Genomic DNA, 115,109 nt, shown 5'->3' with positions numbered 1-115,109 from the left:
TCACTAACTTCAAACTATACCACTGGGAGGTATAAGGTACAACTAATAATTTATCCAGTAAGTGCAGTATATTTCATGCGTATCTTAAACAGGTCTTCCAGAGTTAAAGGTTCTTTAACCTTAAGTTTAAAATAGAAACAAAATACAAATTGCAACATGATCCTCCATAGACTGGAGGAACAAAAACATAAGTTGAGAGAAGAGAGAAGTCGCACGTGTAGGTACTGATCCTGCAACTGCATCCATGCAGGTGGACCTATGTGAACCCCCCAGTGAAGTCAGTGTAGCTCCACAAGGTGCCATGAAGACACAATTGTGGGAGTAAGTCTGTACTGGCAACAACTATATCAAGCAGCTAACAGTGGATTGTGTTTACAGCACGAATACGAGTTAAGTTAAAACACATCTTTGAGATTGTATTTTCATAAGCAGAGACCACAATTAGTTGAAAACGTCCCTCTAATTGTCTATCACTTACTGTATGTGAAGATTTAACAAATTCAACTGGCATTTCAGACATGAGATGTGGGAGGGATTGGGGCCAGAGCCTATCATCACAAAAATGCCCCCTTTTCCCCCCAAAGCAAATATCAGTACACACTATATTTGCTTGTGATCCTCATTAAATTCAAATCAGTCATGTAACTACTTTGTTTGTTCATTGTATGAATGTTTGTCTGAAAACTAGTAACCAATTAGAAGGCATAGTCTTGGGAAATACTGTTTTGACAAGATTTTCCTAAAACACTCAAAAATTCTGGCTTAAAAAAAAAATGCAGTTAAGTCAGTCAGTGCATGAACACAACTTTAGACAGAAGCTCCTGTAGTAAAATTGGTACAAAAAATGCATTTAGCTTGATCCATTAATGGCAATTTCTTATCGACTTAAGTCCCAGTTCTGCAGACGCTTGCATTGTGCATATGCTTCACCTTTTATGCATGTCAGCAGTCCCATTTGACTATGTAGAATACCTTTTGATATATCTAGTACTATCAACTCCAAGCATTCAGATAAATGAGGCAGGTCCAGAAAAATCAGTCAAGAGTGTTTTAGGCATCTTGGCCCAGAGCTTCAAAGGTCTTGACATCAATGGAAGTTGGGAGGCTAAATACCTTTGGGGATCTGGGCCCTTTTTCTACAAGTATGAGGGCTGGAACTTTTCATTTTTAAAAAAAAAAAAGGCAGATTCTTATGTAATCACCTGACACAAGGGGAATGGGGCTTTAAGAAATAAAATGTTGCAAGCTCATGCCATAATGTGTTTAATACAGAGCCTGCTTAAGAGTGGGATTACAGACTGAAGTATGTGTGCAAATGTTTGCAGGCTTAGGGCCTTAATTTATATTCTATTTTGTATGTTGCCTTCTGTTACAAAAATTCTACCTTTACAACTCTACCATTATGGAGCTAAAAATGTGATCATGCAGCATAAGGCACTGATAGTGATATAATCTACACATGTACAAAATCACTTGTAATTGCAAATTATTTTCTTGTTTAGGATTACCTCTGGCTTCTTAAATCATCAGACTAAGATAGTTGATGTGTATAATTGCTGAGGACTTGAAGCAAGTATAGATGGATTAGCTAATGACAAGTTAGCTTCTGAGCTGACTGACTTTTAACATCTTGGATTGGCTATTTATTGGTGGGGGTGGTTGTTTCATGGACCATTTTAAAGAACCTGTTGTGTTTTTTTCCCCCCTAACCTCTGATGTAGTGGGTCATCTAACCCAATACCTTGTATTCCTAAACAGCTGACGGAAGATGAACATGCAGTTACTTGCAGCTTTTAGCATATCAGACTGTTCATTCCAATCAAATTTAATATGCAAAAATCTGTACAGTCTGGGAGACTGCAATAGAGGAAACCACTGAAGATATATTTTTGGGAGAGGGAACAAAACTTTTTGACTAGATCATACCTCAAGTATGAGAGGATCCAGGAATCAGTATTTGTCTAGTCCAAAGGTCCCCAAACTGTGGGGCATGACCCTGAAAAGTTTGGGAGACCATTGGTCTAGTTAGTCTACTACTTGTAACCAATAGTAACTGCATCAACAAGCAACTTTTGAAATGAGTATCTTTTCCAAAATTCAAAATAAAGTTAAAGGTCTAATTTAGCTTCACAATAGCTTGGACACTGCATTAGCAGTGTCCTAACACATGAAGCTTGATTGGATCTTTCTGTATGTCCCAGTGTGATTATAGACTAAAATTATGTACCTCTTAAACTCAAGTCACTTACTCTGAATAAATCATGTCTTTGTCACTTATTGAAAAAATTCTGTTTCTGACCAACATCACAGCAGAAGAAAAAATTTTGAAAGCTTAATTGCTTTCTGAAAAAATATTTAGAGTATAACCAAATGGCATTCAAACTAATTTGTGTAAATTCAGGGGTGGTTATTAATTCACTAAAGAATTTACATTAGTACTTAAAGTGTTGTCATTGATTTAATTGTAGGTATTGTCTAGTATTCTTCTTCACTTCTGAGGTAATTCAATAGCTGGTATATACACCTAGTACAGAGATCAGCAACCTTTCAGATGTGGTGTGCCGAGTCTTCATTTATTCACTCTGATTTAAGGTTTCACGTGCCAGTAATACATTTTAATGTTTTTAGAAGGTCTTTTTCTAAAAGTCTATAATATATAACTAAACTATTGTATGTAAAGTAAATAAGGTTTTTAAAATGTTTAAGAAGCTTCATTTAAAATTAAATTAAAATGCAGATTTCCCCGGACCGGTGGCCAGGACCCAGGTAGTGTGAGTGCCACTGAAAACCAGCTTGCGTGCCATAGGTTGTCTGTCCCTGACCTAGTAGATACTGCCATCAGGAAACAAAGCAGCAGAGAAATTATGACTACAGACTCCTCAGTATTCTACCTCCTTGTCTGAGAGCATGGCTCTGTGCTTCCAGGCCCTACTTCCTCCTCTGATGCAGCTGAGATTTGGTAGAGGGAGGGATGATGATGATGAAGACAGTAGGTACATGCATAGGATTGCCAGAGGTGTGTCAATCTTTATCCTTGCATCAAAAGTCTGAGTGATTGAAAAACACCTGTTCAAAGCACACAGCTTTTCAGATAGCTAATGTCTACAAGTCAGAGGCTTTCCCCTTCTAACTGCAGTTCTAAGCCCAGGAGGATATTTAGTGGCAAATACTAAAATGTTGGTACTATTATTTATGCTAAGACATCACTATGCAGCTTGACCCTCTCCTTCCCTTCTCCCAGCTGCACTGCTTCATCCAGGTTCTCTCCATTCGTTCACATGTGAATCTGTGAAGTTTGAAGTACACATCTTCCCTCTTTATGGGGTTTTCCCACCAGCAAGTAAGCTTCAGTAAGCTGGATATATGGCAGAACATGTCCTGTGCAGTTTCTGACAATCCACCTTTTGGACTCCAGCTTAATATATGCTCTGAGGGGCAATTTGTATGCATGACTCTGCCCTATTGTTTCCCCACTGTCAAACACCTCAGTTGAATTTTCTTCTAGAGTTAGTGATTCCAGCATCAAAACTGCAGAAGGAGTGCAACCATCAGAAAAAAATAAAACTTTATCACCCACAAAAAAACCCAAAATTGGAAAGTTGATTGACTTTATTCTGGTAATGTTCAATGGAACAAACAGTTTGTATACTATTGGGCTTTAATACTTGTAAAATTTTCAGGAACTTGCTTAAATTCTTTGTCCTTCCTCTCCCAGGTTCAAGTTTGATACTTGGTTTGTGGGAAGCTAAAGGTCTTAAATTACTTGCAAGCTTCTTGATTTACTTGCCTCGATTTTGCAAGAGTTCATATGCAATATTTACTAAGACCCCAATCAAACAAGCAGGACTGCATTAATGCAACCATCATTTTCTGGATTGTTGGTTACCTGTGCATATTTCCCTAAAGAAAAAAGAGAAAAAAATTGAATAAAGTATTTTCCAACAGCTTCTGGTACTACAGAAAATTAAAAAAACTTAATTGTCTTTCAGGATTAAGTGTACATAAGAATGGCCATACTGGGTCAGAGCAAAGGTCCATCTAGCCCAGTATCCTGTCTGACAGTGGCCAATACCTGAAACGTCAGAGGTAATGAACAGAACAGGTAATCATCAAGTGAAACATCCCGTTGCCTATTCCCAGCTTCTGGCAAACAGAGGCTAGGGACACCATTGCTGCCCATCCTGGCTCATAGCCATTGATGGACCTATCCTCCATGAATTTATCTAGTTCTTTCTTGAACCCAGTTATAGTGTCTTGGCCTTCACAACATGCTCTGGCAAAGAATTCCACGGGTTGCCCGTGCGCTGTGTGAAGAAATACTTCCTTGTGTTTAACAGGCAGCAGGTATAAAACAATTTCATTGGGTGCCCCCTAGTTTTTATGTTTTAAGAATAAATGTTAGCTTATTCACCTTTAAAAGTCCCCTCCACTAATCCGACCCTGTCTAGTCTAATGGACTCCCATTCCAAAACACTAACTACATTTTGATATTAATATAATTATTCTTAAAGAAAAATGAGATTTCAGCTTAGCAGCAACATTTTTCAGCTTATTTATGAAAGCTCCCTCCAGAGCTTAGCGTGTATAATGAAGGATTTTAGACCCCAAACAGTTATTTAATCACACTGGAAAAAAAAGTTGCCTCTAACCTGCCAAGTCTTGAGTTCAGGAATTTGTCCACTGTAACTTCACAACTGCTAGAAACAGTAGTCCTGATACTGCAAATACTTATGCAAATGTTTGAAACAAAAGGAACTACTCACAATGCATAAAGTTACGCATTTGCTTAAATCTCTGCCGGATTAGGGCTACTGGTTAATGTCAAACACAGAAGAGCAAACAAGATTCTTGAACTTAAACCCAGGTAAGAAAGTGATTTTCAAATATTTTGGGTATTGTATTGCTGATTTTGGACCCTTACATAATTTGAAATACAAGGTGAACTGAAAGTCTAAAACTACCATGCTTATAATATAACAAATCAGATTCAAATCTCTCTTTATTCTTTGTTAATTCTAGACTAGTTATGGAATACAGCTGATAACTTTATGTTGGATACTCACCCCAGATAACTTTGCCCCCTTGTGTCACAAGGCCGAGCTCACTCACATTCACCTCAATAACGGTACCTTTGGTAATTACACCCAATGTTGTGTACAGAGGGGAAGAGGGATTCTTCTTTACACCAAGTATCGGTAGACAAAAAGTAGCTTTAAGTTCAGGATGTGTTACATGAGCCTTCTTGAAACGTAAGCCCTGTTACATGAACATAAATGGTTACAGCCATTACTAAAAAAAGTTGACCTCCAACTAACTACACTGCTATTTCCATAATTTCCTGTATTTTTAGGAATTATGGTGAGAAATAATTGATGTGATTTTGGTATTTTTTAAAAAGTCACCTGCCTGTTGTAATGTCAGATTTGTTCAACTCTCATAAATGATCAGTTAAGATTTTCTAGAGACTATTCAGATTTGTACATTTTCAGTGTGCATCACTTTAAAATTAGTATGGGAAGAAGAATACTTCCTATTGCAGATGGTTTCTGCATGTTGATGAAATCAGGAGCTAATAGTAACGTATTTTACCTTATTTTTAAACTCAAGCTCTTAATTTCTAAGCGTCCCTTGTAAAACCTAAAACTGCAGCCATTCCTCCCCATCCCACCTATTATGAAATTATAAATATCAGGGTCATACAGAGCTCTTTCCCATCCAGATCACAAAACACTTCCCAGAGGATGTAAATACGTTAATGTTATTTACCGATAGGGAAACTGAGGGATGAAATGACTTGCCCGAGGTCACCCAGCAGGCCAGTGATAGAGCTGGCAATAGAATTCAAGTGGTCTGTGTGTCAAACCAGTGCCCTAGTCACTGAGCCACTGCCTCCCTGAAAGAACTCAGGGGTCACCTCATACATCAGATTTCAGTTGGTTAGTCAAACATCTGTCAAGGGTGATCTAGGTTTACTTGGTCCTGCCTCAACACAGGAGTCTCAAGGTCCCTTCCAGCCCTATTTCTATGATTTAGGCTTCTACAAGGAAACTATTAGAAATGTGGCTGATTTGCAACAGCTTCAACCTTAGCTCTGGATTATCATTAAGGTTATGAGACCATCAGGAATCCATGCCCTCCAGGGCTTCAGCTCAGATGATGGGGCTTGGGCTGTCAGCCCTGGCAGTGGGGAATCGGTCTTCAGCACTGGGGGCTTAGGCTTTCATGAATTCTTGTTTAGTGCCAGCAATCTGTCCATGACTTTTACTGAAAATAATAAAGTCTTAACCTTAATTATCACCAAGGTATATTTCCTCACTGGGGAGAGTCACTGTTGGAAAATACTATGTATTGACTCAATGTTATAAATATACTCTAAACCAGGGGTTCTCAGACTTTTGTATTAGTGACCCCTTTCACACAGCAAGACTCTGAGTGCGACCCCTCATAAATTAAAAATACTTTTTTATATATTTAACACAATTATAAATGCTGGAGGCAAAGCAGGGTTTGGGATGGAGGCTGAAAGCTCCTGACCTCCCACTGCAGTAACCTTGTGACCCCGTTTGAGAACCCCTGCTCTAAACTACATTTGAATACAAGTAACTTACCATTGGTCGAATAAATCGTTCATATTTAGGAGGTTTTCGAGTAAAGCCATCCCCAACAAAGCAGACTTTGGTAACCATCCTCTTCCAGGCCTTCTTCTTTCTCTTTCCCGTACGGATCACCTTTAAAACTTCTGTTTCTCCTTGTGCACGGACTTTTGGCACAGGAACTTCCCATTTCCCCTACAAAGTAGGGCCGGTAGCGTTATTGGTGTTGGTGAATGGAAGGGAAGAGATATCAAAGAATAAAACACAGTTTTACTAAAGAGAAGGAACTATATGACTTACGTGTAGCAACTCAAAAAAAAATATTATAAAGACATTTATAAAAAGAGCCACTTACATCATTCTGACAAACTGGGACAATTAACATAGGGAACACACTATTGTCTCACATCTGAATTCTTTAGCTATTAGACAATATATTTTTAGTTGCTGTTCTTTTTCTGGCAATATTTTTTAAATGCAAGAGACAATACTGATTATGAGGAGGAGGAACATTCTATTGAAGTCAATGGCGATTTAACACTATTGCTAAATGTCATGAAAATTAGTTACTGTATATGCTTGTTAGCTATTTTTCTGACTCAATAGTTCTGCCATTAAGAGTTTTTGCAGGTACCAATTACTGAGTTTATAATAACTAAAAAAAAAAAAGTGCTTAACATGATGTCAATCAAACCTGCAGAACTATTCAGACTCTGCCTCAGACTGCAAGTGAAGTCAGCATGAATACTGTGACTGGTCATTAAACAAACCCTAGTAATAGCAATTATCTGAATGTTTCTATTGTTACTTACAGCTTTTTCTTTTCGTTTCTGTTTGATCATGTTGGAGAGAACTTTAGCCCGGGACTGGCCCTCTCTATCCAGCAGGTATGCTGGCACAGCTCCTTCTGGGGTTTTCTCATCATTCTTTTGCTTGGTGTTTCTCTTTTCGTGCATCTTAATGCTAAAAGGAAAAATACCAAGTATTCAGAAAAACATCCTCAGGGCGTGCGAAAAAAATCTAATGTAGAAGCTTGACAACATGAGCTACTATCACATTGGCCTATCATCTTAAGTATGCTCAGAGGCTCTCTTTAAAAATACAAATTATTTCTAACTGCAGCATTTATGACAAATTATATATGCTGTCCAGTGGACAAGCTAAATAAATCAAAATATTTTTCTTCTAATAAATTCAGTTATAATAAATTGTGGGTATTATCTGCAACAATATAGGGTAAAAGTTTCAAACAGAAGTGAGATTTTAACTTGACAGTGTTTAAGATTAGTGTGGTAATTTATCTTAAGATCCAAATAACATAGTATAAACCACTGTGCTTTTTCTGTTAACAGTTTACAAGAAGGGCAACAGAGAAATATCTGAATGAATATGAAAGTCATGGAAGGCCATTAAATGCATTTCCTTGTATTGTTGCTTTAAACCCCACCCCATGATTGGTACATCCGTGTAAGATCTAGAAGCAGTTCTAGTGTTTAACATTCATCACTGGTAGTGCTTCTAGTGCTAGATCCACTGCTAGCATCTAATGGTAGGAACAGTTTTGATAGGGGAGAGCAAGAAGGAGAAATATTTTAATTAGGTCTCAAAACAATTTGTTCCTGCAAGTCATATGCATTTTTTAAGTTTTAGTGTGCAATTCAAACAGGCCTCTATGGACAGTAGTTTAATAATAATTCATAACTATATCAATGTCTATTCACAACCTTAAACTACCATGAGAGCTCAACCATGTCAAGGAAAAAATGGATACGCACGTCTTTTTCATTTGTATCTTCTCAGCATGACGCTGCTTATGGTAGAGTTTGGCCTTCAATCCAATCAATTTCTTGGCCTTCTTTGACCGTTCATGTGCCTCACGGCCCTCCTTCTTCCTCTTCTTCTCATGGTAATCCAAGCGATAGCCATATCGCTTGCGGTGTAACTCTATGTAATCGTTCTGTGGCTGTACATGAAAGGAGATATTTTGTTTAGAAGTTAGCAAAGTGTGGCAAGAAGCTTTTTACACAATATACTCAATTTCCTCTTATCTGCATAGTATGTACCAGAGATCTGATATTCACCATGATGGAATACTTCTTGGAGATAGCTGGTTCCAAAACTGCAGGATGCATCACACATGACATGGTCAATTAATAACTGACTGATAACAGTATGATGCTGTTAGAACAGTCACTGTACAAGCAAAAATTACTTTAGGATCACAAATCTGAAAGAGAGACTAAACAGGTGGGGTTCCTACACTGTTCAGGACAGAATGCACACACAGGGTCTAGACTCCACACATACCTCATTCCTGAGGTCAGCTTAGTGTTAACTCAAACAAAAACAGAGCTAATCCTCAGTCTGAAGCTTGGTTGTTCCCAGAGTTTCCCTGCAGGACTGCCTCTCCCAGAGAGATACAGCAGATATTCCCAAGTTTACTTGACCACACACTTGCTGGGTGATTGGTCTCTCTCTTCCATTATGAAAAGTAGGTATAATAATCTTTCCCAACCTCATATGGGCATTGTGAGGATAAACACATTTAAGGTTGGGAGGCACTCATATTATGGTAATGGAGACCATAGGTACAATTGATATCCTGTTTGCAGTTAATGATAAGTATCTGCTTCCATGATTCATGCGCCCAACTTCAGGATAACTCAAAAGAGAAGTCCTGTATCCCTATACAGGGTCCTGGGAGCATGCCCATATTAATGAAGACCTACTATATTGTATTCCTCCTCCACTTGACAGCCCTTTCCTAGTGCTCTTGTTTAACCACACAGGAATGCAAGGGTGGCTTGTGTGAAAATGATAAGCACTTGAAGTTAAAGTTTAGATTTACAAGATAGTCCTCTTAAGTGTCCAATGTTTAAATATCTACAGAGTTAGCTGAGTCGCCACCATCAGACCATATCCTGCTTGTTACAAAACAGATACAAAAGATTCTCTTCTTCCATCCTAGCTTAGAGGAGCAATATCTGGATTAGTTGACTGGGGTTCGTTTGTAGGAAGGTGATGCGTGTCTGACTGAGCTCCCCTTCACAGGTCCTTCACAGAGACTGAGCTGGGGGGCGGGGAGCTGGGGGCATAGCACAGTACTGAGCTATCAGGCTGATGCTCTGTCTATATGCACAGGGAAGCACCATGAAATGCCGCAGTGGGGGCTGAAGACAGGCCACTTACCCCAGGGCACTAGTTTTTGAATGTGGGGTGTATCCCTCCCGGGGGGGTGGGGGGGAGTGCGCATCCAGAGGGGTGTCCGCTCCGGCAGGGCAGAAATGAGGAGTCTCCGGGTGGGGGAAAAGGAGGCACCGGAAAGCCCAGGCCCAGCAGCAGCCTGCTGCTCTCCCGGGCGCTATCCCGCGGCTTTAGCCGTCTCATTCACCGTGGCCCGAAGGGGCTGGTCTGGTCAGAGACGCGCATTTTAAACCCTCCAAAGCCCGGGACTAGGCCGCACTGACACGGGCTCCTCCGCCGCGCCAGCCGTGAGCCACCCGCTCCCCTCGGTGAGCCGCTCCCCGCCGCGGAGCGCATGGGACGGGGGCTGTTCCGTGACTCGCCGCAGCCAGGCCGGCCTGTCTCCGAGGAAGAGGCCCCCAGGACGTGACGCTGCGAAGGAGGCGCAAGGCCCCGCTCTCTCGGGACAGGCCGGCTCGGGGCCGCTGAGGACAAGGGGGCTCCGGCTACGCCTGGTCCAAGGCCCGCTCCAGGCACAGTCACCCCACCCCCCCTTCCCTCGGCGGAGCGCTCTTCACCCCTCCCAGCGCCACCTGCTCCTCTCACCATGGCGGCCTAGCTCGTGGTGGGGCCGGGGGCGGCGCTCAGCAGCTCGCGCTCGGGTCTCTGCCGCCAGCGATCCCGTCCGGCCGCCGCACGACGAGAAAGAAAAGACTGGTGCGTCCGGCGAAGGCCTCCGGGTAGAACCACTTCCGGTACCGACACTCGTTCCGCCGATAGCAAGCGGTACACGCCGCCTTTGACCGAGGCCCTTCCCTTCCACCCGCCTCGGGGCGTCGAAAAAAGCCCGAATCATAACCCAGTAGCTGAATCGCCATCAAGGCCTGCTGGGACAAACCTGCGGGGCCCGGAACCCAGGGAGAGTCGGTGGGGCTGGCCGGGAGGGAGAGAAAGGACACCGCGCCGCGGTGCGATCTGGGAAGACGCGTCTTTGTCATAGGCTTTGGCTGCGGCCGGGCAGGGAGGAAGTGGGAGGAAGCTGCTGGTGCTGGTCGGGGGTGACCTGGAGGCTGCCAGCCTTCTCCGCAAGGGGACACCGGACGGCGGGGCCCCTTTCTCTGCACCCATCGTGGGCCGGGCCGGAGTGAGCGAGGCGGCTCTGGGAGCTGGTGTCCTGGCTGCGGCCGGTGAGTGTTGCCGGGCAGCGGAGCCCTGGGGCTGAGTGCGACCTGCCGCTCCGGAGAGGCTGGGGGTGCTGGGCACTGCCCCCGTCCCGACTCCTTTCTACTGTGGGTCACTGACGGCGTTTTTGGCGCTGATAGCGGCATCTCCCAGGCTCTGTGCCAGCTCCCCGAAAGGCCGGGCGGGATCCCTGCCAAATGCGGCCTGAGGGGCAGGGAGGCAAAGTGACTTGCTCAAGAGGGTTGGAATCCAACCCTGAGGCCCAGTCTAGTGCCTTAACCACACAGCCAGCCTGACTTTCTGCTGGCGTTGAGGTTGGTGATGCTTGGGAAGTTTTGTTTCTCGTCGCACTTTTTCATTAGAAGTCATTATTGATAACAGGTCATTAATATTTGTAACTGTACCTCGTGTTGTCATTACTGCGACAATACATTGTTAAAAATAGAGAAACTTAATGTAAAAAGAAAATGTATATGGAAGGCTTTAGGCTAATGATTTGTGGTAAAGTGCAAGGGTTCCTGTCTAGATTATGGCCCTGTTGTGATGTTTGCACTACACACCTTTCTGTGGAAATCTCATAGTCTGCCTAATGCAGGATTGTTATCTTCATGGATGGTTTGCTACATCTGCACAGATTGCAATGCATGAACCTAAACAAACATGACTTACCAGACGGACATGGAGAGGAGGGGAAGTAACACTAATGGAGAAAATAAGATTATGTAGATTTGTTGTGTGTTTAATTTCACATTTGAATTCAAACTTTTTAATATTAATCAATGTTGGAATTATTAATAATGGAGAGCATTAGACACTAATTTAACCAAAAATTCCTTTATTAAGTCCAAAGGCCAAATGGTATTTAGTGTAATAGCCTAAAAATAAGTAGTCAGTACACCCAATACAGTAACAAAGTTTCTGTAGCCATGTGATCAGTGCACAGTAATTCCTCACTTAACGTTGTAGGTATCTTTGTGAAAAATGTGACTTTAAGCAAAATGATGTTAAGTGAATCCAATTTCCCCATAAGAATAAATGTAAATGAGGGGGTTAGGTTCCAGGGAATTTTTTTCGCCAGACAAAAGACACATATACATACACACACACACAGAGTATAAGTTTTAAATAATTTAATACTTGTACACAGTGATGATGATTGTGAAGCTTAGTTGAGGTGGAGGAGTCAGAGGGTGGGATATTTTCCAGGGAGTGCCTTACTGCTAAATGATGAACTAGCAATTGGCTGAGCCCTCAAGGGTTAACTCTCTGTCTACAAGGCAGCAGGAATGGAGGGTGGGGGGAGAGAGCATCACAGACAGAGACACACACTGTGTATGTGACAGAGAGATGCACATTTCCCCTTTAAGTACACTGCTTTGTTAATTAGATCAGCTTGCTGAGACCTCAGCTGCCAGCAAGCTCCCTCTGTCCTGAGCCCTGTTGTGTCCCCCCTTGCTCTATGGAAGATGAGGTAAGCAGGGTGCAGGACCAGGAGGGAAGGGTACACCCTGACATTAGCCCCCCTCTTTTTCCCCTCCCCCCGCACAGCAAGCAGGAGTCTCGGAGAGCAGCTCCAAGGCAGAGGGCAGGAGCAGCACATGGCTAGGGGGAGGGACAGGTGCAATTGCTAGCCTGCTGGGCAGCTGCTGCACAGGAAACTTAGGGAACTGGGGAGCTGATAGGGGGACTGTCAGTCCACCCTGGTTCCAGGCTAGCTGCAATGGGCTGCTCTTCCTGAAAGCAGTGGACAAAGCAGGCGGCTGCTGTCATAACCTAGTCCCAGATTTGGACCTTAGCGTCCAAAATATGGGTGTTAGCATGAAAAACCTCCAAGCGTAGTTACCAGCTTGGACCTGGTACTGCTGCCACCACCCAAAAAATTAGAGTGTTTTGGGGCACTCTGGTCCCCCCAAAACCCTTCCCTGGGGACCCCAAGACCCAAACCCTTGAGTCTCACAACAAAGGGAAATAAAACTTTTCCCTTCCCCCCTCCAGGTGCTCCTGGAGAGATATACAGAAGCAACCTTCGTGAATCTAAGCAGAGGGAGTCCACTCTCTGTAATTCCAGTCCTGGAAACAAAAGCACTTTCCTCTTCACCCAGAGGGAATGCAAAATCAGGCTCGTAAATCTAATACACACAGACCTCCCCCTGACTTCTTCCTCCCACCAATTCCCTGGTGAGCTGCAGACGCAATTCTCTGAAGTTCCCCACTAAAGAAAAACTCCAACAGGTCTTAAAAGAAAACTTTATAGAAAAAGAAAGAAAAATACATAAAAATGGTCTCTCTGTATTAAGGTGAAAAATACAGGGTCAATTGCTTAAAAGAAATATGAATAAACAGCCTTATTTAAAAAGAATACAATTTAAAGCACTTCAGCAATTATAGACATGTAAATACAAAAGAACATATAAATTCTTATCTGATCTTTGGTACTCACAACTGGGAAACAGAAGATTAGAAAGCAGGAAATAGAAAAACTTCTCATCCGAGAGAGCATACAGGCAGAAGACAAAGAACTCAGACACAAAATTCCCTCCACCCAGAGTTGAAAAAAATCCTGTTTCCTGATTGGTCCTCTGGTCAGGTGGTTCAGATTACTTCTTTCCAGGTCAAAGAGACGTTAACCCTTAGCTATCTGTTTATGACACGCCCCCCAAATTGCAGACAGTGGGGAAGCTCACTGGCGGCGATTTCCTTTTAGAACTTGAAAATAAACAGATTAATACAACACATGCACCTTTACATATACCACTAAGTATATAACTAACAGACTTGTACATTTTAAGAACGCTTTTTAACTACTGAATTCTGGGAAACTGTCACGGGAGAGTGCATCAGCTACTTTGTTAGAAGCTCCTGAGATGTGCTGAATTTGAAAATCTTCCTGATTGGTCCTCTGGTCAGGTGGTTCAAATTACTTCTTTCCAGGTGAAAGAGACGTTAACCCTTAGCTATCTGTTTATAACAGCTGCCAAATGACCTTAGAAGGGAGCATTGCACAACTTTAAATTAGCATGTTCTCTAATTGATCAGCAACATAACAATGAAACAATGTTAACCAGGTTGATTTTAAGTGAGGAGTTAACATACAAATGGGATAGACCTTGGGAAAGTTATCTTGTCCTAGGTGTGCTCCAGTATGACAAAAGTTCATGGCTTTGGTTTGTACCCTTCAGCTAACTTGCTAGTTTTAGCAAAAACCCAATCTGAAGCAGTTTGTCCTTGCTGCCTTCCTTTCTTATCTCCTCCCGCCTCCTTGCTTACCGGCAGAACAGGAGGAAAGTTTGTGCTTATTTCTTTTAAAACCGTTTGTCTTTGTCTTGTTACTGCAGTGCTTTATTTTATTAGTTACTTTTTGAACCATGCATCCTTCCCATGCTACAGATAAGTAATACTACTTATTTTTCTTACAGCCTTATTTTATTTGCAACTTGAGGGCCTTTTCCTTACTAGCCACAAACATAAAGCAAATATATTATTTTTTTTAACCACAGTTAAGCTAACTTTAATTTTTTTAATGTATAATTAGCCCTGCAGACCAGAAACAAAAATATAGTGTGATGATCAAAAAGCCTATCTAGAGTGTGTGTAGCCATAGCACATCTTAAGCATTTGGACAAGATACAAAAAACGGACACTTTGTACAGTGCATAATCCCAGGAATACTATAGGTGTTAGTCCTGGGAGGTTTTATAGCCCTAGTAGCTATAGTAATGACACTGTGGATCGCAGCAGAGAGAGCTAAAGTCTGCATACCAGTTTGTCCAACCTAGAGAAAGAGAGAACTTAAGTTTTTTCATTCTTTCTGCCTCTACCTCTCTGCAGCAAACTTCAGGATTCAGTATGGGCAGTTGGTGTTTTGCTGCGGAGAATTCTTCCTTCCTTGGCTCTAACCAATTTCCAGTTGCCATGTGAAGGAGATAATGTGGGTTACGAGACGACTTCTTTTCATTTCTCTGGTTGAGCTCCCAAATACAGCTTCAGATCAGCAAAAGTCTGTGTTTTGGGGCCCAGCTCTTTTTTAGAATTGTTTCCTTGCTGACTGACATTCAAGAACTTGTCTTCTGTGCTGGGATCTCGAGTCACTGAGTATTCCCTTGAGTCTGATTGCGATGTAATGGATTTGATGCTGTTGAAAACTTGTACTGGTATTATGCTGTTGCTACCAAACCATATTTCCTCAGCGGAATTAGAGGCATACTGTACAGCTTCATCTGACGAAGTGGGTATTCACCCACAAAAGCTTATGCTCCATTTTGTCTGTTAGTCTGTAAGGTGCCACAGGACTCTTTGTCGCTTTGTACAGCTTCTGGGATTTAGCCCTGAGTTCCAGGAGTTTCAGTGACCATTTGGGCCTGAATATGTCCCATGCTTTTAAACTGAGTAGTTTATGGTTACAAAGTGAGTAATGGCATATTTTTTGTCTAAGAAATATACTTTATATTGTTTGTACATATGCATGTACAGTTTTAACATCTGTTGGCATTACTCTATTTCTGATCAAATATGGCCTAATCCAGTTCCCATTTAGGCCAGTGAGAGTTTTCCCATTGACTTGAATGGAAACAGTTCAGTTACTTAGTTTGGATCATGATCTTTTTACAATATTTGCTTATATTGGCAGGGTGCAGCTGTAGACAATAGAGTAATAATGTTGAGAGTTCCAAGGAAATTTTCAGTGACTGTCCTGAAAGTATCAAGTTTGTGCAGTGAGGTAAGCTTTTCTCAGATTTTTATTTGCCAGTGAGCATTTGCTCAATATTTTCTCTTAAGCAAAATGGGATACCTAGGCCAATCTGAATAAATATAAATATTTTAATGTCTGGAATGAAACTTAATATTCATTTTGTTTTAAATGTCAAAATAGAATTTTTTTTTATAGTTTGTGGGGAAGCTCAGAAATATGTAGATGGGTTTTCATGTGTATATCTTTACCTCAATAAAGTGCTAGTTTCTGTAAATGTTTTTGGTTTATACTTGTAATTTCAGTGAGGTCTGGTATACGATTTTGCCTCACTCCTTGTATGTGTTTAAATACTGTTAATACTGACAGTTTATACTGATTTCAGTATAGTCTTTGACTTTGACGTGTATTTTCATTAGGCCTTACAAATTCCGTTGGGTATGGATTTGGTTTTGGTCTTTGACTCTAGCAAGTAATGCTGAGATGCCTGCAAATGTCCAAAATGTTATTCAGAATAGCTAACATGAAAGTATAATCAAATTATTCACACATCTGTTGCTGCAGATATCATTAATATTCCTTTAGGAAAAGGACAGTAAAAGAAGTTACTGTAGTTTCCAAAAAGTATTTCTACAAAGGAACTCCTTTTAATTTTTTTTCCTTTAAAGTGTATTTACTGCAGATGGGCAAGAACAATGGTTGTAAAAAGACTAAAATCACAAGAATGTCATCAAAGAAATTACAGCTTTCCACCAGGTAACACTTTATTTTTTAATTTTTCTAAACTTGCCTTTCACTTATCTGTAGTAGAAAGAAAATAGAAAAAAAAATCCTAAATTATACTTTCTTATCTTATTGTTTTATAACCGTTGTTGTGTAACATTTAGCATATCAAGCAGGAAAAGAGCAGCGTAGAGCAGAGGCTTAAGGACAAAGGAGTGAGGCATAGTAGAGGGCATAAGAGGAAAATGTAAATCCCTTAGCAAAAATGAAAAAAATCAGACCATGAGCTAAGTGTTCTTGAGACCTGGCCTTTTGGTTTGAGGTACTCAATAAAGCTAGAATGGCTAGTAATATCAAAACCTTCCTTGAGCATGTAGCGTGTGAAGAGAGATGGGGATTTCTGCTCAGAGAGAGAAGTTCTGAACTCCCTGAAGGACAGTTTCATTATTGAATCTTTTTGTTAAAAGGAGGCTTGTCAGAAAATATCTGTGAAAACAAAAAATTAATTTAAATTTGCTATTGAATGCGGAGGTGAAATCTCTAGTGGGGTCCAGTATTATTCAATATTTTCATTGAGAACTTGGGTAATGGAGTAGAGAGTTATGCTTATAAAATTTGCAGATGACACCAAGCTGGGAGGGGTTAGAAGCATTTTGGAGTAAAGGATTAGAATTCAAAATGACCATGACAAATTGGGGTATTGGTCTGAAAGCAACAGGATGAAATTTAACAAAGACAAGTGCAAGGTACTACTCTTAAGTAGGAAAAATCAAATTTACGGCTACAAAATGGGGGAATAACTGGCTAGGCAGTAGTATTGCTGAAAAGGATCTGGGAATTATAGTGGATCTCGGAGTGAATATAAGACAACAGCGTGATGTAGTTGCGAAAAAAGCAATACATTGTGGGATGTATTAATGGATGTCATATGTAAGACAAAGTAGGTAATTTCCTTGCTCTACTCAGCAGTGGTGAGATCTCACGTATCATTCATAGGCTGGGAATTTAAGTTTTGACCATTGCTCTTTTTTTCTGCAACAGGAGATGTCAAATCTTTGCGTTCTATCATTACTCCTCCTATATCTAAGTAAGTACTGCCTTTTTTCAGTATGTAAGCAATAAATGTGGTTCTGGTGTGTTGCAAAAGAACCATAGAATACTGTAGTGATCATTGCTTCATTCTGCTCATATTCTAAACTGCACTCAATAGCAGTTCTTTCTTTTTATGGAGGATCAGGGATATATTCTGGGAATAAATGTAAGGAGGCAGGAACCAATTGTGGAGGGGGTTTCAGGTTGATAGAATTGGGAGTCTTTCCAATGATTTCAATGGGCCCTGAACTGAACCTTCAGTGGAAAGGTTAATGTATATACTGATTGATTTCCAATCTCTTCTGATCTTGGGAGTAGTGGTTGCTAGTGAGAAACTCGTGGCATACAGTCTAGCTGTCTGTCCTCTCTGATTCCAGTGCTTGATATCTGAATATAAACTGTAGTACAAACATGCGTTCGCTGGTTTTTAATCTTCTTAATATTGTTTTTAAAATGGGTGATTAGTGGTGATGTGGAAGAAAGCCTAGAGCTGTATTTCTACCATATTTTAACATTGAAATGTTATAAGTATATACGCTACAGTTATGCACTAACTACATCATTTGTGCAGTGAATGGGGGAAAAAGCTACCTCTGGCTGTTGATCATGAAGTCATAAAATTAATCACAATCACAATATTTCTGAATAAAAAAACGTTTACATTAAATGCCTTTGCATGTTTTATGCAGGATCCGTAACATTGGCATCATGGCTCATATCGATGCAGGCAAAACCACAACCACAGAGAGAATGTTATACTATTCCGGATACACAAGAGCACTAGGAGGTTAGAACTGCTGTTTTTATTTTAGTAGCTTTGAGAAATTTAGCAAAAAATTAATATAAAATTAGAGGTTGTCCTGTAGAATATGTTGTATAAAATATAACCTGTCATTTTGATATTATACTGAAATACAATGAAAACATGATGCATATTTCATTATACAGAACAATGTATAACACTAGGGCAGTAAGAATCTTGACAGGTTCTCAGTTTTTAATTCTTAACCCAATTAAAAGCTGTTTTATTTCAAATTTCAGGACCCTCCTGGTTTATGTATTTTGTATTGTTCACAGAATGTTCTAGCCAAACTCAGATGGAAGTGCTAGCAAGATCCTCAATTTTGCTCCAGCATGCCAAGTAACAAGGACAAAGTGGTATAAGAAGTCCCTAAAACCCTAATATCTGTCCAGGGAATGATTTTCCTGGCACAGGAACTGAAACAGAAAGCTTTGAGGCTGTGTTCTTTGTAAGCATAGGGGAGCATGATGGAGGGTAGACTATAGCAAAGTTTCTGGGCAGCACCTGTTGCCCCTCAGGCAGCCCAAAGAAGCTGGGACTGTCTAAGCAGCTTATCTCCAGCCCTTGGAATAGCTCCATTTCGGAAAAGTGGCACAAACCTGGCTTACTTTAGCCTCCCACCCTCCTGTGTTGTGAGTTCTGTGCTGCACCTGTTAACTGGAACACCACAAAATCCCGTCCATTGATTCTACAAAAATAAAGCATCCATGAGTGTTCAGCAACTGGGATCTCTGGCGTAGCTGAACGTTCTGACACACTTATTTGTGTTGCCGGCAGATAACTGCCTGAGGCCAAGCAACAGCGGGGGGTCCGTCGCCTGGTGTGCTGCGCCAATAAACACACCAGGGTGGAGAGGCAAACCAAGTTTATTTGAGCTCAAATAAGGTGCAAGGGAGAAACAATCTCAAATCCTGCCCCCCTAAAACAAGCAGTTTCTTCCTTTTATATCCCAATTGTTTACTAAAAAACTTTTCATGCTGACTAGCTAATCTGTTACTCCTTTCCCAGCCAGCTGCAGTATCTTTTCTCATTCAATCTTTTGTCTTCCCCCTTTATCCCCCCTCTCCGCTGCTGAGACATGTATACAGTATCTTAAAACGGCCTTGAGCGGGCTTTAACCTAGCTTCAGTGTATTACAACAGAGAACTGGCTGTTACAACCGAAAACTAACTGCTAACACTACATTTTTGCAGCTATTAGTACATTAGGTTACACTAGGTTACACAAAGTGTTTAACATGGAGGAACATTGGTTCATTGAGGCCTACAACAGGAGGGCTTCATTGACACTTGTGGTCTACCACCTTTCCGAGTTACCTAGGGTTATGCCAGAGTGACACCAACATTTGGGTAAGAAGTACTGCCACTTTGACAGTAACAGTATTTACCCAAAAGCAGCTTTAATATATATTTTAAAACATTAAAATAAATAGTAATCAGGGTGCATATAGTAAATGCTCCCAATGATATTCCTTTTTGTAATAGCGCCTTCTGTTCACAGTTTGGATTTTGTCTTGCTATTTACATTTTGCACAGTGACTCTTCAGTAGCAAAACCAGTAGGATGTTGTTGTAGCACTTCACTGTAGTTTTCCTCCGTGAGTTGGTTGAGAATTTATCAAGTATTCCAATTGTATTTTTGGTGGAATTTTAAAATTAGGATGCTGAATTCTCTTTCCTGTGTTCATTTAGGCTGGTGTCTGAGAACAGCATTATGAGGGGGGTCAACAGTCTAATTATAAACTGGCAGGCATTCAGGATGAGAGACTAAGTATAAAGGAAATTAATATTTAGGAGAAGGAATAGGTACATCTGTGTTAAAGTGTTTTGGCTTCTTACTGCTGGGAAGATTTTGTATTAGTATATCAAAGAAGCAAATGCGAATGAAAGCAAGAAAGATTGAATAAATACAATTGGGGAATAGTCCCTGGGCCTGGATTCCCCATGCAGCAAGAAGCTGAAATAGCTGGCTGTACACAGTCTCCTTGCCTGGCCTTGGCATAGGCAGTATTTTGTAGGAAAGATGTGTGGCAGGAGCACTGCTGTGCTCCGGTGATTATCCAGCTTCTGGAAACTGGGGGGGCTATCTGCCAACACAACTTAAAGTAGCTCTGAGACTGTTTTAAAGTTACATGGGAGTTGGGGGAGCATAAACCAGCCCATATCAATCCACAGGACTGAGGGGAGTGAACAAAAAGGTGGCATAAGTGTGCCACTCCTAGGCTGCATTCAGCAGTGTTCCACCACAGTTGAGGATTCTGTCACGAGTGGGGAGGTGGGCTTTATTAATTGTTTGAGCTTTTTTTTAAAGAGCATTTGTTTTCTAAAGAGGAAGAGTTTGGTTATGAGCTGGCATTACCAATAGCCTTATCATTCTATTCTATTAGTCTGGAAAAGAGAAGACTGCGGGGGGACAACAGTTTTCAAGTACGTAAAAGATTGTTACAAGGAGGAGGGAGGAAAATTGTTTTTCTTAACCTCCGAGGATAGGACAAGAAGCAAGGGGCTTAAATTGCAGCAAGGGAGGTTTAGGTTGGACGTTAGGAAAAACTTATTAACTGTCACGGTGGTTAAGCACTGGAATAAATTGCCTAAGGAGGTTGTGGAATCTCCATCACCTGGAGATTTTTAAGAGCAGGTTAGACAAACACCTGTCAGGGATGGTCTAGATAATACTTAGTCCTGCTGTGAGTGCAGGGACTGGATTAGATAACCTCTCGAGGTCCCTTCCAGTCCTATGATTCTATGATTCCCTGAATCAGAAGCAATTTTCGTGGCTTGGAAGTATACAGACTAGATACGGTCTAGGAGAAATATTCATTATCTTTATTTTGGTACAAGGCAGGTAATTCAAAATGTAAAGTTATGTGACCAAACTGAAATGGTGCATATGTTCATACTGATTAGATGTCGATGATGGGGACACAGTGACGGATTTCATGGCACAAGAGCGAGAACGTGGCATTACCATTCAGTCTGCTGCTGTTACTTTTGATTGGAAGGGCTATAGAATCAACTTGATTGACACACCAGGTACAGTATTTTTAATATGTTCTAACAGGCTTCTCCTGTTGGTGGTAGGGAGGAGTAGATGGGCTCGGGTACATAAAAACATAAGAACGGTCATACCGGGTCAGACCAAAGGTCCATCTAGCCCAGTATCCTGTCTACTGACTTTGGCCAATGCCAGGTGCCCCAGAGGGAGTGAACCTAACAGGCAATGATCAAGTGATCTCTCTCCTGCCATCCATCTCCATCCTCTGACAAACAGAGGCTAGGGACACCATTCCTTACCCATCCTGGCTAATAGCCATTTATGGACTTAACCACCATGAATTTATCCAGCTCCCTTTTAAATGCTGTTGTAGTCCCAGCCTTCACAACCTCCTCAGGTAAGGAATTCCACAAGTTGACTGTGCGCTGCGTGAAGAAGAACTTCCTGGGTAGCTTAGAAAGTGAACTTTGATTTTAAAGTTTTGTGCAAAATCAGAGGGTTCAGTTGATTGGATGCAGGACCAAACTGTTGCTGTGGTTTTATAAAGAACAGGCTAAAGAATATTTAGATAAGTTAGATGTATTCAAGTCACCAGAGCCTGATGAAATTCACTCTAGGATACTTAAGGAATTGGCTGAAGCAATTTTGGAACCATTAGCGATTATCTTCTAGAACTCAGGGATGATGGGTGAGTTGTCACATGACTGGAGAAGGGTCAACACAATACCTATATTTAAAATGGGGAACAAAGAAGACCTGGGAAATTACAGATCAGTCAGCCTAACTCTGATACCTAGAAAGATACTGGAGCACTTTGTAAGCACTTATAACTTATTAGCCCATTATCCTCTAACCAGTGCGGGTTTACCAAGAACAAATCTTGCCAAACCAACCTGATTTCTTTATTTAACAAGGTTACTGGCCTAGTGGATTGGGGGAGCAAGGGGGCAGAAGTAGATGTGATATATTTTGATTTATAGTAAGCTTTTGGCACAGTCCGATATGACAGTCTCATACGCAGACTAGGAAAATGTGATCTAGATGAAATTATTATAGAGGGGGGTGCATAACTGGTTAAAAAAATCATACTCAAAGTAGTTAGTGGTTTGCTGTCAAACTGTGAAGACATATCTAGTGAGTCTTGCATGGGTTAGTCCTGCATCTGGTACTGTTCAATATTTTCATTAATGATTTGGATAATGGAATCAAGAGTATTCTTACAAAATTTGTGGATGATATCAAGCTGGGAGGTATTGCAAGCGCATTAGAGGACATGATCAGCTTGTCAAGGTTGTTTTGAATTCTAAAGCTGAATTGATCAAGATGAAATTCAAGTAAGAGAAGTACAAAGTGCTACACTTATGAAGGAAAAACTCAAATGTACAACACAAAATGGGAAATAACTTGCAAGGCAGTAGTACTGCTGAAAAGGATCTGGGTGGATCACAAATTGAATATAAGCCAACAATACGGCACAGTTGCTGAAAAGGTTAATATTCTGGGGTGAATTAACAGGAATGTCATATGTTAGATTGGAGGTAATTGTCTTGCTCTATTTGGCACTGGTGAGGCCTTAGCTGGAATACTGTGTCCAGTTCTGGTTGCCACAATTTTAAAAAGTTGTAGACAAATTGGAGAGAGCCCAAGGGAGAGCTGCAAAAAGAATACAAGGTTCAGAAAACCTGATTTATGAGGAAAGGTTATAAATATTGGGTGTGACTGGTATTGAGAAAAGACTGAGGGGGGGGGACCTGATAACATTCTTCAAGTATGTAAAGGGGTATTGTAATGAGAATGGCAAGCAATTGTTTTCCGTGATGGTTGGCCAAAAAATTATATGCTTAATCGGCAGCAAAGGAGATTTAGATTAGATATTAGGAAAAATTTTCTAACTAGGTTATGGAATCCTCATCACTGGAGGTTTTTAAGAACAATTTAGAAAAACACCTGTCTGGGGTAGCCTAGGTATAATTGGTCCTACCTGAGCACAGGGGCTGGACTTGATGATCTCGCAAGGTCCTTTGAAGCCCTATAGTTCTATGATTCTGTAATGAGTATGTGTGAGCCCATAACACTGGATGTGAGCATTTTTATAAACTTAAAGAAGTGTTGCCATTCTAACTTGGTGAAAAATGTTATATCTAACTTACTACTTTTACCCGTTTACCTTTATGAATTATGACAATGCATAATGTAAATCATTTAGGTCATGTCGACTTTACAGTGGAAGTTGAACGTTCCCTGAGAGTGCTGGATGGTGCAGTGGCTGTATTTGATGCTTCAGCTGGTGTGGAGGTAAAAATTACTCATAGTGAAGATTTTGCAACATGTAATGACTTAAAATAAGCTCAGGTAGCATCCTCTGAGACCCTGTTCTGTGTTAGTACGGTTTATGGCCTGATGGCTTCAGACAGTTAAAATTTGGTTTCAAACAGCCAACCTAATTTTGAGATCTGATTTCATGTGGAAATTATAATTTTCTGTGGTATTGAGAGCTTTCTTGTTCCTGATGACAGGGCAAAAGTAAGTGTTTTCACCATTGGTCTTTCGTAACAGATACAGAGTTTGAGATCATTAAGACGTTTTGGCTAGCTTCATCTATGGGAAGAAATAAGTAGCTGTTCATTTCTCACATTGAATTTAATTGTAGAGAATTACAGCATTCTGGCTGAGAATTAAAGTTTCTCCTTGGAGCATCTAGTATGATGATCAAATCAGAGTACAGAAGTCTTGACCGGCCAGAATTTGTGTTTCCTTTGTGGCACCCTACGTGCTGTCATGTTGGAGAGAAGCTTTTGATTAACAACAACAAAAATAGATCTTAAGGGTTCTATTCATCTACTAATACATGGAACACTTGTATGAACTTCCCCCATATGTTAAAATATTAGACTTCAATATTTGAACTATTTCTAATATACCTGATTTAATTTGCTTTAATAAAAAAAAATTAGAAATGCCCAGCAATGTGCACGTTATATTGATTGCTGCTGTTATGCCAACCCAGTTGCAGTAAAAATTGATGGCCTATCCATAGGTATACAAGTGTTTACTTTGTGTGCACTTTGACATGTTAGCAATAATATTTATAATGTGTATACGTATTAGGTTTTTATTCCTTATGGAATCCCCCACATCACTTAGATTGCTTCCATTTTCCCTTCGTTTTATCCCTGACATCCTCGAGGCCCTAACCTGGGGGGTCACAGTCATTCCTTTCAGCTTTGAGAAGACTGGATAGGACAAGGCTCATTTTGGAGCCTATCAATGCTGCAGTTTAACAGGTCAAGGAGTAGCGGCTGAGCAGTTCAATGCAGTTCCTTCCCCTGCATATGCTGATCTTGCTGCCTTTGCAGCAAGGGAGCCAGAGTTCAAGATGAGAAAATGAATCTGGGTCTCGTACATCAGCGAGTTGCCATTTGGCCACCAGGGCAAGCATTTTGAAATTTTATCTCATTTTTCTTTAGGCACAGACTCTAACTGTATGGAGACAAGCAGACAAGCATCATATACCACGAATTTGTTTTTTAAACAAGATGGACAAAAATGGGGCAAGGTATAACTGATAAGCACGCTACAGGGGGCTGGCTTGGGAGAATATTTCTAATTAAGGCTAAGTTTTTTGTCACAGATATTTTTAGTGAAAGTCACAGATAGGTCACAGGCTTCCATGAATTTTTGTTTATTGCCTGTGACCTGTCCTGACTTTCACTAAAAATAGCCCTGACAAAACGGGTAGGTGGGTTCTGCACCCACTGCTGCTGGGGCTCCCAGGTCCCACACTGCTGCGGCCTGCAGAGTTGGGCTGCTGCGGGGTCCCCTTTCCCCAGGGCAGCTGGGAGCTATAGGGTCCCCCAGCCACCGGCCACGTCTGGACAGCTGCAGGGTCCCCCATGGAGTCCCCACTGCCTACTGGCTGGGCAGCTATGGGGTCCCACCATGGATGAGCAGCTGCAGGGGGTCCCCGGCCACCTGCCAGGCAGCTGCGGGGAGTCCGCCTGCCCCCTGCCACAGCTGGGCAGCTGTGGGTTCCCCCACTAGGATGGGGGCTGGCAGCTGCAAGGGTGGCGCTGGCTGGAAGCTCCAGCCCTGGGGCAGAACATGTCAATGAGGTCAGTGGAAGTAACGGATTCTGTGACATAATTGTAGCCTTAATTATAATAAAGCGGAACATTTTATGAAATAGAGTTGAAAATATCACAGTGGGGGTGGCCAGCAAAAAAATTATAATGCTAAATCTTATTCAAAAGATTGATTTTTTTAATTGTGGAACTAGTTTTGCAGTAAATAAGAAATATTAAACCAATGGATAAACTTATATTATATCATTAAAGTGGGCTAACTCTTCTTTTTAACATCTGTTATTTTTTTAAATATAGTTTTACTTATGCTGTTGACAGCATCAAGCAAAAGCTGAAGACAAAACCTTTGCTTTTACAGGTAAACTAAGAAATTTAATGTTTAATTATTTTTTAACTTTATTTTCATTGTTATAAAATATAAACAACAAACAGTTATAAATACATTCACACAATGGAAATAGGATATAAATAAAAAAATTCAGTGCTCATTATTTGTCGTGTTAATAATTTTACTGTTGAACAAATCTGCATGTGGTAGGCAGATTTTATATTCATACTAGTGTTTCCTAATTGCGTAATTTTCCTTTTTCTTTACAGTTGCCAATTGGTGAGGCCAAGACCTTCAAGGGACTGGTTGATGTAGTGACCAAGGAACAAATTATTTGGAACTCTGCTTCTAGCTTGGATGATGGAAAAGTTTTTGAGCAAAAACCCCTGACAGAAACTGATGATCCTGAATTGTTAAAGGATGTCAGAGATGCAAGAAATGCCTTAATAGAACAAGTAAAGTTTCTAAAGTAAATATGTAAAGTACTTACAGAGTATTTTAAAAATTAATATTTTTTTCTTAGGGCTGTCGATTAATCACAATGAACTCACATGAGCAACTCAAAAAAATTAAGCTCAATTAATCAGCGTTTTAATTGCACTGTTAATAGAATACCATTTGAAATTTATTAAATTTTGGATGTTTTTCTACATTTTCATATATATTGTATTCTGTGTTGTAATTGAAATAAAGTACATATTCTTTTTCTTTATAAATACTTGCACTATAAAATAATAAACAAAAGAAATAGTATTTTTCAGTTCACCTCAGACAAGTATCTTTAGTGCAATCTCCTTGTCATGAAATGTAGGTTTTATTTATTTATTTATTTTTTTGTTACATAACTGCACTCAAACAAAACAATGTAAAATTTCATAGCCTACAGGGCCACTCAGTCCTACTTCTCGTTCTGACAATCGCTAAGACAAACAAGTTTGTTTACATTTATAGGAGATAATGCTGCCCTCTTCTTATTTACAATATCATCAGAAGATGAGGACAGGCATTTAACTGGCACTTTTGTAGCCGATATTGGAAAGTATTTACATGTCAGATATGCTGAACATTCGTATGCCGCTTCATGCTTCAGCCACCATTCCAAAGGACATTCTTCCATGCTGATGACACTCATTAAAATAATGTGTTGATTAAATTTGTGACTTCTTGGGGGAGAATTGTATGTCCCCTGCTCTATTTTACCCACATTCTGCCATATAATTCATGTTATAGCAGTCTCGGATGATGACCCAGCACATGTTCATTTTAAGAACACCTTCACTGCAGTTTTGACAAAACGCAAAGAAAATACCAGTTGAGATGTCTAAAGATAGTTGCAGCACTCGACCCAAGATTTAAGAATCTGAAGTGCCGTCCAAAATCTGATCGGGACAGGGTGTGGAGCATGCTTTCAGAAGTCTTAAAAGAGCAGCACTCTGGTACAGAAACTATAGAACCCGAACAACCAAAATCAACCTTGTGCTGGTAGCATCTGACTTATATAGTGAAAATGAACATGTGTCGATCCACACTGCTTTGGATTGTTACTGAGTAGAACCCATCGTCAGCACGCATGCATGTCCCCTGGAATGGTGGCTGAAGCGTGAAGGGACATACGAATCTTTAGTGCATCTGGCACGTAAATATCTTGCGACACCGCCTACAACAGTGCCATGAGAATGCCTGTTCTCACTTTTAGGTGATATTGTAAATAAGAAGCAGGCAGCATTATCTCCTGCAAATGTAAACAAACTTGTTTGTCTGAGCGATTGGCTGAACAGGAAGAAAGACCGAGTAGACTTGCAGACTCTCTCTCAAATTTTAGAGTTTTTTATTTTTTAATGCTGTTTTTTGTACATAATTCTACATTTGTAAGTTCAGCTTTCATGATAAAGGGATTTCACTACAGTACTTGTATTAGGTGAATTGAGAAATACTGTTTCTTTGGGGGGGGGTTACAGTGCAAATACTTGTAATAAAAAATAAATATAAAATGAGTGCTGTACGCTTTGTATTCTGTGTTTGTAATTGAAATCAATATATTTGAAAATGTGAAAAACATCCAAAAATCTTTAAATAAATGGTTTTCTGTTGTTCTTTAACAGTGTGATTTAATCACGATTAATTTTTTTTAATCACTTGACAGCCTTATTCTCTATATCTACACTGCTTTACTTCCATCAAAAGATCTCAAGGCACTTCACGAACATTAGTAAATTAGGGCCCAAACCTACTCTGACCAAAGTTGGTGACAAAGCTGCCACTGACTTGAGTGTAAGCAGAATCGGGCCCTTTAGTCTGCAACACCTATGTGCTAACATAGGGATGACAAAACTGAAGTACAGAGGTACCGTCACTCAAGTAAATACATTACTTTTCGTGTTTTAGTTGATTGTCTATTTTCCTATATATATAAAGTGTGTGCGTGTGTCGGAATTTCAGTTTTAGATGATCAGTGGCTCTGTTAACTATTAGAGCGAGCATAATCCTTTACAGATGTGAAGAATTTATTCTAATTGAGCCCTTCACAGCTGTCACTGTTGGCTGAAATCTTTCAGTTTGAGAGATGATGAATGTGCATTATCTGTCAGTCTAATACGTTGTCCAGCAACGTTAAGTCAGCCTGCAGTTCTCACTGCTTAAAGAACCATTTCCCCAGAAGCGCTGTTTTGCCTCGTTGTAGATTCACTCCCCAGACAATCCCCCAAAATCCCAGATAGCTCTCTAAAGTACCTAAAAGGGTCTGAAAAAGCTTGTCCTAAGTAGTAAAAGCAGTTGTGGCTAGGTAGAGAGTGCATATTATCAAGTTGGACATTTTAGCGTTTAATGTTCATTTATTATTTCAAAGTTTTCTTTCCTCATAACACAGCAGATTGCTTTCGTCTACTTTTTGTATTTGGTAGTATACTAAAGTATCTATTGTTATAAACTAACAGATTCTGTAACATAAGAGGGAAACATGCATTTTAACAATGTGTTCAAAATTCCAATTTTCTAAAATAAAACCGCTTTTATTCAAAATTCAACTTCTTGATAACTCAGATTCCATCAGTGTTGTTAGTTAATCTTATAAATTTTTCAATTTTATTGTAATAAATGTAAATTATATTTGCAAGACTCTGAATCCATGATCTCCAATGTTTGCAAAAGCTTCATTCTGTATTAGTTTTCTGGCTCAGATAGCTAGTATTGCTGGGCCAACTGTGGAATAGTATAGTTACAGATAATGCAAAAATATTCTCTCTTGCAGGTTGCAGATCTGGATGATGAATTTGCTGAGCTGGTTTTAGGAAATTTTAGTGAAAATTTTGACTTTCTGCCAGGTGATAAGGTACAGTTTTACCATCCAATTATTATGACTGTATGTTTTTACCAGCTGTCATTCAGATTATATTTTTTTCTGTTGTGCATATGAATTAAGTGCGATGTAGCAAGCATGCATTCTGTGGTGACCGATGCTAAAATAAATAAATACATGTTTAAATTTCAGACTTAAGGTACCGTAGCCAGCTGTGGATCATGTGAAGAAGTGTTTCTTTTTGTTTTGGTACCAAAGCATTAAGCCAATTTAGATGGTGATTAAAGTGCTGTGAATTTAACAAGCAGTATTCTACTCAAACTATATAATGAAAGGAATCATCTGATATTGCTATTGAATCTGATTCTCAAACATGTTGGACACAATTAATAAAAATAAGTTAATTTTATTATGGGTGATTTTTGTTGAAAGTTACCTGGATGTTGGAGAAAGAGGCGAAGGAAGGGAAAATACAACATCCTATGCAGCAGGCCAGTTTCTGCTTTGAGTGGGTCTGGATTTGCACCATTGTAATTGAGAGCAGAATCTGGTTGGTGTGAATTGAGGGGATGTTCAAACATTCCAAGACGGATGTCTGACACAGGGCTCCTTGATTGACTTTCCTCTTATAGGGGATGGGGAAAATAGGGACATCCTTATTACCATTTATTATTACCACCACCACCACTGTAGCGCCTGTGGGGCCATTGTCAGAGCCAAGGACCACGTTGTGCTAGGTGCTTTACAAACACACAACAAAAAGATGGTCCTTGCCTTGTGTGACTTCAGCATTTAAGACTACAAAATGGAAATATAGTAAAGAACTAGCAATCTATAAATAAAATAAATCTGATTTAAAATGTAAACAATTTCTTAATTTAAAACAGGATTTTTAAAAATCATGATTTTTGTCCACCCAGAAGAAACCATCTGATTTGTAATCTACAGTTACTACAAATTATAGGTGTGGTTCTGTGAGGAAAAATTCCCATTGAAATCAGTGAAAAGGCCGTGTGTGGAGGGTTTCTGGAATTGTGCCTTAATTTTCCTCACTGCTTCCCTGTATTCAATTTTTTTTAAAGGCTAAGTCATAAATACATGAATTGAAAATACTCTTCTCTCCTGCAGTTACAATCTGCTGTACGTAGAGTAACGCTGGCACAGAAAGCAGTACCTGTATTCTGTGGAAGCGCATTGAAGAATAAAGGAGTACAGCCTTTACTGGATGCCATTACTATGTACTTACCTGCACCTAATGAGTGTTCCTATGACTTTCTGTAAGTGTAAAGAGAAGATAAAATAATTTATCTGTTTGGGGAAATGAATTGATAAAATTACATTATTCGATGTTTTCTCCTTGTGGAATTGTTTGTGATTTCCAAAATCGGAGTATATATTTTTTTTAATATTTACTGAGGGTTTTTTTATCCCGTAGGAATGCTATTGTACACAGGGAATAACACTAACATGTGCAGTCATAAAAATATACTTGAGTACTGAAGCTACTTGGTCAGTACTATCCAAAGCATCTGTGTTTATTTTTGACTGCAAAACTTGTTGTTTAATCATAATTTATAGTTGTAAACCACTGTGTTCATCTGTGGATCTGGGTGTTTTACAAAAGTGTGTAAATATTCTCCATTTTGTAGGTGTGGAAACTAAGACACTAAGAGGTTAGGTGACTTGCCAAGATTATGCAGTGTGTTAGCAATGAAGCTAAAAATAAAATCTTCCCTTTGTAGTTCTCTAATTGCTGTTCATCGTTTGAAAAATAAAAGGGGGGAAAAGAGAAGTAGGTACACCCATCCCTTAACTGAATTGTCTGAGTCAACTGCTACTATTTCAAAGCTAGGTGCGTTTAAAAGCCATACATATGAATTATTTCATGGTCTTCCAGGTTTGATGCTTTTGAACTGGTGCATTCTGGTCGTTAATAGGAGCAATCATTGACTAGGCACTGTTATGAAGTAACTTGAGGTACTCCAAGAAGACGACCTTCCTGCAGAGTACAAATGGCACAGAGGGCCTTGCATGAGCCACCTTCTGTTCTTAATTTCACCTCAAAAAAAATATCTAATGTTCACCATACTCCTGAAAAGCCCGATAGGGGACATCTCTAATATCCACTGATTTACATCATATTTCAGCACATCTATTTGTAGTATTAGTGGAACTACCTAGAGTAATCACAATTGTGTAAATTTATATGCTGTAAAAAAAAATAAAAATAAAAAAATCCTGCCTCTGAATTAATAGTTACAAATACCAAACACACAGTATCTTAAATGAGTGAAAATGTAGCTAAAACTGGAACTAAGATGTCTTTTTTGTGGTGTTTTTGTTTTTGTTTTTTGTTAATGAGTTGTATAAGGTTGCTCTTCTGATTCATTGCTTATGTTTTGCAGGCCATGGTACAAAGATGACTTGTGTGCCCTGGCATTTAAAGTTCTTCATGATAAACAACGTGGGCCATTAGTTTTTATACGCATTTACTCAGGCACAATGAAACCTCAGTCGGCTGTATATAACATCAACAAAAATTGCACGTGAGTAGGAGTGAAATGTTCATTCAAGGATTGGCATTTGTATTTGAGTAGTAGATAACATGAATAATTCATTTGCAGAGAGAGAATGAGTCGCCTTCTGCTGCCTTTTGCTGACCAGCAAATAGAAATACCTTCAGTAATGGCTGGCAATATTGCCCTTGCTGTTGGGCTAAAACAGGTAAAAGAAGACATTTGATTCTCAAAAGAGTTTATTTGAAAAGCTACTTACCACATAAATACGAGATACAAGATCATGTTTTAGTTTCAGATATTTTTAGCTTTTAATGTTATAAAATACTTAAATTCACTTTATTTCAGTTATTTAATTTTTTATACATGTAGTTGATCTATTTCCTCTGGTTTCTGTATGTTTTTTAAAAATACACTCACTTTGGCATAGAAAAACTATTAAAAACTCAGCTGGTGCTGAACAAACAGCTATGCAATTAGAGCTTCTGATGTCCTTCTGAATCTAGTTTTAATTTAATTATGCAAAGAGAACCTATAGTAATTACTTAGTTTTTATCAAAGGAGCATTAAAAAAACAATTATTTGCAGACAACCTGATGTCACGTGATGTTTGACTTACTTTAGAGTGCTACTGGAGACACCATTGTTTCATCAAAGGCCTCTGCTGTGGCTGCAGCCCGTCAAGCTGGAAGAGAGGTTGGGAGAAAGCCTGGCTGTAACAGTGAAGTAGAGAGCCTTTTATTAGCTGGCGTAGAGATCCCTGAGCCGGTCTTCTTTTGTACAATAGAACCACCTTCAATGTCCAAACAGCCAGGTACAACACTGCTACTAAAGCAGTTTTAGAGCGATACCATACCATACCCTTGATCTGTGCGTGCGCATACAGTTGATGTAATTGAATTGCATGCGTAGATCAGTAACAGAGTAAGGCCCTTAATGATTTTGCATAAGTGCTAAATTTAATAATTTGAGTGTGCTTTGCTACTATTTTTTTCACAATTTTTTTGGTCAGCTGTAAAGATTAGATGATGGGTTCTTACCTCATTTTGGAAGGTGGGATAGCTGTATGTTTGTCTTCCTACGTCCATTCCCACTTGCATGGTTAGCTTTGTGAAATCCAGCCTCTTGCTGAGAGAGCAGGATATTGTAGTGTGTGCAATATGTTTGAAGGAAAGTACATTTCCAAATCTAGGTACTCTCTCCAGTCAGCACTATCCACCACATCTATGGCCTTTATCTCCACTGATCAGGAGTCTGGAAGTCACCTACCATAATTCACCCAGAGAACACTGCCTCTTTCATAGACATCTTTCAGAGAACCTGATGGGCAGCTTTCGGTCTTTGATTCTGGAAACCCTCTCTTCTCTCTCATTAGCCCAACAAAGCCTGGATTTGTTGACTAGCAGGACTGGTAGCATGTCCATGTGGTCTCCTGGATTCTAGTGGAATTGGAGGGAAGAATGATTGGATTGTCTGTCTGAGTTTTGATCTTTTGATTACAATCTTTGGAAAAAATCTACAAAGTTCATAAACAAGTCCAGACTATTAGTTTATTACTTTATTTCGGAGTTGTGGTCTTCTAGTAGTTAGAGGACGGGAGTCAGGAGATCTAGTTTGTATTTTGAACTCCACAACAGACTCACATTGAAATCAGAGGCAAATCATTTAATTTTTGTGCTTCAGTGTCCCCATCTGTAAAATGGGGATATTTATCCATCTTGATAAAGTGCTTTCAGATTCTCTGAGGAGCTATAAAAGTGCCAAATATTACTTTGACAACAGGCATTTTTTTAAAACTTGTACACCAGTTACTTTACACCTTGTTTAATTCAAGAACCCATTACTTTGAAATGAGGCAAACTATAGTTCTAACTTTTCTTGTAAAGGCTGCCTTGACAAGGGTTATACTTTGTTCATGGGGTAAAGAAACCAACTTCTTCAGTTACCAAAGCACTTTGTCTGGTGTCAGATGCCTCAGATAACTGGAGAGTATCCAAGGTGAGAATTATCTCTGACGAGTTGATTTCTAGTGTCTGAATATTATCACCAAAATCTTTTCTTGTATCACCCTACAATACCACTGAAGATAGAATCTGATCCTATGGGTGAACGCTTCAGATCGCTACTCATAGCTAGTTACAAGTTACTAATATCTTTTTATATATAGCAATATTTGTTATTTATACAGACTTGGATAATGCATTGAACTGTCTTCAGCGTGAAGATCCAAGTTTGAAAGTGAAGCTAGATCCCGACACTGGACAAGTAAGATTGTTGATACATTGCTGACTTAAACTTAGTTCCCTAATTCCTATAGTTATAAACAGTTACTTTAGAGTTCTGAGATCCTTTGGTGAAAAGCACTGTAAATGGCTTTGCATAAGTGCTAAATTTAATAATTTGAGTTTGCTTTAAATGGTGTTCACATTATAAATGCAATAAGTATTGTGTGTCTGATCAGATTAAAATGAAATCCTGTAAACATGACCCATGGAGGGAGAGAGATTGTAAGCTCACCGTCTTTGTTTGTGCTCTGTAAATAGCATATTTCTGATCAATCCTCTTTTTTTTTCTAAACTCTAAAAGGAAGTTCAAACGGTCTTTAAATTTCAAAACTAATATAGGATGGCCTTTTTTTATAGTGGCATCAGCAACAATTGCCATCTCCAGTTAAGTGTTTTTTATGCCAGATCACCCAAAACAATGCTTCCTAAAGTTTTCTTGGTCCTACTTGTAATATCTGGGGGTATTATGGAATTTTTAAAATTTCCTTAAAATGTGAACAGTACAGTATGTATAAGCCAGTTCCAAGTGTAAATAGTGCATCCCAAAAACTCCCATCTGTATCTTCATATAAGCGTGAGTGTGAATGTTTACTTTTTCTCTCACTTTATTTTTTATTTGATTCACTTCAACTAGACTATTCTCTGTGGCATGGGAGAACTGCACATTGAGATTATTCATGATAGAATCAAACGGGAATATGGCATTGAGACCTATCTAGGACCTCTTCAGATAGCATATAGAGAAACCATCCTAGACTCGGTCCAAGCCACAGGTAAAATGAAAGAGAATATTAGTTTTCTGCCCTTGCAACTTGTTTACTTACTCATTTTTAAATGGTGTTCTAATAACGTGACTAGTTAGTATTAACTTTTAGATGAAGTGTGGAGCATATAAACTGTTTCTCAGACATGTGCTTCATTTTACCATAGATACATTGGACAGAACAATAGGAGATAAACAGCATTTGGTGACCACCCAGCTGGGAGTAAGACCATGGGTAGGAGAGAGAGCATCAGTAACACCAGTCATTGAATATGCTGACAGTTTCATGGAACCACTTCAGAAAGACATTCAAGAAGCTATAGAAAATGGAATTAATAGTTCATATCTTCAAGGTAAAGAAACCATTATGACAGTAAAATTTTTGTAGGTATTTGAATAAAATTTCACATTAGAAATTACATGGTCCGAGTGCTATTAGTAAGGCTAAGATTTTGTCATGAATATTTTTTAGTAAGTCATGGACAGGTCAAGGACAATAAGCAAAAATTCACGGAAGCCTGTGATCTGTCCATGACATTGACTGACTAAAACTATCCTTGACAAAATGGGAAGGGAAGAGGGTCCAGTGCCCACAGCTGCTGGGACTCCAGCTTCTTCCCATCCCCGTCTAGTGGTGGCTGGGATCTCTGGGCCTCCATGTCACCCACAGTGGCTGGGAGCTGCAGAGGGGCTGCCAGCTGACAACTCCAGCTCTGGGGCAACAGGGCTAAAGTGGAAAATGTTACGGGGGTCTCTGGAAGTCACGGATTGGGAGACTTCTGTGACACAATTGTAGCCTTAGCTATTAGAATGAAGGGCTCCTTTATAGCCATGCATCATGGTAGCACTATTAAAATGGGGGGGGCAAAAGCAAATTTTCAGAATTCCTTCAACTTCCACAGAATGTGCTGAATGCCTTTGACTCAGACTGGGGGGGGAAATTTGGCATATTCTTAAAACTCCACTTTTTGTCTTCCTCTTGGGTACCTCGATATTGAACCCCACTTTGATTTGACTCCATATCCAACATGATGCCCCAGAGTGTATTATTCTTGCGATATTCCATAAACAATGGTGGTGTGATGGAACTGGCCTGTGGGGTGGGATTCAGTCACGAAAATGACACATTTTTGCCATATTATCTGACCTATTTTGTAGGGGGTCAAATATATTCTCTGAGGTGTAAAATAAAATTTTGCCTAACTGCACAATGTAGGCTTTAAAAAAAATAGGCATTAAACTGATGCTCTATAACAGAGGTCCTCAACGTGGTGCTTGTGGGAGCCATGGCGCCCTCAGGGGCATCTAAATGCACCGCATCCTGGTTGGCAGTCAAGCATCCGCCAAAATGCTGCCGAAATTAGGTGGCATTTCAGCAGTGATGCCTCTCGATGATGTTGCTTGTTGGCAGCAAGCGGTGTCATCGAGAGGCGTCGCCACCGAAATTTGGCAGCATTTTGGCGGATGCTCAACTGCTGTCATGGTCCTTGGGGACCACTGCTCTATAACTTCATTCTTTGTTGCTGGGCTGGTTGGTGTTTCTCACCATCTCTCTGACATGCACTGAGGGATAATAAACCACAAGGCTACATTATGATTTGCTTATCTGCCCCTTTTGGCAAAGTTGGACAGTGATAAAATGATTGTTGGAGCAAGAAATAAGACAAATAGCCTGTTACTGAGTAGGCCAGCGGGGATGTCAGACCCTTCAGGTTAACCCCAAAACACTTTTTCCATAACTTAATAATATGAAAAACTGTATGAAACATTGTAATGCTAATGTATTGTTCTTTGCCTAGGACCACTCCTGGGATTCCCAGTCCAGGATATAGCAGTGACTGTGTATTCCATGACCATGCACTCTGAAACTTCCCTTACTATGATCTCTGCTTGTGTTTCTCGTTGTATGCAAAAGGTATAATGCAACTAGAAGACTATTCTGCAGTGCAGTTTCATGGAAAATATGGTGAATGAGACAAAAAATGCAGCCTTTAGGAAGCTGGCAGGGATGTGTGCATCTCACTACTTGTTCAGAAACATATGTAACACTCAAAACATAAGGAATGTCTTGAACCTTCCTTTTTCCCTTGTTTGATGTCGTTCAGAATTTTGATTGTCACCTCTAGCCAGGTAGCTTCCAGCAAAATGTTTAAACTCCTCAAGGTGTACGTGATAGGTCTTTAGTCTTTTAGGTTAGAAAATCAACATCATTTTATTTACATCTGGAGTGCTGTTTATCTCAAATATCTGGATTTTATCAATGTGTTCTCTTGCAAGTTTTTGTGATATGCATTATATTTTCCACAGATTTAAAATATACACTCAAGTTACTTCTTGTGTAGTGTCACATTATCTATCTTCATTTTCTGTCAGGTTTCTTGGAGTGTTCCCTGTAGCTTCTACTTTCTCTGTACATTACTAATTCACACTTCCTATTAGAATCTTGCTTATTAATCCTAAAAAAAAAGTTGACTTTGTATTGATATTGTGCACTTCTTTGCTGTCTTTAGTGGCATGTACCACTTCCCAGCTTTATATGTAGCTATATATACAGTTACTGTCAGCTGAAAAATGAGAGTTTTTGTTATGGGCTTTGTAATGTATTCTTGGTAAAATTGGCTCTAGTACTTAAAACTTCGTGAGCTATTGAAGTGCATAACATGTTTGCCTATGGTTACAGCACTAGTGTTATTTTGCAAACTAGTTTAGATACCTAGAGTATGATAGGTACTGTATAAAATCGATTGGAATGAAATAAGCTCTTTAACACCCCTTCGGGAGCCCCCAGATTATAGCAGACTGCACTGTGGGAATAGTCACTCAGCTTTTTGGCATTGATTCTTACCATTTTTTTGTGGTGTTATCTCTGGATTGAATTAGGTAAGAATTAGAGGTTCAATGTAATATGTCTTGTTGCATGGAGCAGCAGGCATTTTCTTGGGTTTACTGAGTTCCTCTAGATCCTCTATCTTTTCCTGTCAAAATGTTTTTGTCCCTTTTTAACCTTGGTCTCGTGTGTCAATCTTACTCTATTCCGAAGTGAGGTACTGTACCATTAATTCACAACATCTTGCCTTTTTTTAAGCTTTAAAGCCTTCAATTTTAGCTACATCATTTCTTTTAACATAGTCACTTGCAATAGCCATTGTTTCATGTCACCATGTTTTGTTCTCTCTGAATCAAGGGATTCTTGACGTTTGTATACTTTTCCTTAATACTTGGTGCTGGCATAATATACTTTTCTACTGCTGCTGGGGCGTGACACATGGCTGGAGGCCTCTTAGTAAGAAATTGGTTGTCATCTCTGGTTCATGTATAGGGGAAGGGGAGGCGTGCATGTATACACACACTTATTGGTATGGCAGAGGTTCCCTTTTTCTCTGATCTAATACCCTCCGTAAGAACATACAATATGGGATGAAGGGTGTATGAGACAGAAGTTAGTTTCATTATATAGTCCACACCATAGAAGAATTGCATTTTAAAAGGGAGCAGGGGTAACTTATTTCTTTTCAATTTTAGGCTTTGAAGAAAGCCAATAAACAACTGCTGGAACCCTTAATGAATCTGGAAATTACAGTGAGCGAAGATCTTCTTAGCGCAGTGCTTGGTGACCTTGCGCAGAGGAGAGGCAGCATTCAGGAAATCCAAAGTCGTCAAGATAACAAAGTAGTGGTTGCAGCTGTTCCCTTAGCAGAAATGATGGTGTGTGGTCCTGTTAATGGTGAAAGCAAAGCAAAAAAGTGTGCATGTCCTTTTCTGATTGTTTTTGATACATGCAGCTGTTTTCACGATGAAGTCAGGAATGGATATTTCTAATTTTGCTGAAGGTGTGGATTAAGATCTCTGGGGGATACAGTGTTGTTCATACAGCTATGAACGAAAATGTCTCATCATTCATGTTGTACTGAACCAACACTTGTTTCTGTAATATTGGGAATATGGGTAAAAAATAGTGTATTTATTAAACAGGTAATGTTTACCGTATACTTTGTATTATGCTTGTGATAGTCTTTTCCCCAGCTGAATCTGAAGTAAATGAAACTAGGACAGAAAGCTTTATCTCCACCTAACCCTAAATTAATTGGATTTTATAGTAATGACATTTAAATATGGTTTGTTTTTGTCTAGGGTTACTCAACAGTTCTGCGCTCTTTAACATCAGGCTCAGCAACTTTTACGTTGGAACTGGCCAGTTACCAAGCCATGAACATTCAGGAGCAAAACGCACTGCTTCAGAAGAGGAGTGGGTTGGTGTGACCACTTTACCCCACGGAGAGCAACAAAGACCTGCTTTATTCTCACTAGAAAATATTAGGGGAACTGTTTGCCAAGTATCCTCTTTCTGAAAAATGGGTGGGGTAAAGTGTGTGGGGTTAGAGCTGTCTTAAAATAACATGCTACGACTGGTAAGTGACAAAGATAAAAGTGTGGTGAAATCCTGGAATTTCCTTGTTTGCATGAAGGGAGTTAAACCAGAGAACTAGAATTGACTGTTTTGGTATCCACCATATTGTGTGTTCTACAGTTCACCTGCCTAACAGTTGGAGCTGATACATCAGTGGAACACAACATTCCAAATCCCCCACAAGAAATGATGGTGCAGCTCTTTCTGTGAAAGTGAGCACTACATGCAACTTACTGAATCATGTCAGAACTGTTTCACCTAAAGTATGTAGTAAAACTTGTTTTTAAATCGTTTAATATTTCACATATAGAAGTAAACTGAACTATTGGCCACTCCGCTAGTCAGTGTCTTCTGTTGGTCTAGCTTCAACTGAACATTGAAAGCTGCTATTGTCATTAAAGGGTTTTAAGCTGTGCAAACAAGAATTACTTACCTTAATGTTAGGATGTTGTATGTTACAGAATAGGTATCGTATAAGGTGAGTGAGCCCTGTGTAAGCTTGAAAGCTTGTGTCTTTCACCAACAGAAGTTGGTCCAATAAACAGTATTGCCTCACCCACCTTGTATCTCTAACATCCTGGGACCAACATGGCTATAGCAAATAGTAGTTTGGGCATCATGGTTTAACTACTGAAACAAATTTAGATAAAGGTAGAGTGAAGAATGTTGTATAAGACAAAAACCTTTGTTGGAAAGGGGGAAATGTGGGTTAAGTGCAGGATCTTTCTACAAAAGATCTGTGCCCAATAATGCTAAGCTTATTTAAAGGAAGAATTGTTCCCGCTGCTAGCATTATGTACAAGTCCAAAGTCCAGTTTATATGAATCTGACTCTCAAGAGTAAATGAATAATTTAAGGTAATGTATATCATATAGCCTATCAGCTCTGCGTCACGATGAATCAGTACTTGTCTACCTGAAATCGTCTAGTCTCATTCTAGTTCTTTGCAACCTCTGGGTTATTTGAGGTAGTAGACTAAGGATTGACTAGACACAGTGAACTGCTTTTCTCTTTCCCTCATACTCTGTCCAGAGTACATTTGAGGAAGCTTGTATTGCTAACATAATTCTTATGCAGCTGTGCTTTATCAAAAGTGTACTGTTCATACCCCTTATGGTCACACATTTATATAAATAACTTGCCTTTACCACTTAATGATAGTTTACTGTAAGCTCTGAGCCTCTAGGCACTGTGTTCTGTTTCCTCTACTGCCTAACATTGAGTGGTCTGTCAGTTATGTCGTTGTGATTGTCATGCTCAAGGATTGTAGAGTGAAGAATTCCAATAGACAGCTATATGGATGGCCATATCTAGGTCAGGTACGGGTAGCTGCCATTTGGAATTATGCATGTTCAGTAGGAATAAAACCTGCTTCATACACACAGTGTAACTACACAGAGGTTTCAGTAAATGAGTCCTTGATTCTCTGTACATTTATTGTAATTTATTATTGTATTAGTATCAATTGCTATAGTTTTAAAATATCTATGATTTCTGCCAGAAATGTACATAACTAACTTCCAGCATCTCAGGATTTATTTTTTCAGTGCAAATTTCAGGTGCTGAGTGTGTAGATTCACTTCCCGCAGAGACATTTCAGGTAATTCAGTAAAATATTGCTACAACAGTTACCGGCCTCTGTATTCAGGATCACAATACCCGACAAACAGCGGTTCAGCTGCTATTCCACGTCTGTTAAAAGAAAATTTGTTTTATACTGTGCACACTTATATAAAAGGAACTAGCAGTACAAATAGTAAGATGAGACAGTGCTAGCTTTGCTTACAGAGCAAATTAGGCCTAAGTAGTATGAGAACTTGTCAGTGAAGGCAATAAAATAATGGATGACTTACTGAGGGGATGAAAAGATGGCCCCATTCTGAGCTTTAAAAGTCACACTTAGCATATGAAGTATGCTACTATGTGTGGTCTAATTAGAGATACTGGCATATTAGAAAATGGTCTCAAATGCCTAACTTAGAGTGAATACAAAATCTTAGGACGGGGTTCTTTCAGCATAGCCTTGCTGCCATTTGAAAACAAGCAGCATGCAGGAGAATTATGAAAATAGACCATATTTTGCCTTTATATGTAGCTTTAATTATTTTACTTTTGGCCAGTTTGTAGTACAGCTGATAGTCTGGTGAACAAGACCCCTGTTGCAGTATAGCATTAATGTCTGTCAGGTTCATTCCACTCCCACTCAGTTCCTCTTCAGTCTTTTAAGGCTATTCTAGTTTTGGGGGCAGCAGCCTGTGAAGGAAATACTAAGGTCTTTAAAATCAGACTTGATGTTGTTGTAGATCCTTGACTTCCACACAGTTCTTTATGTAGAAACTCTGTGGTAGTTAATCTTGTGCAGTATGGGTTAAAAAAAGTTTGGGGATGGGAAGTGGTAGCATCTCTGCTAAAATGATCAATGGTTCAGTATTTAATTTTGGCATTTAAATTAAGCTTCAAAGCTACAATGAAAGGAATGGGGTAGTCAATACATCAATTAAATATTGAACCCCTCTGTGGCGGGTTTAATTGATTCTGCACTGACATCTTCTAGATAAAAGGCATGGCTCTTATCTCCCCACTCTGTGTGGAATGTGGGTTTAGCTATTCTGCTGCCAATCCTACAGCCCCATTGACTACAGCAGTAGCAGCTGGGCTTGTGTTTTCCTACAGAGAGAGTTACAGCTGTGGCTCTGAACAGTCACCATTATACTCTATCACCACTGCACTAGCAGTAATAAGGGCCTTGGTGTGGAGTTTTCCTTTTGTTTGTTGAGGCGGGCAGGGCACTGAGTGCCTTCAAAATACTGGCTTGCTCCAGCCTCAGTGCTACACCAGGTCACATTCTGAATAAGGGCTACAGCTTTTTCTTTTTAACTGAAGAGTCAGATGCTAATGCAGCCACCCAGAAAGTGCAGTAACAGTAAATACCTAGAAACTGCCTCAATTAAATCCCTGGTTAAGAGCATTTACAATGGTATCTTTACTATTAGGAATTGTCAAGTCCTCCTCCCTCCAGCACTGTGCCATCTCAGCATGACCGTTAGTGGTAGAGTTTAAATTTGTTTAGATCATTTACATGGGGAAATAGTTCTGAGTAACCTCTGCATAATCCCTACTGCGGGATGCACCACCTGCCCTGAGCTTCAGGCATGCTCTATAAAAGCAGTCTGTGAGGAGAAGATTCAGCACAAGGTTATAAGAAGCTAGGAGGCTAGCTGCAAGTATGGGACTTTCCCTCAAGGCCTGGAAAGCTTTTCAGTTTTCCCCCCACCCACCACTACACAGACAGCTAAAGCAGCCCAGAAGTGGTACATTAGCAAAGACATCTCAAGAACATAGAAGGGCAACTTCAGTCCACAACTCCTCATTGCAGCAAGGCTCACAGACACTGCCTTTTGGGAGTTCTTCTTTGAACCTCTTAGATGCAAAGACACTGCTGGAAGGATAGGTTAGTCTACTTAAGTGCTTAGGTCCTAAAAAACTAGACTATCCTCACCTTGTTTGGGTCCCTACATCTAATCTATCTCAAGAAAGGAAAGTTTAGGCAGGTCCCGCCTCGCATAGGCAGTGTGTAATTTAAGGCTACACACAAGAACTTTGATCTTCCACACACTTTGTTTTCAAGATGATGAGTTTTTTGATACGGGGAAAGGATAGTGGTAGTTTTTCCTTTGTGTTCACAGTTGGTTTGTCCCCAGCAGGCAGGGGCTGGGGTTTAGATTCTGGTACAAGAAATGCTGGGATCAAAATATAACCCAAAAGGAGGCATCTCACTCTTCACTAGTCCTGCTGTTGACAGGTGGCTTTGTCTAAAATAAGCTCTCTCAAGGTGAGGATTTGTATGCCAGCAAAATCCACATAGGTCTGGAAAAGGAGGTAGAATCTAATGCACAAATGCTGCTGTTGACACAATCCAGCAAGAGAATGAAGTTCACATCCGTTACTTCCGCAGAAGTTTCATCTATGCCAACAACGGGTGATACCTGAACTTACATTTTCTAATGTAAGTTTCTGTCCTTATCCACCCAGCCTTAAAAAATTACAAGTTTCTCCAAACTCCAGTTTCTTGTTGCACTTGTTATCTCCTAGAACGGGTGGGCAAACTACGGCCCATGGGCTGGATCCAGCCCCTCACGGCTTTGGATCCAGCCCATGAGATTGCCACCCCTGTGGTGCCATGGGCCCTATGCCACTCCCAGAAGCAGTTGGCACCACATCCCTGTGACCCCTGGGGGAGGGGGAACAGAGGGCTCCACATGCTGCACTTGCCTATGGGTACCTCCCCCAAAGTTTCCATTGGCCAGGAATGGGAAACCATGGCCAATGGGAGCTGCAGGGGGAGGTACATGGAGCCCTCTGCCCCTGCTCCCTTAGGGCCATGATGCCGGCTGCTTCCTGTAGTTTGCCCACCCCTGCTCTAGATAACACATGCAACATGAAACTGGAGTTTGCCCTGGTCCAGATGTGTGCTCCTGCCACCCCGCACTCACTCCAGGTAAGTGGTGTCAGGGTAGAGCCTGCATCCCAGCCTCCTTGTACACCCTGCACCCCTCCTCTGCCCTGAGCCTGCTCCCACACCCCAACCTCCTGCCCCAGCCCTACATTCATGGCCATGCATGCAATTTCCCCACCCAGATGTGGCCCTCAGGCCAAAACGTTTGCCCACCCCTGGCCTAGAGCGTGTTTGTTGTAAGGAAAAATGGTCAATCTATGGCCATGCTATGCTGAAGATAATCTAGTTCGAATATACAGTTCATTTCTCCCTCATCCCTTGTCTTCAGTCTCTTACAAGACCCTGCTCAGAGCAAAGGTGGGATTCATTATTAATGAGAGGCACCTTAGATCTTTGGACGAAAGGCATAAAGGCCCTCATTTAACTAAAAGCTGTTTAAAAATATTTAATTAACCTGGTGGAAACCCTTCTCTGACCCCTCAACTTGATTTGTTTAAATGAGTGTTCAAATAACCTCATGCAAACCCTTGTGTAGACACTTGAGTGTTTTTAAATTGATTTAAGGTTAAGCTAGTGCAACAGTGCATTTAGACTGGGCCTAATGTATGGCACTACTTGTCCAGAAGAGACTCTTTCTAGTATCAAGTTCCAACTCCGGACCGTAGTTTGTTATCCCTGTCCTCACAGAGAGATTAGTTGGGGCTCTTCACCTTTTTTTAAAAATGGCATTCTTTCAGTAGGCAGGCTAGCTTACTGAAAGGACCTGTACTTTTGCAGTGGAGACAGTCATTTCCAAATCTTGCCATTTGGATAATCTACTCTAGTTTTATGCTAGGTATTGGCTGTGGTGGCTGCATATCATAAGCAGCAGGTACTAGTTGTTTCTGTCCCTGGATAGGTAAGTAAGAGTCTGAGTCAGCCATAAAAAGGTTTAGAAATACCTGGAAATGTGGTGTATTTCAATCCCTAGATTTGTAGATAAATAAGGCAGCTACTGATCATCTTTCAGCAGGTCTATTTTGGACTTAGCATTCTTTTCAGAGGAAAAGTTTCTGGACATTTTGTCAAGACACACTTGTCCTCCATTAGAACCCTCAGAGCGGGGAGCTCTCTCTTTAGCCCCATGACCTGTACGTATGTGACCTTGGCTGAGTGTTTGGTAGCACGAAGGAGTGTTTGTACAGACCCAATGGATATGACTTTTCTAGAAAGCTCATGAAACGCAGTGCATTTGACAAGTGTGACTATGCAGAAGTACCACTAACTAGAGAAAGCTACAGTTACTGGTTAAGTAGTTGTTCCATGCAAACCTTAGAATTGAAGACTGCAAGATAAATGCATTAAAACAGTGCATGGATTGAAATTCATTAGTTCTAATGAATCCTGGAGCTGAGGGTTACTCTAACTCCTGCTATCTTACCTGAGCATGCGACAACGATGCTTCACTAGTCTGTTATAAGCATCCTGTATGTTAGTTACATTTTCACTGCTCCAGAGCCTCTCCCCAACAGCACTTGCTCGAGGCCTGTAGAAAGACATTCAATTCAGTCGAAGAACTTATTCTATTTCCCAGAATAGAATGAATTTAATACTGGGGCTTGACCCCAGAGGAAACAGTTTTTTACCACTGACCAGTATTAGCAACAAGCAATGTTATAAAGTGCTGCAGTGCCCTCAACATCCTCATAATACTTGCAGCTCTGCACTGACAACGGTTAATCAAATCTTATGCTGAAGCACCTGCAGAGATCAAGATGCATTTTTTTTCCCTGATGCACAATTGGCTAGATGGAGGCTGGGCTTTTAGCCTTCCTCTCAAGTATTGGGGACTGGCCACAGTTGGAGACAGGACATCTGATAGAGTGAGTCAGTGCTCTGAGGTGGTACAGAGAATCCTCTTTTTCTTTAATGCTTAGCTGGTGAGTCCTTTCCACATGCTTTTGGTCAAACTGATTGACCTATCTGAAGCAAGAAGGAATTTTCTCCCAGGTCAGATTGGCAGGGACTTGGGGGATTTTAACTACCTCTGCAGCATGGATCACCTGCTAGGATCATCCGGGCATCTCACCTAATCCATCCATGGGATTAATGGCACCTCAGTCTCTTTTACTCTGCCTGTGGCACACAACAATTTAGTCTGAGGGCAAATACTGTGTTGAGTAAAAATTATTTGGCTCAACCTGGACAACAGTGAAATTTAATGGCCTGTGATATGTAAATCAGACTTGAAGAACTAATGGTCCCTTCTGGTTTTAAAATCTAAATAGATTATGGGATTAATTCAATCCCCATAACGGTTAACGTTTTCCAAAAAATCTGAAAGTGATCAAGAAGTTCTATACCATAATCTTGGTGTGAGGTTAGTTGCATCCACAAATTCTCCCCAAAGGCAGGCTTCTCCACCTATCACCAACTTTTTCTGCTTTTCACACCCTGTATTCAAACCACAAAAACGGAATGAACAGTTAATTTCCATGCTAAATGCAGTTGACAGGCAGCTGCCATAACCTTCACCTTTGATAGCTGAATGTAGATTTTCAAAAAACCTAGTGTGCACATTTTAAGCATATCACAGACATTAGAAGTTTAATACAGTCTAGGGAGGATCACAAGCTTCACATGAACTAAATGAAGTCTGACATGTTAGTTAATGATTCAATTTGGCTTCAGTAACTTATATTTCTTGAAGTGCACTCAAGTACCAGTAAATATTTATGATCACGTAAAAAGGGTAGGAAGTTAAGTGTATGGATGTGAAGACTGCAACAACTATGAAAAGCAGTTACCTTAAAAAAAAAACAAAAAAAAAAACTAAACTAATTTGGGCATTGTGGTTCTCTTATGAAGAATTTTGTATTGGTCAGGGGATGTTGTAAGCACATAATGCAAATAACTGCATATATTTATATTGTATTAGTGACCCAGAAAAAGAGCCACCTAGACACCTCCTCCCCCCAGCCTTCAGAGCCTATGCCACAAATCAAAGTGCACATAAAAAAGCCACATACAAGTAGTTATCCAAATAGAAATGAGTAATTTAAATGCAGTTTAACAAACCAGGGAAGTTGAGTGGCTCAACGCTGTAGTATTTCTTCCAGTCCTGTCCGTAACTAATATAGTCTAGGTACCAGGGGGCTGCCAGGATAGTGGTGAACCCAGCTCCTGTTACACGGCTTAGTTCTGCGGTATACAAACTCCCTATCCACACTTCAACTATTGTGTCAGGTTTTATCTAGAAAAATAAAAAAACCAAACTAACATAAGTAAATGGCTACATGTGATTTTGCAATTAGTTTCATCATTGAACACCTGAGTCTAGTTCCAAACAAAGGGTTTCTTTTAGTAAGACCAGTATTTCAAAGATGGCAGATTTCCATTCTGTATTTTTTTCTAAAGAAATGGGAGTATTCTCTGATATACTAAGTCCAAGAACTTAATTTTAATGTGATTTTTTTTTAAAATATATGTTCCAGACTTCATTTTGTTATAATCTCTTTTAAAAGCAAATGCCTTAGGGTTGCTCTGGATGAAATAGAAAGCAACTTATCCGTAAACTTTAACTCCCAGTTCAGATATCAGAACTATTCCAGTGTAGTTTCAGAGTACAAAATTATAGATCACCGAGCCCAGGACAAACAGATTACTCTATGGACTTTCCCACCCATGTCAAGAAGTTCTGAAGTCATTAGGACTATCAGTTTCAAATCAAGTGCAGTGGAAAGAAGCTTGGTAAAGTTCCTGTTCTAGCATTTTAACTCAGGATTTTTGACCCCACTGCTTCCCAAACTGGCTTCAAGCAAGGCATGATAGGTTTATGGAGGGGATGGTCTGATGAAAGTGCCTACAACGGCATGTAGCTGATCTGCGACTGCACGTAGCAAGTATCTCCAGTGGCTTGTGATAGGACACTAGATGGGAAGGGCTCTGAGTTACCAGAGAGAATTCTCTCTCAAGTGTCTGGCTGAGAGGTCAAGGTCTAACTGATCTCTATATTTGGAGTCAGGAAGGAATTTTCACTGGATCACATTGGCAGAGAACCTGGGAGTTTTTCACCTTCCTCAGTAGCATGGGGCATGAGTCACCTGCAGGTTATACTAGCATAAATGGTAGATTCTGTGTAACTTAGTCTTTAAGTTGTAATGAGGAGTTCAGTAACTCAGCCAGCGGTTAGGGGTCTATTACAGGAGTGGGTGGGTGAGGTTTTGTGACCTGCCATGTGCAGGAGGTCAGACGACATGATTATGATGGTCCTTTCTGATCTTAAAGTCTATGAATCACGTTAGGCTCCAATTCTGTAAAGTTTCAGCACCTTTCCAATCCCACTGGTGTCAGTGAACTACTCACATGCCTTAATCTTTGCAGGATCAGATACTTGTTTAACCAAGGCATTTTGCAAGCCTACTGCAGTCCTGTGCTGTTAAGTGACTTGTCCATTTGTCAGATCTTACCTTTACTCCTTTATCAAACACCTCCTGCCAGACTATGTATCCTTTGTTAGCTGAGGAAACAATATCCAAGATTCTAGAATTTTAAAATAAAATAGGATTACAGTTAAGAATGACAGTAGCAGGTCTTGGATCACCTCATTTTACTGCAGAAACACTGAGCCTGTGTGGTGATTATGCTGTAACAGGTTTTCAGCCCACTGTGCAGTGTTATGGAAGGCCTAAGAGAGAGCCTGATCTTTGCATTTCTTGTGTAAGGTGGATGGGTGAAGGACAAGACACCAGCTCTAAGAATCCTGTGAAAGGGAAGTGGCCATATGGTCAGGAAATTCATGAGCATTAAAGCAAACTGGTGACTCTAGCCAGAGATTCACTGCTACAAAGGGGTGTGGTTTTAGTTAAAAGAAAAAAAAAAAGGAACAAGTTAGCTCAAAAATGATGAGGGAGACAAAAGGTTACACCTGGGTCCTTCTACCAAAATTTTAAACAGTCAACTCTGGTTTAAGACATTTAAATGACAAGACACATCTGATGTATGTATTTACAGCATGCTTATCACTAGCATGCAAGCACTGAATGTTAATGCTGCACCACACACAAAGTTGTAAGTTTCATACTCCACCTCTGAAAAGGAAAAATATGGGTGTTCTCGTAATTCAGCTTCCCTCCACTCCATCATACATGCACTCTAACAAACTAGGTGTTTTTAGGGCTGATAGACTTTGAGGATGAGGTAAAGGACTGGGAAGAAAGTTTTATTAAATATGCTGACGAAAGTGAAAAACAACTTACTTCTGAATATAGTAAGATTCCAGTTTAGCATAGTCAATGCCAAATCCTTGCTGCTTCATAAACTCTGTCACATCAGGGTTAGATTTCCTTAAAAGCGGAAAATATTAGCAGTGTTATTCTGATTCCTTACAAAGATTCCCAAACCCAGTTTCCAATAATGTAAGTTTTACTTAGCACAAGACAGCTTGCTATGTGTTATAAAGGGATATCGGTAGCAGTAGGTGCATAAGATGAGGCAAAACTTAAATGTCACAACCCAAAGAAAAGCAATTCCCTTTCACAGAGAACTTTAGAAATTCAAAACTTGAACTTTGAGTTTTGTTCCAAATCAGAACAAAACCAAAATTCCCCAAAAAGGATGGATTCCCAGCTCTGGGGCAATTCATCTGGCAGGCTGTCCAGAAGCCCTAGGGTCCCCTTCTCCAAGGCAGTCTGCCTGGTGGGCTGCCAAGGAACAGGGTGGAGCAGCAGGCAGGTAGATAAATCTAAATCCTTTCTAGATTAGGCCTAAATTGATCAAGTTGATATTTTAAAATATGTATGAAGTGTTAAATTACTAGTACAGTCTTGGATAACTAATTTCTTTTCAGAACTTTCCCTACTCCATTTTCCCAACTCTAGGAAGACTTTAGTAAAGCCCGTTGAAAAAATTTCAGTGGAATTTGCCAAAATTGAAACATTTCAGACAGTTTCATTTCAACATAGTTCCACTGGAACCATGCCTGTAAGGCAGGTTTCAGAACCTAATTTCTGTATCAATAGTCACTCCCCAAAATATTCAGTACTCACTACCATTTAAAGTAACTTAAGCAGTGGCATGCTGTTAATTTGAACTATCGGTACTATTGTCCTTTTAAACCCAGTTGGAAAGGTGGAGGAAAGGCAGGTTTTTAAAGAAAAAAGTCCATTTATTTAAGAAGAGGCTGCTTTTCAGTTTTTATAATGCATTAAGATTTCAATTTTTTGGATTAGATGAGTTATTTCATATGAGTTATTTCATATACCACTTTTCTGCAAGGCTGTAGCTCCCTTTTAACCTCTTAGTTTTATAAAGGCATCTTTCAACTTTAATGTTACTTTGAATGTTTTAATCAAAACAATCCTCCATGCAAAACAGAATTAGCCCCACTCTAGTCTCTTAACTTCCTAGAAGTTGCAAACACTTCTCCCTATAATGCATCTTGTTACATGGCTATGATTAAAAGAAACCTCAGCTCATGAGACTCCACCCTTACATCAACCAGGAAGAGCCACATTACTTTCCATATGCATCACTGAACTGAATGCCGTAATTGCTGACATTAGGGAGATTATAGATGCACCAGCCTCTATGCTTTGAACTGTCACATCATACCAACAAGTGAAGTCCACTTCATCTCCTCCCAAGTGGATGTAGGCATCAGGAAATACACCGCTAATTTCTTTGAAGAGGTCAGTCATGAAATGATAAGTTGTATTCAAAATGGGGTTTACAGGTCCATAAGAACCACTCCGGTGCTCTCCATTGAAACATGGTGTGAGAAGGTCTTTTTGACCTAATAAAAGAAGCCATTAAAAGGATAAAAGAACTCGTAGTTCTGTGTATTAGACAAAATGCTTTACAAACATTAGCGCACTCAAGACTGGTTTAAGTATTATTCCTACTTTATATAATCAGCAAAAGATGATGAGTGTTAAATGACTTGTTCAAGACCACAGAAGTAGTTTGGGTCGGGATTAGAACTCAGGACTTCCTGAAGCCCAGTTTAATGCCTAAATATTTACAGACCATGCTACCATCTGGAAAACCAGATTCTGATGCATCCCTGGATGGGTAGAGCCCTGCAAATCTGCTTTGTATCCACGTCCGCTTCAGAACATTTTTTCCAATTGCAGCATGGATGCGGATACAAATTTTGTATCTGTATAGGGCTTTGCAGCACACAGACGGAGTGGCTGTCACCCAGCCAGCAGGCTCCAGCTCAGCTCTCTGAATCACGCAGCAGCGTGCTAGGCATTTTCGGAATTGTAATCCCTAGCTTAGAGGCAGGAGGTAAACTACAGCTCCCAGAAGGAAGTGAACCCAGTGCTATTTTGAAGGTGGGGTTCTTTAAACAAGCGGGCGGCAATGGCTGCATGCATTAGAGCCACTGCAAAAGTGTAGGCATGGCCACGCCCCCTCAGGGGGAGGGCAGCATTGCATAGAAGGTCCCAGAATTGTAGCCTCCCTGCCTGCAGCAGGGAAGGAGGTACGGCAGGAGTGGAGCAGGCAGGAGGTCTCTGGGGAGAAGTTGGGGCAGTTGGGGGCTTGACACAGCTTTGTGTCCCTGCTGCGCAGTGATCTGTGGAGTTGTTTAGAGCCCCGCAAGTCCACGGATGAGACAATTTTTGAGGATTGCGGACTGGATGTGGATACATGTTTTTGTATCTGCGCAGGGCTCTATGGATGGGAAGTGCCACAGTGAGTCTAGGAAGGAAGCAAAGGCAATGGTGGGTTTTCAGGGGGACATCTTAGAAAGCTGATTTCAGATCACAGCTCTCCATGCCTTCCCGACCCATCCCACTAGTAACTAACTTTGCTACTCTGAAGGTCTACATACATCCCAATACTATGCACAGGAAAACACCCCTACTGAGCAACTAGGGAAAGAGAGAAAAGGAGAACAAAAGTTTTGCAGGACTGCCACCTCCTGAGTCACCAAGTCAAGAAGGGTCAACTTACATGAACTAAACTAGGATATGAGTTGTGAAAATTAATATTGTACACTAATTTAGGAGAGGGGTCCTTGTCACCTACCTGTCCTAAGAACACCTTCCTTGCAGAAACCAATGCAAAGTTATATGGAAAATGTCAATATTAAGACAAGGTAAAAAGCAATGGCTATTTCATTATATCTATTTTGTACCCTCCCTATTTCTTCTCCCTGACAGTAGAATTTTTATACCAACTTTCTTCTTTTTGTCTGGACACCCACTGTTTTTAAATCACTGTTACTTTACAGTTTGGCTCTGGCCTTTTGTCACTTCTCCAGAACTGTATGGTCATCTGCAAATCTGATCACAATTGATCAAACAAACAGACACTCAGACTCAGCAGGTATATTTAAACAAACACCACACAACCACCCTACCAAACAAGACTCTTCCCCCTCCACACACTTTTCCTTCTGGGGAGAGGATAAGAGAAGAAACAACGTGACAGATGTGTAATCACGTTGCTTAGTGCACTACGGGAAGGTGTTCAGATGCTCTGGTGATGACTGCAGTACAAAAAACCTATACAAAATAGACACTAAGGGAACAGCAAGTGGTGTGGCCTCCTCCAACAATTCTAGATAATCTCAATGCCCTGTACAGTATTGGTTTTGGCATTTTATTTCACAGTGTTACTCTGGTGTTCGCCACCCCCAACTTCTGCAAGTGACCTATGTCGCTGTCATCTATGCTTTGGTAGAGTATCGTGTTATTGGAAAAATGTGACTTCTCCTCCTACAGAACTGTGGTATGGTAAAACAGACTGTCCTTGTAAAGGAAAAGCTTTCACACCAAATACATACCCAACAGATTTGGCAAAAAGGGGACAGGTATTTAGAAATGTGGTCACCCTTTTTAATGCAATCAGAGGAGAAAGGCTCCCCAGCAAGTAAGCTAGAATCTTTAGTCAAGTTCTTTAAAATATTCACCTGATCCCGAATAAGTAATATATGATGTAGTAGGTTAACATTCATTGTAACGCTGCCTTAATAAGTTCAAAAACAACAAAGTGAGACTCCACTCCTCACTGTAATTGCATTCCACAAGCTGAATCAGCTTCCTATCTCCATCATTCTAACAGCAATTGAACTAGAATACGTCATGATGAGTCCTGAAAATTCTAAAGCGCTCAGATAATGAAATAAATACAGCTGCATTTATGTGCTTGCTTATGCCCACACTTGTGCATATCCACTCTGCAAGGAAATGAAAGCTCAGCATGTACCTAACATAGGACTTCAATTGCTTCCAATGTCACTGTTGTTTTTCAAACAAATGGAATGATCTTCACTGAATCCATCTCAGGGCTTTTATCATTCTTCTACCTCTCACTGAAAAGTCTTTCAAAATCTTCATAATGTGCTTTGAGCATGGGTAGTAATTCATATAGTCACATTACTCTGTGCCTCATTTCATTACAAGCATTAACCTTTGTAACCTTGTTAGAGAGACATGGATCTTACCTTTCCCCCAAGATTTTGTATGTCCCGGGCTATCAAACTCTGGGATAACCCTAATACCTCTTAACCGAGCATAGTCAATCACCAGACGGACATCAGTCGGCGTATAGACGTGATCATAGGAATAAGAGCCCTGTGAAATGTTCACATTTAAAGAGAATGTTTATGAAGTATACAAGGAACTTGCAAAAAAACAGGTATTGAAATTCTGGAATTCCTCCAGTTCAGATCAAAAGCAAGTCACAAATAATGTGCAATTACACCAGGGATAATTATGGTCCAATAAATCTGGCAGCCCAGCCCTGGGAGAACTGCATTTTTATCCAACAAGAATGAATGGTCTGCACTTGGAGAGATTTATTCTGTCCTAGATCTTGCTTAATAAAGGAAATTTCCAGTGACAAAAAAGTCTGATTGAACAAGCCAGTTCCTCTAAGAGTCATGGGGTTGACAAAGTACAAAGTCATTGTTTATTAGACTTCTCCACACATCCACCTGGTCATACCAGCATTACTGGTTCTGAAACATTATGGGCCCTTTGGCTGGTCACGCGAAAGACCAAATTAATAGAAAAAGGCTGATTGAGTTGAGAGGTGGAGTCAGTTTGAAGTTACTAGGTCTCCAGTTGTCAGTCCCAGCGTCCATTTTATGGTGCTGAGTTTGAGCACTGTACTGTCCCCCCAGCTGCAGCTTGAAAGTGACAGGAGCCTCTCCCAGTTATTGACTCGGTGTAGCACATGCTAGCCACAAAGTGAATTCTCAACGGACAACAACATGACCCTTCGTGGCTATCAAACAGGATCTTAAACCTCAGAGTTCTAGCTAAATGGTGACTCAACTGCAGAAACAGGCATTGAAAAAAATGCAACTGGTCATTGAGGCAAAATGCTCTCCCTCCCACAGCCTGCAGGTTGGAAAGAGGCAGGACAGACTGTCATTGACCCAAGTGCACCATATGGAATCCCCATCTTGATTTTAAATAAGTTCTTCAAACCTCTACCCCAAAGCCATTGGATTTTTGATATGAAGAGATATATTTGTCGTGCTTAGGCTCAATAGGATGGAATTCCAATAACGGAGTAATCAACAAAATTTAAATTTGGCCAAATTTTTGTGTAGAACCTCACTATTGATAAGGTGATCCACTGCGAATTAGTGATTAACCAGCATAATGATGTACACTAACAAGTGTCATTTAAGACTTTCATAGTATGCTATGAATATTCTGTAGTATATTTTGAAACATTAATCAGTTGGTACGAGATCTCACTAGTGGCTCTGCTTGTTGGATCATAGAAGACTGCAGAGAAGCCACTGGCATATGCAAATGATGCATGATTGGCAAGTCTTATGCTTATCTTGCAGAAACTAGGTGAAAACTGTATATGGTGCAAGACCACCTTCATTTACTGGGCTATGCCTGTGGTGCTGCAGATGCCTGCTGAACTTAAGGTAACACTGATAACAAACAAACAATGTTTCTTTTTTCAAGGCCAGTTGAGAAGCTAGATGTACCACTTATACTGTTCATATGCTGTGATGCTAGGCACGCCTGTACTCACACTTTACAAACTAATGCAATAATATTTGTACAAAATATGCCTTGGAAGGTATCACATGAAAACTAATACCACGCTGGTTATTAATATTGTTGTAAAATGCCTGTGTGTTCACATGTAAGGTTAAGTTATGAATTCCCGTTACATTATGTTACTAGAACATGTTTAAGACAGACAGCTGGGCCTAGGTAAAGGTGATAAGCAGGTCTGTTCGTAGACAAAGGAAGGTTGCTCACATCCCAAACCAGGTGGGGCCCAAGTTCAGTGGACTATTCATTTGTATTAGAGGCTGCAGCAGGAAGAGATAATTTGCACAGTAGCAACCACAGCAGGGGAGGAACCAACACGGAGCCTTATTTTCCAGACCTCATGGCTTCTTTAATCAGCATGAACTAATCACCTTTGTACCCTTCAAAAGAATGGATTTCAGAGGTTCACTGAACTATAAAGAGAGGGGGAGCGAACTCCTAAGTTATCCTTCACTTTCAGTCAAAGAAACCAAGTGATTTGATTTCTGTGACGGGTCCTGGCCAGGCCAGCCAGCAAAAAATTGGAAAGACGACCGTGGATGAGAGAAAACCATCTTGAACAAAGACTGTATCTTGCTAGATTAAGATTCAGACTTTAAAATGCATGTTTGCCCTTTTATTTGTTTGTAACCATTTCTGTCTTTATCCCTTATACTCGATCTCACTTAAAACTTCTTTCTTTCTGTTAATAAACTTGTTTTACTTTAATCCAACCCATCCCAGGGCTGCATTTGAATTTAAGTTACTGTTAACTCCAATTAAAGCAACAAACTGCTGGGCTTTTGTTTTTGTAAAGGAGCAACGGACCTTATAACTAAGGCTGTGTGCCTATCATGGAGGTCACGGATCCCGTGACTTCTGCAGCAGCCACTTCTGGGGCAGTCTTGGGCCACCGCCCCCCCAGCCTCCCCAGCAGCAGCAGTAGTTTGGGTGTGGAAGAGGGCTCAGGGCTGGGAGATGGGGTGCGCCACTTACATCAAGGGGCTGTTTGGGCTGCCCCTGCCTGCCAATGGGAGCTGCGGAGCTGGTGCTAGTGGCAGGGGCAGCACGTGGAGTCCCCTTGGCCTTCCCTCCCTGTAGGAGCTGCAGGGACATGCCATCTGCTTCCCGGAAGCTGCGTGGAGCCTGCCAGCCCTGCCAACCTTCCCTACCCCCCAGCACCAGCAGGGGTCCCAGGCCACCTCAGAGCACCCACAGCACAACCCCCCCCCCCAAGTTTTAGTTAGGGGTATATAGTACAAGTAATGGATAGATAGGTCACAGGCCATGAATTTTTGTGTACTGGCCGTGACCTGTCCATGATTTTTACTAAAAATACCCATGACTAAAACATAGCCTTTCTTATTACTGCTCTGAATGATCCACAAAGGGGCTGGACATTTCAGGGCAGATGGTTTGGGGGAAATTCAGGTGTGCTGGGGGTCATTTGGCTAGTAATAACCGAGGCTGGTGGAGACCAGAGTGTGGCAGTGCTGTAACAAGCAGGCTGCTGGAGTCGGAGTTGCTGAACCAGGGCTGCTTAACACACAGACACTCAGTGCCTCCTTGTTGATGGCTGAAAGAGTCCAAACTGGGAGCTACAGCAGCAGAGCGTTCTGACGCGCTCAGGGTTATCGGTCAAGCAAAAATGCAGCCTCTCACTGGTCTGGGTTGAACTTCAAAACGCAACAGATCCCCTACAATAAAATGTTTAGGTATTTCATGCCAAGAAATTCAAATATTCCACTCACGTTTTTGACTCACCTTGCCACTCAACTCAGGGAAAGTGACGCTCTGGTAAGGGAATGAATGGTCATCTACTATGTGCCAGTGGAGAACGTTAAACTTGTTAAAAGCCATGGCATCCTGTAACGAACAATGCAAGATTAACATTTTAGTTCAGTGCTTCACCTGCACTGCATCACTGTTTGAAGGGCGCTACTACCGGCCCTGCTCTAGGTTCGGCTGCAGTATCCTGTAGTGCCTTATGGAGCATTGCAAAGTGTCCTCACCTCCTCCGATGTCACACATATTCTTGAACCCTAAATGCATTTTGTATCTGCTTTTACGTGTTTTACCTATTGTTCCTCTCTCTAGCCATCCATTGCAAGTAGTGAACCTGATTCTAGCTGACCGGCTCATAGGAGAGCAGCTGTCAAATTAAGAAACTGAAGAGTTTGAATTTCACACCAAATCCTGCAAATTCTCCATGCCGTGCTATAGTCAGATAGCATTATATCACCACCGCTTCTCCCCAAATACCATGTGTTTAGATGCAAGCATGTGCCAAAGGTTTCTACAGTCTACAGGTTTTTACGTCTCTACTTTATTTTGCCTCCGACTGAATTTTATAGTCTATTGTTTCCTCACCAGGGTTAGTATTCTCCCTCAGTTTACAATTAATTTGGCAGCAATACTGGGAAATGGATACAACTGAGATGTCCCACATTAATACAGGTTCTCCATATGGAGTTGTAGTACTAAGACTAGATGTGATATATGGGACGCCCCACTTTGGGGATCATAAAAAAAAGTTGCCATCTCTTTTTCAGGTTCTGGCTCAAGCCAAGTTAAGACCTACACCATTTGTAGTCTCTCCAAATTTATTAATGATATCCACCTTATTAATGATAGAGCAAGTACTTTAACTTAATTGGTAATTGTCTGTAATTCATTACTGGAAGATTAGTATTGAATTCAAACAGAAGTTTAGCTAGACAGATAAGAGGAAAGTTCTGCATGTTTTAAAGCAAGCAGAAAGGACATAAAAAGCAAGAAGGTGGGAGGGTATTAGAGCCACAAACTTAGTGTATTTAAAAAATATTAGGAAAGCAAGAAATGGGGGTAAGCTTTAAGAATAACGTAAATCCTAAGACAGTCAACTTACATTTGTCTAACTTTCTTAGAATGTTAAGATGTCAGCCCTTTCAGAGAAAAGAGCAACAAGTATTATTTTCACTGGAAATGCTGAAGACTATGCAGCATGAGAGTCTATAAATTACTGACTGTACAAACACCTGGTTTGCTGGGCACAAACAGAATCCCCAAAATAAATATTTTAGAGGTCAAACGCACACTGAGTCGACATACCAGCTGACTTAGATCTAAATGCATCAGTTGTTACAGGTAAACTGCAGTGAATAGTGAAAAAGACTTTAAGCACATGATTCAGTCTTAAAAAAACAAAAAAAGGCAGTAAGGAACTGAGGAAGTTATATATTCTCATATTCAAAGGCTTCTTTACATGACCCCTGGCACATATTTCCTCTAGCAAGTAAACCAGGTTGAAAGAGTGTGGAGGGAAACCATATAACCCAGTGCTGCATGTGCTATAGCATAGTTATTGGCAAATATACGCCTTTCCACTACAACGTTGATCCGTTTGAAGCAGTGAATCTGAAATCTTCAAGATAGGTTTAACATCACTGCTGTTCCTTTAAATGCATTACCTTCAAAGGGTAGGCTCAACTTCAGGTTAGGTCAGAGTGAAAAAAGTCTGGTAATCTTAAAATTTGTCTACATTGCTCTACCACTTGGACTATGGGAGCGTGAACTGCAGTATGCATTAAAGTGCAACACTAACTCTCCCATTGGATACTGCAGGCGCATACTAGGCACCTTTTAGTTTGTGCCTACAGCATCCACGCAGGGGAGTGACCGGGGCTGGCTTTAGGAACTGCGGGGCCCAATTCGAACAGTTTCGGCGGGGCCCTGACAGGGATGACTTAAAAAAAATAAAAGGTGTAAAAAAAAAAAAGCCTTTCATTTCTTCCATGTATTATTTACTTTCCATAACTATATAAATAACATTATATATTATGTACATTGCATCATATATGCTGTTGATTGGTTATTAATGACCGTTTCACATCTGTGGGTCCCCGCCACTCCCTGGGGGTGTGCATGTGTGTGGGTCAGCTCTCCCTGCCCCCCCTCATTGAAGCAGGTGTGCAGGTTACTGCCCTGGGAACTGCAGGGCAGCAGTGGACATGGGGCTGGTTCAAGGCAGGGCAGGGACTGACTGGAGGTAGGGCCTGGCTGCAGGCAGGGCAAGGGGTGCGGGGCTGGCTGGAGACAGGGGAGTGTGATGGGGGCTGGCTTCAGGCAGGGCCGCAGGGGGGGTGCAGCAGGGGTTGGCAGAGCAGTGTGGGACTGGCTGGCTTCAGGCAGGGGGGGTGCAGCAGGGGTTGGCTGGAGACAGGGCAGGGTGGGCAGTGCAGGGCTGGTGTGGGCAGGGGTGTGTGTGTGTGGGTTGGCTGGCTTTGGGCAGGGCTGCAGAGGGGTGTGGCAGGGGTTGGTTGGAGACAGGGCAGGGGGCTTGGCAGGGGCTGGCTGTGGCCAGGGGGTGAGGAGCTGGCGCGGGGCTGGTGCGGGCAGGGGGTGCAGCAGAGGCAGCTGGAGCCCTCGCCCTTTAAAAAGCCCCCAAGCCCCCGGCTATCCCAGGGCTCTGGGGGCTATTTAAAGGGCCCGGGACTCCCCTGCTTCTACCCCGCCCTGGACCTTTTAAAATAGCCGCGGGAGCCCTGGGGAATGCATCGGGGCAGCGGGGCTCCGGCAGCTATTTGAAGGACCGAGGTGGCAGAGGCAGCTGGAGCCCTGGCCCTTTAAATAGCCCCCCGCTACCCCAGGGCTCTAGGGGCTATTTAAAGGGTCCGGAGCTCCAGCCAGGGGCACGGGGCTTGCCGCGCTCCGGCCAGAGCTCCAGCCGGGAGAGCGGGGCCGCGGGGCTTGCCGCGCTCCGGCCGGAGCTCCAGCCGGGGGGGCGGGGCTTGCCGCGCTCCAGCCGGGGGGGCGGGGCCTGCCGCGCTCCGGCCGGAGCTCCAGCCGGGGGGGCGGGGCCGCGGGGCCTGCCGCGCTCCGGCCGGAGCTCCAGCCGGGGGGGCGGGGCCGCGGGCCTGCCGCGCTCCGGCCGGAGCTCCAGCCGGGGGGGCGGGGCCGCGGGGCCTGCCGCGCTCCGGCCGGAGCTCCAGCCGGGGGGGCGGGGCCGCGGGGCCTGCCGCGCTCCTGCTTTGGTCAGGGGAGCAGGGCCACGGAAGACCCCGGAGCAGACCGCAGCCGGAGTAAGTAAAAAAAAAAAAATTAAAAAGGCACCTAAGGCACGGGGCCCAATTCCCGGGAATCGGGCAAATCGGCCTAAAGCCGGCACTGGGAGTGACAGTGTAGCACTTTAATGAATACAGCAGTTCATATCCCCACAGTCCAAACAGTGGAGCCAGGCAGACACAGCCTCTATATAATAGGTTGGAGAGAAAGACACACCACTCAATCTGGAAAAGCTAGGTTGTCAAAAGCATCTACATCATTCCTCAGTTGTGCAGTTAGTGGTTAGAAAAGACTGCTTGATGGTAGAAAAATGTTTTTAGGAGGCCAGAAACCATGAACTTCAATGCTGTGCCCCCATGGCTCTCTGAATACTATGAAGTTGTATTTGAAAATCAAATTACAAGATCACCTGAAGGATGCAGGATGTTAGTGCATCAAGATTAACTTTAATTAAAACCCTTGTTGAATGTGTTAAAACAACTACATTGAAGTGGAATCAGAAGGAAAGCTACCTGTCACTATTACTTGAAACAGTAATTAAGTCACTTAAAATGTGGTTCTGCACCTTAATCCCATTTCATTTGTGAACCACTTTAAATATTTTTAAAAGTTTATGGTCTTTTTCATCTCTTTCCCCGCCTCAACTCATGGCCAATTTCCTCTTTTAGGATCATGATGTAGATGCACAGGTCACTTCCTGTTTGATTAAGAAATAAGTGCTATCAATCAACTCCTCAAAATAGGGGGACCTGAGGCCAGGACTTCAGGGGCTTTTCCTATAGCAGCTGTCCTCTTCTTTGTATGGGGATAAAACAAGCAACCAGGATGGGAGTAGCAGAGCAGGAAAGACGTGGACAGAAGAAACTCACTAAAACCTCAGGAATGCTTCAGAAAGGGGAGCAAGTATCTCCCCTTTCAGTTGGAAGAAGTGGAGGAAGAGAGATTGTAATTTGTTCAGGGTCTTGCAATAAATCAGTATATAACAGAGCCCAGATTTCCCTGTTTCAAGTCCACATATTCAAGCCACCAAACCACACTGCCCCTCCAATAGCTCTATTCCCATAGCCCTGAAGAGATGGTCTAAATTAAAAATATTAATTCAATAAGGGCTCATTTGCTCACTCCCTTAAACAGTTAAGGGCCATACATTATCCCATCTACTACTGGGAAAATTCAGCTTGTTTGATACTACTACATGGTAAGAGAGAACTTTTGCTGCTCCTTCTCATTTTTTAAATAGTTGGTTTTGAATGTGCCTTTATCTTTGTATGCATGTAGATACTGAACAAGTTACGCTCCCCCAAACATTTCAGTTTTCTGGCCCGTTACTGTAGCCATTTGTATTTAAATAAAAAGTTATGAAGCATATTTGTGCCAAGTGACGTTAGTCCCTCTGTTGTAAATCTAGAGCATTTTCATCAGTCCATCCACCCCATCAGTTTCTTTTTACACTGAAATTTACAAGTTAAAGCCTGCTGTATGTCCAGACAGAGAGGAAACTAGACCAAATAGTTTTAGACACTTTTAGGCAATTCTAAGTTGCCTAGCAACTGATATAGGCATTTGTTACTGTCTCCAGGTTTCTGGCATTACCTGCTTTCTTAACAATTAGCCACCTATGATTATTGTATGAAGTTATTGTTTTACAGTGACAGATTTACTGAATTTGTCAAGATAAGGTATATAACAAGACCTGACCAGACCTTTGAGGAAAAAGCACTGGTTACTACAAAATGCCAACTTACCAGGTTTGCAAGAATACTTTTGATGGGTAGAAAGTGTCTTGATGTATCAAGTAAGATTCCTCTGTGAGCAAATCTTGGGTAGTCAGTGATTTCTGATTCATTGATAAGGAACTATTACAAACAGGATTTGGAGAATTAAAAAGATGTTATTTTATAACAGATTGTCAAAGTTCAGCTACAGTGCAGTGTACAGAAATATAGCTCAAATAGATAATACCTTTAAAAGTTTTAAGTTAACCAAACATCGAGAAGTCTATATTAACTAGCTTCAGGGGACCATTTAGGAAGACAAGACATCATGGGTAGGATCATCAATGCAGCCTCTAGTCTAGAAGATCTATGGTAGTGCCTCTTAGCAATAGTGGTTCTATTGCTACCAAGAATGTGTTTTTAGTTAATAGCTATACTCACAGTCCCATAGTCATCTTCATAGACCAACTGGCTGAAGGTTTCCAAACCTAGAAGAATCAAAGAGATTGAGGTTTGTGGAGAACAATCCAAATACTTAGGTCACTAAAACATGGGACCATCACCAGTTATTGTAGTTTACATAGCTAAGAAGCATGTTTCAGGCATCCTTTGAGATACATTCTCCTCTCCACCGTATACTGCATCTCAGCACCCCCAAGACCCAACTTTAGTTCAGTAATTGGGAAGAGGAAACTGCTAATCCTGAAGATAAGGTAAATGTCTCTCCACTGTTCTATGTATATTAAGTTTAAATATTCTAACCCTGCTCCACTGCACCAAATTAACCTTGTAAAGGAATGGAAACCCTCACACATACAGCCCTCCAGAGTAATACAGGAGGATTTCAATAAGCTTGTGCTTATGAGCCAGAAAATTCCAAGATACTGAGAAGTCCAATTCTATTTTCAAATATTAGCAGAGAAAAGTTACACAGTGGAAGAAATTCCAGATTCAGTGTGAACGCTCATTTTCAGTTTCAAGTTTAAGAAGGATTTGGACAACATCCTTCTTCCACAAGTTATAGGAAAACAGAACCTTAAACAGCATGATAAAATCTTGATAGGTGTTTTCATTCAAAGACATTCATGTACTAGATAATATTCAGAGTACGCTTTTCGTAGTTCTATGGTTTTCTTGCAATGTATTTGCTTTAGTTATACAACCAGGAACAAAATACTTCCCTCTACAGTATTAAAACCCTTAGAGAACAGCATATAAAATGTCAACTTACCTCTTAATGCACCCCAGACCTTTTCTGCCCTCAGTACTGCCACAGGTTCTGTTACACTTAACTGATCTTTGATGGAAATGGACAAAATACAAGTTATTGTCTCAACAAGATAAAATAGGGATTAGTTAACTTGAAACAAAATATAATAATGACTTTAACTGACATAACGCTAGAATAGGACTCTACAAATCCTAACCTTTTCTTATAACAACTTCTAACTCTGACTTCCACTGCTTTTAAGTGGTGGTGCTGTACTGTTACAGCTTTGAATTCATGTATGTCCTTTTGCACATGCATTAATATATTTATTAATAATGAAAATTCATTTTGTTACTGAAAAAAAGAAGTTTCACTCAATGGAAGGAAAAGTAGATACACAATGTTGCAATAAGAAAGTTATTGCAGTAAATACTTCCTATATTTCTTGAGATTTAAACACTGCAGTGTTTATGCTAAGAAAGGTTACTGCTACTGCATATGTAGTTATTTCAAGAAGGAAGTAAATCTATAAGTAAGAAAATGTAAAACCATCCCTCCCCCACCTTCTACAATTTGAACAGATGTTTAAAGTCTTGAATATTTCTCAATCTTGTTCTGCAGAATTAGAAATGAGGAAGTGTCAGTTACCACAGGATCTATAGCAATTATTATTAGTGGCAGAGCTACACTTGGGCAGCATGTACAATACAGACACTATACACCCAGCTAGCAAAGGTATAAACAACAGGGCAGACAGTGAAGCCCTGCTTAGGTGAGCAGAGTCCCCTACACATCTGAACCCTGGGGTATATACCCTTCACAGCTCTCTCTGGATCAAAGCAGCACCTCCCATGTCTACGCTGCTATTTTTAGCAGGGTAACATCCTGCTGTCTCCATACTGCTGGAGCCTTTCCCCACCATAGTGAAAGACTGTAGAAGGGATAAAAGGCTCTGGCAGTGGGAGGCAGCAGGGAAAGGCTCCAGCAGTCAGAGCTTTTCCCCACTGTCAGAGCATTTCACAGTGACTATGGACACAACCTGCCTTTCACTGCAGCACATAGCTACCTGTACCCAAGCGTGGGCAAGCGTAGACAAGGTCTAAGAGTTCCACTATTTAACCTATTTACCATAAACTGAAGAAGTCACTGACCAACTTAACTAGTAAGATAAGTAAAAAAAAACTCATCAGAGCTATAAAAGCAGCAATCAGTGTCAGGCTGCTACAATCGTGAGAGGTTTTCAAGGTCGTTTTACAGCAGAAGGGAGCCTATTATTACTCAGTTTCATTTGTAATAAACCTTTAAATACGCTGCTGACTATTACATTTGTGTGCTTGGAAAATAAGTGTTAGTGAGGAAATTCTGAATGGCTCTTATAGCTGTACAAGGAAAAAAGTTGACCTGTAGAAAGCTGAAGTGTATGATTCCAATGGACTTTTCCTTCCTCCCCCAGTTAGATATACTTCATACCAGATCAGATACTCACAAGCCTCATTCGAGGTGATGTTGGGATAATTGTCACACTCAGAGTCTTTGGAAACAATTATGACTTGAAGCTGAAGTAACTCTGTTCCAGCAGGAAGTGGTCTTTGACCCTGATTTTGCCATTTGGAATAACCAAAGATGTACTCGTAATACCTGCACAAAAAGCAAAGACAGGGAAGGAAGCTCTGAAGTGATTAGTGGCCTCTCCATCCCACCCTCAGTACCCAGGACCAGTACAATGGAGCTGAGCAAATTTTGTACAGGGAACCAGGACACAGAATTTTCAGGCTAATTCCCACCCCCAATTACCAGCTACCCTATAAAAACAATCAAGAGACAGGCAGTCCCGAGAGATTTGAAGTGCAGATCTCCCTCCCCTCCGTTGTGCTTTGCTTGCACCTAGGGGGGAGGAAGTCGCTTTCAGCGGCCAAAGGCAGGTTTATCTGCCCAGCTCATAAGTCGCTCTGCTTTTCTCCCCACAACGGTGAGCTGCAGGAGCGCGAGCCCAGCCGGGCCATGCGGGCGCAGAACCAGCCCCTGGTCCGCCAGCGGGCCGGGCCCCTCACCTGCGGAAGGCGTCCTGCAGGAGGGCGCAGCCGGGCCCCGCCGTGGAGCCCGGGCCGTGCACCAGCTGGAAGCGGGCCGGGGCTAGCTGGAGCTGGCGGGGGAGGATGCGGAGCGAGCGGGGCAGAGGCCACAGGGAGCCAGAGGGGGACTCGCCCAGCTCCAGCTCCAGCTCCTCCAGCAGGAACTCGGGCTGCGGGGGGCGCTGGTGGAGGCTGGAGGCAGCCAGCGCCGCGGAGGCGCACAGGAGCCCCAGGAACAGCCGGGCTGGCTCCATGGCTCAGCGCTGTCCCTGCATCATGAGCCGACCGGGTCAAACGATCCCCGAGCTCCGCCTCCGACCTGTCACGAGGCAGCAAGGCGGAGCCGGGCTCCCTCCGGACCTCGGTGCTGGCGGGCCGGCTTCCGCCCCGTGGAGACGCTGGGGCCAAGGCCAGGGTGCTGGCTCCTTCCCTAGCTCAGGGCTGGCTGAGCCAGGGTCCTGCGGCGGCTGTGGCGTCTTTGCACGGTTGCTAACTTTCAAGGGGTAAATAAGACCCTGACTTTCACAATCAGTCAAAAATCCAGCTAATCCCATTTCAAAACAAGCCAGTCCCCGAGAACCCCAATACTCCATGTGACTAAATCCCCCTGGCGTGCAGTCTGGGACTGCTGTGGGCCCCCTGTGCAATCCTGAGCCTCTTCCCCAGTGTCCCTGCTTGCTGGGAGCCGATCAAAAAAAAGAAGCTACTAGTCAACAAGCAACTTGCAGCCTAATTAAGCCAAAAATAAACCCAATTTGTGTTTTTTCCAGGGGTTTGGCATGTCTGCTTCCCCGGGAGGTGTTACAAGGGCTGATTACAGGCTCCTGCCCCCATCCTCTCCTGCCAAGCTCCTGGCATCGCTGCCCATTTCTTCGGCTCTGTCTTTTCCCCCATAGCTCTGCGGGCACTGAGCCTGTGTGAGCCATTAGCCCGCTGCCAATGCAGGGCTCCATGTGGTGTCTTGCCTGGGACACCAGGTGTCCCTTCAGCAGTGTGCACCTGCTCTGATTCACTGCTGGGTGCTATGTTTGTTGTGGTGCTGTGTTTGTGTGTGAGTGACACATACATCCCTTTGCAAAGTGAAGTGCCTGATTTTCCTCCGGGTAGACTCTCCTGCCCTGTTCAGTGTGTCTCTGCCGTTTAAAGAAAAAACCCTGATCTCCAATACACTTTAACAAAACCATATCTCCCTCCTGAAGTGAATAGAGAAGTTGGTGGAGCTGGTTACCCCACTGCAGCCCATGTGGAGGTGACTCCCATTTGCTTTCAGCTGGAATTACTTCTGTCCTGTGATAAAGGGACAGGGCTCATCTTTTTACTCCCTGTGTGCACACTTTGGTGTCACTTTCATGACTGTGGTGCTGTGGCACTTGCTGGGGGGAAGTCCGGATTATAGGATACCTCACAACCACCTGCCCTTAGCATGAAGAAGCCTTGTGTGTGCTGGTCACCTCCCTGTCTCTACCAGCCACTGGCAATAGAATCATTCACCTCTCAGCAAATGCAGGCTCCACTGTCCCTCTATACTGCAGGCTAGCGATAGTCTCATGCTCCAACTCTAGGGTGTTCCAAGCATCTCCCTAAAGTGTCCAGCCCCTGTTCCACTGGACACTTGCAGTATTCACAGATTCGCAGCTCCCATTGAAGCAGAACACCCCAGTTTCCCAGTTCCACCTCAGATCACCATTCTGCTAGATGCACCGCCCTTAGATGTGAAAATAAACAAAAAAAACAAAAAAAAATTTGACAGTGAGGCCTGGGAGCATGAGAGCAAGCACTTTGCCAGCTTGACCCCTAGGTAAAAGATAATCCTGTGTTCCTTTGCCTCCCTAGATAACAAGTCCCCTTTTTTTGTCTTCATTTGTAAACAAGACATCACCTTACTATTTCCCCCCCTGTATATTCCTTTCTTGTGGATTCCACAATGTCATGTTGATTTTGCATTCTCTTGATTAGTCTGTGGCTCAGTATGAAAATAGACCAACATTGCAAAGCAGACAATATAGAATTACCAGATAGGTTTCAGAGTAGCAGCCGTGTTAGTCTGTATCTGCAAAAACAACAGGAGTACTTGTGGCACCTTAGAGACTAACAAATTTATTTCAGCATAAGCTTTTGTGGGCTACAGCTCACTTCTTCGGTCTAACCGCTCAGTGACAGACTTGAAGGTGGCAATTTTGCAACAAAAATACTTCAAAAACAGACTCCAAAGAGAGACTGCTGAACTCGAATTAATATGCAAATTAGACACAATTAGCTCAGGCCTTAACAGAGACTGGGAATGGCTGGGTCTACACTAATTGAATCTATCTCCCTATGTTAAGTTCTCCTCACACCTTCTATGAGTCATCTCAATTATCACTTCAAAAGTTTTTTTTTCTCTTGCTGATGATAGCTCATCTCAATTGATTGGACTCTTCCAGTTGGTATGCATACTTCCACCTTTTCATGTTCTCTGTATGTATAAATATCTCCTGTCTGTGTGTTCCATTCTATGCATCCGAAGAAGTGAGCTGTAGCCCACGAAAGCTAAATTACCAGACAGGGAGATAAAATTTATTGCTTCCTCTCTGAAAGAGACCCTACCCAAGGGTGTCATCGCCTGTTTACCTGCCCTTAACCCAAGTCCTTGAAAACATTATTTCCAGTATAGATACATAACTCCTTAAATATTATCTGTACTTACATTTTTAAATGGTTATGATGACCAGTGGGCTACTGGATCTCGGAAGAGACCTCACATGCTACCCTTTGGTGAACTTAAATGCATATATCTGACTGAGGGAATCTCTGTATAATCCGATGCATTCCCTGTGCCCTCTGCCAGTAGGCATGAAGAGGTCCCTGTGTCAGAGGTGCCTGCTGTTGAAATCCCAAGATTTTTAGACGCTGTCCTAAGGGCCTGACAAATCCTCAAAAGCCTGAATCTCAAGTCAAAGCCTGAAGTTAGGTAGGTCCAATGTGATGCTGCCATTTTGTGACTGGCTCACAGAAAGGAATAAGAGACCTACTGCTGCTTACTGCTATGGGGGAATCATTCAAATAATGGAGATCTACATTTGTGTGGAGGGGTGGAATGGTGTTCTTATCCAGCTCTTCCACATATGTATCTGATTTAATCTAGTAACTGTATTTGTTTATTGCAGTACATGGATTCATATAGTGTCTTGCCATATAGGGTAGAGATGTCTAACCCATTTTGGAGAAGAGAGAGGAATTCTTGTTCCAGTTGCCGGGGTTATATTTAGGACTGTATACACCAGAGAGTGTAGCATGGAATGCCCACAGATGTCAGTAGGAGATTTCCACGGAGAACAAGGAGTAATTAAAGCTATTTATTAATTATTTGTTCAACACCTAATAGTTGCTTTCATCACTCAGGGAAAAATAAGCTCCCTTTTACGCCCACAGTTGTTTCTGTTGTTTGTTTCTCTTCCTCCCCATCCTCTTCTCTATGTGTCTCTTCCTCTTGCGTATCTGTGGTGTGACGTTATGAGTATAAGATAATATCTCATTGAAAGATGACAGGACCAGAAAAGGTTAATTAACTCACAGACTGACCTGACCCAGGGCCAAACTTTAGAAACTGGTTAGGAAGATATGTAAATGAATAGAGCTTTGAAATGCAAGTCTGCATTGTTAGAGGTAGAAGGGTAGGTGTTTGCTCAGATCTTGTAATGTAAGCAAACAAGTCTTGTCTATTGCTATAGCTTGATCAAAGATCAAAAAAGGAATATTAACATTTAGGAAGATACTTGAGTGAAATAGTATTATTGTCTATATGTCTCTTTGAAGGTTTTGGTAACTTATATCTGAACTGTTTATGGATAAATTAGCCTGTGCTAATTGCCAGGATGTTTGGGAGAAGGAGATTAAACCTATTGTTTTCCTCAGGCCAAAAGGCTGCTGGAAATGTATAAGACCCTGGGACATGATCCTGCTCAGCTCAGATCTGCTTTGGGTTTCAAGAGAGGGAACCTTAAGCCATAAGGATTGAGATCCCCAGTCACTTACTGGAGTCACCCTGAATATGAACATTGGGCTATAACCTATGGACCTATTTCTAAAAGGACTTTTGGCAACTACAAGCTCATCTCTATTATGTCTCTGAACCTCAAGAATGAATTCAAGTCAAGAATTAGAAAGAGAAGCTGCTGAGAGAGAGAAAGAAGCTGATAAAAAGAAAGAAGGAAGAGGCTGAGAGGGAGAAATAAGCTGATGAAAGAAGGAGGCTGATGAAAAAGAAGAAAAAGCTCGTAAGGGACACATGGAGCTGCTGGCTGCTGAGGAGAGGGTTCGCCAGAATGTGACAAGAAACTGCCAGACTTCAGCTCCAAGTCAAAAAAGCAAGGGAAGAACAGCAGAAATTGTATCCTCTTGAAAGTCCAGTTTGTAACAATGTTGTTATGTTGTGTAACTAACGCCTTGGTCAGGGGAGAGGACACAGACCAAGAAGACTTAAATGGATCCTAAATCCATGCTGCTGAAAGTTGCCTATCTTTAAAAGCACTTATCAAAGGAGTCAGAAACTATGATGTGTGTGGCATAAATAACTGGCCAGATAGATGTACCTAAAAGTCCTGTAAATAGTGTGAATCAGCCATGTTTATATTAATTAATCCTGTATATGATGAGATTCCCACAAACAAAAACTTCATTAAAAACAGATATGGGTGAGTAGGAGACACATAACCACACAAACCATTCAAAACAAGGAACTGCATCCTCATGCCTCTCTTAAGAGTATTAGAAACCACCTACTTTGCTAGCACACTACATGACATGTACATTCCTGTGACTAAGGTCAAAGTTTAGGATTTGGTGCTGTAGTGCCTGTTAGTGAAGTGTATTGTCTGTGAGTGGTGTGTTTGTTATTTTAACTTTATAGAGATAAAGGGAGTTATTTGGGGAGGTGTGGCCTCTGTTGGTGGGAGAAGCTAATGGGATGTGTGGGTGATGAGACATCAAAGGTGTCATTTACTGTGGGATAAAGAGGGGCAGTTATGTTTGATTTTCATAGATATATATGCATCACTTTTTGCTCCTCCCCCCTCTGAACTTTGCAGGATATAATATAATCACATAGAGTGTTCTATACCCTGACGGAACTTCTCCCCTTCCCTCCTAAATTTTTCTCAAATGACGCCCTTGAGAGACGTGTTAAGGTTTCCTGAACTTGTAATTTCCTTATTTTAGAAGGCTTGTGTGGTTGGATTTTACCCTTGTCCTGCTTCTTAAATCAATTTTGGTTTATGGTAACTTCCTGATTTTGTTTAGCTTTATTTGTATAGAATCCTGTAAGGGTTACAGGGGCAGCTCTAGGGATTTGCTGCCCCAAGCACGGCAGGCAGGCTGCCTCCGGCGGTTTGCCTGCGCAGGGTCCGCTGGTCCCATGGCTTCGTGACTGGCTCACAGAAAGGATAAGAGACCAGCGGAGCCTCCGCAGGCAAGCCCCCCCCAAGCCCAGAGTGCCCCCCTGAAGGATTAGTAACTTGGGGGAAAGGAGAGATGTTGGAAGGCAGAGGAGAGACTAGTACTGGGATGGAAGTAGGGGGAGTAAGTGTGGAGAAGGCAGGATTGTGGCAGGGAATCCTCTGCTGTTCTTCAAGGAACTGGGGGAAGAGCAGCTAGGGTTAGTAACAGAGAGGAGCTACAAGCTCCACAGCTGAACACTTTCCACTCTCATATGTCTACATTACAATACAACACCCCCCAGGTGGCCTGTGTCAGCTGACTTGGGCTTGTGGGCTCTGCTGGGGTGGGGCTATACAGCTGAAGTGTAGACATTTGGGCTTGGGCTGGAGCCTCCCTGCTTGGAACAGGAAAATGGCATAGTGGTGCCAAATAGACTATGCAATTCCAAGGCACCACTAAGAGTGTTATAATTTTTTTTAAAAGGCATATGGTGTGAGTTACAAAGAGTTTAAATGGTGAATCCAGATGCAGCCTCCACTGTGGTGACATTACCATGCTTCCATGCTACTGCTGCTAGCAAATGCTTCTACTGAAGTAATCTTCCTCTATGGCCGTGGTTCCCAAACTTGTTCCACCACTTGTGCAGGAAACCCCTGGCGGGCCGGGCTGGTTTGTTTACCTGCCGCACCCGCAGGTTCGGCCCATCGTGGCTCCCATTGGCCGCGGTTTGTTGCTCCAGGCCAATGGGAGCTGCTGGAAGCGGCATGGGCTGAAGGACGTACTGGCCGCCACTTCCAGCAGCTCCCATTGGCCTGGAGCAGCAAACCGCGGCCACTGGGAGCCGTGATCAGCCGAACCTGAGGAAACAGCAGGTAAACAGACTGGCCTGGCCCACCAGGGGCTTTCCCTGCACAAGCAGCGAAATGAGTTTGGGAACCACTGCTTTATGGGCCATTCTAGCTTTTTGCTGCTAAGCCACAAGGAGCTCTGGAGAGGTGCTGTAACTTATGCCAGGAGCCAGCCTAGACTCACTGGACTACAAAGGTGGCATAAAGCCACCTCCACTACTGTTCCTCCCCCAGGGGTGCAAGTTTTGTGCTGTCTCTCTTAGGGTATGTCTACACTGCAAAAAAAAACCCATAGTGGCAAGTCTCAGACCCTGGGTCTACATAGTTGGGCTCCTGGGGATCGCACTACAGTAATTTAAAAAAACCATGTAGACATTCCCTCTTGGGCTGGAGCTCGGGCTCTGAAGCCCAGGGTCGAGAGTGGGTTTCAGAGCTGAGCTGGAATATCTTCCTGGCTATTTTTAGTGCTGGAGCACAATCCCTGCAAGCCTGAGTCTCTAGACTTGCTGCTGCAGGGTTTGGGGGCTGGGACTTGTATATTTTTTGCAGTGTAGGTGAACTCTTAGGCCTTGTCTACACTACGAAGTTTTGTTCGCAAAAGCTGCCTTTTGCAGACAAAACAGGAGGTGTAAACACTATAAAACTAATGTTGGTGGAAAAACTCTGCTTTTTGCCGACAAAATAAAACCACCTTGACAAGCGGCATAAAGCTTTTTGTGGCAAAGTTAAAGCAACAAAGCGTCAGTGTAGACACTGCTGTCTGTCTTGTCAACAAAACTGGCTTCCACCAGTATCCCACAATGCCTGCAGTGACCACTCTGCTCACAGTTTTGATCTCTGCTGCCCTGCATGCATGAGCCCCTCCCTTTCAAAGCTCCGAGAAGTATCTGACAGCTGAGCCTGCTGCTCTCTTTGGGGAACAAAGAGCAAATCATTAGTGTGCAATGCTCCTGTGCTGAGGGGCAGACTACTGTGCTGCTTTGACATTCCTCAGTGCTGAGGAAGCTGAGGAAGCTGTGGGAGAACTTCGAGGGAATCACAGAACCATAGGCAGGCAGAGCAGGCTGAGTCGGGGTCTGACATGGGGAAGGGGTGTCCCCCACCCCCGTCTCAGGATAAGTCCATCAGCCTGCTGTCTCCCTGGCCCCAGATACACCCCTCTCCCTCTCCCCCCTTCAGTTGAAAATCCACAACATGACTATCTACTAGGATGCTCCTGGAGCGATGGGATTGAGAAACCTGCATCATGTGATACTGTACCTGCCCCATGAGGCATTGCAAACCCTTCCCAAAGCACCCTGGCCAGTTCTTAAACATTTTTAAAACCTTATTTACTTTACATACAATAGTTAAGTTATATATGATAGACATAGAAAGAGACCTTCTAAAAACGTTAAAATGTATTACTGGCACGCGAAGCCTTAAATCAGAGTGAATAAATGAAGACTTGGCACACCACTTCTGAAAGGTTGCCGACCCCTGGTCTAGTTAATAAAGAGAACGTAACTGTTGCAGCTTATGAGATAGGGACAGAATTTTCTATCCATGAAAGTATCCCATGCTTTGTAAGTTATACAATGAAGGAAATAAAATGGAATTTTCCTTGGTAAAATGACATAGCAGATAAACTCACAAAGGCAAAAAATAAAAAAGGTTAGAGCCCCAGGCAATTGAATGACTTGTAGTTCGCTTCTACCCACTTTTTTGTATCCATTGCAGTTATTTACATTTTATATCGTATGAAATCACCAGAGCTTTGGGATAAGTTTTGTCCTTTTATCAGTGCTAGTGGACTTGGGGCATGTGTGCCTGAAATAACACATAGTATATGCATATCATGCTGCTAAGTGTCTCAAATGGAGTTCTAGTCCTTTGGGAGAAGATTGTGCAGACAGGGACAGAAGGTGTGGTCTGATGTGATGCAATTTCAGTGAATATTCTGAAGTTATTGAACAAAGATTCATGGACTCTATGGTATTTTTCTTAAATCTCTGCTTTGCATGTGCATTTGCTTCCTCAACAGATTTTAATGCCAGAAGGGACCAGTGTGGTCATCTAGTCTGACCCCCTGTATAATACAGCCCATAGTATTTCATCCACTATTTCATTGTACTGTGCATTCACTTATTACAGTATTGCCAGATCTCACTATTTTATTATGAATCTCATAATTTGTTGTCTATCCTAAAGCCCCAACATCAGAAGTCATATGATTCCATGAAAATCTCTGTGCTTTTTTTTTTTATCAAAAGTTCCAGCCCTCATGGTTGTGGAGGAAAGCTTGAAAGCAAACCCTACAGGTTCCAAAGGAAATAAGGAGAAGCTAATGTTTACTGTCTGAAAAAACTTTAAAAGCAGCAAAGAATCCTGTGGCACCTTATAGACTAACATTTTGGAGCATGAGCTTTCGTGGGAATACCCACTTCCTCAGATGCATGTGAAGTGGGTATTCACCAACGAAAGCTCATGCTCCAAAACGTCTGTTAGTCTATAAGGTGCCACAGGATTCTTTGCTGCTTTTACAGATCCAGACTAACACGGCTACCCTCTGATACTTGAAAAAACTTTGTGACTTTTTAGCCGGTCTCATGACTTTCTGAGGCCTGACTCCTATATTTTTGAACATTTGAGGTTGGCAATACTGCTTGCACTAATATTTCCCGTTTCAATTACATTAGTTGCTTGATCTGCTTGTAGTAAACATTGCCTCGTTATGTGTGCCTGCATTTACATGTGAAATATTAACTAAGTACACCTTTAAAAGGCAGTCTTAGAAATTGTATCTGTTAGCATTATTTAAATGTATCCCTTTCAATGTAATGAGTGAATGAGACGCCCCCATCACACGTCATTTATCAGTATCATGTGACATACCATTAACAATATCGCAGAAATGTTTCATGTAGCTTAACCCCCCATCTCTCCCTATTGCCCCTTGAAATGAATGGATTTCAGCAACAGTTTTGACAACACTCTTGTCTACAAGTTATAAAACATCTGGAAAATTAGACTAAATGGATAAAACAGTTCTATGTAATAATATGGATCTGGCATCCATACAACCACTGTATAAAGCATGGGTTTTTTTATGGACCAGATGTGGCATTTATGTGTTATGAAGAACAGAGGCATGTTCAGTCATGCTTTTTATTGCATTTAAATGCAAGGTATATTTTAATAACTCTCAAAGGGAATTGTATCCCATTGATTAGAAACTGTCAGTATGTCAGGTATAACCCTGAAAAAGTGAGTGAATCTGTCTGAAAACTGCAGATATAATTTAGGCTGACATTAAACTATGCACTTATTGTGAGATAGCTTTAAAAAAAAGAGACCTCTACTAATAAATTTCCATTTACTATTCCAATGAATGGGATCCATGAATCCTTTGATCTTCAGTTGTTTATGTCCTTACTAGACCTGTGTTCTGTTAAATTTACAGCTCTATGAAATAATTATTCCTTTATGTTTATTCTCCAGCCTTTCACATTTTCTCATTAAGATTATAACTTTGCCTGTAAGCCACCTGCACAATCTCTGTTTTTACAGTCCTGCATGGGGTTTCAGTGGAATGAATTGAACATGTGTGATAGAAGAGCTACTCCATCCACCTTACTTTTATGACTGGTCTTTCCCGAGCTGACTTTAGAAGTAGATAGCATTGATACTTTTATTTTCTAGTCCTCTTTGCCTCTCCTCACCATCTAAGATCTCTGCTATCGTCAGCCTTACTCGTAATTACTTTGATAAGGACAATACCCAACTCAACAACTCCTTGACTCTGACCTGTCTCCCAGCTACACAACAAATCCCCACTACTATCTTCCTTCTTTGGGGAAGTCTCTTTCGTTCTACGTCCTTTATTCCATTTTCATTATCCTTAATTGAGCTCTCAATTTCTAATTAGAGCTAAGTGAATAATTGACTTTTGGTTTCAGTAGCCAAACCAAAAAAAAAAAAAGTAAAAATGTATTTAGTTTTGATCTAAAACTGAATGTTTTCCTTTTTTCTTGCCAAAATGAAACAACAACAAAAATTCATGTGGGTTGAATGAAACTTTTCAAATGTCAATTTGAAATGTCACTTTGAAATGTAATCTAAATTGAAATGTTAATCACAACAAAATGTCAAAATCGGTGCCAGGTTTACAATGGCCCCATGTCGCTGGGCCCTTGCTCAGAAGGAGCCCCAGCCTATTTCGCTTGCACTGCACCCCGAGAGCCCACCAGCCCACTGGCTGCCCCCAGCCCACCATTTTCTTCTCTTGGCCTGCTCACTGGCAGACCAAGGGCTCCTCTCCACCCTCTGGCCTCACCCGCCAGCTCCTGTGCCCCTTGGCTGAACCCAATGCACCTCCGCCTCTGGGCGTCTCTGCTTCCCACCACCTGAGGGGCCCCACCTGTCTTCCTGGAGCTGAGGCATCTGGCACTGGTGCAGAAGCCTGACCAATCTTGGCCAGTTGGGGGGATGGACAGTGTGGGGGGCTTGGCTGGGCCCCTCCAGGCAAGTGGGTCCTGAGGGAGCCAGGCCTGAGCAGGTCCTGGCCTGGCTGATCTTGCCATTCCCGAGGGGCTGGAGCAATTCCCCACCCTGGGGCTAATCCTGGCTGCGCTGCCAGCTCAGCCCGGCAGACACTGTCACCTCCCAGCAGGGCTGGGGAGTGCAGGCAGGAGGCAGGGCGTGAGGGAGTGGGTCTTTGGGGGATGTGGGTGGGTGGGATGTGAGGGGTGGGGCAGATGTGTGTTTTGGGGCACTAGGGAGTGGGGGTTCTTTGTGGGGTGCTGGGCAGTTATGGTGGGGCTATGGGCAGGGGGTGCTGGGCAGGAGTGGTTTTGTGCAGGGTGCTGTGAATTGTGTGGAGGGAGTCTGGTTGGGGGCTCTGGGTATAGTGGGTCTAGGAGGCTCTGGCCATAGGGATTTGGGGTGGGTTTGTGCTGGGGAAAGCTGTGTGGTGTGGCATGGGCCCATCCGTGAGTGGAAGGGGCATGCTGGCAGCACCAGGGCCGGATAGGCCACTTTGTGTATGGCAACTGCTGGTTTGTAACTAGTGCCCTCATACTGGGCTGGGTAGAACGGGGCTGCTCCTGCCATGCCATGCCCCATTGCCCCTGACTGGCCCATCGCGCTGAGGACTGACCTCCCTGTGCCATGCTCCCATGCCTCCATAGGGGACCACAAATATGTTTGACACTGGGCCCACAAGGTTAATCTGGCCCTGGTCGAAATGGTTGATTTCGACATTTTCAAAATGAACGATTTTGACATTTCTGATTCTCTCTCTGTCTCTCGGTCTCTTTTAGCCCATATCTGTGAAGAGTTTAATTGCATGCCAAAATGCATTTTTTAGCAAATTTACTATTTGCTGAAAACTTCTTTGCCCTGCTCTGTTTTTGATCTCTTTTGAACCTTTTTTTATTACATTTTTAATTGGTCAAAACCAGTACAGCCCCAAGAACAAATATCAAAATATGATATGAGTAGTTCAAAATGACTTATAGACCACTCTAAGGGAAATGCATGAAGTGAGAGCAGGCTGAACTTATGTAAGTGACAAGTGTACAAAAAATTATTCCAGTACTCATAGCACATCTCTCCTTACGCTATTAACTTTTACTGTGGAAAACAGACCTGGGAGATGTTGGCTTGGCTGCTGTGGAATCTTCTTCTTAAAACTTGATAAATGGAACCCAAGTGACATTATAATTTACATATGTGTCTTTCATGGGGTGGAGGCCAGAAATCTTGGGGCCATCCTTGAGCCTGAACTTGCTTTTTCCTTCTACATTTTTCTTGTGTGTAATTCTGTCTATGACAATCTCCACAGCATGGCCAGACTTCTTTCTAACTTTAGCTCTGACTCTGCTGAAATCCTTATTCATAATTTAAGGCAAACTACCAGTGATGACAACAATGGAGTTTGAGCAAAAATGAGTGAGTTGCTCAGCATTTGGCCTGTTGTTTGCCATTTAATATACAAGGCTTCCAGGAATACAACACAGAAACTGAGAGTTACAACTATGAGTTGGATGACAAAGAGCCTGAGAAAATAGGATTAACATAACATTGAATCATGATCCAAAGTTGCCCTAGGACATACTGCCCAGGGTGAGTAGATGATACATGTTTGTAAATAGAGTTGAACTTGCTGAAAAAAATTCCAATATTTATTGTAAAATGTCTTGGGGGAAAGAGGGAAATCACTTTTAAATGATAAGGAAACCCTAGAAAATTTAAGTCTTCAAAGAAGGTAAAATAATTTAAAGCGGATTCTGGATTGTAGGAGCTCTGGAATGATTTTGATTGCATCTGAATGGTAATATTGTTTTATTTGTAATAAACACCATTAACAGATGTTCCTTCTTGTCTTGGAAGCTTATAAACAATCTCTTTTGTTCTCTGAGTTCTAAAGATTGTGTACTGTATGTGCAGCAAAGGAAATCAAGTGATGTATTACTTAATACCTCACACATCTTTTGATCAGTGCAGCTACTGCTGTTACCTGGGATGTTCTGTGTAAAGGTAGTTTGCATTATGTTTCCTGAAACTAGTAGAAGGTGTCAGAAAGGGATTCTATTGGTCAACATAGTGAAAACACCAATTCAGAAATAAAAATAGACGTCACTAAGTTGTCAGAACTTTCCCTCTTTGTTTTTCACTTCTGCTGGTGACTTTGAATGCACATGGCCACTGAACCCCTGACTCCAGGGAGGGATATTACTCCAGTAGGGGCAAGAGGCCTAACACCAGGGGCAGAAACTGGAAATGAGAGAATCCTTGGGAAGAGGCTAGGTAGAGGCGAGTGCTGGACTCAGGTGTGGGATAGATGGACTAAGAATGTTGTAACTACCCAGCTGAGATGTTGGGGTGTTGTTTGTGTTTTGCTTTGGCTTTTCTGTTAATAAATGATACCCACAGGTCTCTTTGGAGTTGTTGAGACCCTGGGTGAGGAGGGAAATGAAATAAGGGCTCATCTGCAACACACACCTGCCTGCAAAAGGGTGTGCTGGGGCAGCCTGGAATGATGACATTGTGCCAAGTGCTGCTCTGGCACAGCTGAAGTGGCTGCTTAATATGATGAGCGCTGGCTTGTTATATGCTGAATTTTAGAATAATCAACTTAAAGAACACTTATTCCCACTATTAATCCTATACACTGAGGGACTCAAGAAAAAAATCATGAATTGTTACAGAACTGAAGATGATTTTCCTATAACAGATGCCGTTTGAGTTAAAAAAAAACAAAACAAATTGCAGTGTGTTTTCTCACCTCTTAAAATCATTTACTTGTAATAACAGCATGGAGCCTAAGTAGCTCGATTAGCATGCAGCCTACCAAAAGCTGATTGTTGGTTGGTGTCACCACTCAACAGCAAATGTGAAACGTTTGGCTTCTGAAAGAGAGGAAAATCTTTATTAAAAGAAACTCTCACATGGGGCTCAGTGCTCTTGTGGGTAGTGGTCTAGCCTGTCAGCTCTGGAGACTTGGGCTTGAATTTCCTCTCTGGTTAAAAAGGGATTGGGTGGTCTGCTCGTAAGGCCTGAGCCTGTTCCCATTGAAGACAGTGGATGATTTTTCCATTGACTTCACTGGGAGCAGGATTGGACTGCTCACAAAATCACCCCATAATGTTTCATGACTGGCAGTCTCTGCTTAAGAGGGACCTAGGAATAGAACAGTAAAGGTGCTGAAATTTGTTGGCCAACTCCCATTGGCTTCAGTGAAGCTGGGATTTGTTCTTAAATGAATATTGACTACAAATGTGTTTCAGAAATTTGAGTTAAAATGGTTCAAACTGGTGTAGCTAGATTGGAGTAGACAAACTATGGCCTGCAGACATCAACAGATCAGACTGATCTTTTGACAGCTCCGTCCATCTGTATGGTAACTACTAAAATAAAAGGAGTTGCATGGAGACTGGATTATATAAATAGTGTGGTGTGAAATTCTGCCCTTAGTCACACTTTTGCAACCTTACTGAAGTCAAGGGAATTGCAAGGGCATGGTTGAGGCTATGTCTACCCTTGCACTTTTGTTGGCATAACTTATGTCACTCAGAGGTGTGAAAAAAGACCTCTCTGAGGGCTGGTCTACACTAGGGGAGGAGATTGATCTAAGATACACAACTTCAGCTACGTGAATAACGTAGCTGAAGTCGAAGTATCTTAGAACAAGTTACCTACCATCCTCACGGCACGGGATCGATGTCTGCAGCTCCCCCTGTCGACTCCGCTACGGCCATTCGCGTTGGTGGAGTTCCGGAGTTGACAGGAGCGCGTTTGGGGATTGATATATCGCGTCTAGATGAGATGCAATATATCTATCCCCGAGAAATCGATTGCTACCCGCCGATACGGCTGGTAGTGAAGACGTACCCTGAGTGACATAAGTTACACCGATAAAAGTGCTAGTGTGGACAGCACTAAGTAGCTATTGCTGCTCATTGGGGGTGGTTTAATTAGCTCTCTCCCATCCGCATAGAGCGGCTACACAGGAGATCTTACAGGGCACAGCTGCATCGGTACAGCAATGCCATTATAAGATCTCTAGTGTAGAAATGGCCTAAATGTAGATGTTCAGCAACTCTCTGCAGCTCCTCTCATCTTTATAGACCAAATATTGTAAAACTAGGAGGAGCTGCTCAGAGAAATGGCATGTCCAAACTGACTACACTGGGATGGAGGGAGGGAAACAAGGACACGAGGATGGAGAAACACACACAGGGCGAGAAAGAGGTGGAGGAAAACAGTGCCATAGTCATGGGTGTCTTATGAATGATTATTTATTTTATTTGATTGATTGGTTGATAGATTGCAAAAGTCTCATTTACTTCATGGAGCCAGGATTTCATTCTCTTTCATAACTTTATTCTTACTGCTGTTAAGAGATTGTCCAATCAATCAATTTATGATAAAGTCTCATAATCTTGGGCAATATTTTGTTCTGTGTTTTTTGGAAATTTTTGGTGTGGTTCTTTGTGTGTGTGCATGGTTTTTTTTGTGGGTTTTGTACCCTAGTATATGCATTAGTCCTTAACCTGAAACCATAAGAGGGCGCTCTTGTTTCACCCAAATATATAAAATTACAATTTCACTTGCAGGTATCTTCATATCCAGTATATTCAGCAGCATTGCTACATGGTGGAGAAGGAGAGTAGGAAATCCAGGTACAAAACGCTCAGTCTGGGTTTTGTGACTACCACAATTGAAAAGTGATGTTGAGTGTCTAGCAAGTAAAAGATTCCTTGAGTCTGTTAAGTCATTTAATTGATTGGATAATCTGTTTTGCCATGTAAAACACTAGTCTCGGTTATGTAATCCTTTGAGCAAACCTGGGTAAATCATAAGACAGAGTAAGGAAAAACTGGACTTCTGAAAAATAAAGGGGTTTAAATGTTAGGCGTCACTTTAATTTACTCCAGAATGTTAGTGACAAAATTCCATGTCGTTTCTTGCTTCAGATACTTAGAGTTTTTTGTGTTTTATTTTATTTTATTTTATTTTATTTTCTACAATGTGCTTATCATCTCTACGTGCATTAAAATTAAAAATTTAAAACCACATTCCATACATTATTCATTTGCTTAGAATTACATACAATGACATCATTTGGTAAAATATAGAAAATGTAACTGCAGCAGTTCATCAGATTGCTTAAATCAGATTCAAGTAATACAGTTCTTTCTAACTCCAAAGACAAATCTTTACTAGACTCACTCAATGTAACATTGTGAGATCACTTATTATTTCAAACTTTTTTGTCAACTTTATCAGTTTATTCTACAAGATACTGTGTTAACACACAGAAGAGTACTATATGCTTTCCAGACAGGTTTTTCTTTGACTTGTTTTTATTTTGGTCTGACCTTGGTGCCAGTGAAGTCAATCTGAGCAGAATCAAGCCCTTTCTTCACATGATCTTATTTCTTATTTCGTACTTCATCAGATTACACCTTACTGCTATTGCCCCTTGTAGTAGGCTGGAATAGGTAATGAAAGACTATAATATAATTACGACATAGTTTTACTCATCTCTGCTACAGACTTCCTGCATGATCCTGAGCAATCTACTTGATCTTTCTGTTCTTCTCAGTTTCCACATCTGTAAAATAGGTGTAATACTTACCTACTTCACAGGGGCTTTGTAAGGCATAATTGGTTGACATCTGGACAGCACTTCATGATCCCTGCTACTATAGCAGTCAAAGGGTATGGTCACTATTGTGCAGTAATTGTTTCTTAACGTCAGACTGGGTAATAGGTTAATACTGGAACCTCATTGATTGATTCCCACCAAACAGAAGAAAAAATACATCAAATGTATTCAACCAAAAGGAAAAACAGATGTGCTGTCCAGAGTGTGTCTGTCATAGAAGTACAAGTGGAGTTTGTTTTGTACGTGCAGAAAGCTGTCGTTTGCATGCAGTTCTGCTGTAAGATGTGCAGTTATTCAGTTTGCACTGGCACACATTGTTCACATGAAAAGAGCACATACTAAACTGGCACGCCATAATTGTGGAGGCTATGTTGAAAAGCTGACATGTAATACATATGCTTGGCTGTTTCTCCATACCTCATCTGGACATGTCAAGACCATTCAGTCCAAATTAGAACAAAATGCATACAAATTCATTGATTCGAACTTCTGGATGTTCCTTCATGTATAATTGGAGATATATTTGATGCTTCACATGTAGTAGTTAGTTAAAGATGTCAGCTTGCTACATTTGCAAGCAGGTGGCTGCACTACAGAATTGTCCAGTTAATGCCAGTTAGTTAGATAGTACTTGTCAGGCAAGCAATTCAGAATGCAGATTTTTAAAATGCAGTATGCTAATTTAATGACACAACTCTAAGCAATTTTTTCATCCAGAATTGTGAGATGAAGAGACTTGTATGTTATATATTGTATATTGTATGTCATATATTTAACAATATATGTTAAATATGTGCCTATATTCACAGAAGAACATACTGGTGAACACCTTCTGGGGTCATTTAGCAGGCATAGGTTAGTGCTTTCTTTCATTTGTCTGCATTATTCCATTATGAAAATCTAATATTTCCTCCTCCGTGTATTCAAATGAAATTAATCACTTGCCTTTGTGGTTCTATTTGAGTGACTTTAGTATCTATGTAGAGTTAAAGGTATTCTGAAAAAGACTTTGTCAAGAAAATTAGTAGGTAAATTTCTTTATGTAATAGCATTATCAGGTGTCTGTTCTTTGACTGGAACACCCAGTTGAAAAGGGATCCTGGTGGTTCTGGTTATCACTGCTGACTAGGCCGTTAAAAGTCTGGTTGGCAGGGCTGGCAGGCTCCCTACCTGGTTCTGCATGGCTCCCTGGAAGCAGCAACATGTCCCTCGGCTCCTACGCAGAGGTGTGGCTGGGGGGCTCTGCGCATTGCCCCCACCCCAGTCGCTGGCTCCACAGCTCCCATTGGCCAGGAACTGTGGCTAATGGAAGCTGCAGGGCTGTGGCTGTAGGCAGTGTGTAGAGTCAACTGGCTGTGCCTCCAGCTAGGAGCTGAGGGACATTGTCAGAGAAAAACACAGTCTCACTCTCTGGTTGGGTGCAGCAAAGTCAGATACTTTATTCTCAAGCAATTGCATAGTGAGGACTATGTTTTCCTCTTCTGGGGAGCCCCCCAAGGTAAGTTCCGCCCAGAGCCCCACACCCCTCATCCCCTCCTGCACTCCAACCCCTAGCCCTGAGCCTCCTCCCTGCACCCAAACTCCCTCATGTAACCCATACCAGCTCCACACCCCAACCCCCTGCCTCAGCCCAGAGCCACCTCCCACACTCTGAAACCCCTCAGCTCCACCCCCCATCCTGGAGCCCCCTCATGCACCCCAACCCCCTGCCCCAGCCCGGTGAAAATGAGCAAGGGTTGGGGAGAGCAAGCAACAGAAGGGGGGATGGATTGAGCAGAGGGTGAGGGGCAGGGCAGGGGCAGGGCTTAGGAGAAGGGCAAGCGTGGTCAGTTTTGTGCAGTTAGAAAAGTTGGGCAACCCTATTATGTAAACACAAATCATCAATGCTCTGGTATTATCATCTCTTTAGACTCTTCCAATGCATATTTTCAAATTCTTTCTAATTTAATTTAAGCCTCACCTCTCCTATATCTCCGTACACAGCTGATTATTAAGGGGAGAAAGTATTGCCTGTATTTCCAAATTACTGAGAGTCCTTTTACTAAACTAGGCTATACATGAATTTTCATACCACAATGGTTCCTTCTTCAGGTATGGACATGCTCAGGCATGCTCTGGAGGGCTTGGAAAATTGCCAGAAAATATGCAGCCCAAATAAAATAGTGACACTTTCATTTTTACAACTTTCAGCAGTAAATGTATCTCTAACTTAATTAAAAACAGTAACCTAAAAGCAAAACAGAACTTACAGATGCAAATCGACAATCAGAATAAATGTCTTACTAATGATATCACTACAAATGGTTAAAGCTCTGCCTACCCTACATGTTTTACCAGCTTAAGTACTATGCTGAAACATGGGAAAATGTGGAGTGCAGAGAAAGAGGCTTAGACGCAACTAACTTATCTAAATCAATATTTAAAGCAGAAAGATTATTGAACTTTTGGAAGCAAAGTAACCTACAAGCTTTGGTTATTTTTTCTCTGACAGGAATATTTCAAGGTTTCAGACTAGTTTAACTATACTTATGTAGAATGTCTTCATATGTAAATTATTTTTCCTGTAAGAGGTCTTATTATACATAGCAATAGAGACTGGCAGCAGCATTACAATAACAGTGAATTTCTCTTTCACTCAGGTTATTTTAAAAAATTCTACTGGTATCAATGAAGGATTAAACCTCACAAAAAGCCTGTAACCTTGTGCATAATGCATAACTATATTGCAAAAAATCCAGGTCAGTTGTTTCCTTTATGCATAAGAACAGTAAAGACTCAATAAATGCTATGAGGGAGTAAGTAAATGCATTTAAAACAAAAACAAAAGGGACAATCTAGTTAAGGTGAAATGGATATTGAAGAGGATATTATACTTAGGAGAACTGCTGGGAAACAGCCTCTGTACTTACTGACATCCTAGTCTAGCTAAGGTAGTTAAAAAGTTAGATCTAAACCACAGAAATACCATATCCATGTGACACATATCATTTCTGTGAAAATAGTATGGAATCAGGTGAACACAGCCAGCCTAATTGTCCAACGTCACGGAGCAAGAACAGAGATTGAGACTCCAGTGTAGCACTTCCTATTCTGACAGAGCTTTCAAAAAGTGTCCCTTTGTTGAAATTCACTTGACGATGTGCAAAAGTTCAGATGGCCTCCGAGGCAGTGCTTTTTCCAGGTTGTACTTGGTAAATAGCGCAGCAGTAAATGCACATAGCTACATTCACACAAACCTGCTTTAAAATAACACTCTGGGTCTGCCCTGGATCGATGGAATTCTCGTTGAACTGTCTTCAGTATTTACAGGGCCCATATCAGTCACCATACGAGCTGAATGCCTCCCAAGTAACTCAACAATAGAAATAACAACTCTCTCTTCTTCCTTACCAGCCTGAATCAAATCTGAAACTCTGCCCTGAACATACATCCTGGTCAGGGCATTTGAGCTCATATGGAATCACCCACTGTTCTGAAGTTGTTGCAATACCTGTGCACAGTATACAGGGCTTGACCCTGCAATTTTAAAGTCAGTGGGAACTTTGCCAATGACTTTAATGGGTGCAGGATCAGGGCCTGACCTATCTGGGTGGGATATAATGTGAAAGAGGTGGGGAAATAGGTTGAAGATTGTATAATAAGTAAAGTCCTAAAACTAACTCAGAAAAGATTGAGACCGATACAAAATTCTAAATGTTTAGACGTTAGTGCCCCAAGTTTCACCCATAACAAAATATGCAATCCCATAAGATGAACAAAACCATGCACACCATTTAAATACATGTACAAACTGGTACTCAGATACTCATTCCTTGTTTGTCTGTACAAATGTGGCTTTGCACTCAGGTGTTAGTACAGGTGCATTTTTGTGCACTCACTTTAGATAATAGTACCAGAAAATTGGAGATAAGCAAATTCCTTGATCATTCAGGGACCTTGCTAGATGACTTATTCCATTCTTTCATTTAATTACCATTTGTCACTAAAAGTCTTTAAGAAAAAGACTAGCTAAACCACTGAAGTGATTAATGTAGAGTACAATCTGACTGTAAGAGCTTAGGACTAGATCAGTGGATCCCAAACTGTGGTCTTGTGGGTCCACAAAGCACTGGCTTGTGGTCTGTGAATGGATGGAAGATGACATGGGGATGACTCCTCCACCTACGTCAGTTTTCTGCTTTCCAGGCTTTTTCTTGCAGTCTGCAGGGCTGTAAAGAATAGCTCTCTCCACTGGGGGCCACTGCTACATATGAGGAGAAGAGGAAAATGGGAGCGGCCTGCAGGGACCAGAGCTCAACACTGGGATGGGAGCAACCTGCAGGAGAGAAGCCAGGATTTGCTAATGGAGCTGGAGCCGCTGGTTGAAGAAAGGAACCTAGCAAAGAGAAAATGGAATTTGCAGAGAGCGAGCATAAGAACTAGGCACTAGTCAAAACAGAGCTTCAGTGTGTTGACGTAAGTGGTGCATTATCTTTGTGCTAGTCCTCTGCACAAGGGTTGACCTCTCCTGGTAAGAAGACCATCAGGTAACTATTTTCAGGGAGTAGAGAAAAGTGAGAGATGTAGGGCAAGTGGAGATTGAGAGGAGGTGGAAATAGCAGATGGGTGGGGGAAACACGATGAAAAGCGAAACTAGTGAGTTTTTTAAATGACAAAACACTTATTGCTTTAAAGATGGTTAAACATAACTAAATTCTCTCCTAACTTTACTCCTACATGTTAACAGTTGCCATAAGGGGAACTGCATAACTGTGATGAGTGAAGAGATGATCCAGCAGGCACTTCCATGACTATGACATCGCTCATACAATATGAAACTTGGAGCATCTCTGGACTAGATGCCAGAGGGCCTTTCTAGCTCTATCTTCCCCAAAATTAAGGATGGAGTTTGAGTCTTATGCTAACTTGTAATGAAACAGGTATAATTTTCCCCTCCACCCCCAAAATACCCAGTGTTATAAACCTGCCTGGAAATATCAATATAAAAAGCAAATCAATTTTCATTTGCAGGATTACAAAAAAAATTGTAATCATTGCCATATACATTGATTGATAGATTCTTAACATAATTGCTTAAAAGAAACCAATTGCCTTTTTTTCTATTGTGTCATGTAACATTAAATTTTATGGAAACCACATAGTACACTGCTAGTACACAGTGGTGCGACTCCATTGATTTCAGTGGGCTACTGGTGATTTACAGCAGTGCAAATGCCCAGAGACTCAGGCCCCCCAAACTCTGAGTTATATTAGTACAATCCATTGACTTTGGAGTTTTATCAGCAGTGCAAATGCCCAGAGACTCAGGCCCCCAAACTCTGAGTTATATTAGTACAATCCCATTGACTTTGGAGTTTTATCAGTGTTACTGAGATGGAATGACAAAGGAGGAGAAAGACATGGGTGCATTGGTTGATCACAGGATGACTATGGGCCCTCCATGTGATGATGTGGCCGTGAAAAAGGCTAATGCAATCCTAGGAAGCATCAGGCAAGATGTTTTCAGTAGAGATAGGGAAGTGCCATTATATAAGGCACTGGTGAGACCTTTTCTGTGTGCAATTCTAGTCTCCATGGTTAAGAAACATGAATTTGAACTGGAACATGTGCAGAGAAGGGCTAGTAGATGATCAGAGGAAGGAAAACCTACCTTACAAGAAGATACTCAAGGAGCTTGGCTTGTTTAGCCAAATCAAATGAAGGCTGAGGGGACATATGATTGTGCTGTATAAATTCATCAGAGGATAAATCTAGGGAGCAAAGGTGATGGGTGCGGGGGGGGTGGGGGTCTAGGGTGACCAGGTAGCATATGTGGAAAATTGGGATGGGGGGGGATAATAGGTGCCTTTATAAGAAAAAAAACCCCCAAAATAGGGACTGTCCCTGTAAAATCGGGACATCTATCTGGTCAACCTAGAGGGGTCACGTCTGCCAGGGTGGGAGTCGGTAGCCGCAGCCGCACTGCAGAGACGTGCCTGGGAAAGGCACCAGCAGCTAGCAATTCCCACTGATCCCCACCAGGTGGCGCCTAGCGCAGGTAAGCGAGACAGGGCTGGCCGCCCGGCTCTCTGCCAGAGAGGGTGCGGGGAAGCAGTTCTGTCCTTCCTGGCTGGCAGCCCGCAGTTACCTGCTCAGGTACAGGCTGGGCTAGCCTGCCTGAGTGCCACTGACTGGCGTGAGCAAAGGGAGCGAGGGGAGGAAGGGGGGCCTGGGGATGGGGTGGGGGGCCGCTGGAGGCAGCAGGAGCTGGGGCAGTGGGGATGGGGGAGGCAATGAGGTGAGGGGCCATAGGGTGGATAGGTGGGTGTCTAGGGGAGGCAGCGGGAGCTAGGGAGGAAGGGTGGGTGTCTGGGGGAGCCATGGGAGTGGATGAGTGGGAGGTGGGGGAGGCAGTGGGGGGGCCACAAGGGCAGTTGGGGCGTGAGGGGAGGCAGCAGGGTCCTGCAGGGATGGGGGATATGTGGAGGGCCAGGGAAGGCAGTGGGTCAGGGATGATGGGTGGTGTCTGGGGGAGAAAGCAGGACCAGAGGCCATGGGGTGGAGGGGTGGGGGAGGCAGTGGGGAGCCGGGGGGAAGGGTGGACATCTGAGGGAGGCAGCGAAGCCATGTGTCTGGGGGAGTGTCTGGGGAGGCAGGCAGGGAGCCATGGGGTGGATGAGTGGGGGGGCTGGGGGAGACAGTGGAGCCAGGGGAAATGGGGGGGGGGGCCGGCCTGGGAAGGCAGTGGGGAGCCACAGGGGCAATGGGGATGGGGGAGGCAGCAGGGACCATGGATGGGGTTCTGGGGAGGAAGTGGGACACAGGGGAGAGAGGGGTTGGGTGGGGAGTCTATGGGGGGGCCCAGAAGAGCAATAAGGGAGTAGGGGAGGCAGGGTGGGCCAGGGGGATGGGGAGGGCTGGAGGGTCTGGGGGAGGTATCAGGGACAGGGACAATGAGGGGGGGACTGGAGGAGGCAGTGGGGGTGCCAAAATACAAATTTGTCCCAGGTGCTATTTTCCCTAAGGCCAACCCTGGCAGGGCTGACCTTAAAGGTGGACGGTCTTGTATTTTGGTGCCCTGGCGCCCACTGCCTCCCCCCCACACATTGTCCCTGTGTTCCGTGATCAAGGGAGCACCATGGTCAAGAGGCTGTTGCTGGCAGCTGTCTTGGCAGTCACTAGGAAGTTGACCATGGCTATAATGGGGGGGGAGCCTGCCATTGTGCCCCCCACTATCAAGCAGTTACCAGTTGCCTAAGTTAAGTGTTAATGTTGACACAAGAAACAATGGATATAAACTGGCCATCACAAGTTTCAGCTAGAAATCAACAAAGGTTGCTAACCATCAGAGGAGTGAAGTTCTGGAACAGCCTTCCAAGGGGAGCTGTGGGGTGGGGGGGGTAGGAGGACACAAACTGGCACAAAATAAACACAAACTGGCTTCAAGACTGAGCTTGGTAAGTTTTATGGAGGGGATGATATGATGAGATTGCCTACAACGGCATGTGGCCCACCTGCGATTACTAGTAGCAAAAATTCCAACAGCTGGAGATGGGGAGGGCTTGGAGTTACTACAGAGAATTATTTCCCAGGTGTCTGGTGGGTCTAACATGCTCAGGGTCTAACTGATCACCGTATTTGGGGTTGGGAAGGAATTTTCCTCCAGGTCAGAATGGCCAAGACTCTGGGAGTTTTTCACCTTCCTCTGCAACATGGGACATAAGTCGCTTGCTGGTTTAAACTAATGTAAATGTTGGATTCTCTGTAACTTGAAATCTTTAAATCATGATTTGAGGATTTCAGTGACTCAGCCAGAGGTTAGGTGTCTATGACAGGCGTGGGGTGGGTGAGGTTCTGTAGCCTGCAACATGCAGGAGGTCAAACTAGATGATTGTGATGGTCCCTTCTGGCCTTAATGTCTATGTGCAGAATTTGGCCCACAAGGGCTACCAAATTTCAGCCTTTATTTTGCTTTGCATTTCAAAGCCATGCAGTGAGGACATCTAAGGGGGATGGCCAGATTACAATCCCTGGAAGTGAAATCTAAAATAGTTTTTCCCCTTCCTCGCAAAAGTTGAGTTTTTCCTTTTGTCTTTTCCCATAAAATGGCAACCACTAACAGTTTTCATCGAGAATCACTATATTTTAACCTTCTTTCCAAATGCTTACAAATATCTTTGGCATTCAACAAGAAAATATTGTGCTACATCAAATGGGAACTATATTTTAAAGGCAGATTGGAGAAACCCATACAAATAAATTGATAAGAAAAACAGGTGTGGGCCACTGAGAGGTGTGCGTGGCTGTATCCTCCTGAGATGTGTCTGACACTGGTATGGCTGTTGTACAGTGTTATATTAGATCATTCTAATTAATTCAGTCAAAGTGTAAATTAGGAAGGAATGAAGAAAAATTACCTTTGAAGGCTGCTAATACATTTAACCCCATGCTGTTTATTTAGCAGTCTAACAAAATAATGATGTTAAGAGTTAAACAAGGCACCAGACCAGGACACAGCTGTTAATAGCATTAAATATGAGATTGCAGTCTGTGCTGCAGGCACATAAGCCTGGTCTGTGCTTTCAAAGGTTTGCCAAGTACAGCTGTATCAGCAGGACCCTGCTAGTGTAGATGTGGTTCATATTGGCAAAGAAGTCCTGTTTCTGGTGCAGTTCATACCATTGTTCTGGTGAAATAGCTATGCTAGCAAAAGGACTTTTTGGGGGAGTATGACTGAACTAAAAGTGCATTGCTAAATTCAGTTAGTTAAAATGGTGCAACTTCTGTGAGTGGATGAGGCCCTGAATTGAGGATGGACTAAAGACAGTATGGCCAACCCCAAATGTTTCAAAAATCCAAAGCCCTCTTAAAGTCATGGGAGACTTTCCAATGACTTCAGTGAGCACTGGATCAGGCCCTTGGTTTCTCTGGCTACAGCATCTTCTACAAGATGCTGCTTACTCTGCATGAGTTTTGAGAAATTCACATACCCAAAACAGGCTTTAAATGTATTTTGTTACATACAGATGTGCAATACTACTTATATCTCTGTATCTCTTGTGCCTAATTTCATAATGCTATTTTTGTATTTTAAAAAAAAACAGAACAAAACTGTAACAAATTAACCCTTTCATTTGCTCACCACTGCCCATTTTCTATTTCCTTATGCAGCCCCTAGGCTCCTAGAATTCTCATGATGTGCTCCTGCTGTAAATTGACTGTGTGCATATCTGTATTCTAGGGAGATTTGAATCCAGACATGTGCATGAAAAAGGAAACAGGTATATTGAATTAGCCTTTGGCCTGTTTATTATTATAACTTCAGATACATTTTTCATGTGATGAAGAAAGAATGAACTCCCCAAACTGAACCTATCCAGAGAGCTTAAAGTCATTTCCATTTTCTTCCTATAGCTATTAGAGACCATTAAAAACAAACAACACCCCAAAACCAACGCTCCCCCCCATCTCCTTATAATATTTTGGTAGCAAGTTTGAAGAACTTTATGACAGTATCAGATTTATTATCTACTAAAAATGTAGTAAGCTGCTCAGTGTCTTTATATAATATTACTGTACGCTTAAATGGTTTATTTTTAAAATCAGCCTTCTTGCCAATTAGTTTTTTCGCTCTGCCTAATTAGCAAATACTTAAAGTCAGGCCGAAGTTTGCGCTGCTGAATTACTTTATTGTATAAGCGTTAAGCGATAAAACTAAAAAGGCTTAATGAAACGCAATCACAACCGAGTGTTTATCTCAGCAGATAGAAGGAACCTCAGCGTGCAGTTTCTCTGGGCACTGTAGTTTGCTTTGAATCATGCGCTGCTGACTATTGGTTGGGGAACACGTGGAGGGGTGGAGGGAGCCGCGTTGCTAGCAGCAGAAAACTGGCCGCTCGCATATAACTCAGACCGAGAACGTGCCGTAGCGTTCCTAGGTTCGCAGCAGATGCTTCAAGCGCAGAGCCTGTTTTCTTCCAGGGAGGAGGATCCTAGCGGGCTGCAGATGATGTTGCCAACAGTTGCTTTGTTCTGCTCCCAGCTCACTGAACTAGCTTTATCATCGCACAGAGAAGCGTTTAAAGACAAACAGTCCTACCTCGCTTTCCGCTTCCCAAGGCTTCTTCCCACGTGTGATGAGTCAACCCTGTTCCCTTGCATTGCATTAGGTGGGGAATTTCTGCACAAAGTTAACAAGCCTATTACATGCCTTATTATTTCTGCAAACGTAGTAGCTTGTCTTTTTAATGCAGTCAGAACTCTGATGGGTTTTTTCTCAGCGTGGGTCCCGTGCACCCTGTAACGTATATCTGAGCTCATCCCATGTCGCTCATCTCTTAAAATACACCCTCATAGCACAACTTGTTACTGTCTGTAGCATTTTGCAGATCGACTCCTGTCTCAAGACCTTTGGTGCGGAGGGCCAAGCTCTCCGGTGGGGGGCGTGTCCCTGCGCGTCTGCGAGGCAATGGAGACGGCACCGATGCCGGGGCAGAGCTCGGTCCCAGACGCTGGAGGAGCCACCTTTGGCTCCTCGTTGTCTGAGGAGGAGCCTGTGTCTAGCAGACCTGGCCAAGGGAGATGGGGTGTGGCCCTTGCTAAGTGCACTGGAACCACTGGAGCGCAGAGGATGTGGGGAGAGAGACGCTGGGCTCGGCTCCGCGCTGGGGACATGTCTTGCGGGCTCCTGTAGCCCGCTCTGGCGAGGTGCCCCATCCACGCCGCGGAGCCTCTTCCCTTTGTGTCCCCCCCCCCCGCTGGCCCATGTGACAGCCTTGCTTGCAGCCCTCCCCGCGGCCTTCCGCTAGCTCGCGTCCTCCCCCGGCCTTCCCCTCCCCCGTGTGTCACTTCAGCCTCTTTGCATATGTGCCCCCCACCCTCCCGGCCGCAGCCCATATACCCGCTCCCTGCGCCGCAAATCGCAGCAGCCGGCGAGCGGCCCGACTCCAGCAGCAGCAGCAGCAGCAGCAGCAGCGCCTCCGCCTCCACTTCGCGCAAGCGCTTCGCCCCGTCCGAGTGCGGCTGCCGCGGGTCTCCATCCCTAGCCCGGGCTTACAGTGGAGAGGCCACCGCAGCCCCCCGGCGCGGCGCGGCGCGGGCCCGGCAGGAGACAGAAGGAAGGCGCGAGCTGGAGGCTGCCGGCCGCCGTGGGAAGGGGCGGGACAGGCTCCCGCAGCCTCTCGCCTGCCTTGAGCTGCGGCAGTGAGGCAGGGGGGAGCCTGGCGCCGCTGCTGTAAGTTCCTGCGCGCGGACCTGTTGCGGGGCCCGGCCGGGCTGGCGGGGGCTGCTGGCCGCAGGCGGGAAGAGGGACGGGTGGGTGTTGGGACAGCGCTCGGGGAAGGACGGAGCAGCTCTTCCGTCCCTGCTGGCGGTGCGCTCATGGCAGGACGCGTTTCTGCGTCTCCAGCCCCGGGAAGAGGGAGGCTGTGGGGAGGAGAGGGCTGCGCTAGGCTGCCTCGCTCCCTGCGCAGGGATCGCTCTCATTCTCACCCCAAAGCGAAGCGAGCAGCGTGAGGGACCCGTTGCCACAGACAGCCTTGCGAGTGGCTGAAAAGGTGCCTTGGCAGGGAGCGGAAAACCCTCCGAGCCTAGCAGACTCGGTGCAACTTGTTCCATGCATAGATCAGCTGGCGCTTTGATTGCTTGTATTGCAAAATGAAGCAGCCCTGCGCTGAGGCTGTTAAGTTGGGAGATATTTTTGTCTCGCTGCCAGGCGCATTTCAGCTGCCCTCATAGCTTTTTTACTGTACATATGAACTGAGTCTGTGTATTGATCTCTAATTGAATATTGAACGACTGTGTGGGCTTGATGGTCACATCAGACCACCCAAAAGGTAGATTCTCTGCATTAGTAAGCATCCTGTGTTCACTCCTGAAAGCAGGTCCGCTGTTTTTGCACCATGTGCCCATTGCAACCTTTTGAAGGAAAATGCGACACTGGTGGATAGATATTTGCTCTAACCGTTAGACAGTTATGGTATGTGTCTGTCTTTGGCAAATAGAAACACTTGCTTCCCGTTAATGCTAGATAGTAACCTTAAATATTGACTTCTTGTAGTTTCCTTTTCAAATGACTATTTTGGAAATACACATAAGAAATGTCAGTTGACTTTTTAATAAGTCTGAGTAACCAGAATTAGAATGACCATGGACGTTTTACCACTTTCAGAATCAAAGGCAAAACCCATTTCTTCTGTTCTTAGGAAGTTTTTCATACACAACTAATACAATGCTTATTTACACAGATAAAACAGAAATCGGTATAAACTATTAAGTATTTCTTCTGCAGGTGGGAAGAAACATTATTCTGATTTGAAATACGGGGGAGGTGTTCAGATACTACATTGAAGGGGAACATATAGGCACGTGGGTACATAGTATGTACTATCACACAGTCATTTTGAAATGGTCTGCATTTGGCAAAACAAAAACCAGGAACTGTACAAAAAATGAATGCATAATAAGTAATGCTCTTTTTTACACTTCGTGTAGCTTCTGTGCAATGGGTTATATTGAGGAATGTTAGAAAGAGTCTGGGCATCAATGCAGACTTAGCAACTGAAAAAGGATCAATTCATGCAATGGGTAGTTAAGCAACAGTGATTTTTTTCCCCAAGTATCTCACTGGAGAAACGATGAGATTATAGACGTCTAATAGGAAGTTGTATCTTATACATAATAAATTGTGCAAATAACTGAAACACTTATTTTTTAATTTGACTGAGCTGAGACCTTCAGAATCTAAAGCTGTTAAGTAGGGTAAGAGGTTGTTGACATTGTGTATTACAGATTTGAGGTTGCAGTGACAAGTAGCTGGTTGAAGTACATCATAAATCAATATCTTGCTTCAATGTTCTAACTCTATTTCATTAGTGATTCATGATAAATATATATTTGTATTTTACTGACCATTTGTCCTTTACATTCAGATGTTATTGTTTCTAAGGAAAAATTGCCTGAAGGGAGTTGACTCATTTTATTCAAGATGAACACTTGCTCAGTGACTCTGTGAATTACCTCTGCTGAAATGTTTGAGACTTGCATAATTTGCAACAACAACTAGAGAAATCAAAGATGTCTGTTTGAATAGTTTTATAGCTTTGAATATACTTACCACCATTTTGGCCCAACTTGCATTCTTAACAATTGCAAACAAGACTTATTTGCAAAAACACTACTTTGCTAGTAAATTATAAGAAATCTTTTTTAATGGTACTTTGCCTCTACATATTGACTGTAGAACAACTCAAAAACTAGTGTGGGGGCTTGAGGGGGAAGATGTACAAATATGTATCTTTGCTCTTTTTGAAGAAATATGTTTAGCTTACTAAAATGTGACTTGCCACACCTTGAATTCCTATAATAGAGAGGCAACTTTAGAATGGTACAGGTAATGCTTTTGTTACAGTTTGCTAAAGAGGAACATTATGAATACCGCAAGTAATTAATAAAAATGGCTTTGGTCACTGAAAGACCAGATCTTGTCTTTTAGGATATTGCTGTGTGCAAAACAGAAATGAGGTGAAACCCTGAACTCCCTATCCCACGAAAGTCTCACAGTAGTTTTTATCATTTTTTTTTGCAGCTGAGATCAGTATTTCTTTCTAGGCCTGTGGGTGGGCTTGGGCAACATGCAGTGATTTGCACTTTCTTACCTCTGTCCCACCCCTCTGCATATGGTCTGTAGTTCACCATTCTCAAACATAGGGATAACTCTAGTTCCTTAGCTCTTTTATTTTGTGTTCAGGGCTTGATCCTGCATGGTTCTGTGCAGCCACAAATCATCAGAACTCTCAGCACCATTGAGGATCAGAACACGCCTGTATTTGCAGTGTTTGAACTTTTCTTTATCACCGCTGCTGTGATTTTTTTTTTTTAATTATTATTTAGTGCTGAGTGCTATTGGTATGCTTAGCATTGCAGCAGTACACAGGGGGATACATAGTCCCAGATGCAAAGAACTCCATCCTGCAGTGAATATCACCAGGAGGGGCAAGGGGTCCCTGTGTCTGTTTGGTCCCCCATTGACTTAACTGGAAATGCCCAAGAGTGCAGGGATCTGTCCATGTGTAGCTCATGTTAGGATGGGCACCTAAGGGTCTAATCCTATGAAATGCTAAATGCTGCCTGGGGACATTGAGTGCCTGCAGCTCCCACTGACTTCAGAGACTGGAAGCTGAGGTTGCTTCACACCCCACAGGAGGCACTCAGCCCCTTGCAGGATTGGGCCCTAAATGTGAGACAGACCAATCCAGAAAAACATACAGAATGTTGTGTATTAAATCATAACAACTTATGACATTACAAAATTCCTGTAAAGGTTTTAAAATCTGGCTCCACAATGTTGGCCAAATGAGGGTTGATCTTCCCACTTTTGCATCCAAACTGTTGATGCGCTAATACCCAGAGCCATGATCCTCTGTGTAATTCTGTAGCCACAACAAACCTGAAATTGAGGCATATGTTCAGTTTAACCTTTTGGCAATAGGGTAAATGGGTAAATTTAGTCCTGGATTAGTATATGTGACCCTTGAATGTCCTCTGAATGATGATTATTTGTCAGGTAATGCAATTATATTTAATGGTAATGCAATTATACTTACCATGTAAAAGTATCAGAGCGGTAGCCGTGTTAGTCTGGATCTGTAAAAGCAGCAAAGAATCCTGTGGCACCTTACAGACTAACAGACGTTTTGGAGCATGAGCTTTCGTGCCCACTTCATCAGATGCGTGTGATGCATCTGTTAGTTTATAAGGTGCCACAGGATTCTTTGCTGCATGTAAAAGTAGTTGCATGTATTTAATAATGGCTATAGTTACTGCAGTTAACCTAAAACGTTGGTCCAAAGTGCTTTGCACAGCTCATGTTTTCAGTCACAATGAAAACGGCTTGATCTAAACCTTACTGAAATAACTGAAAAGAATCCTACAGATTTTAGTGGGCTTTGGATCAGGCCTGATAAAGACAAACACTATGTATTTCCCTTTTGTTCCTTCTTTAAAGTCCTGATGATAATCATTAGGAAATTAAGTTCTAACTTAAAAGAAAAAGAGGTGCAGCGTTTTGGTGCATATTTCAGCATGACCATGAAGTGAAAAGCAAATCACAAACTTCCTATTGTCTGGGATATGCCATTTGTGCAGAGCAATGCAATACAGCTGCTTGCTTGGAGCGGAGCACAGTTATTTGGTATGCAGCAATCCCTAAGCAGGTGTATGAGAAGTCTATAATTTCGCAGACATAAATGTAACATTATTAAATGCTGGAAAAATCAGGTTTTTATTCTGTTGTGTGTTTTAGCCTATGATTTCCAGAAAAGTGAAAGGAATATTTGCTTGATTTTTAGAATGACATGCAGACTTCTGAGGCTATTCAAATTCTTATGCAGTCTCTTTATCACAGTGCTGGTCTGAGGGCAATGGGCAAAGTTTTCCTCTTAAAAAACATGAACCACGTGGAAATGGAATGATGTATTAATTAGCAGCATAGAAATACATGTTCAGGAGTATAAATGGGGAGGGGAATTTATGGCAATCAGAGAAGCTGAACTCGTTCACCAAACTTCTTCCCCACCATCCTTTACCCAGGCTGTAGAGCACCAGTCAAGCTGTTCGATGATGGCTGCTACTGCAGCCCCTAGTTTACAGTAACCTCTGTGGATGCTGTGTAGTCTGTCCCATCCCCCCACTGCCCACTTGTTTAGGAGTGTTTTGGTCAATGGATCTATGTAGATGCAAATCCAGAGCCCGTGTCCCTGACATATCCCCATATCATACATCAGTTCAGCTTAATTTAGGGCCAACCACTTGCCTTACTTAATCCAGAAGATTGGCCCATATGAAAGATATAAACTTGCAAATGGTTGGAAGGGACCGTGGAGGGCAGTTGAATCCTTCCAAGGTCACTTATAACTTGTTTCCCTTAAAATGGGAGCAAAACAGCGCTGGTTTTTGAAAGGACAGGGGTAGCAATGTAGAATATTCTTTCCTCCCACCCCCAAACCAACAACTGCAGACTCTTGTTCTCTGAGAGCCTCATTCGGGGGACTGCAGAATAGCAGTTCTGCATTGATTTCAGGAGATAGTACAGTTGTGTTACCCTGCCAAGGCTGTAAGCACATAACCGTCACCCAGTAGCAGGTGACCACTGGAGATATACAAGATGTAGATCTCTATAATATTTGGCCATGATATTGTAATAAAACTTTGGTCATGTAGTCATGTAACAATATCCTTGCAATGTTATCTGTCTCTGTCTTCTCCTTCCCACTCCCTGCTGTTAGATATGGAACCATTATATCAAAATAAATCATCAAAATGGAATGAGTACATTCTGGTTCTCCCATGCAGTTTTTTTACATTCCATAAGGTATCCTGTCTGGTAGCTCTTCCTACTATGATTCAAAGCAGGAGAATGTTTCAGTGCGGGTATGTGATGAATCAGCTGTGCTACACTGGGGAGGAGTGAGAAAATCAGCTCTAAGTCTTTATTTTTCCTCTGTCTTCCTTGCCTACTATTGTCATGAAAGTTGGAGATCAGGTTTCCCAAGATAAACCTGCTCTTGGGCAATAATAGTGGGGCATGTCGTTTAAGAAACTCATCGGGGAAAAAATAAACATACACTGAAGTAGATATAATTCTTTGTCCTCTCATGTCTATAATAGGCTCAGAACAGGCTTCCTGCTTACAATGATTATCAGGGATGCATATAATTTTTTTTAATTAAAAGTATGTCATAAACATTTGTCATGAGAACCCTTAATCTTATTTAATTTTTGTTTATTTTTAGGTGTGGCAGAAAATGTCAGTCAGCATGCATGAGAATCGCAAGTCTAGAGCCAGCACTGGCTCTATAAACATATACTTATTCCACAAATCATCATATGCTGATAGCGTCCTTACTCACTTGAACCTTCTACGCCAACAACGGCTTTTTACAGATGTACTTCTCCATGCTGGGAACAGGTCATTCCCTTGCCATAGAGCTGTCCTAGCGGCATGTAGTCGCTACTTTGAAGCAATGTTCAGTGGTGGACTTAAAGAGAGCCAGGCTAGTGAAGTCAATTTTCATAATTCTATTCATCCAGAAGTCTTAGAACTTCTGCTGGACTATGCGTACTCCTCCAGGGTTATCATCAATGAAGAGAATGCAGAGTCCCTGCTAGAGGCTGGAGACATGTTAGAATTCCAGGATATCAGAGATGCTTGCGCAGAGTTTCTGGAGAAGAACCTTCATCCCACCAACTGCCTTGGCATGCTGCTGCTGTCAGATGCTCACCAGTGCACCAAGCTTTATGAACTCTCTTGGACGATGTGTCTTAGCAACTTCCAAACTATCAGTAAAAGTGAAGATTTTCTCCAGCTGCCAAAAGACATGGTTGTGCAGCTCCTTTCCAGTGAAGAACTAGAAACCGAAGATGAAAGATTAGTATATGAGTCAGCTATTAACTGGGTTAACTACGATCTGAATAAGCGCCACTGTTATCTTCCTGAACTATTGCAAACTGTGAGACTGGCTCTCTTGCCAGCCATCTACCTTATGGAGAATGTAGCCATGGAAGAACTTATCACTAAGCAAAGGAAAAGCAAAGATATAGTAGAAGAAGCAATAAGATGCAAGCTAAAGATCTTACAGAATGATGGTGTGGTCACCAGTTTGTGTGCCAGACCTCGTAAAACTGGCCATGCTCTGTTTCTTCTGGGGGGCCAAACCTTTATGTGTGACAAGCTGTATCTGGTGGACCAAAAGGCAAAAGAAATCATTCCAAAGGCTGACATCCCAAGTCCACGGAAAGAGTTCAGTGCTTGTGCTATTGGCTGCAAAGTGTATATCACTGGAGGCCGGGGATCAGAAAATGGAGTCTCCAAAGATGTTTGGGTATATGACACTCTTCATGAGGAGTGGTCAAAGGCTGCCCCCATGCTGGTAGCTAGGTTTGGACATGGTTCTGCTGAACTCAAACACTGTTTGTATGTAGTAGGAGGACACACTGCAGCAACTGGTTGCCTTCCAGCTTCCCCTTCAGTATCCTTAAAGCAAGTAGAACAGTATGACCCTGTGACCAACAAATGGACAATGGTTGCACCACTTCGAGAAGGAGTAAGCAATGCAGCTGTAGTTAGTGCAAAGCTTAAGCTATTTGCTTTTGGTGGCACCAGTGTTAGCCATGACAAGCTGCCCAAAGTTCAATGTTATGATCAATGTGAAAACAGATGGACAGTACCAGCCACCTGCCCCCAGCCCTGGCGCTACACAGCTGCAGCTGTTTTGGGTAACCAGATTTTTATTATGGGTGGAGATACTGAATTCTCAGCATGCTCAGCTTATAAATTCAACAGTGAAACATACCAGTGGACTAAGGTGGGAGATGTGACAGCTAAGCGAATGAGCTGCCATGCAGTAGCATCTGGAAACAAACTCTATGTAGTTGGAGGCTATTTTGGGATTCAAAGATGCAAAACATTGGACTGCTATGATCCCACATTAGATGTATGGAACAGCATAACCACAGTGCCCTATTCACTAATTCCCACAGCATTTGTCAGCACATGGAAACACCTCCCCTCGTAACTGTGTATGTTGTGATTGCAGCTTGTCAGGTAAGAAGTTATACCTGTGAATACAAATATAATCGTACTTAGCACTCACCGTTGTTTACATCCATAGATCTCAAAGGAGGGTAAGTACATTATTTGTATTTTACAGTAAGGAAAACTGAGGCACGCAGCTGTTAAGTGACTTGTCCAAGGTCATGCATCATATTAGTGACCGAGCCAGGAATGGAACCCAGATTGCTTGGCTCCCAGTACCATGCTCTCTTCACTGGATTGATCACTTTACCTCACAGTTTAGATGTTGAATATGTAATTTCCACTAGGTGTGATGCTGATGGGGAAAATATGGTTTAATTATTACAAATTCAGTTATAAATCATTAACCTACTAGAGACAGGTGATGTTTCCTTAACTACACAGAACTGGTCAATCAACATGAGGACCTAAAAAGACTTCTGTTAACCCTCTGAGGCAGGGTGGTGACTAGTCCAAATGGACAGCTTTCTGTTTGTGTGAACAATCTTGCTGCAGCTGCATTGTTACCGGTGGATATATAAGGTGTTGCACAAACACACTGGGCCAAGTCCACCCTCCTGCAACAGCTGAAGTCAATGGAATTGCACCTGCTTATGCCAAGGTTGACTTTGGCCCATTAAATATACTTTTTAAAAGCTAGTTTTTCAAAGGAAAGCTATGTTTATATGTCTGACTGTATATAGTGTCACTCAGATATACCAGTAATACTGTGGTTCAAATAATTACTTGGCAGTATGCCAAAGCAAATGCCACCTCATTTATAGTTAGGCATAATGGGCCAAACTCACACCACATGCGACTTCTTAGAGGCAAGTCTAAATCTGGCCTTGCTTGTTTTTCTGGTTATATGGCTCTGCTAAAGAAGGATTTTCTACTTTTCGTTTCTTCTTCATTTGGAAAACAACTAAAATATCTGAACAGCCCAAAATATTAATGTCAGTTTACATCAGCACCACAAAACAGAGTTAACTTGCTAAGCATTGTCTCAAACTAAATCTGATTTTTCATTATTACCTCCCATCTTTTCCTGAATTGCATCACTTAAGCTAAGCCTCTGATATTTTCTAGAGTTCTTACGTGAGTTATTTTGCATTAAAGTTGAATAACCACCTGTAACTTTTCCATCTCCCCCCACAACTTAGTCTTAGAAAAACAGAGTATTGGATTCCGTCCCACATTTGCAAACATTGGAGGCTGATCATATCCTGGGTGTCTGAGATTAATTGCACTCTTCCGATAACTCAAAAACTGAGCAAATAGGCTTCTTTGAGACTACTTCCTTGCTAGCCGGAAAGCTGGAAACACATCTTTAAATCCATACCATTCAGCCAGTTTCTATTATTACTCATTTCAACAGGGCTCAATGTTATCAGAATAGTAGTAATGAATGCCCAAATCAGGATCTGTGCCAAGAAAAATATTGACTTTTATTCTCCTAAGATTGACTTCATTGTTCTAAAATTTACAGCACATAAAAACAGCTTTTTTTTTCTGAAAAATAATAGTCTGCATATAATGACACTTAAGGCTTTCGTTTGCTTTGCAATATCCTGTTAAAGGCCATTACTTTAGCCTCACTAGCCTGTAGGATAACTGGATGAATGCAACCGTAAACTGAAACCTCTGTAGTGCGGCATGCTCATCCAGCCAGTAGATTTTTACTGACTCCCACTGTTCTGTCAGTGGGTGGGAGGGACGAAAAGGAAATTACTTCTGATTACCCTCCGTTTTCATGGTGTTGTGTGGCCCTAGCCTGCCACAGCTTAAGAAGATTTTAGTCTGCTTTGTTTCTTCCTTCAACTTTGCTCTTTTGAGTAGCTTTGTTTTATTTTCCCCTTGCAAGATTGATATATGTATTTTTTTTTTTTGGTTAATCATCCCATGACAGGAAACATTATTTTGGCTTCACTGTTGAGATATACCTTTCAAGAAGGGGAAAAAATGACACACTAGTCTGAAGCATGTCTAGGCGACATGAATCAGCAATAAGAAATTACAAAAAATTACATTGAAAGTAATGAAAGGAGTCTGTCTTAAACCCTCAAAGCAAAGAGATTTCAGGCTAAGGGTGTGTGTATACCCTGCTGTTCTTAGGCATTACGGCACTGACAATATAGGGCTACATTCTGCTCTCCTGCACATATGTGTTCATTCAGATTAACTGCACTGACTTCAGTAGAGTTACTCTGCATGTGCACCCTAAATTCTAGCTGTGCTGTCTAAAGCTACTGTAATAATGAGGCTGATGTCTGGTTTGGAAACTTGCACTTAACATAGGCTTCATAATTAAATACGGTAGCTAAATCTCAGCATCCAAGGGCTATATTTTTCACTGAATAATCAACTCCTGGAAAAGACTCCAGCGTGGAGTTGTTGAGGAATGGTGCATTGTCATGTGAAAAGAAGCTAGACAGATTTCTGCCATAATGAATAGCAGAGAGATTTTAAATAAGGAGATTAATATGTCCACATTCTCTATGGTGAATAAATTCAATTTAGAGTTCTCCATGGTGAACAGAGGAGAACCCGCACCCTCCCAGTTCCCTCCCAGCTCTTTCCTCAACATCACTCTGATCTAGTTTGACATAGCCCATGAGCAGAATAAACTGGTTGTGCTAATAATTTTTGAGGCTTTTCTGGAAGAGAGAAGTTGCATGAGGTGGTGGTTTTCATTTTTTTTAAAGCATATCTCCATCCCATTTGTTGAGAACAGGAAAAGTAGTGTGTTGCAAAATCCAGCAAAAATAGCACTATCGACCACATGCTAGTTAACCTTATAAGGGTCAGATTCACACTGAAGTACAACTCTACTCCATAGCTAGTCCCTATTGGAGTCTCTGGGGCTACTTGCAGAGTAAGGCCAGGCAAGTAAAGGAGGCAGAGTCTGACCTAAGTGTTGTGGTTGGTTTATTTACTATCAGTGATTAGTTATTACACAGAGACATGCAAAAGACTTTTAGTTTTTCTTTGACGTCTAATGAAAACCTTATTGTATATTGTCTCACGAGAATCCTCTAAATCTTTTCTTCTCTCCCTCCTTTTTTATTTAGTTTGCTCTGTTATTTGGAGAAGAGACTTGGAATCTCAGCTGTGGAGAAATGGTTTGAATGAAGAAAAATCGTTCAGAATCTTTGAGTTTGAAGAAAAATATCTGCACCTTGTAAATTATCTAACCTGGACATGAAGGAATGGGAGGAAAAAAACTGCCTTTGGTGCATCAGCACATGGTTTAAATATGAAAGAATGAACCTATGGTCTGATTCCTTGTACTAGTAATTGTGGATTAATGTCAGTGTTAATCAGACCTTTGAAGGGAGGGGATGGGGAAAAGGACAAACACAAAAGAAGTACAGAACTTTCCATAGTTGTGTAACCTACAACTCTAGATTTTCATGGACTCCATTGTGTGTGCGTGAAATTTGAAATGGTTGTCACCTCTCACTGTGACAGTTTGAAGTGTCAGCACCAGCTGCTGGGGAAGCTGGCCAGGTTTGAAACAGTGAGATGTTGCTGTGAATGAAGATATAGCTGTGTCACTGCAGTGTACTTCTACAGGAGTGAACTTGTTTATAGGCAGTGTCTGAAGAATCCATTAGATTATCACGTTATGATGTCCTATATGCAGTGAGTGACCTTTCATTGTATAAGGAACAGCACAATTAAAAACATAAATAAAAGGTTTTTGCAATAGCGGGGAACTAAAAAGAACTCATTTTCCCCAAATGTTTGATTTCCCTTCCACCCTGTATTTATAGGTAACTTAAACTGTCCCATTCCTGTTATGTTACTTGTAGATGTAGCTATTTATTGTTCAGTGTTTGCATGCTGAAACAGTGCCTGCAGTTGTCTTCATGTTGTAAGGATTTGTGTGATTTGTTGTTTGTTTTGCACATTTTGTGGTCTCTGACTCGCTCTGCTGCACACAAAAAAGAAAACTGTTGAGTAATAGTTGGAGGTGGGAGGGAGTGAGGGGATGGCTTCCTCAGTCGGAAATGGAAGGATTACAGGGCAAGATCTTAAATTACCCACATACTAAAGGAAGAAGCCATGTAGGTCACTTTCTCAGGCCACCAACTCCCCAGGTTAGATGTGTTGTATCCTGTAGATAGTGTCCCTGCTCCATTTCATTGGCCTGCTCATGCCTTTGAATTTCTAATCCGGAACTAGCCAAAACCATTTACAGCTTTCTCTTTGTGCAGCCTCTCAGTTACCTAGAAGATGCTGTGGGATGGTTTCTGTGCACAGAGCCCCGAGAAAGGCATTGGCCAAAAAGTTATTTATTTATTTATTTATGAGTTTAGACTATGGAACATTTACCACAAACACATTTACCTGATTGAATGGAGTCTGGCTGACTCACAAAAGCAATACAGATTAGTAGTGAACTAGTTAAAAAACAAAACAAAAAACCAACTGCTTGCGCTGACAGGATTGGCTCCTCTGTCTGCGTAGAAGTGGGATGAATGAGTGCCATGGTGTCAAAGACCCAAAAGGCATGGCCCAGTTGTTACAATGAAGCATGAAAAATTGCAGAACTAGAACTTAAAAATAATCCTCAAGATCTGCTGCATCTTTTATTTTCACACAGCCAGATGAGTCTTCAGACATTTTGGTACTGAGAAATGTCAGATATGATCATGATAAACCAAAAGATTAAAAAAAGAACTCCCATTTTATTTGCTCAGTCTAGTTTTGAGTCGGGTATGAGCCTACTCTTTTCTTTACTTCTGTTTCACAGGTGCTTACTTTGCCAGATTTCATTGTGAAGCATGTGTTGTGTTTTTCATGAGTCTGTTGAGCCCAACTTAATAATGATGTGGTGAACAACATGGTTGTAGTATTCCGTTGTGGTGTAAGTAAAAGATTTTTAGTTGCATGCATGCAAAACCAAAAGTAATTATGTTGATGTTTGCATTTCTCTCTATGATGGTGAAGTCACTGTGCTCTTTAAGCTTACCATCTGAAAACATTTACAGTGATCACCATTACATTTTTCTCACAAGGGAAGAATTTTTAAAGGCTCACCCCTGGTTTGACATGAACAGGACTCCACAACTATATAGTAAACGAGTTACAGTTATAGATCCACTAGGTTAGGTTGAGCTGTTGAAGTAAAAACACAGAAATTTAAAAATCAATCCCCTTCTTCTACATGGCTTTAAAGAATAGACATGCTTCTTAGGTAGAGCATCTTCCTAGAAGCCCGAGTTGCCCCAGTAAAGTAAATGGGCTGGATTCTATACTGCCTTGTATGTGGGGTAGTCATTCACACCTGTGCAATGTGGGTATAAAATGCTCCCAAATCCAAATAGTCACGTTTTACATCCTCTTCGCACAGGTGTATGTGGTTACACAAGTTACAAGGAAGTGAAGTGTTGGGTCCAGTGGAACTACTCTTTTGACTAAAGGTATATCTGATCAAGCCCTGTTTTCTTCATTGATATAGTTCTGTCTTGAAGCTGCACCATACATTGCTATTTAGCATCTGACATAAATATGTTTTATAATACCATGTAACTTCCGAAAGTGGGATTAATTTCTGCAGCTGTTTTCAAAGTTGTGGTGTGCTTTCAACTGCTTGATTAATTCCTGTGTGTAGGCTGAAGGAAACTGAAGTCAGGGTGGGCCGCAGGCCCTGCAGGGAATATTCTGGGCTTCTGCTCTTTGAATTGATGTGAGAATTCTGGCTTATTACTTGACCATTCCAGTCGTGCAAAACATCCCACACTTTGAAGCAAATGCAATTCACAGCAGAGTGCACACAAAAACCTTGGCATAGGACGGGAAGGTTCTTCTTATTTTGTGGGCTGGTTGCTGTAGAAACTTATAACAAAGGACAGCCTTCCACTTCTGGTATAATTGTGTAGACCCTTTTCTCTAGGCCTGACACCTGTCTAATAAGAGTGATTAGAGCTGAATAATGCCCCTTCCCTGACTATTGAAGATGTGGTTCACATACTAAAAGAAAACTACAAGTGGAGAAGGAAAATGTTTATGTTCTGTCTCCGTTTGCTACTATATTTTAAGGTTTTGTAAAACTGCATTTTTTTTTCACAATGTGAAACTGAAGGTCAATAAATTATTAGAGATTTTCTCTTCAATGAGTAGTTCCTTTGAGGGTTGGGTTGGTTTTATTTGTTGTTTGCCTGCAATTTTTTTTGGTCCTTGTAACACACATCTTTTTCATGGGAAAAAGAAGACATCCTTGATATGTAGTTTACTGGTTTGTTTTAAACTTCTGCTTCAGTTGCACTTGGACTGTTCCCTTTGTTCTATTAGGCCACTTATTATGATCTAGATCTCAGAGTTCAATAGGTAAAACTATGAGAGCTTTAAAACAACAGGAAATGCAAGCCTTCATAATTTCTTTTGGCCTTTGAAGTACAGTTTAGGGTCTAATATGAATCTAGAACAAAATTAGACAAGTCAGATCTTCCAGAATAGTTCCTGAGGGAAAAAAGGTTGCTGGCTCTGTATAAAGCATTTTAATCAGTGCTTCTGTATGGTGATGCCAACTTTTCCTAACGTAGCACTAAAAATTTCCCAAATCTGGTGAAAAATTCCCAGATAAAGTTTTTTACAGTGCTTCTATATCCTGGGAAATGTCCCCCAAATTTCCCAGGATGCAGAAGCACTGATTTTAATATGTATATATTTATATGTGTGTGTGTGTGTGTGTATATTTATATATACACGCGCGCAAATGCACGCGCACACACTCTCTCTCAGCCAAAGTCTCCTCTTATTTACACCAGCACGTCCTATGAATTTCTAAGCTTACTTTTTATGGTATAAAAGATTTTTAATGCTATTGGTTTTATGCTTGTATAACACCAAGAGTCCCCAAACTCTTTTACAAACTGAGGCCCCCATCCTGCAATGAGACCCATGCATGTGTACCCCAGGGTACTGCCAAAGTTTGTGGCCAATGGCCCCATTCTTCTGCCCAGGGGAGGGATAATTCTACCCTTGTCAACCCATTGTGATTCCAAGGAATTCTTGCTTGGAGGTGGGGGAGGAGGAGATCACTCCCCAGGGAGAAAGAGACTGAGTGTTCCACTTCTTAACCTGCAGATCACTTGAGAGCTGTACAGCATTGAAGGACACAAGGTGTAGCCTTGGACTGCTGCCTGGCTTCACTGGCTCCCACTGGTCTCTAGATAGTATAGTTGTGCTTTCCCTACAGAAATCTCCTCTAGTCTGCCAGATAAGCATGAAAAGCAGTGATTTAGTGGATAGAGCACTGGGCTGGGAGTCAGGAGACCTGGGTTCTGCCACTGGTCTGCTGCATGACCTAGGGCAAGTCTTCTCACCTCTCAGAAATAGGGAGGGACCATGTTCAAACAAACTTGGTCCATCATGAGTTAAAGGACTGATTCAAAGCCCACTAAAGTTAATGGACTCCACTGACTTTAAGGGCCTTTGGATCAGGCACTCTGTGGGTATATGGCTTCACCTTTGGTAGTGTGGGCTGTCTATGTACAATCACTTGTAAATATGAGACAATTACATTTTAAATCAGCCCCCAACTAATACTGCCACCTACAGTAACCTATTGTGCTTAAGAGTGCAGCACTTTGGGCAAGACCAGAAAGTAAAAAAGGTAGTTTCCCCAAATCCCCTAATCTTGCTATCAAGCTCTCACTAAAGTCTGCCACTAGTCCCTGAGAGATTCAATAGCCCAATTCTTTTCAAGCCCTCTTTCTGCTCAGAGGTTTGTGCTGATCTACTCAGAGACACAGTACCTTGTGACTTACAGGACTGGGCAGAGCTAACCAACAGCTGGAGTATCCAATACTCAGCCGTTTACAATCCATAGAGCGATGAAAACAAATTGGTGGAGTAATTCTGAATAATGAAAAAATTGGAGGAAATCGCAATCTTCTGAGATAAAAAAGGATAAATTATTGGAGTAAATTGTTCCCTGAACACTATTGCCTTGACACGGCTGTGGGTCCTGGATTTACAGCTAATCTGGTAATATGGCACTATGTGCAGCACCATGCGTGGCCATGACGACTCAGAGCTGAATGCCACCCGCATCGTTTCTTGCAGCATGTAGTTGTTCTTAGGAGGACTTCCATCCAAACACTGGCTCGGCCTGAGGGTAGGGTGATTGAAATGGATGGTATGAATTACCAAATGTAAATGCCAAGAATCAAGATGGTAGGCTCCGTAAGAGTGAATAGTAAACACTCTTTAATAGTTGCAGGGGATCACCATTTATTAGCATTGTGGCAGGGCTCCTGGCACTGAAATCAAGCATACCTAGATGCTCAGTCCTCAACCAAGAAGGGCTTGAAATACTTCCTTGGCAACATGATCATTCCTTAGCTGACCTGGGAGATGAATTGTACCTACCTCTGGCAGAGACCTCAGATAACATGCATAGCATTTCATGTCAATGTAGTATCACAGGATTGATGGGGGGAAGGAATGCCTTCTATTATCCTACAGGGACTCCAGGAGTATAATGGGTGGGTTCCAAAATGGGGGTTGATACCTACTGCTTGTCCAGGAGGATAGATGCTGCAACTTGGGACCTTGATGGTGGTAAGGGGAGAGAGCTAAAGCAGAGAGAAGCATGTGATGTGAGTGTATGAAATGGCAGGATCATCAGAGCTTTTTCAAAGCAGGTACAGCATTTTCTTCTATTCTTTTTAATAATAAGGTATAATGAAGCTTTTTAATCTGTTGTGTATAGATAGTATGAATGTGTATGCACACACTTATAGAGAGAGACACTGGAGCAGCTTGGTGCTGGAAAGCAGAGTAGGCATCTGGGAGCCAGATAAACTCTTTGGCCCAGATCCTCAAAGTTATTCAGGCTCCTAACTTTCATTGAAATGAATGGAAGTTAGAAGCCTAAATACCTTTGAGGATATGGACCTTTGATTGTCTTGGTTGACCCTGCCTCCAGCATCAGTTAGCACAGTTTACTCTAACTTAGATTACTGGCATAGGCTTCCTGTTCGCTCTTACAGCAGTGGAAGAGTGATATGATATAGCCTGGTGTCACCATACTCTCTTTTCATCTCTATCATGTCCCCTCACTCTTCCTCCATGCCCAAATGGTGCAAAGGGGCTGGAGCAGAAATAAGAATCTGGCCCATTATATGTGTCTGTGTGTATGTATATGACATACACAAACATGCATATGTGTCTTATAGGTAAAGGTGAGGTTTACACACAGATTTACTTCGCATTTTTAGGCTTGTTGTAAATATAAAAGGTATGAGTTCCTTCAGTGTCTAAGACATGCAGGTAGCTGAGACCATCTGTCTGGAATGTGACTTTAATGGTGATTATGAATTTTAAAGCATCATTATTTGTTAGAGACGGTACAGCTAGGAGGAAGAGTCAGCCTCAATATGTGAGGCATGACTATGAATTAAAATGAGTTTAGTTAAGCAAATTACAAATCTCTCTCAATCATGTTTAGGCCGTGCTTCTGGCCCAGCAGTAGTCTTGAGAGTCTCAGGAAACCAAATTAGACAAAGTTTCCCTTTCTCTTTTTTTGGTCCAGTTGCCCTAGCAACCATAATCTTTATCTCTGAAGAGATGGGGAGCTGCAGAGGAGGGAGAGCAGTAGGAATTTCAGCTAAAACCCCTGCTAATCCTTTACTTATGTTATCAGATTTTCACTGATCGGTTATTTCACACTTACATACTAGATGGTGCTGGCGTGTGTGTTTGATATTTTGTAAATTCTATGGCACTTTTTATTGATCATATGCAGATCCTTTGATTCAAAGATAAAATTTATGTCTGACTGCATTTCATTTTCACAAAACTAGAGAGACAAGGTAGGTGAGGTAATATCTTTTGTTGGCCCAACTTCTGTTGGTGAGAGAAACAAGCTTTCAAGCTTATATAGAACTCTTCTTCAGGTCTGGGAGACAAAAAGTGTCACAGCTAAATACAAGGTAGACCTGATTGTTTAACATCAGTAGTTTAACACATATTTGAAGGGGCTATTCAAGATGAAGTGGCCCATTAACACCCCTCCAATCATAGGGAGGAAAGGGGGGAGAAGCAGTTGGGGGTGGGGGGAGGTTGTTAGTGGGCTATAGATTGTTTTAATAAGCCATAAATCCAATGTCTTTATTCAGTCCATGATTTCTGGTATCTAGTAAAGTTATGAATTTAAGCTCCCAAGCATGTCTTTTGAAAGTGTGCACGTATCCTTTGAGGATGAGGACTGATAGGTCAAATGTAGAGTGATTGCTTTGTGAAAAGTGTTCACACACAGATGACATGGTGTCTTTGTTTTTTATCATTTTTCCTGTGTGAGTTCATTCGAGAGCATAGCGATTGTCTGGTTTCACCCACATGGTCACTATTGGGGTGTTTAGAGCACTGGATCACATGTTGTGATAGGCCTGGGTAGGACTCATGGACTTGAAAAGTTTGTTGTGATGGGTGTTGATCATTGTAGTAACAACCCCCCAGCTGCTTCTCCCCCGCCCCCTTCCTTTACTCACTGTGACTGGAGGGTGTAAACTGGCCACTTCACGTTGTTGTTGTTGTTGTTGTTGTTCATCCTTCGTGTTCGAAAATGACTATGACATCACTGATTGGTTTGGTTGATCAGGCCAATTTGAGCTGTAAACTGTGCTAATAAGCGATGGTCACATAAACACCACCCTATACCAGAAACCCACTGACCGCTATACTTACCTACATGCCTCCAGCTTCCATCCAGGACACACCACATGATCCATTGTCTACAGCCAAGCTCTAAGATACAACCGTATTTGGTCCAATCCCTCAGACAGAGATGAAACACCTACAAGATCTCTATCAAGCATTCTTAAAACTACAATACCCACTTGCTGAAGTAAAAAAACAGATTGACAAAGCCAGAAGAGCACCCAGAAGTCACCTACTACAGGACAGGCACAACAAAGAAAATAACAGAACGCCACTAGCCATCACCTACAGCCCCCAACTAAAACCTCTCCAGTGCATCATCAAAGATCTACAACCTATCCTTAAAGATGATCCCTCACTCTCACAGATCCTGGGAGACAGGCCAGACCTCACTTACAGACAGCCTCCCAACCTGAAACAAATACTCACCAGCAGCCGCACACTATACAACATAAACGCTAACCCAGGAACCTATTCTTGCAACAAAGCCCGATGCCAGCTCTGTCCACATATCGATTCAAGTGACACCATCATAGGACCTAATCACATCAGCCACGCCATCAGGGATTCGTTCGCCTGCACTTCTACCAATGTGATATATGCCATCATGTGCCAGCAATGCCCCTCTGCCATGTACATTGGCCAAACCGGACAGTCTCTTCGCAAAAGAATAAATGGACACAAATCTGACATCAGGAATCATAACATTCAAAAACCAGTGGGAGGACACTTCAACCTCTCTAACCACTCAGTGGCAGACTTGAAGGTGGCAGTTTTGCAACAAAAAAACTTCAAAAACAGACTCCAAAGAGAGACTGCTGAACTCGAATTAATATGCAAATTAGACACAATTAGCTCAGGCCTTAACAGAGACTGGGAATGGCTGGGTCATTACACTAATTGAACCTATTTCTCTATGTTAAGTTCTCCTCACACCTTCTATGGGTCATCTCCATTATCACTTCAAACGTTTTTTTCCTCCTGCTGATGATAGCTCATCTCAATTGATTGGACTCTTCCAGTTGGTATGCATCCTTCCACCTTTTCATGTTCTCTATATGTATAAATATCTTCTGTCTGTGTGTTCCATTCTGTGCATCTGAAGAAGTGAGCTGTAGCTCACGAAAGCTCATGCTGAAATAAATTTGTTAGTTTCTAAGGTGCTACAAGTACTCCTGTTCTTTTTGTAAACTATCTGTGGCACACTGAACATGAGATGCTGCTGTGAGTTACTTGATTAACAGTGGACATGCTGCTGTTGCGGGATTTATGCTACTGGAGCTTCTTCTCTGCCTCAGCAGTTCTCCTCTGCTCATAGACTGTAGCTCCAGTATGGATGAGATTTTGCCAGATAGAAAAGTGATGAGTGATATCTTCCCAAATATCTGGGTCAATGTTGAAACACCTCAAAAATAACTTGAGGGAGTCCTTGAAACATTTCTTCTGGCCTCCCTGAGAGTGCTTTCCCTCCTTTAGCTCACCATAAAAGATTTTCTTTGGCAGTCGCTCATTTGACATTCTGGTGACATGGCCTGCCCATCTCATCAAAGAGTATGGATGCTTGGAATACCTGCCCGTATGAGAACCTCATGTGGAACCTTGTCTTTCCATCTTATCCTCATCAGTTTCCTCAGACAGCCCAGGTGAAATTTATTCAGCTTCACAGCATGGCATTATTACACCATCAAAGTTTCGTATGCATACGTCAGAGTTGGCAACATGATGTCTTTTCAGTTTTATTTGTTGACTAATGCTATGCTCCCACACATGTGCACATAATCTGCCAAGGGCCACACTTGCTTTGGCAATTCTGGTGTTGGTTTAATCGTCAATGTGAATTGCACGTAACAGTGTGCTGCCGAGGTAGGTGAACTTGTCCACTACCTAGAGGGTTTGGCCATTCACTGTGATTGTAGCTCTACTTAAGGCTTTCCTGGTGCAGGTTGGTACATCACTTCTGTCTTCTTGATGTTGATTGTGACACCAGAAATGTCACAAGCTGAAGAGAAATAGTCCATCCTCTGCTGCATGTCAGACTCAGATTTGACATTCAGGGAACAGTCATCAGCAAACAGAAGGTCACAAATAGTCACTTCCTGTACCTTCGTCTTTGCCTGTAGTCTCCTCAGATTGAGAAGCTTGCCATCAGTCTGGTTTCTGATGCCAAGCCTGGTGTTACATTCACGAACAGCATCTGTAAGCATGGCAGGAAACATCATACTGAAGGACTGCGCAACCAACTTCTAATAGTTGATGCAAACTCTAATATTATTGAAGAAAATTAGGCATCCTTTAGAGACTCTGTATACTCAGCTGCATCCAGTATTCTCTTTTCCATTACATGTAAATATCAAGATTGATTTGATGAAAATGATACAGACATAAGGAGACTATGGAACAGGAAACATTGGCACCATACGGCCTGTTTAGGAGACAGCACTTCAATATCTAAGAAGGCAGCCTTCAGCAACATCATGATGACTGTCCAGCGCAAACTTAGAGAGATGCAAAACTCATGGCTGAGCAACAAGGCAGATGAGAGTCAGTCCTATGCAGACAGGAATGTTATGAAGAACATTTATGATGCTCTGAGGACAATCTCTGGACCACGGTCTTCAGGCACATCTGCAATACTGAGTGCTGATGGCACCACACTGCTCACTGACAAAGAAAAGATACTGCAAAACATGGGCAGAACACTAACAACATCCTCAATCAACCATCATCTATTAGCAAGGAGGCAAGTGATCGACTGCCCCAGATTGATATCTCTTGCTGATCCCTCATCACTGACCAAAACTGTGAAAGTGGTTGACCTACTGTCAAATGGTAAAGCACCTGGAGCAGATGCTATACCACAGAAGTCTATAAGGCCGGAAACTGGCTGAATTTTTCCAGTCAATGTGGACTCAAGAAACTATATCCCAGGAGTACAAGCATGCATCTATCGTCCACTTGTATAAGCAGAAAGGTAACACACAATCCTGCAACTATTGGAGCATCTCCTTGTTGTCAATAGCTGGCAAAATTCTCACCAGAACTGTGCTGAATTGTCTCGTGCAACACATTGAACAAGAGCTCCTGCCTGAGGCCTGGTCTACACTACGCGTTTAAATCGAATTTAGCAGCGTTAAACTGAATTAACCCTGCACCTGTCCACACAACGAAGCCCTTTATATCGATATCAAGGGCTCTTAAAACCGATTTCTGTATTCCTCCCCGACGAGGGGAGTAGCGCTGAAATCAATATTGCCATGTCGGATTAGGGTTAGTGTGGCTGCAATTCGACAGTATTGGCCTCTGGGCGGTATCCCACAGTGCACCATTGTGACCACTCTGGAAAGCAATCTGAACTCGGATGCACTGGCCAGGTAGACAGGAAAAGCCCCACGAACTTTTGAATTTCATTTCCTGTTTATCCAGCGTCGAGCTTTGATCAGCACGGATGGCAATGCAGTCCCAAATCCAAAAAGAGCTCCAGCATGGACCGTACGGGAGATACTGAATCCGATCGCTGTATGGGGAGACAAATCTGTTCTATCAGAGCTCCGTTACACAAGACGAAATGACAAAGCATTTGAAAAAATCTCCAAGCTATGACAGACAGAGGCCACAGCAGGGACTCAGCACAGTGCTGTGTGACAAGCGTAACGGAAAGCCAAAGAATCAAATAGACTCTCATGGAGGGAGGGAGGGGGGACTGAGGACTCCAGCTATCCCACAGTCCCCGCAGTCTCCAAAAAGCATTTGCATTCTTGGCTGAGCTTCCAGTGCCTGAAGGGTCAAAAACATTTTCCCGGGTGTTTCAGCATATATGTCGTCAATTTACCCCCTCCCGCCCGAAAGAAAAGGGAAAAAAATCGTTTCTCGCCTTTTTTCAGTGTCACCCTATGTCTACTGCATGCTGTTGGTAGACAGGGTGCTGCAGCGCAGAACAGCAGCATTCCCTCCCCTCCTCGGTGGCAGACGGTGCAAAATGACTGCTATCTGTCCTCATCATCATCCCGTGAGTGCTCCTGGCTGGACTTGGTGAGGTCGGCCAGGGGCGCCTGGGCAAAAATGGGAATGACTCCCTGTTATTCCCGGAAAGCGGTACAGAAGGACTGAGCACTGTCCTCATCATAGCAACTGCAGGCTGAGTGCCTCCCCACCTCCCCTTTCATGTCTAATGAAGATTCTGTCCTGCCTGGACTACCATAGCAGCAGGAGGCTGTCTCCCTCTCATTTTATCTCACTAAAAAGTCAGTGTTTCTTATTCCTGCATTCTTTATTACTTCATCACACAAGTGGGAGGATAACTGCCATGGTAGCCCAAGAGGAGTGTGGGAGGAAGGAAGCAATGGGTGGGGTTGTTGCAGGAGCACCCCCCTAGAATGGCATGCAGCTCATCATTCCTGCGGGATATCTGAGGCTCTGACCCTGAGCGGCTGTGCTCTCTGGTTCTTTAGTAGACTTGCCCCTTATTCTAGGCAGGACTGACTCTATTTTTAGACAAAACATAAAGAAGGGAATGACCTGGGGAGTCATTCCCAGTTTTGTCCATGCGCCCCCAGTCGACCTCAGCGAGGCCAGCCAGGAGCACCCATGACAGCAGCAGACGGTACAAAAGGATTGATAACCATCATCGCCAATTTCCAATTGCAGACGGTGATATAGGGCTGGTAACCGTCTCTGCTACCTTGCAAAGGCGAATGAATGCTGCTGTGTAGCACTGCAGTACCGCGTCTGTCAGCAGCATCCAGTACACAAACGGTGACAGTGACAAAAGGCTAAACGGGCTCCATGATTCCCATGCTATGGCAATCAAGGGAAAAAGGGTGTGAAATGATTGTCTGCCGTTGCTTTCACGGTGGAAGGATTAAGTGACGACATTTACCCAGAATCACCCATGACACTGTTTTTGTCCCATCATGCATTAGGATCTCAACCCAGAATTCCAATGGGCAGAGGAGACTGCAGGAACTATGAGATAGCTACGGGATAGCTACCCACAGTGCAACGCTCCAGAAATAGACGCTAGCCTCGGTACATGGACACACACCGC

The 115,109-nt window shown here is 42.2% G+C and overlaps 4 protein-coding genes and 1 long non-coding RNA gene across 5 annotated transcripts; 3 read left to right on the top strand and 2 right to left on the bottom strand.

Annotated features, from left to right (window-relative positions):
• Positions 1–3,591: 3,591 nt before the first annotated feature.
• Positions 3,592–10,484, bottom strand: NSA2 (NSA2 ribosome biogenesis factor). The gene is made up of 6 exons (XM_030567519.1): positions 10,383–10,484; positions 8,369–8,556; positions 7,406–7,556; positions 6,609–6,788; positions 5,064–5,256; positions 3,592–3,900 (listed from the first exon to the last, which is right to left on the bottom strand). Exons 1-6 carry the CDS (start codon positions 10,383–10,385, stop codon positions 3,833–3,835), a joined length of 783 nt encoding a protein of 260 aa, XP_030423379.1. The 5' UTR covers positions 10,386–10,484; the 3' UTR covers positions 3,592–3,832.
• Positions 10,485–10,585: 101 nt separating this feature from the next.
• On the top strand, positions 10,586–39,264 carry GFM2 (G elongation factor mitochondrial 2). The gene is made up of 21 exons (XM_030567515.1): positions 10,586–10,963; positions 15,586–15,675; positions 16,314–16,401; positions 17,410–17,455; positions 18,150–18,247; positions 21,168–21,293; positions 23,462–23,550; positions 24,723–24,811; positions 25,635–25,695; positions 25,935–26,120; positions 28,913–28,993; positions 30,089–30,237; positions 31,366–31,506; positions 31,585–31,684; positions 32,101–32,290; positions 33,665–33,741; positions 34,396–34,534; positions 34,692–34,877; positions 36,324–36,439; positions 38,047–38,229; positions 38,656–39,264. Exons 2-21 carry the CDS (start codon positions 15,613–15,615, stop codon positions 38,782–38,784), a joined length of 2,337 nt encoding a protein of 778 aa, XP_030423375.1. The 5' UTR covers positions 10,586–10,963; positions 15,586–15,612; the 3' UTR covers positions 38,785–39,264.
• A 1,078-nt stretch (positions 39,265–40,342) lies between these two features.
• HEXB (hexosaminidase subunit beta) lies at positions 40,343–64,721 on the bottom strand. Its single transcript, XM_030567518.1, has 14 exons — positions 64,405–64,721; positions 63,840–63,991; positions 62,375–62,440; positions 61,585–61,631; positions 61,174–61,284; positions 56,150–56,251; positions 52,822–52,951; positions 49,980–50,160; positions 48,626–48,712; positions 47,837–47,909; positions 46,446–46,620; positions 45,731–45,821; positions 44,809–44,913; positions 40,343–40,624 (listed from the first exon to the last, which is right to left on the bottom strand). Exons 1-14 carry the CDS (start codon positions 64,677–64,679, stop codon positions 40,561–40,563), a joined length of 1,659 nt encoding a protein of 552 aa, XP_030423378.1. The 5' UTR covers positions 64,680–64,721; the 3' UTR covers positions 40,343–40,560.
• A 3,735-nt stretch (positions 64,722–68,456) lies between these two features.
• On the top strand, positions 68,457–92,601 carry LOC115653830. The gene is made up of 3 exons (XR_004001014.1): positions 68,457–68,555; positions 89,452–89,456; positions 92,583–92,601. It is a non-coding gene; the product is annotated as an uncharacterized LOC115653830 (long non-coding RNA).
• Positions 92,602–93,111: 510 nt separating this feature from the next.
• ENC1 (ectodermal-neural cortex 1) lies at positions 93,112–105,519 on the top strand. Its single transcript, XM_030567517.1, has 3 exons — positions 93,112–93,195; positions 97,608–99,421; positions 102,463–105,519. The coding sequence occupies exon 2, from the start codon at positions 97,623–97,625 to the stop codon at positions 99,390–99,392; it is 1,770 nt and encodes a 589-aa protein (XP_030423377.1). The 5' UTR covers positions 93,112–93,195; positions 97,608–97,622; the 3' UTR covers positions 99,393–99,421; positions 102,463–105,519.
• Positions 105,520–115,109: the final 9,590 nt, after the last annotated feature.

The sequence above is a fragment of the Gopherus evgoodei genome, chromosome 6 (genome assembly GCF_007399415.2).
Source record: "Gopherus evgoodei ecotype Sinaloan lineage chromosome 6, rGopEvg1_v1.p, whole genome shotgun sequence".
Lineage (NCBI taxonomy): Eukaryota > Metazoa > Chordata > Testudines > Testudinidae > Gopherus > Gopherus evgoodei.
This window is presented reverse-complemented; position numbering and strand designations above follow the sequence as displayed.

Bases quoted from the DNA above. Each gene is read 5' to 3' on its own strand.
- NSA2 (XM_030567519.1), bottom strand. The intron at 6,789-7,405 runs GTAAGTAACAAT...CCTACTTTGTAG, and splicing joins AGAAACGAAAAGAAAAAGCT to GGGAAATGGGAAGTTCCTGT. The intron at 5,257-6,608 runs GTAAGTTACTTG...TTCATGTAACAG, and splicing joins AACGATTTATTCGACCAATG to GGCTTACGTTTCAAGAAGGC.
- ENC1 (XM_030567517.1), top strand. From the start codon at position 97,623: ATGTCAGTCAGCATGCATGAGAATCGCAAGTCTAGAGCCAGCACTGGC.
- GFM2 (XM_030567515.1), top strand. From the start codon at position 15,613: ATGTTGAGAGTTCCAAGGAAATTTTCAGTGACTGTCCTGAAAGTATCA. The intron at 26,121-28,912 runs GTAAAGTTTCTA...TCTCTCTTGCAG, and splicing joins GAAATGCCTTAATAGAACAA to GTTGCAGATCTGGATGATGA. The intron at 34,878-36,323 runs GTAAAGAAACCA...TTCTTTGCCTAG, and splicing joins TAATAGTTCATATCTTCAAG to GACCACTCCTGGGATTCCCA.
- HEXB (XM_030567518.1), bottom strand. From the start codon at position 64,679: ATGGAGCCAGCCCGGCTGTTCCTGGGGCTCCTGTGCGCCTCCGCGGCG. The intron at 62,441-63,839 runs GTGAGTATCTGA...TTTCCATCAAAG, and splicing joins CATCACCTCGAATGAGGCTT to ATCAGTTAAGTGTAACAGAA. The intron at 46,621-47,836 runs GTAAGATCTGAC...TTATTTTTCTAG, and splicing joins TGTTTGATAAAGGAGTAAAG to ATAAAACCTGACACAATAGT.